General features: G+C 43.8%; 5 protein-coding genes and 1 long non-coding RNA gene across 17 annotated transcripts; 2 read left to right on the top strand and 4 right to left on the bottom strand.

Annotated features, from left to right (window-relative positions):
- Nucleotides 1–44,200: 44,200 nt before the first annotated feature.
- Nucleotides 44,201–58,306, bottom strand: LOC118394029 (mevalonate kinase-like). 2 transcript variants are annotated; one of them, XM_052461247.1, is made up of 11 exons: nt 58,196–58,306; nt 57,998–58,094; nt 55,452–55,599; nt 53,354–53,501; nt 51,009–51,164; nt 50,330–50,433; nt 49,926–49,971; nt 49,389–49,479; nt 48,767–48,886; nt 48,156–48,309; nt 44,201–46,660 (listed from the first exon to the last, which is right to left on the bottom strand). In XM_052461247.1, the coding sequence occupies exons 2-11, from the start codon at nt 58,073–58,075 to the stop codon at nt 46,509–46,511; spliced, it is 1,197 nt and encodes a 398-aa protein (XP_052317207.1). In that variant the 5' UTR covers nt 58,076–58,094; nt 58,196–58,306; the 3' UTR covers nt 44,201–46,508. The 2 variants fall into 2 exon arrangements, with proteins under 2 accessions (XP_052317207.1, XP_052317208.1); XM_052461248.1 differs by lacking the exon at nt 55,452–55,599 and having other exon boundaries at nt 57,998–58,299.
- Nucleotides 58,307–58,439: 133 nt separating this feature from the next.
- LOC118392936 (uncharacterized) lies at nt 58,440–64,258 on the top strand. 3 transcript variants are annotated; one of them, XR_004827466.2, is made up of 4 exons: nt 58,449–58,730; nt 58,815–58,909; nt 59,083–59,174; nt 59,280–64,258. It is a non-coding gene; the product is annotated as an uncharacterized LOC118392936 (long non-coding RNA). The 3 variants fall into 3 exon arrangements; XR_004827467.2 differs by having other exon boundaries at nt 58,440–58,576; nt 59,083–64,258; XR_004827465.2 differs by having other exon boundaries at nt 59,083–64,258.
- aldh3b2 (aldehyde dehydrogenase 3 family, member B2) lies at nt 64,132–76,193 on the bottom strand. 7 transcript variants are annotated; one of them, XM_035784968.1, is made up of 10 exons: nt 75,906–76,193; nt 71,891–72,086; nt 67,630–67,740; nt 67,034–67,154; nt 66,815–66,900; nt 66,635–66,716; nt 66,125–66,517; nt 65,707–65,873; nt 65,521–65,620; nt 64,132–65,031 (listed from the first exon to the last, which is right to left on the bottom strand). In XM_035784968.1, the coding sequence occupies exons 1-10, from the start codon at nt 75,944–75,946 to the stop codon at nt 64,832–64,834; spliced, it is 1,497 nt and encodes a 498-aa protein (XP_035640861.1). In that variant the 5' UTR covers nt 75,947–76,193; the 3' UTR covers nt 64,132–64,831. The 7 variants fall into 7 exon arrangements, with proteins under 7 accessions (XP_035640861.1, XP_035640866.1, XP_035640860.1 ...); XM_035784973.2 differs by lacking the exon at nt 75,906–76,193 and adding an exon at nt 75,219–75,378; XM_035784967.2 differs by lacking the exon at nt 75,906–76,193 and adding an exon at nt 74,566–75,115.
- A 139-nt stretch (nt 76,194–76,332) lies between these two features.
- Nucleotides 76,333–91,071, bottom strand: LOC118392933 (ubiquitin-protein ligase E3B-like). Its single transcript, XM_035784964.2, has 28 exons — nt 90,762–91,071; nt 90,157–90,313; nt 89,755–89,924; nt 89,548–89,659; nt 89,243–89,302; nt 89,047–89,151; nt 88,825–88,921; nt 88,627–88,712; nt 88,241–88,323; nt 87,845–87,950; nt 87,540–87,660; nt 86,963–87,140; nt 86,600–86,763; nt 86,211–86,378; nt 85,962–86,133; nt 85,635–85,753; nt 85,365–85,479; nt 84,917–85,016; nt 84,669–84,788; nt 84,310–84,486; nt 84,073–84,183; nt 83,723–83,860; nt 83,310–83,375; nt 83,165–83,223; nt 81,109–81,291; nt 80,728–80,839; nt 80,502–80,594; nt 76,333–80,033 (listed from the first exon to the last, which is right to left on the bottom strand). The coding sequence occupies exons 3-28, from the start codon at nt 89,913–89,915 to the stop codon at nt 79,842–79,844; spliced, it is 3,198 nt and encodes a 1,065-aa protein (XP_035640857.1). The 5' UTR covers nt 89,916–89,924; nt 90,157–90,313; nt 90,762–91,071; the 3' UTR covers nt 76,333–79,841.
- A 3,863-nt stretch (nt 91,072–94,934) lies between these two features.
- kctd10 (potassium channel tetramerization domain containing 10) lies at nt 94,935–102,394 on the top strand. The gene is made up of 7 exons (XM_035784963.2): nt 94,935–95,092; nt 96,851–97,064; nt 98,755–98,924; nt 99,312–99,398; nt 99,513–99,565; nt 99,880–100,075; nt 100,378–102,394. Exons 1-7 carry the CDS (start codon nt 95,090–95,092, stop codon nt 100,588–100,590), a joined length of 936 nt encoding a protein of 311 aa, XP_035640856.1. The 5' UTR covers nt 94,935–95,089; the 3' UTR covers nt 100,591–102,394.
- Nucleotides 101,566–124,785, bottom strand: LOC118392931 (unconventional myosin-Ih-like). Of its 3 annotated transcripts, XM_052461245.1 has the most exons (32): nt 124,370–124,785; nt 121,190–121,351; nt 120,855–120,970; nt 120,349–120,547; nt 118,933–119,013; nt 118,634–118,813; nt 118,448–118,546; nt 118,130–118,243; nt 117,953–118,024; nt 117,654–117,773; nt 117,487–117,554; nt 115,418–115,523; nt 115,113–115,193; nt 114,868–114,959; nt 110,770–110,864; nt 110,575–110,621; nt 110,252–110,332; nt 109,813–109,918; nt 109,510–109,627; nt 109,115–109,228; nt 108,957–109,033; nt 108,807–108,875; nt 106,111–106,195; nt 105,736–105,898; nt 105,541–105,624; nt 104,504–104,597; nt 104,346–104,401; nt 104,094–104,229; nt 103,782–103,852; nt 103,488–103,585; nt 103,210–103,309; nt 101,566–102,281 (listed from the first exon to the last, which is right to left on the bottom strand). In XM_052461245.1, exons 1-32 carry the CDS (start codon nt 124,373–124,375, stop codon nt 102,255–102,257), a joined length of 3,117 nt encoding a protein of 1,038 aa, XP_052317205.1. In that variant the 5' UTR covers nt 124,376–124,785; the 3' UTR covers nt 101,566–102,254. The 3 variants fall into 3 exon arrangements, 1 of the variants encoding a protein (XP_052317205.1); XR_008063855.1 differs by lacking the exons at nt 101,566–102,281; nt 103,210–103,309; nt 103,488–103,585; ... (1 more) ...; nt 104,094–104,229; nt 104,346–104,401 and having other exon boundaries at nt 104,505–105,193; nt 105,247–105,624; XR_008063856.1 differs by lacking the exons at nt 101,566–102,281; nt 103,210–103,309; nt 103,488–103,585; ... (1 more) ...; nt 104,094–104,229; nt 104,346–104,401 and having other exon boundaries at nt 104,505–105,140; nt 105,247–105,624.
- Nucleotides 124,786–143,680: the final 18,895 nt, after the last annotated feature.

Genomic DNA, 143,680 nt, shown 5'->3' with positions numbered 1-143,680 from the left:
GGGTATGTTTGGCAGCATGAGTGAAGGATGCTTTGTTGCGAAATAGGAAGCCGATTCTAGATTTAATTTTGGATGGGAGATGCTTAATGTGAGTCTGGAATGAGAGATTACAGTCTAACCAGACACCTAGGTATTTGTAGTTGTCCACATATTCTAAGTCAGAACCGTCTAGAGTAGTGATGCTAGACGGGCGGGCGGGTGCGGGCAGCGATCGGTTGAAGAGCATGAATTTAGTTTTGCTTGCAGTTTGTTTTAGTGCTTAACTAAAACAAAAGCTGGGAGTGCAGTAGGAAAATTGGGAACGAACCAGTCTCATGGAATCATGCTGACCAGCTAGATAACGTTCCCTCGTTCTCTCCCTGGAAGTCGATGACGTTTCCGACGTTCCTGTCTGTCCTGCAGATGAGAGACAGATGGCTCCTGGTTCAATGATGGAGGGTTTTGAACTTCTTTAAGATCAGACGAAGATAACGTTTTGACCAAAAGACAGTGAAAACACCACACACACGACCACTATAGATACGCCAGGATAATGTAGAGCATTTCACAATTCACCTTGAATGTTGTTGTGGTGTTTTGAATTTACCCGGTGAATAACTTGGTCATCTGTTTACACAAGCTCTTCATTGATTGCCACTAGCTATGGAAACAGTGAGAACACATTTGTTCTACTGTAGGTCAGCAGGAGATCAATTGGGCAATGAACAGGGTTTAGGGGACTGCTCACAGGAAGAACATTAATCAGAAGGATAACAGGGTGTGCTCTCATTCCCCCCATGCAGTACACGAAGAAACAACTTGCTAAAACACTTTTCACCAGTAAAATGAGAAACTTCCAAAAACTAGTCAGCTAAGTGGAAGAAAACATCTCTAACTCAAGAAGATTTGGAAATCGACAAGGGAAGTTGGTATCTGCTACCTACTGGATCCATATTCATCTATAGTTATGCTCAGTTGATTAAATTATGTTTATCAACATTACAAAATAGTAATGAGTGTTAATCATGAATTAATCATGTCAATACTGTGTGCACTTCTGCTTTGAATATTCACTGTAAAAGGTTGCTGTAAATTCTACCAATGTTCACCTTGTTAGATGCCTACAACTATGGTAGACCCCTGAGGCATACAAGTCCAGTAACCCAATCTGAAAGTGAGAAGAAATCTCCTATCATATCAAGTGAAATTACTCTGAGCATTTCTCAGCCTATTCCGATAAGATATAGATCAGCAGAATATAGATTGGCTTTTTTCATTATCGGTTAGGAGATCTTGGAACACATTGGGTAGATAATTTGTTAATGTTTCTTGTGACCTCCCCAGATTTAAATGATGTCTTTGGCTACGTGTCAACCCAACTCTTATACTTAGCAGAGAGCATGCACTCCTCAGCACAGTGTACATTTTAGGATGTCCTCAGCTTCAAGCCTCAATCCTCCTTGAGTCAATCGTGCAAGGCTTGAGGCTGAGGATATCCTAAAATGTACACCGTATCACAGAGCCATATTTTTCTGCAACATATAGTAACTGTCCTATATTCATTTGCTGTTATGAGAGACTGTAAGGAGAGTTTTGCATTCCACATGAAGGGTATGAATTGACTCTGTACCGGTTGTATATAGCCACGTTACTGTTATTTTATTGTTGCTCTTTCATTATTTTTCTATTTTCTTCTTTTTAAATTTTTTTACTTCAGTTTATTTTAGCAAATACTTTCTTACCACTTATTTTTCTTGAAACTGCATTGTTGGTTAAGGGCTTGTAAGTAAGCATTTCACTGTAAGGTGAATATATTTGGCTCATGTGACAAATAAAATTTGATTTGAATTGAATTGAACCGGGAGAGTGACCTCTGTGGTCACTGCGGTGTGTTCGAAGGGACGGGGAAAGGAGGAGGCGGAGGAGGATGATGAAAATGGAACAAACATATAAAAATGGAAATTCACCTTCAGCTGAGTGAAATGTCAAAGCAAATTATTCAAAAAACTCGATTGACTGATTGTTCACATTTTTTAAGTAACGTTCACATTTTATCGAAGTCGGTAACACTGTAGATTCTCCATAGACTATCTACAGACTATCAGTAACATTTCAATTATTCATCTACTAACCCTAACCCTAGCTCTAAACCTAACCTAACCTAACCTTATCCTAACCCTAGCTCTAAACCTAACCTAACCTTATCCTAACCCTAGCTCTAAACCTAACCTAACCTAACCTTATCCTAACCCTAGCTCTAAACCTAACCTAACCTAACCTTATCCTAACCCTAGCTCTAAACCTAACCTAACCTAACCTTATCCTAACCCTAGCTCTAAACCTAACCTAACCTAACCTTATCCTAACCCTAGCTCTAAACCTAACCTAACCTTATCCTAACCCTAGCTCTAAACCTAACCTAACCTAACCTTATCCTAACCCTAGCTCTAAACCTAACCTAACCTAACCTTATCCTAACCCTAGCTCTAAACCTAACCTAACCTAACCTTATCCTAACCCTAGCTCTAAACCTAACCTAACCTAACCTTATCCTAACCCTAGCTCTAAACCTAACCTAACCTAACCTTATCCTAACCCTAGCTCTAAACCTAACCTAACCTAACCTTATCCTAACCCTAGCTCTAAACCTAACCTAACCTAACCTTATCCTAACCCTAGCTCTAAACCTAACCTAACCTAACCTTATCCTAACCCTAGCTCTAAACCTAACCTAACCTAACCTTATCCTAACCCTAGCTCTAAACCTAACCTAACCTAACCTTATCCTAACCCTAGCTCTAAACCTAACCTAACCTAACCTTATCCTAACCCTAGCTCTAAACCTAACCTAACCTAACCTTATCCTAACCCTAGCTCTAAACCTAACCTAACCTAACCTTATCCTAACCCTAGCTCTAAACCTAACCTAACCTAACCTAACCCTAGCTCTAAACTTAACCTAACCTAACCTTATCCTAACCCTAGCTCTAAACCTAACCTAACCTAACCTTATCCTAACCCTAGCTCTAAACCTAACCTAACCTAACCTTATCCTAACCCTAGCTCTAAACCTAACCTAACCTAACCCTAGCTCTAAACCTAACCTAACCTAACCTTATCCTAACCCTAGCTCTAAACCTAACCTAACCTAACCTTATCCTAACCCTAGCTCTAAACCTAACCTAACCTAACCTTATCCTAACCCTAGCTCTAAACCTAACCTAACCTAACCTTATCCTAACCCTAGCTCTAAACCTAACCTAACCTAACCTTATCCTAACCCTAGCTCTAAACCTAACCTAACCTAACCTTATCCTAACCCTAGCTCTAAACCTAACCTAACCTAACCTTATCCTAACCCTAGCTCTAAACCTAACCTAACCTAACCTTATCCTAACCCTAGCTCTAAACCTAACCTAACCTAACCTTATCCTAACCCTAGCTCTAAACCTAACCTAACCTAACCTTATCCTAACCCTAGCTCTAAACCTAACCTAACCTAACCCTAGCTCTAAACCTAACCTAACCTAACCTTATCCTAACCCTAGCTCTAAACCTAACCTAACCTAACCTTATCCTAACCTAGCTCTAAACCTAACCTAACCTAACCTTATCCTAACCCTAGCCTAAACCTAACCTAACCTAACCTTATCCTAACCCTAGCTCTAAACCTAACCTAACCTAACCTTATCCTAACCCTAGCTCTAAACCTAACCTAACCTAACCTTATCCTAACCTAGCTCTAAACCTAACCTAACCTAACCTTATCCTAACCCTAGCTCTAAACCTAACCTAACCTAACCTTATCCTAACCCTAGCTCTAAACCTAACCTAACCTAACCTTATCCTAACCCTAGCTCTAAACCTAACCTAACCTAACCTTATCCTAACCCTAGCTCTAAACCTAACCTAACCTAACCTTATCCTAACCCTAGCTCTAAACCTAACCTAACCTAACCCTAGCTCTAAACTTAACCTAACCTAACCTTATCCTAACCCTAGCTCTAAACCTAACCTAACCTAACCTTATCCTAACCCTAGCTCTAAACCTAACCTAACCTAACCTTATCCTAACCCTAGCTCTAAACCTAACCTAACCTAACCCTAGCTCTAAACCTAACCTAACCTAACCTTATCCTAACCCTAGCTCTAAACCTAACCTAACCTAACCTTATCCTAACCCTAGCTCTAAACCTAACCTAACCTAACCTTATCCTAACCCTAGCTCTAAACCTAACCTAACCTAACCTAACCTTATCCTAACCCTAGCTCTAAACCTAACCTAACCTAACCTTATCCTAACCCTAGCTCTAAACCTAACCTAACCTAACCTTATCCTAACCCTAGCTCTAAACCTAACCTAACCTAACCTTATCCTAACCCTAGCTCTAAACCTAACCTAACCTAACCTTATCCTAACCCTAGCTCTAAACCTAACCTAACCTAACCTTATCCTAACCCTAGCTCTAAACCTAACCTAACCTAACCTTATCCTAACCCTAGCTCTAAACCTAACCTAACCTAACCTTATCCTAACCCTAGCTCTAAACCTAACCTAACCTAACCTTATCCTAACCCTAGCTCTAAACCTAACCTAACCTAACCTTATCCTAACCCTAGCTCTAAACCTAACCTAACCTAACCTTATCCTAACCCTAGCTCTAAACCTAACCTAACCTAACCTTATCCTAACCCTAGCTCTAAACCTAACCTAACCTAACCTTATCCTAACCCTAGCTCTAAACCTAACCTAACCTAACCTTATCCTAACCCTAGCTCTAAACCTAACCTAACCTAACCTTATCCTAACCCTAGCTCTAAACCTAACCTAACCTTATCCTAACCCTAAATGTAACCCTAACCCTAACTCTAACCTTCACCCTTACCCTCAGCCTTATTCTAAACCCAACTCTAACCCTTACCCTAAGCCTTATTCTAAACCCAACCCTAACCCTAACCCTAGCCCCAACCCTTACCCTAAGCCTTATTCTAAACCCAACCCTAACCCTAACCCTAGCCCCAACCCTTACCCTAAGCCTTATTCTAAACCCAACCCTAACCCTAACCCTAGCCCCAACCCTTACCCTAAGCCTTATTCTAAACCCAACCCTTACACTAAGCCTTATTCTAAACCCAACCCTAACCCTAACCCTAACCCCAACCCTAACCCTAAGCCTTATTCTAAACCCAACCCTAACCCTAACCCTAACCCTAGCCCCAAACTTAACCCTTACCCTAAGCCTTATTCTAAACCCAACCCTAACCATAACCTTAGCAAGCAGTTGCTTATCAACAGATAGTTTGTTGATAGTAGGATGATCTGTAAAGAATCTACAGATGGAAAATCCAGACTTTCCAAATAAAGTGTGACCTTGAAGTGTAATTAGTTCCATTTAATAGGCTTTTTTAATCTGGGAATATATGGAAAGGAAATATATATATATATATATATATATATATATTCTAATACAAAAACATTTTATTTATATTAATACATGCCATCGCTATTTCTTTCCTCCTCAGTGTCACGACTTCTGCCGAAGTCGTTGCCTCTCCTTGTTCGGGCGGTGCTCGGCGTTCGACGTCACCGGTCTTCTAGCCATCATTGATCCTTTTTTCATTTTCCATTGGTTTTGTCTTGTCTTCCCACACACCTATTTTCTATCCCATTCATTACCTGTTGTGTATTTAACCCTCTGTTTCCCCTCATGTCTTTGTCAGAGATTGATTTGTTGTCAGTGTAGTGTGATTGTTTGTATAAGTGCGCGTCGGGTCCTCGTACCCATGTTTTGCTTGTACATTTATTGTTATGGAGCATACTCTTGGAAGTTTATTAAAAGACTCCATATTTACAATCCATTTGACTCTACTGCGCCTGACTTCCCTGCCACCTATTACACCTATGCATGACAGAATCTCTGACCAATATATATGAAGTCAGCAGGAGAAGACACTATACCCATGGACCTGGAGGAACGCGTTCAGGAACAAGCGAGGGAGCTTGACTGTATCAGCTCCGTCATGGAGCACATTGTCCAGAAAATGGATCCCTGGGAGAGACAGGGAGTCCGGTGAACGTTTTTTCCTCTCCGGAATCGAGGATCCATTTATCCCTACCCACGGGATACAACAGAGAAACTGCCGGCTGCCAGGGTTTCCTCCTCAAGCTAAACGTATATCTAGCCACGGCCTCCCCAGTACCATCTGACCGTGAGAAGAGTTACGCCCTCGTCTCATGCCTCACCGGGAAAGCCCTGGAATGGGCCAGCACTGTGTGTAGAAGGGAGGATGCGGCGTTGGACCATTTTGAGGAGTTCACCTGCCAATTCCGGATAGTATTCGATCACCCACCTGAAGGCAAAGCAGCGGGTGAGCTCTATCATCTGAGGCAGGAGATGAGGAGTACACAGGATTTTGCTTTGGAGTTTAGGACCTTGGCTGCCGGCGCTGGATGGAGCAACAGGGCCCTGATCGACCATTACCATTGTAGTCTACGCGAGGACGTCCGTCGGGAGCTGGCCTGTAGAGACACCACCCTCACCTTCGACCAGCTGGTGGACATGTCCATCAAGCTGGACAACATGCTGGATACTCGTGGACGTCTAGATCGGGGTCTGGTTGTTCCATCCTCCCGCACCCTCTCTCCCGAACCTATGGAATTGGGAGGGATGATGCGCAGGGAGACCGGAGGGGGTTCCCGCTTGAGCACCATTCATGGTCGCAGAGGGTTGGTTCCTCTGGGAATAGAGAGGGCAGGCAGGGCATTCTGGCGTCACCCCAGGTGAGTAGGCACCATTCTCATCCAGAGCCCTCTGCTGCACTAATGTTTGTCTCTGTCTCTTTTCCTGATTTTTTTCACTGCATTCCCAGTATAAGGCACTAGTAGATTCAGGCGCGGCTGGGAATTTCATTAATAAAAGTCTAGCTCATAGTTTAGGGATCCCTATTGTTCCTGTGGATATGCCTATCCCTATTCATGCCTTAGATAGTCGACCATTAGGGTCAGGGTTTATCAGGGAGGTTACCGCACCTTTGTGTATGATAACGCAGGAGGGTCACAAGGAGAAGATTAGTATTTTCCTTATTGATTATCCTGCGTATTCTGTAGTGCTAGGCCTACCCTGGTTAGTTTGTCATAACCCCACTGTTTCTTGGCCACAGAGGGCTCTCACGGGGTGGTCGCGAGAATGCTCAGGTAGGTGTTTAGGGGTTTCCGTTGGTGCTACTACGGTGGAAAGTCCAGACCAGGTCTCCACCGTGCGCATTCCCCCCGAATATGCCGATTTGGCTCTCTCCTTCTGTAAAAAGAAGGCGACTCAATTACCACCCCATCGACGGGGGGATTGTGGATAGATCTATTTGGTAGACGCTGCATATCCCAAGAGTCACGTGTATCCCCTGTCGCAAGCGGAGACGGAGGCTATGGAGACATATGTCTCTGAATCCCTGCATCAGGGGTTCATTCAGCCATCCATTTCACCCGTCTCCTCGAGTTTCTTTTTTGTGAAGAAAAAGGATGGCGGTTTACGCCAGTGCATTGATTATCGAGGTCTTAATAAAATCACAGTGAAATATAGCTACCCGCTACCTCTGATCAATACGGTTATTGAGTTAATGCACGGGGCACGTTTTTTCACAAAATTGGATCTCAGGAGTGCGTACAATCTGGTGCGTATTAAGAAGGGTGATGAGTGGAAGACGGCATTTAGCACTACCTCAGGTAGTACCTGAGTACCTGGTCATGCCATATGGGTTGATGAATGCTCCATCAGTTTTCCAATCATTTGTAGATGAGATCTTCAGGGACCTGCACGGGCAGGGTGTAGTGGTGTATATCGATGATATTCTGATATACTCTGCTACACGCGCCGAGCATGTGTCCCTGGTGCGCAGGGTGCTTGGTCGCCTGTTGGAGCATGATCTATATGTCAAGGCTGAGAAATGCTTGTTTTTCCAACAATCCATCTCCTTCCTAGGGCATCGGATTTACACTTCAGGATCCAATTACTACCGGAGGTTTATCTGGGGTTTTGGTCAGGTGGCAGCTCCCATTTCCTCACTGCTAAAGGGCGGCCCGGTGCGCTTGCAGTGGTCGGCTGAGGCGAACAGGGCTTTTGAGCACCTGAAGACTCTGTTTACCTCGGTGCCTGTGCTGGCTCATTCGGATCCCTCTTTGCCATTCATAGTGGAGGTGGACGCATCCGAAGCTGGGATAGGAGCAGTGCTCTCTCAGCGTTCGGGTACGCCACTGAAGCTTCGCCCCTGTGCTTTCTTTTCGAAGAAGCTCAGCCCAGCGGAGCGAAACTATGATGTGGGGAACCGAGAGCTGTTAGCTGTCGTACAAGCCTTGAAGGTGTGGAGGCATTGGCTTGAGGGGGCAAAACACCCTTTTCTCATCTGGACTGACCACCGCAATCTGGAGTACATCCGGCAGGCGAAGAGATTGAATCCTCGCCAGGCAAGGTGGGCCATGTTTTTCACTCGTTTTGTGTTTACTCTTTCTTACAGACCAGGCTCCCAGAACGTTAAGGCAGACGCATTGTCTCGGCTGTATGACACAGAGGAGCGGTCCATGGATCCCACTCCCATACTCCCAGCTTCGTGTCTGGTGTCCCCCTGAGTGTCCAGCTGGTCGTCTGTACGTTCCATCTGCTGTCCGCGACCGATTGATATATTGGGCTCACACGTCACCCTCCTCTGGTCATCCTGGGATAGGTCGGACGATGCGCTGTCTTGAAGGAAGGTACTGGTGGCCCACTTTAGCTAAGGATGTGAGGATTTATGTTTCTTCCTGTTCGGTGTGCGCCCAGTGCAAGGCTCCCAGACACCTGCCCAGAGGTAAGCTACAACCTCTACCCGTTCCTCAACGGCCATGGTCACACCTGTCGGTGGATTTTTTGACTGATCTTCCTTCCTTCACAGGGTTACACCACGATCCTGGTCGTTGTGGATCGGTTTTCAAAGTCCTGTCGTCTCCTCCCTTTGCCCGGTCTCTCTACGGCCTTACAAACTGCAGAGGCCCTGTTTACACACGTTTTCCGGCACTATGGGGTGCCTGAGGATATAGTGTCTGATCTGGGTCCCCAGTTCACATCAAGGGTCTGGAAGGCGTTCATGGAGCGTCTGGGGATCTCGGTTAGTCTTACCTCAGGTTTTCACCCCGAGAGTAATGGGCAGGTGGAGAGAGTTAACCAGGATGTGGGTAGGTTTCTGCGGTCTTATTGCCAGGATCGGCCGGGGGAGTGGGCGAAGTTCGTGCCCTGGACAGAGATGGCTCAGAACTCGCTACGTCACTCCTCCACTAACCTTACTCCCTTTCAATGTGTATTAGGGTATCAGCCGGTTCTGGCTCCTTGGCAGCAGAGCCAGACCGAGGCCCCTGCGGTTGACAATTGGTTTCGGCATGCTGAGGAAACCTGGGAGGCTGCCCACGTCCACCTTCAGCGTGCCATAAGGCGCCAGAAAATTGGCGCAGACCGTCGCCGCAGTGAGGCCCCAGTGTTCGCACCAGGGGACAGGGTCTGGCTCTTGACCCAAAACCTGCCCCTTCGCCTGCTCCGCGGTTTGTGGGGCCGTTTAAAGTCCTGAGGAGAGTGAACGAGGTATGTTATAGGTTACAACTACCCACTCATTACCGTATTAATCCCTTGTTCCATGTGTCTCTCCTCAGGCCGATGGTGGCTGGCCCGCTCCAGGAGGCTGAAGTGCGTGATGTTCCTCCGCCTCCTCTAGACATCGAGGGGGTTCCGGCGTACTCTGTTCGATCCATTTTGGATTCGAGACGTCGGGCGAGGGGCCTTCAGTACCTCGTGGACTGGGAGGGGTACGGGCCGGAGGAGAGATGCTGGGTTCCAGTGGAGGACGTGTTAGATCCTTCCATCAGAATTCCACCGTCTCCATCCGGATCGCCCTGCACCTCGCCCTCCGGGTCTTCCCCGAGGCCGGTGTCGACGCGCAGCTGGAGCCGCGCGTCAGGGGGGGGTACTGTCACGACTTCTACCGAAGTCGTTGCCTCTCCTTGTTCGGCCGGTGCTTGGCGTTCGACGTCACCGGTCTTCTAGCCATCATTGATCCTTTTTTCATTTTCCATTGGTTTTGTCTTGTCTTCCCACACACCTGTTTTCTATCCCATTCATTCCTGTTGTGTATTTAACCCTCTGTTTCAACTCATGTCTTTGTCAGAGATTGATTTGTTGTCAGTGTAGTGTGATTGTTTGTATAGGTGCGCGTCGGGTCCTCGTACCCATGTTTTGTTTGTTTGTACATTTAATGTTATGGAGCATACTCTTGGAACTTTATTAAAAGACTTCATATTTACACTCCATTTGACTCTCCTGCGCCTGACTTCCCTGCCACCTATTACACCTATGCATGACACTCAGACTGTGTTTTTCTGTAGCATACTACTTTATGAACCATTTAGGCTGAACTAAGTAACTTTGACACTGAAATTAAACTGTTCATTGTTTCAAACGAGTGAGCAAAAGACAAATAAATGCACAAAGAGTGATCTGTTTTGGTCTGACATTATTCTTTGATTATTTCACATTTCATCTAAGTACAGTACCAGTCAAAAGTTTGGACACACTTACTCATTAAAGGGTTTTTCTTTTTACTATTCTCTATATTGTAGAATAATAGTAGACATCAAAACTATGAAATAACACATAGGGAATCATGTAGTAACCAAAAAAAGTGTTAAGTGTTTAGAGTCTTCAAAGTAGCCACCCTTTGCCTTGATGACAGCTTTGCACACTCTTGGCATTGTCTCTATCTGCTTCATGAGGAATGCTTTTCCAACAGTCTTGAAGGAGTTCCCTCATATGCTGAGCACTTGTTGGCTGCTTTTCCTTCACTCTGCGGTCCAACTCATCCCAAACCATCTAAATTGGTTTGAGGTTGGGTGATTGTGGAGGCCAGGTCATGTGATGCAGCACTCCATCACTCTCCTTGGTCAAATAGGTTGGGTGATTATGGAGGCCAGGTCGTCTGATGCAGCACTCCATCACCCTCCTTGGTCAAACAGCCCTTACACATCCTGAGATCCCGATTTACAATTCTGAGTTGGAGGAAAGTTCAAAACGTATTTTCTCAGTCGTAGCTAGTTCCCAGTTGTCTTGAACTCACTAAAGTCCAATTTTGCAGTTCCGAATTTTGAGTTAACAGTTGTTTTGAGCGTGGGCACACGTCATGCTTCATTGACAGCATGGCCAATGTTGAATGTTTACACTAGGAAAAGGGACCCTTGATCTTAGACTTGGGACCACACAGCCACAGCCACTCCACTTAATAGCAGGATAATGATTGCTTTGCAATGCCAAACCACTCATTGTTGAATTTGCGATTTCCAACTTGTGTCATGTTTATCTCCGATGGCCGATGAGCACCGATACGTTTGATCTATAACTTCTCTTCATTATTTCTCTTCATATGGCAAGGATTAAAAAGGATTTAACAGTAGATTGTCGACTTGATTCATGATGACTACTAGCTAAGATTTTGAAAGTAAGATGTTGACAGTCCAATCAAAGCTACTGTAGATATAACGTGATTTTACATTTTATCTGTGGCCAATAACCTTGAGCATTCTTGGATGGGCTCTTCTAATGTAACTCTATGGCAGCATCGAAGAGGATATAATCTTCTGTCTACCCTTAGACTTGGCGGTGACGTAGTGTCCCCATGAGTGACAGAACACTGAGCCAAATCACGGCGCAACGCTCCTTATTTTCTGCTGGCTTGCCCCACCACCACAGAAAGCACTGAGCTAGGCTGAAACACCTGCATTTTGGAGCTGCCTTACTCAAGAAAACAAAAAAGAGAAGTGTGTTTTCGGCTTTATTAACTCAATGACATATATATATTTTTTTACATTGTTTGAAAACTGATGTGACACATATTAATGCCAAAATAACAGTGCATTCAGTACAGTGCATTCAGAAAGTATTGAGACCCCTTTACTTTTTCAAAATGTTCTTACGTTACAGCCTTATTTTAAAATGGAATACATTACTTTTTTCCCTCATCAATCTACACAAAATTCCCCAAAATGACAAAGCGAAAACAGTATTCTTTGCAAAAATGTCCAAATCCCTTTTTTCGATTTGTCATTATGGGGTATTGGGTGTAGATTGATGAGGGAAAATAACTATTTAATCCATTTTAGAATAAGGATGTAACGTAACAAAATGTGGAAAACGTGATGGGGTCTGAATACTTTCCAAATGCACTGTACGTTTCATTTCAACATCTACTTTTGATTTACGTTTGGTTTAGTCGTCAACTAACGTGAATATAACAAAAAAATTCACCATGTCTTTGGATTTGGGTCAGGTGAAGAAAAGAAAAAAATCCTTTATGTTATTAATAACTTTTTTCAAATCATATTAGTTTTCCACGCCGATTCAACATCATCACATTGAATATTTTTGTTGAAATGACATGGATTCAACCAGTTGTTGCCCAGGATGAAAATGCCCCCATCCACAGGACACTACTGGTCACTGAATGGTTTGATGAGCATGAAAACGATGTAAAACATATGCCATGGCTGTCTCAGTCACCAGATCTCAAACCACTCATGGGAAATTCTGGAGCGGCTGGCACAGACAGCTCCAATCAATGTGGAAAACTGATTGGATTTGAAAAGTAATTGTTTTGTATTTTTTTCACCTGATCCCTCAAAGAGGACCTGAATTCCCTTTGTTCCCAGCACTAACAACTAGGGTTGCAAAATCTGTGAACTTTCAATAAAAAATCCATCTGCAATTTTGGGGAAACCAGGGAATTTATTGAAAGTTCACAGAATTTTGCAACCCTATTAACAACCAATGAGAATATAGAAAAAACTAGAGAGAAGCAGGCAGACGCATTCCGAGCACACAATACAGTAGGTCAGGGGTTCCCAAACTTTTTTACTCAGGTCCCTCCTTCCATCATTGAGGAACATCTCGAAATTGCACCTTGTACATTCTAGTATTACAACATTCAAAAGTAAATTGAAAGCTGGACTGAGTTCCTTAAAAAAAGGGGGCGCACCCCACAGTTTGGGAACCACTGCAGTAGAGGCATCACTACACCAGGTTTGATAAAAATGGGCCTGACATTGACAGCCAAAACTCAGCCAAAATTATAGTTTTCCAGAAATTGTGCTCAAATGTTAATTTAGCCCCCCCACCCCGCCCCACCCAGTTCAGCTCTGTCACATGCCGTATTACAATGCCAACCCCCTCCCATTACCAGGTGCATTGCCGGTGATTTAAACCTTTGATTCTGTTTAAATGACAACAAAGGTGAGCCTAGAGCTGACGCTACCAATTCATCATTTCCTGCATGATAAGAGCCGGGATTAATGACCCTGACGCGGGCAATCATCCATTCCAGCCCATTGATGGTCCCCCGGGGCAGCTGCTAAAAAGCGAAAACACCTGAAACACCAAGCTGGGGAAGGCAGAGTCAGGCTGTGTCTGAAATGGCATCATATTACCTAAATTGTGCACTGCTTTTAAGGGCCCGCTTAGGGGATATTTCAGACACACCGGGACTGGGCAAATCTGATGTGAGCTCCATGGTGTGTCTCTCTCTCTCTCTCTCATATTGCAGCCTTCTCCCTGGGATGCATGGTGGCGTCCGCCTCCAGAGTGCCAGAGCAATGCCCGCCTGCCCTGTGGCCCTTCCTGCCTGCCAGCCCTTTCTGCCTGCCTGCCTGCCTGCACTGTGGCTATTCCTGCCTGGCTGCCCTGTGGCCCTTCCTGCCTGCCCTGTGGCTCTTCCTGCCTGGTTGCCCTGTGGCCCTTCCTGGCTGCCCTGTGGACCTTCCTGCCTACCCTGTGGTTCTTCCTGCCTGCCTGCCCTGTGGCTCTTCCTGCCTGACAGCCCTTCCTGCCTGCACTGTGGCTCTTCCTGCTGCCTGCCCTGTGGCTCTTCCTGCCTGGCTGCCCTGTGGCCCTTCCTGCCTGCCAGCCCTTCCTGCCTGCACTGTGGCTCTTCCTGCCTGGCTGCCCTGTGGCTCCTCCTGCTGCCTGCCCTGTGGCTCTTCCTGCCTGGCTGCCCTGTGGCCCTTCCTTAAGTTCTTTGGCCACCATACCAGAAGCGAATGGTCCAAGGACCTGGGGTGAGGTTGATCCTCTATAACCACTGTGATTACTACTGTACCGTGCAGGTCATCTATGAACGTTTGAACATCTTGAACAGTTTGAACATCACACACGCAAACCCTCGTACACAAACACTCTCTGAAGAGGGAAAGCCTTTTGTGGAATAACCCTTTTGGTTGACCATGTAGCTTTGTAAGTGATCAAAATGCATCATGTGCAGTCATTTTTTAAAGACGCTTTCCCCCATTCCTTAATAGCTAATATTGCATTCACTCGACACTTAACAAATCCTGCCCCCATGCACAATGTCAAGTGTCGCCGCGATTGGACTCTGGAGCAGTGGAAACGCGTTCTCTGGAGTGATGAATCATGCTTCACCATCTGGCAGTCTGAAGAACAAATCTGGGTTTGGCGGATGCCAGGAGAACACTACCTGCCTCAATGCATAGTGCCAACTTTAAAGTTTGGTGGAGGAGGAATAATGGTCTGGGCTGTTTTTCATGGTTCGGGTTAGGCCCCTTAGTTTCAGTGAATTAACGCTACGGTATACAATGACATTCTAGACAATTCTGTGCTTCCAACTTTGGGGAAGGCCCTTTCCCGTTTCAGCATGGCAATGCCCCTGTGCACAAAGCGAGGTCCATACAGAAATAGTTTGTCAAGATTGGTGTGGAAGAACTTGATTGGCCTGCACAGAGCCCTGACCTCAACCCCATCTAACACCTTTGGGATGAATTGGAACACCGACTGTGAGCCAGGCCTAATCAGTGTCCGACCTCACTAATACTCTTGTGGCTGAATGGAATTCCCTGCAGCGGAGTGGAACGCCTTCCCAGAAAATTGGAGGTTGTTATAGCAGCAAAGTGGGGACAAACTTCATATTAATGCCCATGATTTTGAAATGAGATTTTTGACGAGCAGGTGTCAACATACTTTTGGTCATGTAGTGTATGTGGTGAAAAGGTGTGTTTTTATACGGATGTGGGGAACCTAAGTGTGGACTCTTTCAGTTCCCCACAGTCCACATTGGCTTGCTCAGCTGCTCAAGCTGGAAAATAATTCACATGCACTCCAAAGCCGACAGTATTCTATTGTTCATTAGTTCTGACTGAAAGGTACAGCGCTTTGGGCTGTGCTTTGAGGGGCAGATCCAGCCTCCATGGTCGATTGTGCGTGAGTCTGTGGGTATCTGTGTCTGTGTGCGTGTGAGTCTGCATGCTTCAACCTCCCAGGACAGCTGACCTCTCAGTGGCCCCACTCCAACATAGACACGGCTGGGTCATTCACTAACTAAGGAGATCCGGCAATAAATCAGACGGTTTCATCCCAAAGCCAGGTTAACCTCTCAGTCCAACCTGCCTCCTTATCTTTAGTGACCTTTGGAATGATGTACAATTCCTATCTGTGTAAAGCATAAGTACGCCTGGTGATTCTCTATGGTGCACTTGTTTCCACTCACAAACCCCCTCAAAGTTACAGCTTCCCCAATTCCCTCTCATCTATTCTCTGTTCTGCTGTGTATTGTATTTGCTAGCGGTATTGCAACATACAGTAAATAGAAAATGTATGGAGTTGCAGATGTTGAGAGCGTCAGACAACACTCAGTCGGTTAGGATAGGTCGTTGCATGGGAAGTAGGTCCCTATCCAAGCCCACCAGGATGTGTTGACTGTTTCGAGTGACTATTGATTTTCTGACTAAAGCAATGGCTTCATTAATATCAGCATTAGTCTGCCATCTGACGCTGATGGCTGGGAGGGGGAGTATGCAGACAATAACACAGCTGAGTAGACTCAAAGACGTTATTGGACATAAGAAAATCCAACAGACATTTTACATTGTAAAGATTTATGCACATAAGATTTGGAATGGCAGTTGGGCTGATATCCACTTCTTCTGATGCAGCACGGTGTTCAAAATTAAATCCATCCAAAAAACGAAATCGACTAACCTGAGCCAAAAAGGAGATTTCCAAATAAATGCAAAACCTAAAACCCGCAAGGTAAAACAATGTCAACATTACCCCTGCCTAAGCACCCACAAACATAAACAGACATTAGCCTCAAATTCTCCTTTCATTGTTCAATTTAAACTTAATCTGTGAAATAGGAGAGAAAAATCAACAGATCACTTTTCAGCGGGCTTTCAAAACAAAACAAACAATGAAAGAAATATTATTTTCCTTTTAATCCGGGGGCACCAGTTTAGCAAAAACAAAAGCACGATCATGGGAACACTGAGGAATGAGACTGCATACTCTATCCACTGAAGCCAGCTCTCCATAAAACTACAAAAGAAGAACAAAGAGAGATAGGGAGAGAAAAGAGAGAGAGGTAGAGGAAAGGGGGATTTGAGATCTATATTAAAACTGCAAATAGCTTTGAAAGATTAGTGATGGGCAGACTGCAGTGACAGCAGTGGGATATGTGAAATGTGGATTGTCACTCCCTTCTGTGTGGATGTTTTTGATAGCAGTACGTTTGACAAGCATCAACTTGAGTGAAAGTATGCAGCGTATGCTGAACAGCCTTTTGACAAGATTCTTTGAGGCGTGTATTCATCTTTTGGTGACTGAATAGAACACAAATCGGGATTATGAATTATACACTGCAACTCAAACAGCTGGCATTTGGGAGCTGATGTATATTTTGGCAAGAACTTCAAGAATGGATGTGTCTGTGACTATGTAATTACTGAGATCTGTGCCTTTGGAAAATGCCACCTTGCTTAAAGAAAAGGTCGAATAAGGGGTGCTTATATTTGTTCTGTTTCACACATGTAAAAGTGTGGTGAAATGGAAGTGTTTTTTGCATATCCCACTCAGATACCCTCAGAGAGTGGGGTCACAGCATCAGCCAGTATTGATGGCAACCCGAAAGCAATTAGGGTTAAGTGCCTTGCTCAAGGGCAGATTGACATATTTTTTTACCTAGTCGGCTCTGGGATTTGAAGGAGCAACCTTTCTGTTACTGGCCTAACACTGTAACCGCTTGTCTACCTGCCACCCCTATAAACCTTTTGCTTTTGTTTTTAACTAATGTCCCACTGACTGACTATATAGTGAACCCCAAAAAACTCAGAATCTAAAATGAATCATTAATTAAGTCTATTTCATGACTCTGTCATTACAATGTGGGATTTTTTTACACAAAACAATTCTAAATGCATATTTTTTTATTTTCAGCCTAGCGTGCAAAGCTGAAGCATCCTGTCACGGCCTGACCTGAGTATTCTTTGTTTTCTTTATATATTTTGGTTAGGTCAGGGTGTGACGAGGGTGGTATGTGTGTTTTTGTCTCATCTAAGGTGTTTGTACTATCTAGGGGTTTTGTAGATTTATTGGGTTGTTTCCATCTAGGTGTTTATGTAGGTCTATGGTTGCCTAGATTGGTTCTTCGTGTTCTTCATTAATAAACAAGAATGTATTCTAACCACGCTGGGCTTTGGTCTACTCCATACGACGATCGTGACACATCCAGAGATTTGCGTGGGCGAGTGTACGTCCTGTGACCTGCACTTGTTAAAACCGATCACCATGGTCATCACAGTCTCTGCAGTTTTCTCTGTCGTCAGAGACGCGTCTCACTCGGCAGCATTTGTCAGGATTAGACAGAGGTAATCCCCAACCAAACTCTAGAGGATGTCAGGACGTGCGCTGGCACCGAAACTGTGTCGGCATTAACCCCCAAAACCCCATCTTCCATCCCATCTCAGTCTACATACGTACCCCTTGCCAGGTCTTTAAACATGTCAAATCAAATCGTATTTGTCACATGCGCCAAATACAACAGGTGTAAACTTTACAATTGTCACGACTTCCGCCGAAGTTGGTGCCTCTCCTTGTTCGGGTGGCGTTCGGCAGTCGTCGTCACCGGCTTTCTAGCTGCCACCGATCTACGTTTCTTGTTCCATTTGTTTTGTCTTGATTGTACACACCTGGTTCCCATTACATTAATATTATTTCCTTATTTAACCCTCTGGTTCCCATGATGTTTCTTGCGTGATTGTTCCTTGCCTTGTGTATTCAGTCTTCTGTGTTATGGTGTGCTTTCCCTGCGTGGAATTTATAGTTGATTATTTTCAGAGTAAAGTACTATTTTATTTATTTTACTCAGTTCTGTGTCCTGCGCCTGACTCCGTACTCACCTCTGCAAACTGATACATGACAACAGTGAAATGCCTACTTACGAGTCCTTTCCCAACAATGCAGAGTTAAAAAGTAAGATATATATATATTTTTTAAAGGAAATAGTAACACAATAAAATAACAATAACGAGACTATATCCAAGGAGTACCAGTACTGAATCAATGTGCAGGGGTACGAGGTAGTTGAGGTATCACAGTATGTACACAGTATGTACAGGTAGTGGTAAAAGTGACAATCAGGATATACTGTATAATAAACAGAGTAGCAGCAGTGTATGTAAAGAGTGTGAAAGTGTTAAACGATTAAACATCGTTTTTCAACCACTCCACAAATTTCTTGTTAACAAAATATAGTTTTGGCAAGTCAGTTAGGCAAGTCAGTTAGGACATATAATTTGACATGACATGACATAGATAATTTTTCCAGTAATTGTTTACAGACAGATTATTTAACTTATCATTCACTGTATGACAATTCGAGTGGGTAAGAAGTTTACATACACTAAGTTGACTGTGCCTTTAAACAGTTTGGAAAATTACAGAAAATTATGTCATGGCTTTAGAAGCTTCTGATAGGCTAATTGACATAATTTGAGTCAATTGGAGGTGTACGTGGGGATGTATTTCAAGGTCTACCTTCAAGCTTTGCTTGACATCATAGGAAAATCAAAAGAAATCAGCAAAGATCTCAGAGAAAAAAATGTAGACCTCCACAAGTCTGGTTAATCCTTGGGAGCAATTTCCAAATGCCTGAAGGTAGCATGTTCGTCTGTACAAACAATCGTACGCAAGTATAAACACCATGGGACCACGCAGTCGTCATACCGCTCAGGAAGGAGACGCGTTCTGACTCTGAGAGAATAAAGTAATTTGGTGCGAAAAGTGCAAATCAATCCTAGAACAACAGCAAAGGACCTTGTGAAGATGTTGGAGGAAACAGGTACAAAAGTATCTATATCCACAGTAAAACGAGTCCTATATCGACATAACCTGAATGTTTGGCGGGAAAAGGGGGTGGCTTGCAAGCCCGAAGAACACCATCCCAAACGTGAAGCATGGGGGTGGCAGCATCATGTTGTAGGGGTGCACTTCAGAAAATAGATGGCTTCATGAGGAAGGAAAATTATGTGGATATATTGAAGCAACATCTCAAGACATCATTCAGGAAGTTATAGCTTGGTCGCAAATGGGTCTTCCAAATGGACAATGATCCCAAGCATACTTCAAAAGTTGTGGCAAAATGGCTTAAGGACAACGATGTCAAGGTATTGGAGTGGCCATCACAAAGCCCTGACCTCAATCCTATAGAAAATGTGTGGGCAGAACTGAAAAAGCGTGTGCGAGCAAAGAGGCCTACAAACCTGATTCAGTTACACCAGCTCTGTCAGGAGGAATGGGTCAAAATTCATTCACCCAACTTATTGTGGGAAGCTTGTGGAAGGCTACCCGAAACGTTTGACCCAAGTTAAACAATTTAAAGCCAATGCTACCAAATACTAACTGAGTGTATGTAAACTTCTGACACGCTGGGAATGTGATGAAAGAAATAAAAGCTGAAATAAATCATTCTCTCTACTATTATTCTGACATTTCACATTTTTTAAATAAAGTGGTGATCGTAACTGACCTAAGTGTGAGTGTGTGGTGTCAATATGCATGTGTGTGTTTTGTGTGTGTTTATTTTTTTGTGTGAGCATATGTAGTGTGTGTGTGTGTGTGTGTGTGTGTGTGTGTGTGTGTGTGTGTGTGTGTGTGTGTGTGTGTGTGTGTGTGTGTGTGTGTGTGTGTGTTTTGGAGTATCAGTGTAGTATGTTAGTATGGGTAGAGTCCGGTGAGTGTGCATAGAGCCGGTGTCTGATTTTTTTAAGTGATAAAAAATGTTAAACATTGAAAAAGACATGTCACAAATGGCACTATCAACTGCCCTTCAACCTACTCTCTCATCCCTCTCTCGCAGTCTCCCTCCCACCCCACTCCCATACACTGCCTCCTCCAGGGAAATAGGCAGGAGGGAAGGAGAGACGCTCATGGAGGGGGGGCGAGAAGCCCTGTCGCTGACATCCATTACAATAGTTCTTAACACTCCACCGCTGTCACATCACCACCCGGCATTAAGTCATCACATGTGTTCCACACAGGGGCTACTCTGTGGTCCCAACCCCTGCCCCTCTCACAGGCAGCCTTGTGCCCTGTGCCTCCCCTGCAGCACTCCTCTCTCTCTCTGCCAGTAAGAAGACAGCCATTGGAAAAAAGCCCCCCAGGGCCCACTGATGGGCTCATAAATCAAACATGTGCCTGAAGCCTCCCCTCTTATCGCCGTGGTCAGTGCAGGAATTAATACGCTGTGGTCAGTGCAGGCATTAATACGCCGTGGTCAGTGCAGGCATTAATACACCGTGGTCAGTGAGGGCATTAATACACCGCGGTCAGTGAAGGCATTAATACACCGCGGTCAGTGCAGGCATTAATACACCGCGGTCAGTGAGGGCATTAATACACCGCGGTCAGTGCAGGCATTAATACACCGTGGTCAGTGAGGGCATTAATACACCGTGGTCAGTGAGGGCATTAATACACCGTGGTCAGTGCAGGCATTAATACACCGTGGTCAGTGAGGGCATTAATACACCGTGGTCAGTGCAGGCATTAATATACCGTGGTCAGTGCAGGCATTAATACACCGTGGTCAGTGCAGGCATTAATACACCGCGGTCAGTGAGGGCATTAATACACCGCGGTCAGTGAGGGCATTAATACACCGCGGTCAGTGAGGGCATTAATACACCGTGGTCAGTGCAGGCATTAATACACCGCGGTCAGTGCAGGCATTAATATACCGCGGTCAGTGAGGGCATTAATACACCGTGGTCAGTGAGGGCATTAATACACCGTGGTCAGTGCGGGCATTAATACACCGTGGTCAGTGAGGGCATTAATACACCGTGGTCAATGCAGGCATTAATACACCGTGGTCAGTGCAGGCATTAATACACCGCGGTCAGTGAGGGCATTAATACACCGTGGTCAGTGCAGGCATTAATACACCGTGGTCAGTGCAGGCATTAATATACCGTGGTCAGTGCAGGCATTAATACACCGCGGTCAGTGAGGGCATTAATACACCGTGGTCAGTGCAGGCATTAATACACCGTGGTCAGTGCAGGCATTAATACACCGTGGTCAGTGAGGGCATTAATACACCGCGGTCAGTGAGGGCATTAATACACCGCGGTCAGTGCGGGCATTAATACACCGTGGTCAGTGCAGGCATTAATACACCGTGGTCAGTGAGGGCATTAATACACCGTGGTCAGTGAGGGCATTAATACACCGCGGTCAGTGAGGGCATTAATACACCGCGGTCAGTGCAGGCATTAATACACCGTGGTCAGTGAGGGCATTAATACACCGTGGTCAGTGAGGGCATTAATACACCGCGGTCAGTGCAGGCATTAATACACCGCGGTCAGTGCAGGCATTAATACACCGCGGTCAGTGCAGGCATTAATACACCGCGCAGTGCATTAATACACCGCGGTCAGTGCAGGCATTAATACACCGCGGTCAGTGCAGGCATTAATACACCGCGGTCAGTGCAGGCATTGATACACCGTGGTCAGTGCAGGCATTAATACACCGCGGTCAGTGAGGGCATTAATACACCGTGGTCAGTGCAGGCATTAATACACCGCGGTCAGTGCAGGCATTAATACACCGTGGTCAGTGAGGGCATTAATACACCGCGGTCAGTGCAGGCATTAATACACCGCGGTCAGTGCAGGCATTAATACACCGCGGTCAGTGCAGGCATTAATACACCGTGGTCAGTGAGGGCATTAATACACCGTGGTCAGTGAGGGCATTAATACACCGCGGTCAGTGAGGGCATTAATACACCGCGGTCAGTGCAGGCATTAATACACCGTGGTCAGTGAGGGCATTAATACACCGCGGTCAGTGCGGGCATTAATACACCGCGGTCAGTGCAGGCATTAATACACCGCGGTCAGTGCAGGCATTAATACACCGTGGTCAGTGCAGGCATTAATACACCGCGGTCAGTGCAGGCATTAATACACCGCGGTCAGTGAGGGCATTAATACACCGTGGTCAGTGCAGGCATTAATACACCGCGGTCAGTGCAGGCATTAATACACCGTGGTCAGTGAGGGCATTAATAGACCGCGGTCAGTGCAGGCATTAATACACCGCGGTCAGTGCAGGCATTAATACACCGCGGTCAGTGCAGGCATTAATACACCGTGGTCAGTGAGGGCATTAATACACCGTGGTCAGTGAGGGCATTAATACACCGCGGTCAGTGCAGGCATTAATACACCGCGGTCAGTGCAGGCATTAATACACCGTGGTCAGTGAGGGCATTAATACACCGCGGTCAGTGCAGGCATTAATACACCGCGGTCAGTGCAGGCATTAATACACCGCGGTCAGTGCAGGCATTAATACACCGTGGTCAGTGCAGGCATTAATACACCGCGGTCAGTGCAGGCATTAATACACCGCGGTCAGTGCAGGCATTAATACACCGTGGTCAGTGCAGGCATTAATACACCGCGGTCAGTGAGGGCATTAATACACCGTGGTCAGTGCAGGCATTAATACACCGCGGTCAGTGCAGGCATTAATACACCGTGGTCAGTGAGGGCATTAATACACCGCGGTCAGTGCAGGCATTAATACACCGTGGTTAATACACCGTGGTCAGTGAGGGCATTAATACACCGCGGTCAGTGCAGGCATTAATACACCGCGGTCAGTGCAGGCATTAATACACCGCGGTCAGTGCAGGCATTAATACACCGTGGTCAGTGAGGGCATTAATACACCGTGGTCAGTGAGGGCATTAATACACCGCGGTCAGTGAGGGCATTAATACACCGCGGTCAGTGCAGGCATTAATACACCGTGGTCAGTGAGGGCATTAATACACCGCGGTCAGTGCGGGCATTAATACACCGCGGTCAGTGCAGGCATTAATACACCGCGGTCAGTGCAGGCATTAATACACCGTGGTCAGTGCAGGCATTAATACACCGCGGTCAGTGCAGGCATTAATACACCGCGGTCAGTGCAGGCATTGATACACCGTGGTCAGTGCAGGCATTAATACACCGCGGTCAGTGAGGGCATTAATACACCGCGGTCAGTGCAGGCATTAATACACCGCGGTCAGTGCAGGCATTAATACACCGCGGTCAGTGCGGGCATTAATACACCGTGGTCAGTGAGGGCATTAATACACCGCGGTCAGTGCAGGCATTAATACACCGTGGTCAGTGCAGGCATTAATACACCGTGGTCAGTGCAGGCATTAATACACCGTGGTCAGTGAGGGCATTAATATACCGTGGTCAGTGCAGGCATTAATATACCGTGGTCAGTGCAGGCATTAATACACCGTGGTCAGTGAGGGCATTAATACACCGCGGTCAGTGCAGGCATTAATATACCGTGGTCAGTGCAGGCATTAATATACCGTGGTCAGTGCAGGCATTAATATACCGTGGTCAGTGAGGGCATTAATACACCGCGGTCAGTGCAGGCATTAATATACCGTGGTCAGTGCACCGTGGTCAGTGCAGGCATAATATACCGTGGTCAGTGCAGGCATTAATACACCGTGGTCAGTGCAGGCATTAATATACCGTGGTCAGTGGTCAGTGAGGGCATTAATACACCGCGGTCAGTGCAGGCATTAATACACCGTGGTCAGTGCAGGCATTAATACACCGTGGTCAGTGCAGGCATTAATACACAGTGCAGGCATTAATATACCGTGGTCAGTGCAGGCATTAATACACCAGTGATGGCATTAATGGTCAGTGCAGGCATTAATACACCGCGGTCAGTGCAGGCATTAATACACCGTGGTCAGTGCAGGCATTAATACACCACGGTCAGTGCAGGCATTAATACACCGCGGTCAGTGCAGGCATTAATACACCGCGGTCAGTGCAGGCATTAATACACCGTGGTCAGTGCAGGCATTAATATACCGTGGTCAGTGAGGGCATTAATACACCGCGGTCAGTGCAGGCATTAATATACCGCGGTCAGTGCAGGCATTAATATACCGTGGTCAGTGCAGGCATTAATACACTGTGGTCAGTGCAGGCATTAATATACCGTGGTCAGTGCAGGCATTAATATACCATGGTCAGTGCAGGCATTAATATACAGTGGTCAGTGCAGGCATTAATACACAGTTCTGTAGGCTATACAGCAGTCCAGTGCAGCAGGCAGTTCAGCAGGCAATGCAGCAGTCCAGTGCAGCAGGCAGTTTAGCAGGCAATGCAGCAGTCCAGTGCAGCAGGCAGTGCAGCATGGGTAAAATCCACTGTGTACACAGACCTTTCAAACACGACCAATCTTCATCGGCCAGACGGGAAGTGATATATGTGACTGTCTGCCAGCGTAAATTAGGCAGTCCAGCCCGCTGTGTGGTAAAGCATGACGGGGGCCGGAGAGTGCACTAACTCAGGCAGCCCTGTGCCATGCGCACCGGATTCTCCCGGTGCTTTTTGCTGGCCCATAAATCACCAGCATAGGAAAATTAATCGCCGGCCGTCAGCGCTGGACGCACCAGCTGGCACCGCCATCACCTGACCAGCAGGAAGCCCGTACCGAGGAGCATCCATGCCGACACGGCGGAGAGGCTGGAATCAAGAAAAATGAGGCGAAGAGACCGACGGAGTCGAGCCTCTGTGGTCTCTCATTAGACTCTTCTGGGCCTCCTCCTGCTACTCCTTCTGCTCCTCCTCCTGCTCGTCCTCCTCCTTCTCATTCTTGCAACTCGAGCTCCTCGCTTCTCGCATTTCCTCAGAAAAGTGGGCACCCAGATTGTATTTCACGAGTAACTCAAGGGAAGGAGGAAAAATGTACAGAAATGACCCCCCTGGGCTCCTCACACGTCTAAAGTCAGACATCTGGAGAGACCGCAGGCTTGAGGCAAAGCACATGGCCATTGAGGGGGGACAGTTTTGTTTTCACAGGGATTAAAATGGGGTTATTTTACAGATAGTAATGACTCGACTAAACTGTGGATTCCACTCGGCATTCAGATGTGGTCAACAAAAAACATGTTGATGAATAGATTTTTTCGCAATGTAGCCGAGTTGCTGGTGGAGAGCCCACTTATATGCTGACCGCTGTGAATATGAGGTGCCGAGTGGGCGTCAGAGGCGAGGCACAAATGGGAGGAAATTACATCAATATACAGCCCTACAGAGAGAGTAACATGACCCTGAAACAACACTAACGTTATCCTCTTCGACGGGTGAAGATGCCACGTAAAAAAAAATGATTTTATCAGAGAAGATAACTCTACCTAGCAGCATACCACCCTGCATCCAGCTGCTGGCTTGCTTCTGAAACTAAGCAGGGTTGGTCCAGGATAGAGAGACCAGATGCTGCAGGAAGTGGTGTTGGAGGGCCAATAGGAGGCACCCTTTCCTCTGGTCTAAATAAAAAATCCCAATGCCCCAGGGCAGTGATTGGGGACATTTCCCTGTGTAGGGTGCCGTCTTTCAGATGGGATGTTAAACAGGTGTCCTGACTCTCTGTGGTCACTAAAGATCCAATGGCACTTATTGTAAGAGTAGGGGTGGTAGCCCCAGTGTCCTGGCTAAATTCCCAATCTGGCCCTCATACCATCACGGTCACCTAATCATCCCCACCTTACAATTGGCTCATTCATCCCCTCTCCTCTGTAACTATCCCCCAGGTTGTTGCTGTAAATGACAGTGTGTTCTCAGTCAACTGACCTGGTGAAATGAGGTAAATAAAAATGGTAAAAATATACACAGCCAGAATTGTTTTCCCTCTGCTCTGGGATGGAGACGACTAGCTGACAAACAGCAATGAAACTGGGTTTAAAATAAAAAATTAAAATAAAAAAGTCATATTTTTTCTGATGCGTCTAAAATTGCCATTAACGTGAGACTGGTGCTACTGCACGTCACTCATCTTGACTGACACAGAAACTTTTCTGTAGTCACCCCCCACACACCACCAGCAGGTTTAGTTTAAATTATTTCCTGCTGCATCCGTCCTCTAGAGCGCCCTGTCTATCACCGTCTGAAGAGAGGATTAGTTAGCCTAGCCACCTCTCTATTCCTGCTCAAATGAATACTGTATGTCATGGCCACCTGGTGATGAATGGTAGGAAAGACAATGTAAATAGGTTCTGGGATCAGTCAGGGTGGCAAGGTGAAGTCTGGCCGGGCAGACTGCCCCTGTCTCTCACCTCTTCATCCTCCCATGCCACTGGTCCAGGCAGTGATCCCCTGTTGTGCTTCCAGGTGCACATCTACTCCACACACCTGTAGCCAGCCAGCCAGCCTACCTACCTACATCATCAGCCCGGCATCTGTTTTGACAAGGTGTCCAATTCGATCATCACGTCTCAAGATCCTTGCTTGGACACAATGGATATTGTCAGGCTAGTGTCTATTGCTCTTGTGTCCATATCCAAGAGGTGTGTTTCTTTGAGGGGTAAGATGACATAACACAAAGTATCCTGCACCTACCTCAAGATGAAAGAAATGCACATTATCTTATTTCGGCTGTATTTCATCCCACCTAAAGATAAGTTATATGAAACCACAATGTATATCTTTAAGGAAGTACAAAGAATAGAAACTGTAGCTTAATACAGTCCAGATTATTATCTATTCTAGACTGTAGAAAGCTGCACAACTCCACTCTCTCCTTCCCCTCTCAACTTGCCTGTATTAGACGAGGCTCAGCGGCAACCAAAACAACTGCTCTCTAATTTCTTGTGGGTCCCTGGTCTCTGCAGCTGTTGCTGTCACCCCCTTCCATTTCAACTGTAATCGTGTAACCATGCAAATGCCGTGCAGTGAGAGGTTAGTGCTCCCCTCTCCGGGACATTATTCCCAGCTGTCAGAGCCCTTGACTTGACCACCCAGGGGAGGGGAGAAGGGGAAGTCATCAGCGCTATCACAGCCCAGGCTGGTGCACTCTGTATGCCGCAAGGCCGCTCCAACTCGTAGTCCTTGACAACTTCACTAAAATATCCCATTTACAGTCAGACCCCATTTGGAAATGAAAATTGAAATCAATCAGTTGTTTTTTTCTAAATCTGCTTGTTTGGCTGACCGAAATGTCACCGGAGAAAAGGAAACCTTTACTCCCATGGCGCTGCTATTCTACCCACATCTCCAGGATATTCATAATTCATCATCTTCCATTCCTGACATCTGCCGCTGATTGTGCTGTTAGGGCTGGCTGGAATTAGCCACTCCTGGGAGCAGGCGCTAATGTGCCAGTGGGCATGCCATAAGGAAGGTAGGGGGTTGGGGGAGCCTTTCACAATCCTAACGTGTAATTAGGAGCCATTTTGGAGAGCTGCCTTCCACCACCAAAATTAGCTGTCTTTTATTAATCAGGCAGACCAGCACAATGGCATACTGTGTCCCCATATACTCTAACACCAAATGTTGTTCTTAATTACAGGGCTGGGGGTTAGGCAGCCCTGTTAGTAAGGAAAGGGCTGGAGCTCTTATGTGTAGGACCCACCCCTGAATATATTCTGCTTTCCAAATCCATGCAGAACACACAAACATCAGACAAACTGAACACACACTTAACGCTCACACACACATACTCAGACATACAGTATAGAGCGCAAAATGAACCTCACAAATGCATGGTCCATTAAATACATTAGCATATGTTGAATGGCAGCTCCACTAGTGAATGAGATTATCATATATGTGATTACAAGTACTGGCCCTCCATGTTTAGTGTAAGTGCTGTGACCCTGACTGTATGTGCCCATCAATGCTAATGCACTCATTACTACTGATGAGGACGAACGTGTGCGTGTGCGTGTGTCTTCTAGGCTCATGTGGAATACATAGTATGTTGCTGTAGCAACAGGGCACACTGAATAATGGACATGGCAAAACATTACTATTCCAAAAAGTGGAGTACTTTTACATTCATGGGGGGAGAGCTAGGGCAATGATGAATCTCAGAATCTCTGAGTGACATAATAGTGTTTTTTCTAAATCACTAACACCTACAAAAGCTCCCTACAATCTCTCCCAAATGTCCTTCATCGCTCTGCATCAGAAAAACTTTATCCTCACTTTCATTCCAAAAATATATTCTGATTCCTTTAAACAGGCTGTGGATGTCACTGGCCCTTCCTTTGTCCACTAGCTGCACTGCAGTGGGAGGTGTCACATCACAGAGGTCATTACATCCTGTAAAACCTATAGTCTGCATCTCACATGGCACCCCATTCCCTACGTAGTGCACTATATAGGAAATAGGGTTTCATTTGGGAAACACCCATAGTCTGCTTTGGGATTCATCAGACAGCTCGCTTGACAAGAGAGCCTGTCAGTCAAAGCATTATTGACTGGATGTATACTAGTGGACGGAAGAGGGAGCAATGTGTCAATAAGGGTCATAGGTGCCTCTGGTGTTATGATCACAATGGAGTGCCAATGGAGCAGCTGCAGTCACAGAGAGCATTGGGACTAGGAGGCCCCTGGTGTAAGGACATTATACACAAAGCATATTATTAAAGGTATAGGATGACCAATTTGATAATAATTATAGATCTGGGTCCATTTTCACAAAAGGTTTCAGAGGGTCATGGCTAGAAGGGGTCCAGCTTTTGTCAGAATAGATTTGTCGTAGCAGGTTTTGGAGAACTTACGCAGCAGGTTAGGAGAATAAATGTGGCAGGTTAGGAGAATTAGGTTAAGGTTAGGAAAAGGGTTGGATAAAATAATAAAGAAATAAAATAATTGTGACGTATATTTGACAAAAGCTGGATCCCATTTAGACATGACCATCTCAGAGTAGAGGAGCGCTGATATAGGATCAGATTTCCCTTTAGATCTTAATGAATAAGAGGATATGTATTGTCCCATGTAGCTCAGTTGGTAGAGCACGGCGCTTGCAAAACCAGGGATATGGGTTTGATTCCACTGGGGGACTAGTAAGAAAAAAACGATGAAAATGTAAGCACTCTGGATAAGAGAGTCTTCTCAATTACTTAAATAAAAAAAGATATGGACCTGATCCATAATCAGCACTCTTACTTGGAGCCCCTTTGTGAATACAGGCCCTGCTATTTAACCTTTTGCTGTAGTGGGCTAAATCAGGGTCTCACAGAGTGATTCTTGGTCGTCTAAGACGAATCTACTTTGAAACTAAATTAAACACCGAGCACACATGGTTATGGGCTTAAAAAAGAAGGCATGTCAGATATACAGTTGACATTTATTCAATTTTGAGTTTGCATCCCAATATTACACTTTATATAAATCACAGAAGACTGAAATATAACAAAAATGTTTGATATAGAAACTGTATTTTTGGGGGTAAAAAATGTTTTTTTGTTTGTTTTGAAATTGTGAAAAATATGAATAACATTCCACCCATGATGCCAAAGAAGGCACTTTTGGTCATTAACTGCAGGAAAGGGATACCTTCTCCCTCACCAAGACAGAAAACAGTTACAGTTACTTTCTAAAGTGGTCAAAACCCATAGTTTATTAGTATATTGTGCAGGTCTATATAGCTTTGCTGCAGTGATCAGGTTAGACTTTCCAGCATGTTTTAAAATGGCATCGACTGTAGTGCTCCCAAGTGTGCCCCCTCATTGTCACCCACCTCAGGTCTCCTCAGGGTTCCCCTGGGAGGGCGGAGAGGGCGGGTAGGGGAGCGAAGGAGCTGTGCTGTCTCTTGACGGTGAGCCACTGGGGATTGGAGGCGACCAACGGCGCGCTGAAGCCTGAGTGTGCACCTGCGCTGTCTGTCACAGGGCTACAAACACAGACTTATGTGACACATGACAGGACAGCAGTTGGGGCTGCAGCACTGGAAGACCCGGGTGACAGTGTGGATGAGGTGCACGCAGCTAAACTCCATAACATTCCTCCCTCGACCACTGGAATCCCAGCCTCTCTCTCTCTCTCCTTCTGTCTCGCTCTCGCCTGCTCTACTTCTCTCCTTTAAAATATGTCAGGGTCCTGCTGGGTTCAATCCCACAGCCATAGGATGTCTGAAGAGACTGCCTGTGAAGTGTGACTGGCTCAGAGGAGGGGAGCTGATGTGCTGCAGTCTGACAGAGAGAGCTTCACGAGGAAACCAAAACGAACAGGCTCTTAAGATGAATTTCCCACTCTGCATTACTAAACTAAACTGATATCCAATTATGTTCCCCACATTGACAGGCTAACCGAGTGGTGGCGAGCCGCACCATAGCTCTGCAGCGCGGCAGTGTGGGCCTGGAGTGTCAGAATTGGCCAGGCACGAGGCAGGCTGAGAAACCCCAGGACCTTGAAGGAGATGTCATGAGGAGGCCGGAGTAAGTCTGCCGCTTGACCGAGCGATGGTCTACACGCTTGCCTGAAATCATGACATTGCTGAAGGGGGAAAAACACAATTTTATCATTCAGTGCCATTCGCACCCTCTCTCCCTGTCAAACATGCCATATGTCCCCATCACAGGTTGCCCTGCTGGCTTATCGAGTGTGACAGGGCTATTCACACACTGCTCCCAATCAGACAGCATCTCCTGCAGAAATAAGGGTGTGGGGGTTATGAAAACGCTGCCACCTTGGCACAGTGATGGGCTGTCAGACAGCGAGCACCAACCTCCACAGGGCTCTGGCTGAGGACCTGCCAGCCAGGGGAGAGGGGCAAAGGTCTGGGGTCAAGATTTGGAGACACAAAGTACACACACATACACACGTCACTAATGCAATGAATGTACAACAACTGGGTTCTGGGTTCATGTGAGGGCATGCTTGTGGGTGTGTACAAAGATCGCAATCTAACCACTAGTCTATTTTCCTAACCACCAGTGATTTCTGGCACTAATTAGCATAATATTTTCAAGACATTAAGATATTAATACATTTTCACACAGTAAGATGCATACGCGACTGTTTGAAAGATGGGGATCTTCCATATAAGGCCAGTGCCTGCCCACCCACAACCTCCTTCTGAGGCCGAAAAAGATGACAGCTAGATAGAGGACTCTATCCCCATTCCCTGAGACATGTAGCCCAGAGGGAAAAAGTTACAACGATAGAAGAGACGCATGGAGAGGCCAGAGATAGCCAGACTGGTAAATTGGGATAAGGAACAGAAGTTGGGTTTTGGATAGACGCCATCAGTGCATGCTCTGCACGGATAGACGTGGTAATGGACAGCGAGGAAGAAGGAGAAGAGCAGAGTGCAGTGGGAAGATGTGTGTTGAGGAAGAATAGTGCCAAGTACAAACCATATTCTGCTGTCACTGATGGCTCAGAATTTGAACCTCATGAGAGTGAGGATGAATTACCTGTGGTGGGATGTGTGAAGACCTGAGCAAAGGATAATTCGGGCCCAGTGGGAGTGACAATTTTTGAGAAAGTAGACCCTGTTTATTGGCTGATCCACATATAGTCTCAGGCTGGGTAGAAAATAAGTTGGGTACTAATAAATCGGTGAGGGTAGTGCGAAGTGGACTTGTGATTATTTTCCATGTTTCTTCGCACCACGCGAAGGTGATGCGAACACCCACTAAGGTGTTTCAGATGCCAAGCTTATGGTCATGTTGCAGCAGTCTGTAGGAGGGAGATTCCGAGATGTGAGAAGTGTACAGGAGGGTATGGGACAAAGGAATGTGTTGTTAAAAGGCACAGTCAAGTTAGTGTATGTAAACTTCTGATGCACTGGAATCGTGATACAGTGAATTATATGTGAAATTATCTGTCGGTAAACAATTGTTGGAAAAATGACTTGTGTCATGCACAAAGTAGATGTCATAACCGACTTGCCAAAACTATAATTTGTTATCAAGAAATTTGTGGAGTGGTTGAAAAACAAGTTTTAATGACTCCAACCTAAGTGTCTGTAAACTTCCGACTTCAACTGTATTTTATACTATCTATTGCACCTTGCCTATGCCGCTCGGCCATCCATAAATGTATATGTACTGTACATATTCCTTTAGATGTGTGTATTAGGTAGTTGTGAAATTGGTAGATATTACTACGCTATAACCATCCAGCTACATTACATGCAACTAGCTAAACGAAAAGACAAGATCTTACATTTTCTGAGATGTTGGAGTCTGTTTCCCGGTGCTTGACATAGGAGCTCAGCTAAGACAGCATAAAGTAAAAAGACTGTACTGTTTTCCAACCTGCATCTCCATTCCAAATCTCCTAAATGCCCCAGTAAAATGTGCCTACATTTAGGCTATTGTCTCTATGTGTATTCCACACTATGTTGAGGTAAACATCTCTGTATAATGCTTGTATGGATGTCAACCACAATATATGTTCATGTCAGCGTCCTCAATCAACTGCATTACAGTCCCCGATCTCTTTCAAATCCTACCCGAGGTACCATAAATATGTTTTTTTATTTGTGAACTTGTTCTGATATCCTTTTGTCAAAGTTCTCCATGTTTGTTGTCAAGTAAGTGAGGTTGTTTATACAGGATGTACCGCCCCTACCTACCGTCCACTAATCATATCGATGCGGAGCTATACGGAGCCCTCCACATGGTTAATAAATGAGACGTGTACGGAGCTTGATTTCGCCGTATAGAGCTTGATTTGGCCTCTGGAGGCTCCGCAATTGCGTCACACCCTCTGTACGGACCTACAGACAGCATTTCCAGATCAAGCATAAATTGGCTTTTAAAGGCTCTACATGGTCAATACATTGGCTGTTCACAGTGGCGATTTTAGCACGTAAATCTTGTTGGGGCAAATAGAAAAAGATGCATGCCAGCAAAGACACTATACAACACAACACTGAACAATACATTAATTGCACTATAACGGCAACAAGCGGTGCCCACAAACTGTTAGGGCCGACATAAAGCTGTCCCAACAGCAGAGCTTTCTTTCCAGCACAATAGAGTGAATCCCTACGACCGCTACACCTGGCTATCAGCGGAGCCTTGTTTGGCAGCGAAACAATTAATTTAGCCTCATTTACTGCCTTTTAAAAAAACATAGCTGATATGGCCGACTTGCTTAAACAAATGTGGTTTCCACTGACAATTGAGATGTACAAACTATGGCATAAGGGAACAATGAGCGTATAAGAGACATTCCGTAATTTCGATTAAGATATTATTGAGCGAGCGACAACGGACGTAGTCAATATAACTATGTGTTCAGCACTTTTGAAATGTACAGCAACAGAATGCAGAACATGGGCTGCTCTTACAGTATTTTCCCTGTATACCAAGTCAGAACCGTACGGATAAATGAAGGGGACATATAAGCAGACAATGAAACAATGAAACAATATTAGATGATGACATGTGCAGCACCACCAAGTCAGTTAGGTGAAATTAAGAGGTGAAAATAGACCACATTTTTTTGTGGTTACTAACAGCTTACACACAACGTACACTTAGTATTACTTACTTAACTACAGTATAGATATCTCCCTTGCATATTACATAATGTATGCAGCAGCATACAAGACATTTTTGGACTCACCTTGGCTTGTGATGTGCTCACTTAAACATGAAGGTGGCACGGCGGTCCTTTGAGGGAAAATTTTGTCATCAGTCTGGCATTTTCTGGATTTATGGTGGGAACTCGGGATAAAAACACATAGCCACTGCATTGTGGAGCGGCAGGTAGCCTAGTGGTTAGAACATAGGACTAGTAACCGGAAGGTTGCAATATCGAATCCCTTAGCCGACAAGGTCAAAATCTGTCGTTCTGCCCCTGAACAAGGCAGTTAACCCACAGTTCCTAGGCCGTCATTGAAAACAAGAATTTGTTCTTAACTGACTTGCCTAGTTATTAAATGAAGGTACAATGAAATGTAAAAGCTGGCTACTGTTTGCTTTGCAATGCTTGCAGTTAGCCACTGAGTCCTTCCAAACTGTTGAATTTGCAATTTCCAACTTGTTGTGTAATCTTTATGTCGAATGGCCAATGAGCACTGATACATTTTGTCTATAATTTCTCTCCATTATTTCTCTTCATATGACAAGGATGAAAAGGATTTGCCAGTAGATTGTCGACTTGATTCATGATGATGACGGCTAGCTAAGACTTTGAAAGTAAGATGTTGACATGATCAGTCCAAGCAAAGCTACTAGATATAACGTGATTTGACATTTTATCTGTGGCCAATGACCTTGAGCCTTCTTGGAAGGGCACTTGTAATATAACTATGGCAGGACTCAAATTTTGGATGTCTACCCTTACTAAGGACTTAAACTTGGCGATGACGTAGTGTCCCTATGAGTGACAGAACACTGAGCCAATCACGGCACAATGCTCCTATTTTTTGCTGGTTCCCCCACCACCACAGAAAGCACCACAGAAAGCAGGCTGAAACACCTGCATTTTGGAGCTGCCTTACTCAAGAAAACAAAGAGACCATGTGTGTATACGGCTTTATTAACTCAATGACATGTAAAAAAAAAATTACATTCTTTGCAAACTGATATGTGAAGCGTATTAATGCCAAAATAACATGCAAGCCCCCAAAAAATATTTAGCAAAAAATAAATATATTTTTGCAAAGAATGTGGGACTTCAGGTGAACAAACAGTCGACCCGTGCACCACTACTTTACAGGGTTGTAGCAAATAAGATAAGCTTTTGAGACCATATCCACATCACAGGGGTGGAGTTTTCCCCTCTTTGCAAGAGGAGTGCTCAAAGCCACATGTGAGTTGTTATTTCCTCTTGCAGTTAGCCGTCGAACCCACGCACAGAGCAGCAGACACAGTTGACACAAAAAATGTTTGTACGCACTTTTGTACACATTTGGATAGCTAGCTAGTGTATTCTTATAGCTAGCTAGTGTAGATAGTATCGATATGGCTAGTGGCAAAAATAAGTAATGGACTACGGCTACAACACAACAGTGGTAGGCTTGATTACCAACAACGATGAGACAGCCTTCAGGGAGGAGGTGAGAGCCCAGGCAGAGTAGTGCCAGGAAAATAACCTCTCCCTGAAGCAGCTGATCGTGGACAACATGAGACTGCAAAGAGAACACACTCACATCCACAGGGCCGCAGTGGAGAGGGTCAAAAGCTTCAAGTTAGGCCTCCCATGTAGCGTAGCGGTCTAATGCACTGCATTGCAGTGCTTGAGGCGTCACTACAGATTCGGGTTCGATCCCAAGCTGTCACAGCCAGCCATGACAGGGAAACCCATGAGGCGGTGCCCAATAACTTGGGTGGCTGGAGTCTTAACAATTTTGACTGCCTTCCTCTGACACCACCTGGAACATTATGAAGGTCCTGGATGGCAGAGAGGTCAGCCCAAGTGATGTACTGTGCCATACGCACTACCCTCTGCAGCGCCATGCGGATAACAAGCCGTTGCCATACCAAGCAGCGATGCAGCCCATGAAGATGCTCTCAATGGTGCAACTGTAGAACTTTTTGAAGATCTGAGGCCCCATGCGAAATCTTTTCAGCCTCCTGAAGGGGAAGAGGCATTGTCGTGCCCACTTCACTGTGTTGCTGTGTGTGGACCATGATGAGTGCTCAGCCCCCCGTTTCCTGTAGTCCACGATCTGCTCCTTTGTCTTGCTGACGTTGAGGGAGAGGCTGATGTTGTTGTTCTGGCACCCCACTTAGTCAGTATATACTGTATTCTGGTGATGGCCCATCCTATATAAAACTACTGCTGTACACACATTTTCTATTCATATACTTTCCATACGGTCTTTAAACACCATTATATAAATATATTTATACTCCGGTCTCTGACATTGCTCATTCTGATATACACTGCTCAAAAAAATAAAGGGAACACTAAAGTAACACATCCTAGATCTGAATGACTGAAATATTCTTATTAAATACTTTTTTCTTTACATAGTTGAATGTGCCGTTAACAAAATCACACAAAATGTATCCATGTATTTATCCAAATGTCAATCAGTGTTGCTTCCTAAGTGGACAGTTTGATTTCACAGAAGTGTGATTGACATGGAGTTGCATTGTGTTGTTTAAGTGTTCCCTTTATTTTTTTGAGCAGTGTATATACAGTTGAAGTCGGAAGTTTACATAAACTAGTTTTAATGACTCCAACCTGAGTGTTTCAACCACTCCACAAATTTCTTGTTAACAAACTATAGTTTTGACAAGTTGGTTAGGACAGCTACTTGGTGCATGACTCAAGTAATTTGTCCAACAATTGTTTACAGAAAGATTATTTCACATATAAATCATTGTATCACAATTCCAGTGGGTCAGAAGTTTACATACACTAAGTTGACTGTGACTTTAAACAGCTTAGAAAATTCCAGAAAATTATGTCATGGCTTTAGAAGCTTCTGATAGGCTAATTGACATCATTTGAGTCAATTGAAGGTGGATGTATTTCAAGGACTACCTTCAAACTCAGTGCCTCTTTGCTTGACATCATGGGAAAATCAAAAGAAATCAGCCAAGACCACAGAAAAGCAATTTTAGACATCAGAAGTCTGATTCATCCTTGGGAGCAATTTACAAATGCCTGAAACGTACCATGTTCATCTGTACAAACAATAGTACGCAAGTATAAACACCATGGTATCAAACAGCCGTCACACCGCTAAGGAAGGAGATGTGTTCTGTCTCCTAGAGATGAAAGTACTTTGGTGCGAAAAGTGCAAATCAATCCCAGAACAACAGCAAAGGACCTTGTGAAGATGCTGGAGGAAACAGGTACAAAAGTATCTATATTCACAGTAAAACATGTCCTATAACCTGAAAGGCTGCTCAGCAAGGAAGAAGCCACTGCTCCAAAACCCCCATACAAAAGCCAGACTACGGTTTGCAACTGCATATGAGGACAAAGATTGTACTTTTTGGAGAAATGTCCTCTGGTCTGATGAAACAAAAATAGAACTGTTAGGCCATAATGAGGCCATTATGTTTGGAGAATAAAGGGGGAGGCTTTCAAGCCGAAGAACACCATCCCAACCGTGAAGCACGGGGGTGGCAGCATCATGTTGTGGGGGTGCTTTGCTGCAGGAGGGACGGGTGCACTTTACAAAATAGATGGCATCATTAGGCAGGAAAATTATGTGGATATATTGAAGCAGCATCTCAAGACATCAGTCAGGAAGTTATAGCTTGGTCGCAAATGGATCTTCCAAATGGACAATGACCCCCAAGCAAACATCCAAAGTTGTGGCAAAATGGCTTAAGGACAACAAAGTCAAGGTATTGGAGTGGCCATCACAAAGCCCTGCTACCAATTACTAATTGAGTGTATGTAAACTTCTGACCCACTGGGAACGTGATGAAAGAAATAAAAGCTTTAAATAATTCATTCTCTCTACTATTATTCTGACATTTCACATTCTTAAAATAAAGTGGTGATCCTAACTGACCTAAGACAGGTCATTTGTAATTGGATTAAATGTCAGGAATTGTGAAAAAACTGAGTTTAAATGTACTTGGCTAAGGTGTATGTAAACTTCCGACTTCAACTGTACATACACACACACTACTGTTCAAAAGTTTGGGGTCACTTAGAAATATCTTTGTTTTTGAAAGAAAAGCACATTTTTTGTCCATTTAAAAAACATCAAATTGACCAGAAATAGTGTAGACATTGTTAATGTTGTAAATGACTATTCTAGCTGGAAACGGCTGATTTTTAAATGGAATATCGACAGGCGTACAGAGGCCCATTATCAGCAACCGTCACTCCTGTGTTCCAATGGCACGTTGTGTTAGCGAATCCAAGTGTCATTTTGAAAAGGCTAATTGATCATTAAAAACACTTTTGCAAGTATGTTAGCACAGCTGAAAACTGTTGCTCTGATTAAAGAATTTAAAAAAATGGTCTTCTTTAGACTAGTTGAGTATTTAGAGCATCAGCATTTGTGGGTTCGATTACAGGCTCAAAATGGCCAGAAACAAAGAACTTCCTTCTGAAATTCATCAGTCTATTCTTGTTCTGAGAAATGAAGGCTATTCCATGCAAGAAATTGCCAAGAAACTGAAGATCTCATACAACGCTGTGTCCTACTCCCTTCACGGAACAGCGCAAACTGGCTCTAACCAGAATAGAAAGAGTGGGAGGCCCCGTTACACAACTGAGCAAGAGGACAAGTACATTAGAGTGTCTAGTTTGAGAAACAGACGACTCACAAGTCATCACCTGGCAGCTTCATTAAATAGTACCTGCAAAACACCAGTCTCAACGTCAACAGTGAAGAGGCGACTCTGGGATGCTGTAAAGAAAAAGAGTTTCAAAGAAAAAGCCATATCTCAGACTGGCCAATAAAAATAAAAGATTAAGATGGGCAAAAGAACACAGACACTGGACAGAGATTTGTCTTTTTCTTTGCAACTCTGCCTAGAAGGCCTGGAGTGATGGTTGCTGATAATGGGCCTCTGTACACCTAAGGAGATATTCCATTAAAATCAGCCGTTTCCAGCTACAATTGTTAATGTTGTAAATGACGGCCTACACTGTATTTCTGATCAATTTGATGTTATTTTGATGGACAAAAGAAAAAGTGTTTTTCTTTCAAAAACAAGGACATTTCTAAGTGACCACAAACTTTTGAACGGTAGTATATATTGTGTAGTTTTTTTTGCACCTGCAATAACATCTGCAAATCTGTGCACATGACCAATAAACTTTGATTTGATTTATGATTCTGGAAGATAGGGCAGCGGACACGTAACATATGGAGGATAATAGCCGCAACTTGGACAGCTGCATTTTTGCAGCGATTACATTTTTTTAAAGGGCTCCCTGCATCCTCTTTTGGATTATTGTAAGTACATTTGATTTTGATTTGTTCTGCATGTAGATCATGTGTCATTGCTTGTTTTTGGATTTGTATTTTTTTTAGAACAAGTCCCAAATTGCATTCTATTCCCCCTATACAGTGCACTACTTTTGTCCATGATACTATGTTCCCTGGTCAAAATTAGTACACTAAATAGTACAATTTGGGACTAAAAAGGTCCAGGCTCAAAGGATTACTTTTGTTTTGGTTTAGATAACTAGCCATCTTTATCTTTTCATAGTAGGCTGTTTTGACCTTAGTTTGAAAAATGTGTGAGTGTATCACTGGGCAATAGTGCCCAATGGTTCCGTGCCTTTGTACATATTTATATATATTTTCTAAGTGCACCTCTGTGTGTCTCAAATCAAATACATATTTCAGGCTTTCTATTTTGCACCGGTTTTCACTGTAATGTAATGTCACTTCCGATATGATAATTTCTCCCCCAGTCAGGACACTGATGATGAATGGGAGCCAATAACCAGGCTGGGGGCCCAGTCAGCTGTCCCTCCCTACTGCCACCCCTAGCACCCCCCATCCCTTTGGCCAACATCTCCAGCTTGATTGCTGCCAGCATTATTGATTGTTTTGTGTGAGTGCACCTAAGCTTGGCCCAAATCAAATACACTTCAATATGTTCCCAGGACACTGACTTATTGTGTATTGTTGAAAACATTGCTCTGCACCTCTGATATGTTGGATGTTTTAGGCCTCAGTTTTGAAAACTGTTAAACCATTTCCAAATGTTTGCAATTGTATAACTAACTGTATGTCATACTTTGAGTACATTTTGGGCCACAACTCCAAAACAATGCTCAGCACTACTTCTTCATGTGATGTGGAAAATAAACCTTATCTTGTGTAATTCCTATCTATGATATGACATTTCTATACAATGTGTTTCCTTTCGAACGTTACCATCCATATGCATGTGCAGCAAATAATTCCTAAGTTATACACTTTTTAGTTTGGGTATAGCATTTTATGTGGAAATTCACATTTTTTCATGTCAGCTGAAGAGGTTTTAAAGGATGGTCACGGTGCCATCTTCCTCTTCCTAGGTTGTGGAAAATGTTTCATTTGATAATAGAACATCCCTGCTGAGCTTAGCCACGCTGCCCCAGACAACACTGCAGATGCAAAAATATTCAGCAAGTGAGCAATCACTTTAATAGCAGGTTGAAAATCACATATATTCCCCCTATGATGATGATATGCATGGAGACATAAATCAGAGCGCAAGAGGGAGAATAGAAGAGAAATGGGGAGAGACAGTATCACCTGATCTGTCATATCTTAAAAAGCGCAGGGATGTCACCTCACGTCTTCAAAAAAAGAGATAGAACCCTCCTGGCACATTTTGATATGAAAGGTTTATGTGATTGCTAATCTATGCAAAACAGTGACTCATTCATAATGCATGAGCAAGAAGAGATACCAATTTTGCAACGCTTTCAGATGATTAGATATTATCGTGAATGCAGCAGATGAAATATGAACTCTCCTACCTGTCCCATAGTAATTACATGAGTGGAGTGGTCTAAACAGCAGTGGTGGAAAAAAAGTACTCAATTGTCATACTTGGAGTATAAGTAAAGATACTATAAAATTATGGTGTATGGTCCCCAGTGGGGCACAGACTAACGGGATATCACAGAACTCCTAATAGGGATGAATGTGTTTTCCCCCCATTCTATGAATCCCGTTGTTCACCTTGATTTATTCACTTTAATGCTGAATCTTTAAGTATGAGCGGTTGACTGAGCTTTAACAGGCCGTCAATCACACTGTGATGACGTGATTAAATAGAAAGATCTTCATCCTCTCAAAACCTCAGCGACACACAGCAGGATTAAATTGGCAGGTATCCCAAGGACAATGATGAGTGTATTTTCTATTCAAAAGGCAGTTCAAAGTATGCAAGTTAGATTAGCATTCATTTAATAGTTAGCTTATCAAATTTCTGCTTGGATATTTGGGTTCATTAGAAAGCCAAGTGTAATTGCATTGAGTTCTATGCCAGGTTCTTAACGCGGGTGGTTGCATGATTAAAGATTTGGCATCAATGTTTGCGTCTCTAGATTTACAATAGATGCAATGAATTGTACATATTTCTGATTGAAGCTTCATAACCGAGAGACGTCAAGAGAAACCACTTCAATATCATTTACTAGCATATTCACCCAAATGCCACAGTAGATAGCATTAATTCCACAGAAGACAACTACACAACCTGAGAAATCATTATTGCCAAAGTTTTGGTGGAGAGTTGACAGGTTCAGTTCATTTAACCATAACAGGAGCATAGCCGCTTTAGAGTTGGGGTGCGCTTGACTCAATCAGTAGAAAATATACATATTTTTTAACAGAGTTGGCGATGAGCTAGCCCTTGAGCTGACCCACCTACGAGACAGACCGCAGGAATAAAATACAGCCTCAATACTTCCTCTCGCTCTTTTTAAAAAGCAGAGGAGTCCAATTTTTCAAAACGTCTCGATTGCACATCAGTCTGGCGAAAAATAATGTTTAAAAAAATTGCTGACAATTTTATGCTTTTACATTCCTGGTAACTTTGCCATAAGGGATTTGCTCTTAAACCGAGCAGAGGGGTGGTATAAAAATCAACAAGGCTCTTCAAAGGCAACAAGAAAAAGAGAAACCTTAGCCTGCATTTAAAACAAGAGCTGCCAGCACAAAGGGGATGACATACTACTGTGCAGGTTTCTTCAGCTACTTCACACAACCAGTTACCTGATCGATGTAATGACATGATTATGGTATGTGGAGTGGACACCAGTCATGTGCTGTGGTGGTCAACGCTCTCTATGTTGATGTAGTTCTGGTTACTCTGTCTAGTTATGTTAGTGCTCACGTGAGTCACAAGTGACCCATTGGTGCCACTTTGGAAAAACAATGTTTCAGTCCTCTTCAAATGAAGCATGGACTCTGGGGAATTCTGTCACAGATTCCACCACACCCCGCTGGCTTTAATAGGGTCAGCAGATGCCTGCTTTCACCACAGCCAGTTGCCCCTGGCCCCCTCCGCCCCGTCACTTCCCCAAAAGGGCAACCTCCCCACAGGAGGGTCACAGAGCCCTAATGAGTGTGTGTGTGTGTGTGTGTGTGGTGGGGTGGGGTGGGGGGGGCTGTTAGTCAGCCGTCTGTCTGTGCCTGTTGGCTGGGAGAGGATGGACATGCACGCACACGCTGCTGCCTTGGCAACAGCTAATGGGGATCCTAAGAAACAACTAAATGTTAATGACCACATACTGTACTCAAAATCTCCAACTGACATAGATACCGATATAATGACCTGCAAGGAAAAACATGTATAGGCAAACAGTCATGGCCAAGAACAAAGTGGTATATTGTCTGCCAGTTCCAATTGTGTGTTGAAAGTGAATGGGTCATGACAACATTTCACCAGCTCATTGAGACCAGAGGGATGGTGGTGCCATAGTGATCATGTTCACAACATTTCCATAGCAAAATTAACCATTGTGTTACTCTTGCTTGAGCAGTACGATTTCTGCATCCCTTATTATTCTCCCATAATGATTCAAACACTGCACACTTTGTGAAAACAAAACCACAAAAAAAAAAATGATAATTTACACATTCTCCCTTTTGGCTTTTCATGTCATCTCCAGTGCTGTCATTCTCCCTCTATCCTTGACCCCCTTTCATTGCTCCTTCTGTTATCTGAAATAATGTCAGGGCCTTCTTAGAATCTATTCATCAGAGCAAAAAGAAGCTGGCACTGACATTGATAAAAAAAACATCTGTGCCTCGCAGGGGTAAAAGGAGAGAGAGTAGAGAAGAAAGAGGAGCTTAAAATGAAACGGGCACGGCTGGGCTGCTGTCTCCCTCTTGTCCCCCCTCGTCAATGCCATTTCAATTGAAAAGTGCAGTGGTAATTAAATTGCAGCGGGGGTTAGGGGAGACTGTGCAGAGCAGTGACGGGGGCAGCACTGACATAAAGATGACACAATTCAGGGGGACGAGAGGGGCGACAGGCGGAAAGGGGGGGGGGGGGGCATGTGACAAATGCCGTTCATTCATACACACTGCCAGGTCCACACTACTCAATCTTCATGACATTTAAAATTAAATAAAAATTGAGATTTAAGACTCAGATATCCCCAACTGACCTTTTCCAAAATGAGAAGTTTTCTAAATTAGGCTAATCCATATCTTATATGAATGCAGCATAGGCAGAAATTTCTGTTATGCTTAGTGGATGAGCAGTTAAGTAAAACATAATTTGAAGATGCCTGTGTGTGTGTGTGTGTGTGTCAGCACAAAAGTAAGCGTGAGTCACTGCACGCCACGAGCTGTTGATCCACATTAGAGGACATTAATCCAGGCTCACTGATAAGCCTTGGAGAGCCAGCCTGCCATTCCTCATGTGCTACACCACCTTTCTCACACAACATTAACACTGATCAAAAACAAATGCTTTTCCTAATTTTGAAAATAAATCAATAGAAATACGGGATGCATATGTACCAGAGGAGGCTGGTGAAAGGAGCTATAGGAGGACAGGATCATTGTAATGGCTGGAATGGAATTAATGGAACAGCATCAAACGCATGGAAGTTTGACAAGTTTGACTCCATCCATTACAATGAGCCTATCCTCCTTTAGGTCCTCCAACCAGCCTCTGATATGTAGTGAAATACATTGATTCAAGATTAGATCCCCCCCCTCATACATGCTCTAGCATAGCATGGTTACTATAAATAACAAACATGAAAACCAATGTAAAAGGCAGAGATGTAGCCTAGCCTACCTACCAATAGTTATTTTTAAAGGCCTTGGATTTCTTGGTCTGCGGCATGATACGTCAGACATATTTGATGACCAAAGAAATCAGATAATGGCTGTCATTTTCAATTTCATACTCAGCTCTTGGAAAGAAGAGCTTGAGGGGCTGTCTTCAAAAAAAAAACATGGTCTCACCACAAAAAAAAGTATGGATAAATACAATTTTTGCTTTGGACCTTGAAAAAACAATTACCGTGCTATGCTTCTTGAGGAAGTGGTTTATGTAAAAAAAAAAAATTATTTTTTATTTTTAGTCAATGAATTCACCATAACTAGTCTTGGATGGTGTCCAAGTGTGCAATAGCTCCTTTAAAAAGACATCCACACACCATTTATGTGACACATAGAACTAGAAGGTCTTCAGTTTTAAAAGGTTAGTTTAACAAATAGTGCATCAGCCATGGCATTGTATTGACACCTGAAGCAAACACTGAATGACAATCTATCGCTCTGACTCACTCAGTCCCTGTTGCTCTGACTCACTCAATCCCTGTTGAGGTTAGTGAATTCTTACATTTTGCTGCCATCTATTGGACAAACAGATCACGGCACCCTCTTTTGAAATTAACAAGACGTCAACGAAGGTACTGATATTCAAAAACAAGACTAAAAACCGCACACTGAAAAAGAACAGATGGACCAATCTTGAGTTGAAAACAAATAAGCACCAAAGTCAAGGTTGGTCATCGGTCTTAAAATAAATTTTAAAAAATTAAAAATCCCAGTGGGTTCGTTTTGACTCGTTTTTGAATACTAGTTCTCTCTGCCAAAACCAGCAGCTAGACACACTGCTGAGCACAGTGTTTCTTGCTCTTCTGCAGCATCCGCTTTAGACATCTAATGAAAAGCTCATGAAAAACGGTTCAAACCCACATCTGTTAATATTATTCATAATATTCTGTTAATATTCAGGGGAGGCTCATACTCCAATAGTGAAAACTAGAAAACCACATTTCAAAGTGACGTGTGATCACCTACAATATTAGTTTCATGACCTCATGAAATGGCATGATTTCAGAGTTAGAAAAATAAGTGATGTGTGTGTGATGAGCCATTGTCCTCCCCTGACACAAAGCGTCTTGACTGTTGGTAGTCTAATAGACAAGTGCTATTAACATTTACGTGTCAACCCATACTGTAGCCAACTCTATTGTCCGCTGTTATTCCTTAACTTCTTGGTGACAGGGGGCAGTATTGAGTAGCTTGGATGAATAAGGTGCCCAGAGTAAACTGCCTGCTACTCTGTCCCAGATGCTAATATATGCATATTATTAGTAGTATTGGATAGAAAACACAGAAGTTTCTAAAACTGTTTGTATGATGTCTGTGAGTATAACAAAACTCATATGTCAGGCGAAAACCTGAGAAAAAGCCAACCAGGAAGTGGGAAAGTAGTTCTATAGTTTTTCAACTCTTTGCCATTCCAATATACAGTGTAAATGGGGTCATATTGCACTTCCTAAGGCTTCCACTAGATGTCAACAGTCTTCAGAACTTTTTTTGAAGCTTCTACTGTGAAGTGGGGGTGAATGAGAGGGGATTGAGCCAGGTGTCTGGCAGAGTGCCACAGGCTCGTATCGTGCGGCCACGAGAGACTGCTCTCGTTCCATTGCTTTTCTACAGACAATGGAATTCTACAGTTGGAACATTATTGAAGATATATGTTAAAAACATCCTAAAGTCTGAATCTATACTTCGTAGAAATTTTTTAAACTACCTGTAATATAACTTCTTTAACTTTTTGTACCGATGTTCGGCTGGACCTGAACGAGCATTTGGATTTGTTTACCAAACGCCCTAAAAAAGAAGCTATTTAGACATAAAGTTCATAATTTATCGAACAAAGCAAACATTTATTATGGAACTGGGATTCCTGGGAGTGCATTCTGATTCTATTTCTGACTAATGATGACTACACAATATGGCGGATATCTTTTTGGCTGCTTTGTCGTGCGAACGCTGTACTCAGATTATTGCATGGTTAGCTTTTTCCGTAACATTTTAAAAAAATCTGACACAGCGGTTGCATTAAGGAGAAGTATATCTCTAATTCCATGTATAACACTTGTATTTTTAATCAACATTTATGTTGAGCATTTCTGTAAATTGATGTGGCTCTGCACAATCACTGCATGTTTTAGAACTACTGAACGTAACGCGCCAATGTAAAATGAGATTTTTTAAAATACAAATATGCACTTCAGCGAACAAAACATGCATGTATTGTGTAACATGAAGTCCTATGAGTGTCATCTTATGAAGATCAAAGGTTAGTGATTCATTTTATCTCTATTTGTGCTTTTTGTGACTCCCTCTCTTTGGCTGGAAAAATTGCTGTTTTTCTGTGACTTGGTGATGACCTAACATAATCGTTTGTGGTGCTTTCGCTGTAAAGCCTTTTTGAAATCGGACACTGTGGCTGGATTAACAATTTTATCTTTAAAATGGTGTAAAATACTTGTATGCTTGAGGAATTTTAATTATGAGATTTTTGTTGGCTTGAATTTGGCGCCCTGCACTTTCACTGGATGTTGGCGAGGTGGGAGGCTACCGTCCCACATATCCCAGAAAGGTTTACAATAGAAGACTTGGTAGGCCAGAGTCATGGAGCTAAGCTCCCCACTACCCTGTAGGGAGGGCATTGGGCACACCCATGGCCAGTGAGTCTCAGTAGCGCGCCAAAACCTCCAGGACCTGCTCTTTCACAGCGAGGGGAGAGTGCTGTTGCACACCTGCTGCCCCGATACGGGTCTCCCAGCAGTCATAGCCACAGTCTCTCAAGTCCTGGATCGTGTTCTGGATCACCGAGCACTCCGTTTCTAATAGAGGAAATCACAAAGAAAAACAAACCATCACACATTGTGAACTACATTTAACACCCAACTTGTTTTGACCCTCCGTTCCTGCTTACTGCACCGGAGGATTCATTTATATCTGTAGAGCCTGGGAGAAGGACTAGGTTTGCTACTGAAATGGCACCCCTCGGAGTCCGCACCTTAGGGTTCTGTGATGCGAGACTCCCACTAGGAGGTGGAGTCTGACAGCCGCTGTGAGAGCTGAACCCACAAAGCCCTCTCCAGCAAACACCAGGGTGCCCAATAACTGGATAATAATGTGTAAACATAGGCTAGGGCTAAAATGCTTGGGGTGAAAATGTGTCAAATAGGGGAGCAATTTCTGAAAGTAAAAGTAGAAAGCCTCCCACCATGCAGCTAAGGAAATGTTTGCGTGGGATTTGGATTTCAGACTGACCTTGAAGAGGGTACAGCTGATGTACGAAGGGCTATATAAATAGATTTGATTTGATTTAACCTGAACCGCTTCTGTGGTGCTGTGTGGCTCAGTGTGTGTGGCTCAGCTGGGAAGAACATGGCACTAGCAACGCCAGGATCATGGGTTCAATTCCCACTGGGGTAAAATATATTAACAAAATGTTTGCTCCCACTCTCTGTACTGTACAGTAAGTCGCTTTGGATAAAAGTGTCTGAAATGACTACTATACTGTAGTAGTATTTATTCAGCTGATGAACAAACAGTAAGCTAAAGTACATCTCTATGTGGAGAAAAATCATCACAATGCTCATTACAAAGAATTGATAAATACGTAGCACGTCAGACAGTGGTGGGTTTTAACAAGGCTGCAGGATAGCAGGTTACATCACTGCATGTTTCGTCCCTGCGCCCTCTCAAATCGTCTCAGGTCAAAGCTGATCTGAGAGCACTGAGGGAAACACTTGACTAAACCTTTTGGAAAATAGCTGCAAACCACAAAAAAATGTGCAACACTTGTTTGCTAGTACAACAAAACAAATAAACTTCATTTGGGGCTATATAATGTTATGGGCTGCAAGCATAAGCAAATGTGGCAGTGGATTTTTGTGGAAGATAAGCGTGAAACACAGGATCCTCCTGGCTAACTCAACCAGCTCTCCTTCTCTATGCTGTCAGTTTGAGACAACATAACTTTTACCTCAAAAGAGGATGACTGAGGGTGACATTTTGGCACACAACCCATATCTTGGCTCACCGTCAAATCAATATAATGAGCCAAATCTACTGATGTGTCGACATAGAATCAGTATGCAGATGTCATTTCACAGATCTCGCTCACCGTTAAGAGGTCACACTATTCATAAAAATATAGACAAGGCAACAAGGCTCTCAGCAACTCTATGCCCCAAAATTAAGGCCAGGGCCATAGATGGTGGCAATGCCAATGCAGTGTAAGAACACATAACATACAGACGCCCCCACTTGATTACTGTGAGCCAGATGAAAGTGTAGGGAGGCGTTACTAGCAGTCATCTACAGTACCTGGTCTAAGCAAGGTAATGCCACAGCCCCCTCCTCCGGCACCAGTCAGCTTGCTGTGTAGACCTCTGGCCAGGGTGACCTGGCACAGGGTGTCCAGGGTCGTGTGTCCGACACCAATCACATTCAGGTGGTGCTGGTTGATGTCAATAAGCTCCTATGGGAGACAAAATAGCAGCTGTGGGTTTTTACATAATTTCATTTTCAATCTGGTTTGTATGAAAATACAATTTTGTTCTGTATTTTGGCTTTTCATGCAGCTATAGTTTTTACCAGGGGTGAAACTTTGGTTTTAGAAGTGAGGGGGGGTATAATTATTTTTATAAATTAAGAAACTCTCCAAACAGCCTACCCGAATGCTCGCAGGCATCCACATGGTCCTAAAGCACAACGTTGCCTCATTTTGTATCACATTCCAATGATAAAACTGGGGGGGACAACAAATGCAATTTAAAAATGTTAAGGGGGCATGTCCCCCATCCCTAGTGAAAGTTGCACCCCTGGCTTTTACAATGTGTAAGAGTAAGTCAATAATTTCTACGTTGTGTCAGACTGGTAGTGCCTGCCCCACCAGAACACACCCTCTATAGGCAACATGTGTTTCCATACTGTACCTCCAGGACATTGTAGTGCTCTGGTGTGGGGGTGTCGCTGGCCATCTCTGTTAAGGTCTGCTCACAGGTGCAGGAGACTGCATCCACAGACTCCAGTACAGGGTTTATAATAGAGGGAAACTGGGGGGGAGGAAGAGAACAGCAAATAAAATATAGAATGAATACTTTTTACAAATAATTGGGAATTCAAAGTAAAGGAATTTAACAACACTAAATATACCTTTAAAAGGTCAGTGCAGACTAAAGCAGCAAATGTCCATAATAACGTCTAATCTAGCGGTCATATCATTAATTAAAACAGTCAGTACATATTGCATAGCAGCACAAAAAGCCAGTCACTTGGTGCTGAGCGAAAAAATGTAGCTCTTTCCCATAATCACAACACTGCCAGTAAAGTCACCTATGACAATCTAACAGAACAGAAGTGCTCACACCTGTGGATGTCACCTAGGCAACGGCACACAGGGGTGCTAGCTTAGCGCTTCTTCTCCATGTTTTATGAAGGCAGTCAATGCCAGGCCCCAGAGTGTCTTTCCCATGCAAATTAAATCCCTGGTGATTACACTAATTACAGGGCTGGGGAGGAGAACACAGTGTAGACAAGACCACAGCCATTTAGTACCTTGTTCATTTTGTCCTTCACTCCAGCAACAAGTACCTTGGTGCTGCGAGGGACCTTGGTGTTCGTGAGTAGGATCCTTAACATTGGGACCCTACAAGTGGGAAAACATTAAAGGAAAGTTAGCAATATCATACGACATTATGTACCTGTATTTATTCAGGTGATGCTATTGTCAATGTTTCTCCTCATGAGTGGCAATAGCAGAGTAGAGTCCATAGAATCCAAAGAGAAGGAGCACAGACTATATTTTCCATTCATTGTTTGTGACAGCATGGGCAGTGTCGCGGAGGTATGTCCTTATTCTAAAGTAGTCCATTGTAACTGCATTGGGGATTTAATGCCACCTGCCATAATTGTTCAAGAGTATAATCCATTAACACACTGACCTGGATGACATTAATTAATCCCTCCACAACACAGTAGACTACTTTAAAATAAGGCATGCTATCACACTCTGTAAAATTGGCAATGTAAATTAGGCCCATTGACCATATTCACTGCAGTGACATGGAAAGGGATTGGTTTAGTGTACAGTACCTGCTTAAGGCTGTTATCTTCCCAGAACGGTATCTCAATATGCCACCTTCAAGAGTCAAAGCAAAGTGATAGGCCATCAATCAGATACCACAATAGAGTAATTTAAGCAAAATAGTATTTTCTGGCTGCAAAACAGCCCTCACACCACACAAAGGAATACTGCAGCTGGTGACTGCATTACATGCAGCACATTTCCCCACTGCTAACTGTAACATCAGCCTGCTCACAGAGAACGCACACAAGAAAAGTAACTCCCGCTACAATACCGTTTAGTGCCGTTCTGCAGACAGAACATTCTGCCAGATTGTATCACACCATTCATTGTACCACACACACCACAAAGCTGTGTGCTACCGTGGGGTCTGTGCTGTTGAGTGCACAAGGCAGAGGGATCCGGGTCTTACCCCATGTCCCCACAGCATTGTCTACCCCTGAGGGGTTCCCATGGATGATCCTCTCTCCCTGAAACGCCCACCTGTTAATTAGCTCCATCTCCACCTCACCCCACCTGTTGAAACACATTGAAATACAGAAGAGATGATTACAATGAGGATTTACACTGGGCCTTCAACCCCTATCTAACATAGCACTCTTGTCCCCCACTCTGTGCTTGTGATGAGTCCAGCCCCACCCATACTGACATGTGAGGACATCAGAAACAAAGTCCGATCTGACTTCCAGAATTTAGAACGAACAAGCATCCTCCAGTTGTGGAAATAGATTTAAGAAAAATGGTGACCTGAAAACTATCAAAATCTTTACAGATGACCGAAAAACAATATGTAGGTTGCTGGAGAAACTGCAGCCAAACGGAAGCAAATAGTTCACACTGTGGGCAGAATATATTTGTATTGACTGACTGTCTGGAAGGTGGAATAGCATATCCAAGGACTCAGCTAGTGGTGCTGCAGCCGCTACTCTAAATTAACTCGAGTAACTATAAATTAATACAAATATGGCTTAATATGACAATGTTTTATTTGTTTGTTCCAATAAAAAAAATAAAAAAACAGCTACTGAGAGATTTCTTTAAATAATTCAATGTTAATAGATCCAGTAGGGTATTTGGTGTTAGGTCATTACCTGGCTGTGTTTTCCTGGTCACTCAGTGGAGAAGGGATGGCCCCACTGGCAGAAAGCATGGCTGCAGCAAGGCACACAGAGTAGGCAGCGCTGGACCCCAGACCCGCTCCCGTTGGCAACTCTGACCACACAGACACCGTCAGACTGGGCAACTCCCTGAGATGGACGAGAGCTATTAACCACATTCAATCAATTACTGCAAACATTATCAGCATGGCTTTCTTACATCTAGGAATGTGACTGTAGTAGGATTTCTTCAGCCTAGTTGGGTATCGCTGAGTGAAAAACTTAAATGTGGATGAAAAAGCTAAAAATAACACTATTTTTTTTTGTGTTTAAACACTAGCTACACTAGTGTTTGTAATAGGTTTTAGGGCACTCAATCCCACACAAAAACATCACACTTTGCAACAGCTCCTACAGCAAAAACATTTTTAAAAAGCACATTTTCTTTGATCTTAATCCAACTGGCCAAAGGGTCTAGACACAGCAGTCATTTTTATTGTTAACGACTAGTGTGGCGTACATATGTGCATGGGTGTGACTGCAGTAGACTTGCCCTTTCTGGGCAGACAGGACAGGCACTGTCAATCCCCATGACAGCCAGGCTCTTTCTGGGCACGGTCAAGCCCCATGACAGCCAGGCTCTTTCTGGGCAGACAGGACAGGCACTGTCAATCCCCATGACAGCCAGGCTCTTTCTGGGCAGACAGGACAGGCACTGTCAATCCCCATGAGAGCCAGGCCCTTTCTGGGCAGACAGGACAGGCACTGTCAATCCCCATGACAACCAGGCTCTTTCTGGGCAGACAGGACAGGCACTGTCAATCCCCATGACAGCCAGGCTCTTTCTGGGCAGACAGGACAGGCACTGTCAATTCCCATGAGAGCCAGGCTCTTTCTGGGCAGACAGGACAGGCACTGTCAATTCCCATGAGAGCCAGGCTCTTTCTGGGCAGACAGGACAGGCACTGTCAATCCCCATGACAGCCAGGCTCTTTCTGGGTAGACAGGACAGGCACTGTCAATCCCCATGACAGCCAGGCTCTTTCTGGGCAGACAGGACAGGCACTGTCAATTCCCATGAGAGCCAGGCTCTTTCTGGGCAGACAGGACAGGCACTGTCAATTCCCATGAGAGCCAGGCTCTTTCTGGGCAGACAGGACAGGCACTGTCAATTCCCATGAGAGCCAGGCTCTTCCTGGGCAGACAGGACAGGCACTGTCAATCCCCATGACAGCCAGGCTCTTTCTGGGCAGACAGGACAGGCACTGTCAATTCCCATGAGAGCCAGGCTCTTTCTGGGTAGACAGGACAGGCACTGTCAATCCCCATGACAGCCAGGCTCTTTCGGGGCAGACAGGACAGGCACTGTCAATTCCCATGAGAGCCAGGCTCTTTCTGGGCAGACAGGACAGGCACTGTCAATGCCCATGACAGCCAGGCTCTTTCTGGGCAGACAGGACAGGCACTGTCAATTCCCATGAGAGCCAGGCTCTTTCTGGGCAGACAGGACAGGCACTGTCAATTCCCATGAGAGCCAGGCTCTTCCTGGGCAGACAGGACAGGCACTGTCAATCCCCATGACAGCCAGGCTCTTTCTGGGCAGACAGGACAGGCACTGTCAATCCCCATGACAGCCAGGCTCTTTCTGGGCAGACAGGACAGGCACTGTCAATTCCCATGAGAGCCAGGCTCTTTCTGGGTAGACAGGACAGGCACTGTCAATCCCCATGACAGCCAGGCTCTTTCTGGGCAGACAGGACAGGCACTGTCAATTCCCATGAGAGCCAGGCTCTTTCTGGGCAGACAGGACAGGCACTGTCAATGCCCATGACAGCCAGGCTCTTTCTGGGCAGACAGGACAGGCACTGTCAATTCCCATGAGAGCCAGGCTCTTTCTGGGCAGACAGGACAGGCACTGTCAATTCCCATGAGAGCCAGGCTCTTTCTGGGCAGACAGGACAGGCACTGTCAATGCCCATGACAGCTAGGCTCTTTCTGGGCAGACAGGAAGACGCTCAAAACTAATTAAGGAGCTGCTTACCCTAGGGACAAGCGCATCCATACTTGCAGCATGAGCCCAGTGCCAGCCTATCATTAGTGGCTGTCCGTCCTGTCAGAGACCGTCCACCACTATCTCAAACATGCTAGCATAGCGCTGCAAGCGTCAACTCACGATTAGGCCTACTCCTTAGCATCTACCCAGCTCCTATCTGTCCAAGTCTTTCTCACTAGGATGGGGTCTGTGGTGTTCATTTGGGCATTAGAGGTTTGGTTCTTGGGTACCAAGATTAGCATTACCCTATGTTAACAGGCCTATATAAATCAGTTGACACTCTTACCTTGACTTGGCAAAGACACAGAGGTAGATGTAGAGGAAGGCTAGGATGGCCATGCTGCGAGTATCCAAGGTTCCGTTTGATACACCAACAAAGTTTCGCAGCATCCTGACAAGCTCTGCATCAAGCTCATTCACATTCCCCAGCTCAGCTGTGAGACAGAATGACAAAGACAACATTACAATAACAGAATAAAACAAAAACAACGATACTTTCAGCTGTTATTTTACAACTTTGCCAATAGTTTCTGGGTTCAAGTCCAGCTCATCTCCAAAATGTGCTACATTGGCGTCTTGTGCTGAGTGATTAACAGAATTTTTTTATTTTACTTATTACTGTGTTACTTTTTTTTTTTTTTTGGGGGTTGAGCTCAATGCGCACATACATTGCAGTTTTTCTAGAGATAAATCAGATCAAGCCTGAACTATGCGATGTAGTAGGGAGTTGTAGATTCAAACAGGCCAATATTCTACATATTTTAGTGCATAAAACATGGCAATTAACTACAATGACCATAATGGAGAGACGGAAGAGGAAGCGGGACGATTTGCAAGAACATATGGCGGATGGTTGGACATGGCGGAGAGTAGTGCGGACCAAGTCGAGAAAATGGCTGTGCTGGAATGTGATCAATATGGGTGACAGTTCTGATGATATGGATCAGGAGGATTAGGGTCAAGGATCTGAATGGTCTGTAGTGGAAAGACATAGGAAGAAGAGAGATCATGAAACAGAAAGCAGTGGAGCATCTAGTAAAGAAGGCATAAAGAGGGTCAAGGTAGGAAGCAAGACTAATGTGTCGGAGTGGAAAGTTCTGATGGTGTTTGAGACCACAGGGCCTTGTTTACACCCTATCCGATTAACCAATGCCGTAGAGAAAGAGATAGGCGAATTCAAACTAGCCCGGTTCATTGGAAATGGAAGACTGCTAATACTTTGTGGAAGCCAGGCTCAGCAAGGGAATATTCTGCTAATGGAAAAGCTTAATGGGAAGATTAAAAGCCATGTCCCTGGTGCTTATGCTAGATTGAGGGGAGTCATCACTGGGGTTCCATTATCTATGTCCATAGATGATATTGTAGAAAATGTGAAGAGAGGCAGAGTGATTGAGACCAAAGGATTGATCAGTAGGAAAGAAGGTCAAAGATGTGAAAGCTTATCAGTGCTGCTCAGTACAGATAGGATTCCTTTTTTCAATGCAAGAAATGGAAAGCAGATGTTACTGTCGAACATGCTGAATAATCCTGAGGGTGGATTGTTTCAGTATGATATCAAGTGTAATAGGGTAGGGGTGCTTGATTGGGGAGGGTGATAGAAATTAGTATGGATAGATGTATTTTTTCTTAGTAGCACAGAATTCAGCAGACTATAATTGATCGCACACTCCAGCACAGTAGGTGTTTGGTCTGTTCTTCTTTTACGCCTGCTACAGAAGCAGAAGAAAGCACGATCGTGATGCGATAGAGAGAGCAGCTGTTGCTTCGAGAGGTATCACTACCTGAAAAAACAAGTGATTGATAGTTGGTATTCAACAGTCATAAAAAGTATGCTTTATTTACTTTGAAGAACTACAAAACAGTGATTTTGTCAGAAATCATAGGCAGCAGCTCTATAGAGATGAGATTACTTGGAATTAAATAAAGTTATTAAATAAAACAAATGTAATACACACAATAACTGAAATATTTTATTAAAGTAATGTGCATAAATGGTTAATAAGTGATAAGCCGTAATGGGTAGTCACTACCATCATGGGACTTTTATTCATTGTTTTATTCTGTGTGGTTACAGCATTTAACCTTACCCAAATAATCAAAACCCAAATCCATTAATATTTTTTCATAAAAAGTATTTAATCGAAACTACCACAAAAAGCACTAATAGCTCAGCACTATCAGAAGTGGAATACAGCTACTGGGAGGCCATTATGTACCACAACATGGATGCCAGGAACGTGAAGAGAAGGGACAAGCTTTCAGAAGGGGTGGGGGGGAAAGAGGTTCAAGCCTCTTTGTGTAATGACTAAGGTGTTGGACTGACAGAGACCAGGGTTCAAATCCCACTCCAGTTACCAATCTGTCAGCCCTACAACATCTCTCACCTCCAGAGTCAGGGAGGAGCTGCTTCAACACGGCCACATCCCAGCTGAGGAAAGTGTTGATGTTGGGGAGATTGATGCAGACTTTACTGGTGGATGTGGCCTGCAACCGTAGGTATGTGCGCAGGTTCAAACTTACAGCCAGAGCCACCTAGCACGGGTGGGAGCAAAAATACCTCTGAATTAATGTTGTGGTTAATGTCAAATCAATTTAATTTCAACAACCAATCTTTCGGTGAACTGAAAACAATAAAAATGCTTGTCCTGGGGCGGCAGGGTAGCCTAGTGGTTAGAGCGTTGGACTAGTAACCGAAAGTTCGAATCCCCGAGCTGACAAGGTACAAATCTGTCGTTCTGCCCCTGAACAGCCAGTTGTTCCTAGGCCTGGTAAAATAATATGATGAACAAATCTCATGAATACATAAATATGATTGACTGGCATGGACAACTATCATCAGTAAGATATTCATACAATAAAGTAAATCTGGCTCAAAATACACTTAACAACAGTATAAAACGTAAAATGTAAAGTGTTGGTCCCATAGTTCATGAGCTTAAATAAATGATTCCAGAATTTTTTCATACACAAAAAAAATGCTTATTTCTCTCAAATGTTGTGCACAAATTTGTTTAAATCCCAGTTAGTTAACATGTCTCCTTTGCCAAGATAATCCATCCACAGGTGTGGTATAAGCTGATTAAACAGCATGATCATTACACAGGTGCACTTTGTGCTGGGGACAATAAAGGGCAAATAAAAATGTGCTGTTGTGTCACACAACAATGCCATATACATCTCAAGTTGAGGGGAAGTGTGCAATTGGCATGCTGACTGCAGCAATGTCCACCAGAGATGATGCCATATAATTTTATGTTCATTTCTCTACTATAAGCCACCTCCCAATGTCGTTTTAGAGAACTTGGCAGTCCAACCGGCTTCACAACCGAAGACCACATGGAACCACGCCAGTCCAGGACATCCACATCCAGTTTCTTCACCGGTGGGATCGTCTGAGACCAGCCACCCAGACAGCTGATGAAACTGAGGAGTATCTCTGTCTGTAATAAAGCCCTTTTGTGGGGAAAAACTCACAGTGAGTGGGTGGGCCTGGCTCCCCCGCTCCCCAGCGGGTAGGCCTATGCCCTCCCCGGCCCACCCATGGCTAAGCCCCTGCCCAGTCATGTGAAATCCATTGATTGGGGCCTAATTACATTTATTTCAATTGACTGATTTCCTTATGAACTGTAAATTAGTCAAATCATTAATTGTTGCATTTATAATATTGTTCAGTACATGTCTGTTTTTTTATTTTCACCTTGATTTAACCAGGTAAGCTAGTTGAGAACAAGTTCTCATTTACAACTGACCTGGCCAAGATAAAGCAAAGCGACAAACAATAACAGAGTTACACATGGAATAAACAAACATAGTCAATAATACAATAGAGAAAGTCTATATATAGTGTGTGCAAATGAGGTAGGATAAGGGGGGTGAGGCAATAAATAGGCCATAGTGGCAAAATTATTACAGTATGGAAAATTAAACACTGGGGTGATAGATGTGCAGAAGATGAGTGTGCAAGTAGCTATACTGGGTTGCAAAGGAGCAAAATAAATAACAATATGGTGATGAGGTAGTTGGATGGGCTAATTTACAGATTGGTTATGTACAGGTGCAGTGATCTGTGAGCTGCTCTGACATTTACATTTACATTTAAGTCATTTAGTAGACGCTCTTATCCAGAGCGACTTACAAATTGGTGCATTCACCTTATGACATCCAGTAGAACAGTCACTTTACAATAGTACATCTAAATCTTAAAGGGGGGTGAGAAGGATTACTTATCCTATCCTATCCTGACAGCTGGTGCTTAAAGCTAGTGAGGGAGATATGTGTCTCCAGTTTCAGTGATTTTTGAAGTTCGTTCCAGTCATTGGCAGCAGAGAACTGGAAGGAAAGCCGAAGGATGAATTGGCTTTGTGGGTGAAATATACCTGCTGGAGCGTGTGCTGCTATGGTGACCAGTGAGTTGAGATAAGGCGGGGACTTTACCAAGCATAGACTTATAGATGACCTGGAGCTATTGGGTTTGGCGACGAATATGTAGTGAGGACCAACCAACGAGAGCATACATGTCGCAGTGGTGGGTAGTATATGGGGCGGTGGTGACAAACTGGATGGCACTGTGATAGACTACATCCAATTTGCTGAGTAGAGTGTTGGAGGCTATTTTGTAAATGACATCGCCAAAGTCAAGGATCGGTAGGATGGTCAATTTTACAAGGGTATGTTTGGCAGCATGAGTGAAGGATGCTTTGTTGTGAAATAGGAGATCCTCATGCCATTTGCACACACTGTATATATAGTTTATTTTTTATATATTGTGTTACTGACTGCACGCTTGTTTATTCCATGTGTAACTCTGTGTTGTTGTTGTTTGTGTCGCACTGCTTTGCTTCATCTTGGCCAGGTCGCAGTTGAAAATGAAAACTTGTTCTCAACTAGCTTACCTGGTTAAATAAAGGTTAAATATAAAAAAAATACTTACCTTGCCATGCACGACAGCGTGTTCTCCGTGGAGGATAGCTTTCCCTGGTGCAGACACTATACATTCCTTGATTTGCATTTTGATAGCAAAATGAAGCCTGCCAAGTAAATGTTGAATTGTTAGTAAAATAGATAACGTTAGCTAGCTTCTTCCAGTTAATTAATCGGGAAAACGTCCTGTAGCGATATATAGTAATACCTCCAAACCACTCCGTATGATGAGGGGTAGTTTTAGAAGGGATGAAGCTGTCGGCACTGTTAAATACGACAATCTTGAAAACATCAAGCGACAGCCAGCGGGACATGCCTCTGGCTTCATGTCCAATCAGCGCTAGAGGTGAGATATACAGATATTTTGATAGCCAATCAAAATCCTACTCTCACCCTCGTGCCATTGGTCGTGTGATCAGATTGGTTCAGCCCACTAACATACGGATGCCACCAATAGACAAGAGGCACAAGGAGCGTTTTTATTTGGTTTAAACATGATTACAAAGACATCTCACCTACGGTGTATCCTAACAATAGTAACATGTTTAACTGTGAATTGGACAAAGATATAATTTGGATCAAAAATAAGGTGGTTAGCTGTATAGTATAACTCGCTTTTAATGCTACAATATTGTATCTTGTTTGGTAACAAGTTAGCTAGATTTGACACACATTTAACACCACTGTCAGCACAAAGCTCGACAGCAGCGTACCCAAAATATACACAAAAACGGGCGATAAAGGTGGATATATTCAAGCAAGTCATTGCACATCATATGGTCATTTCATCAAAGAAAGCTTTGCTAATCATCTTGTCATTGCCAAAGGTTTCTTTAGCACTTACACTGGAGAGAGAAGACCCAAGGAAGATCATGTGTTTGAAGCATTGGGAACAACAGATGAGCTGTCGATCAGCAATGGGGTAATGTGATGTCCTTTCCTTCTATTGAGTATTATGCTTTGTGAGTATTCACGGTCTTGTGTTTTGCATCAACAAAGGTCATACTTCACAGATCAGCTGGACAAGGTCTGAGTTTGAACTTATTCAGTTCATTTTTGGAGAGTAATGATGAACATATGTTATATTTTACTCAGTGCTTACCTGCCGAACCCTACAGATTCAGTGTGTCTTACAAGATGTGGGATCCAACATTACCACACGTCTGTCATCTGCAAGAGAAAGATAAGTAAATATATTTCTGCAAATCCTTTTGTAGAATCATTACACACAGTTCACCCCAGCCATTGTCCTTCTCATTCTACTCATACTCTTATCTCACTCTATCCAACAGAGAAAAGCAAGTTCAGTTCCCAGCCATTGGCAGACCTGGAAAGCTGTCTCGACGCATTCACAGAGGAGCTGCCACCACTGACAAACTTTATATTACCTGAAAGCACCCACTCTGGATGAAACTTTTCATTTCTTTATTTCAATTTTTTTATTGAGAACAAGTTCTCATTTACAACTGCGACCTGGCCAAGATAAAGCAGTGCGACAAAAACAACAACACAGAGTTACACATAAACAAACGTACAGTCAATAACACAAAAGAAAAGAAAAATAGAAAAATCTATGTACAGTGTGTGCAAATGTAGACGAGTAGGGAGGTAGGCAATAAATAGGCCATAGAGGTGAAAATAATTACAACTTAGCATTAATACTGGAGTGATAGATGTGCAGATGATGATGTGCAAGTAGAGATACTGGGGTGCAAGAGGGTAAGTAATAATATGGGGATGAGGTAGTTGGGTGTACTATTTACAGAATGTCTGTGTACAGATACAGTGATCGGTAAGCTGCTCTGACAGCTGATGCTTAAAGTTAGAGAGGGAGATATAAGACTCCAGCTTCAGAGATTTTTGCAATTCGTTCCAGTTATTGGCAGCAGAGAACTGGAAGGAAAGGCGGCCAAAGGAAGTGTTGGCTTTGGGGATGACCAGTGCAATATACCTGCTGGAGCGCGTGCTACGGGTGGGTGTTGCAATGGTGACCAGTGAGCTGAGATAAGACGGGGATTTACCTAGTGAAGACTTATAGATGACCTTGAACCAGTGGGTTTGGCGATGGATATATAGTGAGGGCCAGCCAACAAGAGCATACAGGTCGCAGTGGTGGGTAATATATGGGGCTTTGGTGATAAAATGGATGGCACTGTGATAGACTACATCCAGTTTTCTGAGTAGTGTTGGCGATATTTAGTAAATGACATCGCCGAAGTCAAGGATCGGTAGGATAGTCAGTTTTACGAGGGTATGTTTGGCAGCATGAGTGAAGGAGGCTTTGTTGCAAAATAGGAAGCAGATTCTAGATGTAGTTTTGGATTGGAGATGCTTAATGTGAGTCTGGAAGGAGAGTTTACAGTCTAACCAGACACCTAGGTATTTGTAGTTGTCCACATATTCTAGGTCAGAACCGTCCAGAGTAGTGATGCTAGTCGGGCGGGAGGGTGCGGGCAGCAATCGGTTGAAGAGCATGCACTTAGTTTTACTAGCATTTAAAATCAGTTGGAGGCCACGAAGGAGTGTTGTATGGCGTTGAAGCTCGTTTGAAGGTCTGTTAGCACAGTGTCCAAAGATGGCCCAGAAGTATACAGAATGGTGTCGTCTGCGTAGAGGTGGATCAGAGAATTACCAGCAGCAAGAGCGACATCATTGATATATACAGAGAAAAGAGTAGGCCCGAGAATTGAACATTTATAAGGTGATGTGGAAGTATTGATGATCGGTTTAAAGGTTCAAATTCCAAATAGTCTTAGTGTACTTCCAGGTAACACATCAGATGAGGTTTTGCATATGTTAATCCATGTTTAAAGCACCTCAATACATGTATATTGACATTTAATATCCATTGATGCATTAGTTATTAGATCCCTTTGTGGGTGAATACATTTCTGCATATTGGTTTGATGTGCTCTCTTTTTGTAACCTGTGTGTCCGGTTACATAGTCTGTAGGAAAGAGCAGCGCAGCCCTCCACATAGCACGGACAGTGTGTCGCCGAGCAGAATGCAGGTCAATTTGAGGTAATCATATGGTTCAGACCAACCACTGTAAAACAGTCATCCTGAACATTGTCCCAGAAACAGCCATATTAACTATAACTGTCTTTTTGTTCAGTGTTTCCCCTATAGTGCCACATAATTAGTTAAATAGTCCACCAGTGTGCAATCTGTGTCATATGATCTGTATATATATATATATATATACACACACACACACACGTATAGAGTTGAAGTCAGAAGTTTACATACACCTTAGCCAAATCAATTTAAACTAAGTTTTTCACAATTCCTGACATTTAATCCAAGTAAATATCCCCTGTTTTAGGTCAGTTAGGATCACCACTTTATTTTAAGAATGTGAAATGTCAGAATAATAGTAGAGAGAATGATTTATTTAAGCTTTTTATTTCTTTCATCACATTCCCAGTGGGTCAGAAGTTTACATACACTCAATTAGTATTTGGTAGCATTGCTTTTAAATTGGTTAACTTGGGTCAAACGTTTCAGGCATCCTTCCACAAGCTTCCCACAATAAGTTGGGTGAATTTTTGCCCATTCCTCCTGACAGAGCTGGTGTAACTGAGTCAGGTTTGTAGGCCTCCTTTTTCGCACATGCTTTTTCAGTTCTGCCCACACATTTTCTGTAGGATTGAGGTCAGGGCTTTGTGATGGCCACTCTAATACCTTGACTTTGTTGTCCTTAAGCCATTTTGCCACAACTTTGGAAGTATGCTTGGGGTCATTGTCTGTTTGGAAGACCCATTTGCGACCAAGCTTTAACTTCCTGACTGATGTCATGAGATGTTGCTTCAATATATTCATATAATTTTCCTACCTCATGATGCCATCCATCTATTTTGTGAAGTGCACCAGACCCTCCTGCAGCAAAGCACCCCCACGGGTACTGCCACCCTGTGCTTCACGGTTGGGATGGTGTTCTTCAGCTTGCAAGCCTCCCCGCATATTCTTCAAACATAATGATGGTCATTATGGCCAAACAATTATATTTTTGTTTCATCAGACCAGAGGACATTTCTCCAAAAACTATGATCTTTGTCCCCATGTGCAGTTGTAAACCATAGTCTGGTTTTATGGCGGTTTTGGAGCAGTGGCTTCTTCCTTGCTGAGCAGCCTTTCAGGTTCTCTCGATATAGGACTCGTTTTACTGTGGATATAGAAATGTTTGTACCAGTTTCCTCCAGCATCTTCACATGGTCCTTTGCTGTCGTTCTGGGATTGATTTGCACTTTTTGCACCAAAGTACGTTCAATTCTAGGAGACAGAACACCACTCCTTCCTGAGCGGTATGACGGCTGCGTTGTCCCATAGTGTTTATACTTGCGTACTTTTGTTTGTACAGATGAACGTGGTACCTTAAGGCATTTGGAAATTGCTCCCAAGGATGAACCAGACTTGTGGACGTCTACCATTGTTTTTCCTGAGGTCTTGGCTGATTTCTTTTGAATTTCCCATGATGTCAAGCAAAGAGGCACTGAGTTTGAAGGTAGGCCTTGAAATACATCCACAGGTACACCTCCAACTGACTCAAATGATGTCAATTAACGTATCAGAAGCTTCTAAAGCCATGACATTTTCTGGAATTTTCCAAGCTATTTAAAGCCACAGTCAACTTAGCGTATGTAAACTTCTGACCCACTTGAATTGGGATACAGTGAAATAATCTGTCCGTAAACAATTGTTGGAAAAATTACTTGTGTCATGCAAAGTAGATGTCGTAACCGACTTGCCAAAACTATAGTTTGTTAACAAGATTTGTGGAGTGGTTGAAACACTTAGGTTGGAGTCATTAAAACTAGTTTGTAGACTTCAACTTTACCTGTTCTGAAAGGCCCCAGAGTCTGCAACAACACTAAGCAAGGGGCACCATGAAGACCAAGGAGCTCTCCAAACAGGTCAGGGACAAAGTTGTGGAGATGTACAGATCAAGAGGGCCACCCACCAAAACTCATGGACCAGGCAATAAGGACATTAATCAGAGGCAACAGAGATCAAAGATAACCCTGAAGAAGCTGCAAATATCTTGGAATTTGAGTATCTGTCCATAGGGCCACTTTAAGCCATACACTCCACAGAGCTGGGCTTCACGGAAGAGTGGCCAGAAAAAAAACCATTGCTCAATGAAAACAAATAAGCAGACACGTTTGGTGTTTGCCAAAAGGCATGTTGGAGACTCCCCAAACATATGGAAGAAGGCACTGGTCAGATGAGACTAGAATGTTGCTTTTTGGCCATCAAGGAAAATGCTATGTGTGGCGCAAACCCAACACCTCTAGTCACCCCAAGAACACCATCCCCGAAGCATGGTGGTGGCAGTATCATGCTGTGGGGATGTTTTTCCATCAGCAGGGACTGGAAAACTGGTCAGAATTGAAGGAATGATGGATGGTGCTAAATACAGGGAAATTCTTGAGGGAAACCTGTTTGTCTTCTAGAGATTTGAGACTGGGATGGAGGTTCACCTTCCAGCAGGACAATGACCCTAAGCATACTGCTAAAGCAACACTCGAGTGGTTTAAGGGGAAACATTTAAATGTCTTGGAATGGTGTAGTCAAAGCCAAGACCTCAATCCCCAGTTGAGAATCTGTGGTATGACTTAAAGATTGCTGTACACCATCAGAACCCATCCAACTTGAAGGAGCAGGAGCAGTTTTAACTTGAATAGGCACAAATCCAAGTGGTTAGATGTGCCAAGCTTATAGAGACCTACCAAGAGACTTGCAGCTGTAATTGCTGCAAAAGGTGGCTCTACAAAGTATTGACTTTGGGGGTGGTGAATAGTTATGCACGCTGAAGTATTATTTTGTATATTCAAAGTGGTAGGCATGTTGTGTAAATAAAATGATATCCCCCCCCAAAAAAAGTCATTTAATTCCAGGTTGTAAGGCAACAAAATAGAAAAAATGCCAAGGGGGTGAATACTTTCGCAATCCACTATGTTCCTGGTATAAATGTGCACATTTTAGATTGTGTTCTCTAGCTGATGAACAGTCACCTCACGTCTTCCCACAGATTGAGCAACTACCTGTTTCCAGTGGCCAGGTACACAGCCATGAAATAAGGGAATGAGAAAATCTACAAAAGACCTGAATGACACATCTACACATGAATGAACAGACTGGGGAACTTTGAAACAACATTTATTCTGTTTAAGGATCATCATTGGCATATGTAAACGACAAATTGATGGTATACGCTTCAATATCTCGTAATGGAACTGCCCCTAAATTTCAAATAAAGACTTTAATCAAGTTTGACTTTGCTAGAGGCTAAACCTTAACATACTGAGTGGCACATCGCTTTTAATGAAATTTGGAAAAACTGCTACAACAATAACCTGTGATACTCGGATAATACCGAATGAAGAATTAGAATTTTGTAATGAAGTGAGCAAGTTATAATCCTGTGTTGGAAGCACAATGTACATTGTTGTATTTACATGTCACAGGTTGGATCACAAGAAGCTTCTTTATAAAGTATTTCAGAGAACACTGGACGAATAGCTTAAAATATCTCATGGATACAATATTTATACTGATGGGCTATCATGCCATGCTGCAGTAAATAAACTTGCTGATCATAGTCACTGCATTAGCATCATTAGCATCATGTTCTACATCAGAAATGTAATGTGCTGAATATATTGTCATATTGGAGAACTATCACAACTGGTCCTCAATGTACTGTAGGTTCAGATATCCTCTTCACACTGGGATTTACAGCATGGTTTCAATAACTGGTGGATGTGTAATCAAGCCAGTACAGTAGAGCTCAGCCCGGCTTAGTGTTGTAAAAAGGTCTCAAGTCTTCCAAATTGCACACAGTCACAGTATCTGGCACCAGCCCTGGCTCTTCTGGGAAAGGCTACTTGCCCAGGTCATAAGTGACAGATTGCGTTCCTCATATGGTGGGTAGCGCAGGTAGGTGACACACTCGATGCAACCGTTTCTGAGCAGGCATGATTTCCGGTGCGAGAAGGTGTCAAAGCTGTAGCGCCCATGGTAGGAACCCATCCCACTGGCACCTGTCAAGTAGAGTTAAACAAAATATGGGAGGGTTAATATAATATTTGTTCATTCACTATGGTGCGGCCTGTCAGACCTTATTATGGAATATTTGTTATTTTTTTTAAAGGGAGATGCAGTTCGACACAAACCGGTGCGCCTGGCACGCACTGTTCTACCATACTGTTACATTTGTCTTACCCCTTCACCCTCTGAATTGCACACAATCCTATTACCAAGGGTTAAAGAAGGATTTTTAAGCTGCCCCCTCCTTCATCTAAAGATTTAAGTTAATTTAACAAGTGACATCGATAGAGGATATTAGCTTTCACCTGATCAGTCTGTCAATACCATGTGTGTTTTTAATACTTTGTTCAATAAGAACAGATTTCAGCTGCAAAACATTTTATTACTGTATGCCCTACTGAACATGACCCAGGTCTCTGTACTGAGAAGGGTTGAAGACGTGAGGCAGTAATCTGACCCAGGCAGACCTTTCTCAAACCTACCTACTCCCCCAAAAGGCAGGACCACCATCAGGCTCTGCAGGACACTGTCATTGGAGCAGAAGCTCCCACTTGAGGTCTCACTCATTAGCCTTGAGATTACCTGCACAGGAAGCAGAAAGAGGCATGACAGCCAGTATATATTGTATGTGTACACATGAATTGTGTGTGTAAGCTTGTGCCAGTCACCTTGCTGTTGCTAGAGTAAGCGTACACACAGAGAGGCTTCTCTCGACGACTGATGAAGGAGATTGCCTCATCTATGCTGTTGACGGTCAGAATGGGCAGAACGGGTCCGAAAACCTCCTGCTGCATGATAGGGTCCGAGTCTATCACATCGCACAGAATGGTTGGTGCTTCACAAAAACAAATATATATACACACAAAAGTCATTATGTACAAATACTGTGGTGTAGTACAGACTGTAAATCAGGTGCATATAGATGTAGGAATAGTTTCCTGGACACCAATTAAGCCTAATCCCAGACTGAAAAGCACTTTCAATGGAGATTCTCTGTTGAGCATGCTATTTGCGCAGGACTAGGCTTAATCTTCGTCAAGGAAACCAGGCCTTAGAATCTCAAAACTTCCTTCCTCGTTCATTTACCAATGTATTTATCTGCTTCATTCACTTGGCCTCCTACAGCCACCTTGCCAGACCTCCGCAGCAGGTCCGTGGTGCGGTGTACGTTCTCCAGGTTCACGATGCGGCCAAAGCTCCTGGACTCCTGGGGGTCTGAACCATAGAACTGCAGGAGGCAGCAGCGCAAGGCTTGGAGCAGCTGTGCTTTGGCCTCGGCATGGCACAGGACGTAGTCAGGTGCTACCATACTCTGCCCAGCATTATGGAAGCGGGCCCAGGTGATGCGTCGTGCCGTGGTGGGGATGTCACACTGCTGGTCCACGTAGCAGGGGTTCTTACCACCGCCCAAGACCAGGGTGACGGGTGTGAGGGTGCGGGCTGCTGCCTGTGCCACTCTACCCCCGTCCTCACGGTTTCCTAGGGGAACCATTATTACCTCATACACAGAGCACACATTACGTCTGATACAACAAAGATTAGGGAGCAAAATTCAGATAAGGCAATGGTGACATTTTAAATCTGAACCTTTTTTACCTGTGAAGAAGACATGATCAAATTTGAGGTCCACTATTTCAGCCAGGTCATTCACCCCTGCAAGGGTCACATGGTAACACTCCTTTGAAAAGAGCAGGAATGTTTGTAGATTAAAAGGTATACTCACTTATATGACAAGTCACCAAAACAGCCACCTGTGTAACATTGAATTCAACTCACATTGTCCAGGTATGACGGTATGAGGTGGTGTAGTAGCTCCGATGTGTGAGAACTACATTCTGAGGGGTTGATAATCACACAGTTCCCTAAAGAACAAACAGATACAACAGTACAACGATTGGCAAGCAACTTTCAGTATTGAATGCAAATGGATGAGCATTGTGTTTGAGTGTGTGATACTTAAATGCCCTAAAGCCTATAGTTACAGTGTATTGTTACCTGCGGCAATGGCCCCAACCAGGGGTACCAGACAGAGCTGAACAGGGCTACACCAGGCCCCCACAATCAGCACCACCCCCAGTGGCTCACACACCACCAGGCACTCATCCAACGTGGTGGTCTGCACCAATCAGAAGAAGGCAGAGGGGAGGAGCTCACATTACCCAGCCAATGGAAAACTCATGAGTCACAGGTACTACGTGCAGTCACTGTTTGGCATGACAATTCCATAAGAAGTTGAAAATAGAGCAAAATGATTGGCACCCAGACTATTCTAAGCTGTTTTAACAAGTTCAGCACAATACATTGCTTTGTAGGCGAGAGACAGCCCGTTCTCTCAAAGACAATTTAACTAATTGATGATTCAACAATCATATTTTAAGTGGCTTTAAAACTTGTGTATTCCTACAAAGTCCAACTAAACCACCATCATACATAGCAAAAGGTTATGCAACGTAAAACAAAAACCGGTGTTTTTACTGGACAAATTCAGTTAGTAGTACCTCCCCATTTCACTCCATTTCAAAATGTTTCTCCCAACTGAAGACGACCCAGTATTCAGAAAACACACACGGGGCACCCTGTAACAGTCTTACCAGGTTCCTCTCCACTGGTTGCGGCTCCATCCACTTCTTGAGGTTGTTGATGGCATGAAGAGCCTCGTTCTTCACCAGTATCAGTTCAGACACTACCGTCTCAAACCGCGGCTGGCAAAACAGCACAAATGCTCAGGTCTCGGACAGAACATTTGAAATAAGGCCTTGATGGTAGCCGGTTTGTTTACACTATTGATTACCTTGAAGATAAATATTAGAAAAATGCCACAGTGATTTATTGGGGAACCAATGTGTGCCTTCAGGAATGTGGATTCCCTAATAAAATCACTGTTAGTAATAAAGAAGGTGATACACACACACACACACACGTCAGCTTTAGAACACCTACTCAGGGGTTTTTATTTGTACTATTTGTCTACATTGTAGAATAATAGTGAAGACATCAAAACTATGAAATAACACTTGGAATCATGTAGTAACTCAAATAAGAACTCAAATAAGCAAAGAAATGAGAGTCCATCATTACTTTAAGTCAGTAAATATGAAAAATGTGAAGAATTTTCAGTCGCAGAAACCATCAAGCGTTATGAAACTGGCTCTCATGAGGACTGCCACAGGAATGGAAAACCCAGAGTTCATTATAGTTACCAGCCTCAGAAATTTCAGCCCAAATAAATGCTTCAGAGTTCAAGTAATAGCCACATCTGAAATTCAACTGTTCAGAATCAGGCCTTCATGGTCAAATTTCTACAAAGAAACCACTACTAAAAGGACACCAATAAGAAGAGACTTGCTTGGGCCAAGAAACACGAGCAATGGACATTAGACTGGTGGAAATCGGTCCTTTGGTCTGATGAGTCCAAATTGGAGATTTTTGGTTCCACCCGCCGTGTCTTTGTGAGACACAAAGTAGGTGAACGGATGATCTCTGCGTGTGGTTCCCACCATGAAGCATGGAGGAAAAGGTGTGATGGTGTGGGGATGCTTTGCTGGTGACACAGTCAGTGGTTTATTTAGAATTCAAGGCCCACTTAACCAGCATGCATTCTGCAGCGGTACGCCATCCCATCTGGTTTGGACTTAGTGGGACTATCGTTGGTTTTTCAACAGGACAATGACCAAACACACCTCCAGGCTGTGTAATGGTTATTTTACCAAGGAGAGTGATGGAGTGCTGCATCAGATGACCTGGCCTCCACAATCCCCCAACTGCAACCCAATTGAGATGGTTTGGGATGAGTCAGACAGGCAGAGTGAAGGAAAAGCAACCAACAAGTGCTCAGCATATGTGGGAAGTCCTTCAAGACTGTTGGAAAAGCATTCCAGGTGAAGCTGGTTGTGAGAATGCCAAGTGTGCAACGCTGTCATCAAGGAAAATGCTATTTGAAGAAACTCAAATATAAAACATGTTTAGATTTGTTTGCCATTTTCTTGGTTCCTACAAGATTCCGTGTGTTATTGCATAGTTTTGATTTCTTCACTATTATTCTAATAGTAAAATAAAAACCCTTGAACGAGTAGGTGTTCTAAAACTTTTGACCGGTAGTGTATATACACACATATACATTATATAGAACAAAATGCAACCATTTCAAAGATTTTACTGAGTTACAGTTCATATGAGGGGAAATCAGACAATTTCAATAAATTCATTACACCCGAATCTATGGATTTCACATGACTCGGAATACAGACATGCATTTGTTAGTCACAGATACCTTAAAACAGGTATTCCCAGGGGTATGCGCAATGCCGTCAGGGGTACGCCAAATAGAAAATGTGATTCACAATTTAAAAATTTAAAAAAATTCTTCACATTTTCAAACAGTCCATTTATATTTTCCAACGGGCTATACATTTGGGTGAGGTTTCCCCCCCCCCCTCGCCCGATTAGCCTAGTTTCACTGCCAAAAATAAAATTAAACCATCTAGTGATCAGCGAAATAACAACAATGTAAAAGTACAGGTAGCCCAGCTAGCATGGACACTGACAGTTGGGAATCTGATGCAGCCAATGAGAATTAAGACTACTTTCGAGTAGTAAGACATGTATAAATGCAACAGATACCATTAATAAGAAGGGGCTAGAAGTGTCTTATATGGTGGTGAGCTACCGAGTGGATCGGACAGGAAAGCCCCATACTATTGTGGAGTGCTTAATTCTTCCTTCTGCCGCAAATATGGCAGGGACAATGCTGGGGGAAAAGACCCCCTCCCCCAAAAATATGGGTACACTGCAGCATCCACAGAGAGGCTCTTGCTGCCAAGGGAATGCCTGACCGCTTGAAAGACGTTTTGGACACTACAGTGAAAATGGTTAACTTGTTAAAGCAAGGCCCCTGAACGCGTGTGTATTTTCTGCACTATGCAATGATATGGGCAGCGACCATGTAAAGATTTTACAATATACAGTAGTGTGCTGGTTATCAAGGGGCAAAGTATTGACATTTTTTTTTAAATGAGCTTAAAGTTCTTTTTACTAACCATTATTTTCACTTGTCTGACCACTTGCATGATGACGAGTTTTTCACACGACTGGCCTATCTGAGTGATGTTGTCTCGCCTGAATGATCTGAATCTAGGATTACAGGGACTCTCCACAACTATATTAAATGTGTGGGACTAAATTGAGGCTATGATTAAGAAGTTTGAGTTCTTCTCTGTCTGCATTAACAAGGACAACACTCAGGTCTTTCCATCATCGTATGATTTTGTGTGTGCAAACGAGTGAGTTTGATGCGCAATTACCCAGGTACTTTCCCGAAACGGATGACACAAACAACTGGATTCGTTATCCCTTTCATGCCCTGCCTCCAGTCCACTTACTGATATCTGAACAAGAGAGCCTCATCAAAATTGCATCAAGCGGTTTTGTGAAAATGTAATTTAATCAGAAGCCACTGCCAGATTTCTGGATTGGGCTGCGCTCAGAGTATTCTGCCTTGGAAAGTCGCACTGTTAAGACACTGATGCCCTATGTGAGAGTGGATTCTCGGCCATCACTAGCATGAAAAGTAAATACAGACAGACTGTGGAAAATGATTTAAGACTGAGACACTCTCCAATACGATCCAACATTGCAGAGTTGTGCATCCTTTCAAGCACACCCTTCTCATTAACCTGTGGTGAGCTATTCACAATTTTCAATTAACAAAAAGGTTTTATATGTAAGATGGTTAAATTAAAGAGCAAAATGTATTATTATGTGTGTCCTCGTCCTATAAGAGCTCTTTGTCACTTCCCACGAGCAGGGTTGTGACAGAAACTTATGTTTAATAAATGTATAGTATAGTGTGTGTGTGGCAGGCTTACAATGATGGCAAAAAACAATATTTGACAGTGCGCTGACCCTGGTGGTAGAGGGGTTATGCAGCTGGAGGTTGAATGTTTGAAGGGGTACGGGACTATAAAAACTGGGAATCACTGCCTTAAAAGAAATGGTCTCACAGGGGGCCTCAGGATCTAGTCACTGTATTTCTGTGCATTCAAATTGCCATCGATTAAATGCTATTGTGTCCTTTGTCTGTAGCTTATGCCTGCCCATACCATAACCCCATCGCCACCATGGGGGACTACGTTCACAACCTTGACATCAGATAACCGCTCGTCCACATGGCATCATACACGTGGTCTGCGGTTGTGAGGCCGGTTGGACGTACTGCCAAATTCTCTAAAACAATGTTGGAGGCGACTTATGGTAATGAAATAAACAAATAATCTGGCAACAGCTCTGGTGGAAATTCCTGCAGTCAGCATGGCAATTACACGCTCCCTCAAAACATCTGTAGCATTGTGTTGTGTGGCAAAACTGCACATTTTAGAGTGACCTTTTACTGCCCCCAGCACAAGGTGCACCTGTGTAATGATCATGCCGTCTAATCAGATCCTTGATATGCCACACCTGTCAGGTGGATGGATTATCGTGGAAAGAAGAAATGCTCACTAACAGGGATGTAAACAAATGTTTGAAAACATTTGAGAGAAAGAAGCTTTTTCTGGGACATTTTATTTCAGCTCAAGAAACATGGGACAAACACTTTACATGTTGCATTTATATTTTTGTTAAGTGTATATAAACCTGTTTTTGCTTTGCCATTATGGGGTATTGTGTGTAGATTGATGAGGGAAAAAACGATTTAGTCAATTTTAGAATAAGGAAAAAGTGAAGGGGTATGAATACTTTCCGAATACATAGTATATTGTTATTATGTACTGGTCTGCATCTTGTCAACCTCTTCAGCTCCTACTAAAATATGGAGAAATGATTAGACATTCTCCATCTGGAGAATAACTTCTGTACCTTATGGAGGTCCCTCCCAAGTGCATCCACAAAGTCACACTCGTGTTCCACCAGCATGCGCACTAGGGCTTCCAGTTGGACCTGTCTGAAGCTCTCGTCAAATGCGCGGCCAGCTTGGAAGGCAGCTCTGGCCCTTTTCAGCAGCTCCATACACTCTAAAAGACGGGTCTTCATGCAGGGCTCCTCCAGCCTGTTCCTGAAATACATGTCAGACAAAAGCCAGTGTATTCCTATGTGTAAAGGAAACAAGTCTTGTAGTTAGTATTCTAGATCAAATCATATTCAGTACACCTTCTGCAGGTTAGGCTGCCATTCTTCTTGCATGCATAACATGCTCCTGCTTTTCTGCGCATGCTTCCTTCTACACTGTCATGTTAATCTCGAACAGGCTTACAGATACACTACATGGCCAAAAGTATAGTCAAACATCTCATTCCGAAATCATTTAAAATGGAGTTGGTCCCCACTTTGCTGCTATAACAGCCTCCAATCTTCTGGGAAGGCTTTCCGCGAAATGTTGGAACATTGCTTCCATTCAGCCACAAGAGCATTAGTGAGATTGGACACGGATGTTGGGCGATTAGGCCTGGCTCGCAGTCCCCGTTCCAATTACTCCCAAAGGTGTTACATGGAGTTGAGGTCAGGGCTCTGTGCATGCCAGTCAAGTTCTTTCACACAGATCTTGACAAGACTGTTATTCCTCCACCAATCTTTACAATTGGCACTCTGCATTGGGGCAGGTAACGTTCTCCTGGCATCCACCAAACACAGATTCGACGATCGGACTGCCAGATGGTGAAGCGTGACTCATCACTCCAGAGAACGCATTTCCACTGCTCCAGAGTCCAATAGCGGCAAGCTTTACACCACTCCACCCGCCGCTTGGCATTGCGCATGGTGATCTTAGGCTTGTGTGCAGCTGCTCGGCCACAGAAACCCATTTCATGAAGCTCCCAACGAACAGTTCTTGTGCCGATGTTGCTTCCAGCAGCAGTTTGGAACTCGGTAGTGAGCATTGCAACAGATGATTTGTATGCGCTTCGGCACTCGGCGGTTCCATACTTTGTGCTTGTGTGGCCTACCACTTCGCGGCTGAGCCATAGTTGCTCCTAGACATTTCCACTTCACAATAACAGCACTTACAGTTGACCAGGGCAGCTCTTGCAGGACAGAAATTTCACAAACTGACTTGTTGAAAAGGTGGCATTCGATGACAGTGCCACGTTTTTAAAAAAGTCACTGAGCTCTACAGCAAGGCCATTCTACCGGCAATATTTGTCTATTGAGATTGCAGAGCTTTGTGCTCGGTTTTATACGGGGCGGCAGATATCCTAGTGGTTAGTGTTAGACTAGTAACCGAAAGGTTGCAAGATCGTATCCCCGAGGTGAAAATGTAAAAATATGTTGTTCTGCCCCTGAACAAGGCAGTTAACCCACTGTTCCTAGGGAGTCATTGAAAATAAGAAATTGTTCTTAACTGACTTGCCTAGTTAAATAAAAGGTTAAAAAAATATATATAAAAAAACCTGTCAGTGACTAATTTGAAAGGGGTGTCCACATACGTTTGGCCATATAATGTATAAGCCTGGTGAAAAGTGTGTGCCAAACAGAGGACAGCCCATGTGCAGTATCCATACCATTAAAACCCCAGTATCAGAGGAAAATGACTCAGCCAATCAGGTTGCCTGGAAACCTGTTGAATTGCATTTAACTCTACATCGGGCAGAAATTAGTGTTTGAATCAGGAAAGTTTCCTCTCATGACTGCAACAAGTCAGAATGGTGAATAAAATTATATTTTAAATGTACTTTACCGGTTGTCCTTGCAGTTGGTCCTTTGCGCGGTAGGAATGTGAGACAATGTATCCACAGGAAAGTTTTCAAAGCGCGTGTAGAGCGTTTCGATCACCTGAAGCATGTGATACAAATACATACTGGAGAAGGATGGATACTTGCTGGAGAGGCATGCATACTTGCCAAGCTGGTACACATGCTCATGTTTACATGGTTCTGTGTATGCTTCAGGTGATTGAAATCCAAATGCACCATCAGCATGTAATTATACTTTCTGCCACCAAAAGGACCAACCACACAGACAACCGGTAAAGTGCCTTAAAATATACCGTTATTACATTCTGACTTGTAGAGGTGGTGAGAGGGACATTTCCTGACTCAAACACTCATCTCCGCCCACCTAGACGTCGGGTTTCCAGGCAACGCAAAAGAGAATCAATGAAAGATATGAGTAATGAAGTTGTTCAAACCTGTCACATGAACTTTCTAAAAGATAAGTAATATTGACCTCAAAGATGAACAAAGTTTAACAAAATACATTAAGTTTGCGCAACAAACGTAAATCAGTAAAACATGAATGCGTGTTCCTACCAACGTGATTTAAGTGAATTTAGACAGCGATTTGGGATGTGTCTGACTAGTTTTAATCGGCTCAGCTGTACTGCATCTCCGTGCTAGAGGCGTCACTACAGACCATGGTTGGATTCCTGGATGTCTCACAACCGACCGTGATTGCGAGTCCCAGAGGGCGGCGTACAATTGGCCCAGCGTCGTCTGGGTTAGGCCCGGGTAGGCCTTAATTGTAAATAATAATGTGTTCTTAACTGGCTTGCCTAGTCAAATAAAAATACAATAAGAAGAATAACAATGTAGGCAACTTACCTCCGCAATGCTTTGAACCGGTGTGTTGGAGGAGTACTCATTTTTGAGATGCAATGATCGTTAAACTACTTTTTGAAGTGTATGAAGGGGACGCATTGAAATTCAGGCTCACCTGACCCAAACTTGAGTCTTCTGACATATGTCTTCGGGCGTGCGCAGTAGCCTATAAACCGCTATAGCCTAGGCAGGGAGGGTTAGTGCTATCTGGAATCATTGGGATGTCCCCCACCCTAAACAATAACAATGGTTACAAAATTCCGCTAATTTCAATATATTCCCTGATTTTACCGAAATCCCGGTTGGGATACTCCCGGAATCAGGAGGAAATAAACACGAAATCTGTAATTCTTCAACCAGGTTAACCATTTTAAATTTCAACGGGGTAGGGAAGTCCCAAGGACCATTCAGCGAGTTTGATCCTTTGGGCGGTAGGAATATGAGCAAATAAATCCATAGGAAAGTATAATTACATTTTTCCCAAAGCGCTGGTAGAGCGCTTAGATGTATATCACCTGAAGCATGCGATACAAATACATGCTGGAGAGGGTGGGTATAATTTGTGGAACGATCCAACAGGAAACTGTTCCAAAAACTTCGTGAAGTACAAGGTAACATGAGCAATCCACCTAGTTGCCGAATAGGCATCAACTCACCATGTAGCTTATTCTTAATGTTTGTCGATAGGCTACCAGAGTGAGTACAGACATTTTTCGGAATAAACAATTTTTAAAAAGTAATTAAATAGCCCACTCCCTACCCCGTTATCTTGTTCTGCTGCTATACAACTGTGTAAGTGTTTGTTGGCAACCTTGTTAGTTATGAAGTTTTTGGAACAGATTCCTATTGGAATGTTCCACAAATTATACCCACCCTGCAGGAGAGGCAAGCATACCTGCCAAACTGACGCACATGGTTATGTGCATGCTTCAGGTGATAGAAATCTGAGTGCACTACCAACATGTAATTATACTTCCCTGTATATTGTCTCACATACCAACCGGTAAAGTAATTTAATATACTTTTATAACATTCTGGCTTGTAGAGGTGGCGAGATGAACAGTTCGCGATTCAAACACTAATCTCTGCCCACCTACACGTCGGGTTTCCAGGAAACGCAAAAGATAATCAAAGATATGAGCGATGAAGAAATCAAGTTGTTCAAACCTGTCACACGAACTTTCTGAAAGATAAGTAATATTGATCTCAAAGATGAACAAAGTTTAACAATATACATTAAGTTTGAAATCAATAAAACAATGCGTGTTACTATCAATGTGATTCAAGTAGATTTAGACAGCGATCTGGGATGCGTCTGACCAGTTTTAATGTAGCCAATTTACCTCCGCAATGCTTTGAACCAGCGCGTTGGAGGAGTCCTCATGGTTTTAGATATGCAATGATCGTTAAACTACTTTTTAAAAAGTGTATGAAGGGGAAGCATTGAAATTCAGGCTCGCCTGACCCAAACTTGAGTCGACTGACATACGTCGCTATAGCCTAGGTAAGGGAGGGTTAGTGCTATCTGGAATCATTGGGCTGTCCCCCACCCTAAACCATAACCAGGGTTACAAAATTCCGCTAATTTCAATATATCCCCTGGAGTATTCCCGGAATCAGGAGGGAATAAGCAGGACATCTGGAATCCTCCAACCAGGTTAACCATTTTAAATTTCAACGGGGTAGGGACGTCCCAAGGATCCCTGATAGCAAGGAAACGATCTGGACTTTGCAGATAGAAATGTAATAAATAGAGAACTGACACGAATCCATGATATAACCTGTTCTACACAGCTGCTATTTCATTATTTAATATAAATACCTCTGCACTATACAACCTCTCCTGAAGAAAAGCATGGCTTGATTCCTGAAGAAAGACACACTTTAGTTAAGTCAAGTTTAGAATAAATATGGTTAACATGACTCAACAATTGTTAATGTTTTACAGCAGAAATATCTTACACAGACATGTTTTACATTGAAATAACAATTTTCAACAACCTGTATTTCACATAGTGCAACCAGTTTCAAAAACACTTAAAAAGGAGGGAGAGGACAGTACTTTCATAGGAGTATGTTGCACATTTCCTGGAATTCCTTTTCTTCTAATAAAAAGATAGCAAGATCTCATGACATCATTTAAAAGTGAGGAATGACCTCATCAAACACAACAGACAGAGTGTGTGGGATATCTTCCATTCTCTCTTGGACACTGAACATTTGTCTCACTACAGCTCCATTATCAAACCTCATTTCTAATCCGCATCAGGCTGTTGAAACAATTGATTGAAAAAATGTATGGGTAACATTTAGTCAGACACCACTGAGGACATTGACCACTGACTTGTCAGAGGCCACAGTCAGAGGATCTTGGGAATTAAATATATCGCAGTCACAACAGACAAAATTGAGGTAAGATTTTCCCATACTATAGTCTCTAATAGTTATTTCAATTTGCCAATGAAATTGATGGCATTCATAACTGGGGGAAATGCCTGTACATGTAGGTTGTACCCCTCTAATATTACTATACACAAACAGATCACAGATTGCGGTTCATTGGTCAATATAAGACAGCGAAGCAATATAAAACCATACAGAACCTTGTTTAATGGCCCATATAATCCCCATAACATCATCAGCAAGGTGTTTTCTGTTAGCTAGTGATTAATGCGTTGAGGTGTTGGGGTGCATTACGCCTTCAACTAGAAATGATCACAACCAGAGCCGCATCTCTGGCTGACCACAACCAGAGCCGCATCTCTGGCTGACCACAACCAGAGCCGCATCTCTGGCTGACCACAACCAGAGCCGCATCTCTGGCTGACCACAACCAGAGCCGCATCTCTGGCTGACCACAACCAGAGCCGCATCTCTGGCTGACCACAACCAGAGCCGCATCTCTGGCTGACCACAACCAGAGCCGCATCTCTGGCTGACCACAACCAGAGCCGCATCAATGGCTGACCACAACCAGAGCCGCATCTATGGCTGACCACAACCAGAGCCGCATCTATGGCTGACCACAACCAGAGCCGCATCTATGGCTGACCACAACCAGAGCCGCATCTATGGCTGACCACAACCAGAGCCGCATCTATGGCTGACCACAACCAGAGCCGCATCTATGGCTGACCACAACCAGAGCCGCATCTATGGCTGACCACAACCAGAGCCGCATCTATGGCTGACCACAACCAGAGCCGCATCTATGGCTGACCACAACCAGAGCCGCATCTATGGCTGACCACAACCAGAGCCGCATCTATGGCTGACCACAACCAGAGCCGTATCAATGGCTGACCACAACCAGAGCCGTATCAATGGCTGACCACAAAAAGTGCACACGTACACCCCTCAGGAAAAAGTGCTGCATAAAATACAGAATCAACAGACAGGCTATTGCTTTTTATCAGCCTGTTTATCTTTCATTTCCATTTAAGACCCTAAATTGCCTCGTCTCCCACCACCAAGTTACTAACAACTGCCCCACATAGTCTATTTTTATTTGACCCTGTTAATGCAACATTTTGCATGGTATTTGGCAGGGTTTTCTGTGCAAGAGAGGGTCTGAAGAAGGGTAGATGGATACAAAAGAAATGCTTTCAGATTCAGGTGATCACCTAACCCATGACATCATGTTGTAGTATGGTTTGCTCCCTGGGTAACCCCTTTCCATGTGGCTGTAAGGTCTTCAGACAAGGGAGCATCCTTACAGGGTTGGCATGCACAGCCAGTGACAAATGACACCAAACTTTCCTGGTTTGGTTGGTTCGTTCAGCGGCGGACACGGTAGAGGGAGCGTTGAATTTGAATTGTCTCCAAGCAGGCTCAAGTCCTTATAAATACCTTGTCCTGTGTGTTTATGGCTTGATTCCATTTCGAAGAGACATGGTCAGTCACAAACGCGATCAAACGCCACACTTAGACATATGAGGTGGGGACATATGAGGCACTCAGCATTTTTCAGAGCTGTAGTGAGAATTATTCAGTGAAATCCTAGTGTATAGAGAAACGTTCATGATTGACTTCACTGTAACAAATTTGTTTGGGAAGGTCACAATCAGCGACATGCAATGCGGAAAAAACAACAGTTGTCTGCTGTAGTTATAGGACCCAGATATTTCACAGCAAATCATAAAAAACATTCAAGAGCCACTAATTAATTATCAAAAGCAAACAAAAAAAACAGACTCCGGAACCACGACATAAGATAATGGGACATCATTTGTCTGTATCAAACAATCGCATGATCAGTGAAAGTATTGACATGACCGACAGGCATCACTTTGGGTTACAAATGCATTGCAGTGTAACATGAGTTCTAATTTCAATACATTAGAGAACAGAGATACAAGGTCTAATGCTTTTGTCAGGTGACTGACTGTAGTGTGTGTATATGGGGAGAGAAAGAGACAGATCGTCAGGATTTAATTCCTTAATTAATCCATGAGAGCCAATATAAATATGACACAGGCGTCAACAGGTGACCACCTCTCCGTGGTTAGAACTTGTTGTTGAACATGAGGCAGTGATTTGTCGTCTCTTTATAAAAAGGTGCTTTCGTCATGTTCAACAAGGCTATTAAGACTCATCGAATGATAGCTGAAAGTTGCATGGATAACATTGTATTCCAATAGATAGGAAACTTTGTTCTATGGTTTTGCTCCAGTGAGAAGTCTATCACGTGTCTAATGGCTTGCATTGCATCTATATTGCTTTCCAGTTAATTTGACGTGGGAGTGCTAGATCCAAGTATCGTTCTATTAAGCCTGAGAAGAAATGGTAAGACATGGAGCCATTTTAGTTTGGCAATGTGTTAGGTAACACATTCTTCTCCTTGTTACGATTATTAGCATGGGGTTAAAGTTGAGAGAGCAGAAAGTAACTGTTCCAAATGTGTTGCTCCCACAGCACTTGTTTCTTTAGCTACTTGTCTATTTGAAGAGAAAAAAGATAAACGTAGTCAAAGACTACAACTGGTCAGAAAATAGGTTACCGTGGTTACAGAGGCAGCAAATGGGCTTGAGAGCCCTTGGGGTGGGTATCTTCCAGAATCCAGACGGATTGGGATAAGAGAGGGGGCGGAGCTCTTCTGGTTACCACGGCTGTGATAAAGGTAAAGGGGGGGGGGGTGTCTTATGTGTTTTGCCTTCTGCTTTGGTAAAGCTCCACTGACTTAACAGACTCCCGCCTCTAGCCTGGGTAAGGAGGACGCTCTTCAGTCGTTCTCCCATTAGTTTTGCTGTCAGCAGGCCACGAGCAGGGGGGAGTTTATTTTATGAGAGCTCAAAACCTGTGTTCATACTGATGGCGTAGCGGAGCTTGTCACGCAAGATGCTCTTCTTGCTGTAGTTAGGCAGCTTGAGCAGGTTGAAGCAGGTGGACGAGGTGGGGAGGCGACCGCCTGGTTCCTTCTTCCGGATGGTGAAGAAACCCCGGAGGACGCTGCCTAGGGTGTCCCCAGTGTCCTAGAGAGAGACAGGCGACAGGAGCACACATAAACACACAGTAGTCCCAAGGGACTGACTTCTCAAAGCTATTTTATTTTTCAACAAAAAGGTCAAAGTTCAATGGAGAGTAGCAGGGCTGGTGTCTGTGTGCTGTCGTAGAGCTGGGACGATAAACCAAAAATGATCGACACCGACCATACCGATCACTTATAGCAGGCATTTTGCGGATATTGTTCATCACGATTAGTTACATTACAGAAATGTAAAGTTTGAAATGAAATAAGTTCACTAATATGGGTTATTGTTAATGGGACAATTGATGGCTATACATTTTTAAATGTTAAACTGTGGTGCACATTGTTATAAACTTATAGTTTAATTTATCGTTATCGCATCAAATCAGGCTATACATTATCATGGTATGGATTTTTTTCATATCACTGAGCTCTATGTATAAACATCTGACTATGATTACAGTGTTCTCACCTGATCGTCGGACACCTCCACACAGCGGATGGAGAAAGGGGGCTTGAGGTAGGCAAAACCTAGGAGGGGGGGTCTTGAACAACTGGTAACAAACTGTAAACCAAGAACAATGGATGATCACATAACAGTTACAAGTCTCAAACTGGCGCCCCGCAAGTCGATTTAATGCAGCTAAATGAATGAATGGTAAAATAGCATTTTTGTAACATTTGGGGCTGGTTATTACCTTGAGGAACATGGCTCTTTCCTCAGAGGAGAAGTCACTGGACAGGATGTCCCACAGCCAGATGATGACCCGATGGCTGCTGTGGAAACCTCCATAGTAAACTGTGTGTTTCCTGACAACAGGAGAGAGACAGACAGAAAGAGAGACAGGCAGAGAGAGACCATGTCAGCGAGCACCTTCACCTTGGCTTCATCACCTTCTTACAAGGTCAGCTCATTGTCAGCGAAACAATCAAATGAGAGATTCACACCATTTGAACACCGTGGATTTCAGGATTTCCCTAAAATGTTTGACAATTGGCATGTTGAAGAGCTGTCGAGTGACAACAGTAATGACATGTGGAGGGGCTGGTCGGGGTGAAAGGGGTCGAAGGTTACGCACTTGAGGTCGTCCAGGTCAATCTCGGCATTGTCCCCGGAGACGAGGCGCTGGACCTCGGGGGTGGAGAACATGTGCAGCCACTCGGGGTTGATGATGCTGCGGTATCCTCGGATAAAAGCTGCCGTCTGCTCCTTGATCTGCGTGTGCATGCGGAAGTGCGCCATCAGGTGGATGTAGCTGATCCTGCAGCACAGAGAAGGTCAAAGGTGAAGTTACGTCAGACTCAGAACACCATGGCAGAGTTTCTAAACCCAGAGGAACAAACATCAGGTGCACAATTAAGAGCATCCTGTCGGGCTTGTATCACCGCCTGGTACGGTAACTGCCCCGCCCACAACCGCAGGGTTCTCCAGAAGGTAGTGCAGTCTGCACAACACATCATCGGGGGCAAACTACCTGCCCTCCAGGACACCTACAGCACCAGATGCCAAAAGGATAATCAAAGACAACAACCACCCAAGCCACTGCCTGTTCACCCCGCTAACATCCAGAAGGCGAGGTCAGTACAGGTGCATCAAAGCTGGGACAGAGAGACTGAAAAACAGCTTCTATCTCAAGGCCATCAGACTGTTAAACAGCCATCACTAGCACAGTGTGGCTGCTGCCTACATACTGACTTGAAACCATTGGCCACTTTAATAAATGGATCACTAGTCACTTTAATAATGTTTACATATCTTCCATTACTCATCTCGTATGTACTGTATTTTATACCATCCATTGCATCTTGCATTTGCCACTCTGTCGTTGCTTATCCATATATTTATATATTCTTATTCCATTCCTTTACTTACATTTGTGGTTGTTGTGGAATTGTTAAATTACTTGTTAGATATTGTTGCACTGTCGGAACTAGAAGCACAAGCATTTCACTACACTCGCAATAACATCTGCTAACCATTTGATTTGATCTCACGACATCCGGGAACGCTTGTGAAGCAGACCAGGGTTTAAGAAGTCAATGAGAAAAGGGAAAAGTTCTTCCTTGGTTGTTCCCTTTCTGAAACTCTAAAGGCACAAACTAGATTTGAGCCAATGTCTTAAGTAGCTGAACATGTTATTACTCCAACCTTGTGAAAGTGACAAACTGACACGTTTTCATTTGTCAAAAACAACTTTATAGCAAAGGAGTGCTTTTGATTTGACGACCTGCACATGCGCAGTTCAGTGAGAGAGGACTGTTAGACCCGATGACGTGTTTCTATGCATGAGCTTTGCTAGCCAACGTCGCCATGACATCACCTACAAGCGTAATCAGGATTTCTTTTGCAGAAGCAGTTTCCCATCTTCATACTGTACCGGTCTTTGACCATGGGCCTGTCTAGAAACAACCCCCTAGCCCTTCCCTCCTGGGCACTTGTGAAATCAACTCAAACTATTGGTCACAAACGCTGAATACAACAAGTGTAGACTTTACCATGAAATGCTTACTTACAAGCCCTTAACCAACAGTGCAGTTCAAGAAGAGTAGATAAAATATTTACCAAGTAGACTAAAATAAAAAGTAATTATAAAAAAGAAACAGTGAAGATATGAATGGATTTGACAGGTATAATAAGCATTGCATGTACATCTACTATGCCCTGGCTTGGTAGGACATTCACCTTATTGCTTATCAGATCCTTTTAGATCTCCACAAGTGTCTGGGGGGAGGGGGACAATAAATACATATTGTATTAGACGAACAATGGTGTGAACATCAAGTGGAATTAACAACATCTGTAAGTTTGGTTCTACAGTACATCAGTGGTTCTCAAACCTCTCAGACCCCCACCGATTCCATGTATTTGATCTATTCCACAGCTAGCACACCTGATTCAACTTGTCAACTAATCAAACCCTTGACGAGGTGAATCAGGTGAGCTGGTTCAGAGCTACAATGAAATTGTGAAACATCTAGGGGTCCCAGAGGAGAGGTTTGAGAACCACTGATGTACTGTAGAACCAAACCTACAGATGTTAGTTGTTAATTCCACTTGATGTTCACACCATTGTTTGTCTAATACAATATGTATTTAATGAGAACCACTAGATAGTGGAGCTGCATCTTGCTCACTTGTTTTCGTTGGTGACTTGCATCGTCTTTCCTCCAGGAATCAGCTCGTGACAGACCAGCTGCCAGGAAACATGAAGAGAGTATTAAGAGATTAAAAGAGCAGTTCTGTTTTCCTGTATTCAGAGAAACAATATATAGTTTCTACCTGTCCCATAACGTCCTCGTCATACGATAGTGTCAGTCCCAAATCACCAACATCCCCGTCATAGCGCTGGAAAAGGACAAAACCAAGATCAACCACCTATTTGGAGTCAACTTCCACAACTTGAAGTAAAATTGATCACAAAAAGTAGCGACAAAGTAAAACAAACGTCTCAAATCAAAAGAGCGCAATTATAACCATAAACCGGGGTCGTGTTCAACAGACAACAAGCGGGAGAAAACAGACTGAAACAGGGAGCGACCACCTGGACTTATCCAATCAGAAACGCTAATTTTCAGTTGCGTTATTATTATTATTTTTTACAACGTTTTCGTAATAAACACGGTTTATGCTGTAATACACACAATACCAGGGAATGTAGGACTATGATAGTTGGGGCGGGGGATCTTTCTGACCTTGATGGAGGTGAGGTTCTTGTAGAACTCCGAGTCCAGGGAGGGCAGCTCGTCGATGGAGCTGTAGAAGGTGCTGTGGTGGTGACCCATGACCTGGCTGAGGAAGAAGGAGGCGAAGGGTACGTCCACCACGATGCCCTGAAAAACACACACATACATGTTGATCTCATGGACTATCAGGCATTGCATCCATAGCTCCAGCTATGAACCGTCGTTACATTTCTCCAGACCCATCCCTCAGTTTTATAGGGGGGAAAGTGGTGGGCAGGGCTTGTGGCTTTAAAAGGAGTCATTCTTGTAAATATATGGCAATTTCACATGACTAACATCCTCTGTGAGTGCAGACACACCTCATACATTGCTTTGCCAAGCATCTTCCCCACAAACTCAAAAAGCTGCAGGTGGTTTTCGTGGATGTAGGATGTAGGCGAGGGGTACAACCTCTCGTTGCCACTGGTGGTCTATGGGGGAAAATACATCATCATCAGCAGCAGCATGGTTGACAGAAAATGGCTAAAAGCACCTTGTGAGAGTGAATCTTTCAAAATGATTCCAAAAGTATTTGAAACGAGGTCTGGAGAGCAAACCTTAAAGAGGTTGAGTGCTGGGTTGAAGACTTTCTTGATGATCTCTTCCAGGAACTCCTTGAAGACGCCGTCCTGGTCGATTCCGGCCTCGTCCACACCCAGGTCGTTGACAAACTTCACACGGATCACGCCTTTGATGGAGTTGACAGGCAACCGGCGGAGTTGGTCATAACCATCCTGAAGAGTGTTCAGGCACAAAGAGTTTGGGTGATCAGTTTGGGCTGATGTCAAATACAGTCCGGTATGGTGGCTGTGACAACTAGACTGTCTCAATCTGTACACTTGAATACAGAATTCATCCTAAGTGGTATTCCAGTGTGGGGGAAAACATGCAACAGATCGATACATCAAGTCCATACCTCTAACATCCGTGAGCGGCGAATGGTGATATGGGTGACATGCGGAGACGCGGAGCTTGTTTCCACCAATCCCAAGGTTTCCTTCTCCTTGGTAATAATGTTCCGGAACAGCAGGACCCGCTAAAGTGGGTAGGACAGGATTACGAATGGGGGTGAGACACCATGTACATATTGATAAGGACACGGTACAGTGAAACTACAACTACAGATGCCCCAGAGGGACAATAATTCTTTCTGTGCAGACTCACGTTTTTGTGGGGAATGACGTGTGGTATGTATTGCAGTAACAGCTGAGCTCTCCTCTTGCCCTTCTCCAGCTCTTGGAACAAAAGGCTTGGCTTCAGATCCCTGGACATAAGGGTTGAAAGAGTTTGTGTGTGTGTGTGTGTGTGTGCCTTTTTCCAACATCACAATTGTCTCCTACAGATCACACCTGGAACAAATACATAAGTCAAATACTTGAGATGAGCCCAATATTTCCCCGGTGTACAGGGTGGACAAAGTTGGTGCTTTTGGCACTAACATTCCATTGGTTCCATTATGGTGGGCAAGCTTCATCAAGCGCACCTCAAGCTTTGAGAGTATTTGACTGCTACTGATCACAAGGATCACCTTATAAGGATTTGGGAAGTGCAGAATAACAAACATGGGAAGTATTGGGGATTAGGATCCGTATGTTTCCGGAGGGGCACTTACTTGCGCAGCCAGTTATCATCAGGGGAGAACCTCCTCCTGCAGTCCCGCTCATAGAGCACCATCAGCCAGCCGTGAACACTGTGGAACAGGTCCAGCTTCTCCCCCTTGGCATTCTCTGTCACAACACACTCAATTAATGCACCCACTCACTAACCCTATCCCCAAACTATTTCTCATGGTGCCGAAACCAGGAATTGGCCATTCTGTCACTGTCAATCGGCTTGACCTTTGAGTTTGACAAGAGTTCAACAGGGGTAAGAGGCGACTCACCTAAAATGCCGTCCCAGACCATCTTGTACACAAATGTGTTGAGAAACGAGGAGATGGTGACAAGCTCTTCTGTCTTAAATGAGATCTGCTCCTCGTAAACCTCGATGTCATCCAGGATCCTGTGGAAAACATACGTTATAATGTGTCAGTAACTACAGACATCCAGTGGGTCTGGGATACTGCATTTATGGACAGTTTTCCAGACACAGATTAGTATTGAAAGTGCTTCTTCGTCCAGGACTAGATGTAATCTATATGTGGGAAACCCTCCCATACTGGATGTGTCTATCACGTGTCTGTTATATAGTAGCAATTCATGGAGCTCACGTGATGAGGTGTCTGGAGCAGTCACAGAACAGCATGAGCATGGCCAGCAGCTGCTTAGACTCCTCTGTGTCGTTGTTCAGGCACTCCATGAACAGCTTGAGACCTCCCTGGGGGCCTAGCTCGCAGATGAAGGCCCACAGCTTAGGCAGAAGGTCATCCAGGTAGGTTAGGCCTGAGGGCGACACCACCGGAGAAAACATGAGAGAACATATGTTGTGTGTGTGTGTGTCTCAAATCGCAGGGACTCACCAGTGAGGATTTGCAGTCGTATCTGAGTGAGCGTGGTGAGGGCCGTCTGGTACAGCACACAGATACTGCACACCTTCTGCACCTCAGCGGAGTCCACTCGTCTCCCGCCGACTGGCTTCAAGATGTTGCGCACCGAGGCAGACTTCTGAAACGCCCGCTTAAAGAGGCCTAAGAGAAACCCACATGTCAATCAGAAACCACTCTGACAAAGTTACTTCATTGATAAGGTTTAGTTCATTGTTTTAAAACACAACCTTTAATACAGTGTTGATCGACAAAAACCCAGGTAAATGGGGGAAAAAAACTGACAATAGTTTCTAAATAATTAACCCTTGAAATTGATTGATTAAGTGCCTGGGAGGAAAACAACAAAACAAAATTCAACTTACTCTTGACTGGCAGGTTGTTCTGCGACGTGGTAGGCTGTGGTGGAGGCGTGGGCTCTTGGGTCTCAAGCTTTTTGCTGAGCACGTCACTGAAGAGAGTCCGGATCACAGGCATGCCCCACAGGTACTGCAGCTGCTTGGTGACCAGTGGCATAGACTCATTCAGACTGGAGAGAAGGACAGGGTGAGGGAGTTAAGATCCACTTTAAATCCATGACATTCAATGATTGAGATCCCATTTCATAGCCCGGTCCCATATCTTTTTGTGCCATTTTGCTCCTATGGTCATTGTCATGAGTTTGGCATGACAATAAGAGTCGACAAGAGAGCAGAAACATATCTGGGTTCTGAGGATGTACCACTGACCCGTAGTCTACAGTTTGGGAAAACCAGCCTAAGACCGGGTGCCAGTGAGTGAGGTTGGATTTCTTCTGGGACACGTATCTCTGGCAGTAGGACAGCATGTCCGTCAGGTCTTTCACAAAGTGGTTGGCCTCCTCCTCCAGGACTTTCTCGTTGAGGTAGCCCAGGTGAATCAGGTTACCTACAGTACAACAGGATGAAACAGAGGCCCCCACAGAGCAGCAACCCCAAAGAGCTGATTAGGTATGCTTCCCACAGCACAGAGAAAAACAAGAAAGAGTCATGCAAAAAAACTCAAACTTGTACACTCACACAAACAGTAGCCTATAGCAGGTTTCCCAAAATCAGCCCTGTCCTGTCCCCATCCACTGGGTGCAGGATTTGTTTTTCCCCTTGCACTACACAGCTGATTCAAATAACCAACTCATCATGAAGCTTTGATTATTTGAGTCAGCTGTGTAGTGCTAGGACGTGCACCAGGGTGGGCCCCAGGACCGACTTTGGGAAACCCTGCAATATACAAGAGAATTAAAAACTATTGCCATAGAATAGCTATGTGAGGCAATGTAAAGGACCGTACCCAGCAAGCACAGTGTGTGGCTCCCCTCCAGGCAGACACAGATGTCGACACACTGCTCCTCGCGGCTCAGGAACAGTGTGAACTTCCTCAGCAGGTCGTGGGTCTGTATGGTGGCCATGCACTGCACAGACAAGCACACACTCAGAGGCTCTCTCATTGTACAAGTTATGATGTCCACACAATAAAGGGTGCGTCTGAAATGGCACCCTATACCTTACGTAGTGCACTACTTTCGAGCACCCTATTCCCTACACACAGTGCACGAGGTAGAGAATAGGGTGCCATTTCTTCATGTGAGTGTCTACCTCTGGGGTGATGGTGTTGATGTGGGAGACGACAGCTGGGACAGACATGATGTGGATGAGAAGAGACCTCAGCAGGTTGTCAGAGAAGTGAGCAGCAATGACAGGTCTATAAAATAAAAACAAGTTACACTAATGGCTCCCAAAGCTTCTTTGGCTCCGAGCATTCTAAAACAGTAACCAAGCAGATCGTACACTATGATAAGATAGGACTTAATTCTCCATGAAGCTAAAACATAGGATTATTTTCTTATTACAAACCCTGTTACTGAGAGGGAACGTGAGCTAGCTGAACCCTGGGAATCCACTGCAATAGATCTGCTCCAGGCTCTAGTGATGCAGAGACAATTGATCCATTGTGGTTAAATGGGGATTAGAACACTCCCAACAACCGCTCACCTTAATGCCAATGTGAATACTGCTGTGAGTGTGCCCTTGGTAAGAGAGGGTCTGGAGCGCGCCAATCCATTGGTGAGTAGAATCTACCAGGGAATCCAAAGGTGACAGTTCACACATTTTATTTTTAATTTATATTGCATAAACAACCAATACACGTCAACAACCATGGTTGGGGTCAATTCCATTTCAGTTCCAGTCAATTCAAAAAGTAAGCCAAAATTCAAATTCTTCCTAATTGAAAAGCATTAAAGATAATATGAATTAGAATGTGTACTTCCTGAATTGACTGGAATTTAAATTGAATTGACCCTAACCCTGTTAACATCATAATAATCGTTCTAAAAGGCCTGGGGAAAAGATGGAAGATGCCACATGTGTAACTGTACCTGCAGTATTGAATAAAATCCCTTTTGATTGAGATGCCCCATGATGTTCTCACAGATCCGGGTCAACGCTGGTCTGAGGGCCTCTCCTAGAACAGGGGGGATGTCAGATTCAACTGTCTTTTTTTCTTTCAATATCAAGACACTAGTGATAATAGAGGATGTGTGTGCACTGCAGCAGTGGTTTGACCTGAGACTGACCTTTCCCTCTCACTATCTTCCAGGTTGACGTGTCTGTGAAGGTCAGCAGCATGGTAAGGTACAAAGTCACCAGCTTATTGTCCTGCAGGATGTCAGGCTACAGGAGAAGGAAGGGAGGGGTAAAGTTACAATTTTGACATTTAAAAATTATACACATTTCAATATTTAAAATTATACACCTGTTTTTTATAGAAGGTTATTATCCTAAGTATTAATATTTACCTTTAATTTTTTCAGAAAATTACAGGAGACCCACAGAACATCTTTGATCTGCTTTATCCATGGGATGGTGAGGTCTTTGGAAAGGGCCAGTGACACATACCAAACCTGATAACCAAGAACAGAATCACAGAGTCAATCACACTCTGGGTTCATAAAAAATCTGTAATCATTGATGATCAACAATAATCATACTCACTTTGGGCTCATTTTCAACCTCCATGCTACCAAGAATGGAGCGACAAAGCTTCTCAAACCTCTGCGTAGAAAAAAACATCATAGTTCATTAGTTAAATGTACACTAAGCAATCTTCAGTAATCTCAAGTACTATATTGATACATAATTATTGAAATGCCTTTCAGCTCGTAAGTAAATAAGAGACCATTAAAACATTCAAATCAGTTATAACAATGTACAAAACATATTTTCAAATCAGTTAAATGTACAAAACATGTTTTATATATTATCAGTGAGGGTAAAGTGTAGGGGTTAAAGAAACTCACCAGCTTATCCTCTTGACAAAAAATGAATAACAACTTCCGAGCAATTTTAAAAATTGATAGTGCATTTCTTTTTGTTGTTCCGACATCTTGAAAGAAGTCATCAACCTCTTTCCTGGTCAGAAAAAGAGAGAATTCACACATTGAGTCTCAAGAAAGATGATATGTCCTCCTAAAGCATAATGGCAAGTATTGCTTGTAAAAGCTAACCTTATTTGCTTCTGGAGTTTGCAGCGACAGAGGAATCTCCTGACCAGCGCTTGAATCAGAGTGGCTGCTCTCTCCCTCTCTTTGTACCCCTTTCTCTCCTCACGTGCCTGCCTGGCTTTGTCCAGGAACTCAGACTTGGAACTCTGAGTTGCACTAAACATTGTGCACCCCTAAGGTCAGGCAAAATTGACAAATTTAGTTTCTGCAGAAACACAATAGTGATAAATATTCAAGGACAAATTCACTTATTGGTATTCTCTGTGGGTAAAGGGGACGGGGGAAAACAATAACATGACTTTGATCTAGCCGTACACTGCAATAAAATAAGAATACATTCAAATGAAGGTAATGACATCCCACACAGAAAACAATAGCACAAAACCAGGGCATGGTGTGTTATACCTGTGTTTTTCTATGGTGATCTTGGCTTGACCTTTGCAACTATGCGCTATGTTTCTGCAGTCATTTGAACATCCTCGAGATCCAAGTTTCCAGAAACCCTTCGAGAGCTATAGCTGCGCATTGGTTAGCCCAGCAAAAGCGGATCAATTTGTCATCTCTATGACAACAACACACAAAGAACATATGTAACGAGTTAACCCATCATTACAACTTTGAGACCATTTAAGCTTGCTAGCCAACGTTAGCCAAATTGTGGATGGTCTGTCTGGTCTCAAACGGTGACACGTTCCTAATTTAGTTACAGTAGAAAGCAAGCAAGCTAACAACATAAACAACATTTTAATCCATGACAAACTAACATTGTGGTACAATTCAAGCGTAACAGTTAGCTATACTAGCTAGATAACTACTAGACCCGACAAATAACTCGCTAGCTTGTTGTAGCCAACAATCTACTGTATTATGGTTTACGTTAGCTAGCCGCTGATTAGCATAGCAGGCTAACGTTAGCTAGCTACTTCGTCACCACCAATTGACTTAGTTACTTGTCAACGCATTTTATGAACATGAAAAGCTAGGTAAAACATTACCCAACAAGAACATACCGTTCACTGTCAATGACAACCCCATAAAGTAGAGGCCTTCGGCTGTTTCAAAATGTAAACAATAACAAGAGATCCGTGATTGCAGCCATTAATCCTTGCACTTTCGCACTGAAAACATTCCAAGTGGGATGTATTTTTCCGAGTAAAGAATTTACATGATCTTTTCCATATTGATACACTGTATGTACACTGAAATTATGTTTGTTAGAATTATTATTTTGTCTAAACTGGATCTATTCAATTGAAGCTTTGATCCAATTCATAGAACTATGGATATTAATTTAAATCTAAAGAAAATGGGGGAGCTATTATTGGTTACCCATTTCCGGGGTGGAAGCTAATTAATGACGTTTGGCCACAGATAGTTAGAAATGGGCTTGTTCGCTGTTGCAGGCGACTGCCGACTGACTGATCTACAAATCGCCTTGCATCTACAAATAATACTGACTCGTTATTTAAGATCAGTCAGTCTGTCGCAGATTACCCTTTGAGAAATCACGGTTTGATGCTCTTGAACACTGCCAATCACATTGGTAGGCCCAATTCCAAATGGATCCCTACACCCACTTGTGGCGATCTGAGATTTGAGAGGTGCACCCAATATGGTAATACCTCAACCTTGTCCTCTGATAGACTATGCTGCCTTGCTATCTTAAGTCTCGCTTTATGTAGTGTTGTCTCCCATGCCATGATGTGTGTTTTGTCCTATATTTATATATTATACATTTTTTAATCCCAGCCCCCGTCCCAGCAGGAGACCTTTTGGTAGGCCATCAATGTAAATAAGAATGTGTTCTTAACTGACTTGCCTAGTTAAATAAAGGTTAAATACAACTAAATAAAATACCTAAAAAAAATCTTTAAGCTCTCCACAATTGCATAGGGTCCAGGGGTTCATTTGGGACTGGGCCGTTGACTGTCCAACATGCTATTTTCTTGATTAATGCCCTATAAAGAATGAACTTGTTCGACATTGCAGTGTGGGATTCTGTATTTTAAATTATAGCCATTACCATATATATGATTAAATATTATCTGATGTTGGTTGTGTGAGGTATCTGCATTTGTGCACTGGAGCATCATTATGAGATTAAACAACTGCTTGCTACTTGCCTGTTTGTGTGTGTGACAAGAACTGAGTAACATGGTGTGACCTGCATGTTGCAAAACTGTAGATAACAACCCAGCAGATGCTTTGTCCTTGTGTTTGTATGTAACAATATTGAGCACATGGTGTGACTTGCTGTATCTTACAAAGTTGTGATATGGAGGGGTGGTCATCACAAGGTTTAACTGAGATGGAAAAATACTGAACAACACAATAGCAGGAACTGAGCAACTGTTATAACTAGGGGGTGATACCAGAACAGTAGGAATCTATACATCGACGGAGGGAGGACTCCAAGAAGCGCCAAGAGGCGGGGACCCGCCTGAGCGCCTGCGATAGGCTGAGCAAGTTTAAACCACGCCCAGCCTCTACTGTGATAGGCCAACAGACGGGTTGGAACACTGTCTATCACAGTATAAGAACACTGTTAACATACATCTAGTCAGTTCTCTGTTCTGCCCTGCGTGGTATTACAGTGAGCCCGTATATACGAAAGATGCATTTGCCATTTATTACTTAGCTAATAAAAAATACATAGTATACAATCGGTGACTCATTGTTATATTTATCCTGATACCAGATTCGAATTTACGCAATTCTAACAATTAAAATACGTCAAAAAAATCTTTATGCTCTCCACAAGTGCATAGGGTCCAGGGGTTCATTTGGGATTGGGCCGTTGACTGTCCAACATGCTCTTTTCTTGATTAACGCCCTATTAAGAATGAACTTGTTCAACATTGCAGTCAACTGACTGATCTACAAAGATAAAAAATAACTACTCATAACTAGTCAGTCGGTCACAATTTACATACTCCAACCAGAAGCCATGGATTACTTGCAACATCCACACTGAGCTAGAGCTGCCGCTTTCAAGGAGCGGGACTCTAACCTGGAAGCTTATAAGAAATCCTGCTATGCCCTCCAACAAACCATCAAACAGGCAAAGCGTCAATACAGGACTAGGATGAAATATTACTACAACGGCTCTGACACTTGTCGGATGTGGCAGGGCTTGCAAACTATTACAGACTACAAAGGGAAGCACAGCCGCGAGCTGCCCAGTGACACAAGCCTACCAGACAAGCTAAATTACTTCTATGCTCGCTTCAAGGCAAGTAACACTGAAATATGCATGAGAGAATCAGCTGTTCCAGACGACTGTGTGATCACGCTCTCCCTTGCCGATGTGAGTAAGACCTTTAAACAGGTCAGCACTCACAAGGCCACAGTGCCAGACGGATTACCAGGACGTGTACTCCAAGAATGCTCTGACCAACTGGATAGTGTCTTCACTGACATTGTAACACCAACATGTTTCAAGCAGACCACCATAGTCCCTGTGCCAAAGAACACTAAGGTAACCTGCCTAAATGATTACCGACCCGTAGCACTCACGTCTGTAGCCATGAAGTGCTTTAAAAGACTGGTCATGGCTAATAACACCATTATCCCAGAAACCCTAGATCCACTCCAATTTGCATACCCCCCCCAACAGATCCACGCAATCTCTATTGCACTCCACACTGCCTGTTCCCACCTGGACAAAAGGAACACCTATGTGAGAATGCTATTCATTGACTACAGCTCAGCATTCAGCATTCAACACCATAGTTCCCTCAAAGCGCATCACTAAGCTAAGAACCCTGGGACTAAACACCTCCCTCTGCAACTGGATCCTGGACATCCTGACGGGCCGCCCCCAGGTGGTAAGGGTAGGTAACAACTCATCCTCCACGCTGATCCTCAACACAGGGGACCCTCAGGGGTGCGTGCTCAGCTGACCTCCTGTACTCTCATGACTGCATGGCCAGGCACGACTTCAACACCATCATTAAGTTTGCCGATGACACAACAGTGGTAGGCCTGATCACCGACAACGATAAGACAGCCTATAGGGAGGAAGTCAGAGACCTGGCCGTGTGGTGCCAGGATAGCAACATCTCCCTAAACGTGATCAAGACAATGGAGATGATTGTGGACTACAGGAAATGGAGGACCTAGCACACCCCCATTCTCATCGACGGGGCTGTAGTGGAGCAGGTTGAGAACTTCAAGTTCCTTGGTGTCCACATCACCAACAAAATATCATGGTCCAAACACACCAAGACAGTCGCGAAGAGGGTACGACAAAGCCTATTCCCCCTCAGGAGACTGAACATATTTGGCATGGGTCCTCAGATCCTTAAAAAGTTATACAGCTGCATCATCGAGAGCATCCTGGCTGGTTGCATCACTGCCTGGTACTGCTCGGCCTCCGACTGCAAGCTATTACAGAGGGTAGTGCGTACGGCCCAGTACATCACTGGTGCCAAGCTTCCTGCCATCCAGGACCTCTATACCAGGCAGTGTCAGACGAAGGTCCTAAAAATTGTCAAAGACTCCGGCCACCCTAGTCATAGACCGATCTCTCCACGGCAAGTGGTACCGGAGCACCAAGTCTAGGTCCAAAAGGCTTCTACCCTTAACAGCTTCTATCCCCAAGCCATAAGACTCCTGAACAGCTAATCAATAATCAAATGACTACCCAGACTATCTGCAAATCGCCCCCATTTTACGCAGCTGCTACTCTGTTTATTATCTATGCTTAGTCACTTTAACACTGCCTACACGTACAGTACATATTACCTCAATTACCTTGACTAACCAGAGCCCCCACACATTGATTGACTCTGTACCGGTACCCCCTGTATATAGCCTCACTGCTGTTATTTTACTGCTGTTATTTGTTACTTTTATTTCTTATTTTTAGTTATCTATTTTTTACTAAACATTTATTTTTCTTACAACTGCATTGTTGGTTAAGGGTTTGTAAGTAAGCATTTCACTGTAAAGTTGTTGTATTCAGCGCATGTGACAAAAACAATTTGATTTGAATTTACCATGATATATTACGGTTTTGATCCTCTCGAACATGGCAAATCCTGGTAAATATTCTCTTTGTGTTGAAGAAGTGTTTCAGTGTATTAAGAATAATACATTTTATCAACTTTAGAGAAAATAAGCAAAATGGGCCATTGCACCATTTTAACCAATTCTGTCAACTAATTTAGTAATGAATGATGAGACAAAATGCAGGGTAAACTAAAAGGGAAAATTATTAATTTGTTGGTGCGCACAGCCCCTACCTGTATTGACGTCATCAATTGTTTGCTGGTCCGGAAGCAGGTGATTCTTGGGGCTGGTGCTCGTCGAATTCCGAAGTCTGTTGGGGGGTTCTATGGTAAATATGACTGAACAATGTTGTTTTAAAAGACACTTTCGGATTAGAAAACAATTTAATCAATGATCACTAATTGGTGAAATGTCGACGTACTTTTCGGTTTGGCCTAAGTTAGCTAGCTAACGTTTAGCCGTCTTGGTTCAGGTCTCCTAGTTAGCTAACGTTAGCTAGCTAACCGGAACTCTTAGCAAACGTAACGTGTACTTTAGTGCAATAATGTAGGCGAGCATACCGTTACTCCAAAGACCTTATTGCTTATTTTGGACTGTACCACTAGTATGCACTCTTATGTTATACTAGGGATACTGTGTTTACATAACTCGGGCTGACAGGATGATTTTTGAACAGGGCCTGTTAATTTATCATAAACCCCGGGGCTTTGTTTTTTTTTATGCCGACGACAACGACTCAGTCAGGGTTTCAACTTAATCTTGAGAGTTAGAATAGTTGGGTACACAAGGTGCAATTACGATTTTTTTTTTGTGTGTGTATCAGCAGTTTATCTTATGTCAGTCACTTAATTAGCCATGTCAACTAACACTTTTTAGACTGGTAAATAAGTCTAGCCGGCGATCCAAACTTGTAGTAATGGCAGAATACTGACTGCTCAGGGGCCTTGACCTCCATTGATTTTGTTCGTCACTCTCACTCAGATCATTAACATGGCATAAGCAATGGCAAAATATGAATAATAGCAGGTAATTAGCTTCAAAACGGCAAAAAATACTCTCTGCCCCATAGCAAAATGTTTATAATTACAGGACATTAACTTTCTCTCTGCTGTCAAGAGGGGGGTGAAAAGTGCTTTGCCCGTGCGGTGGGGTGCTCAACCAAATCTTGCATAGGGCCCCCAAGAGGCTAGGGCCGGCCCAGAATCAGTTACCCAACCAAGACAGGGACCCCTAGTTACCCACATGAGCCCCCTACCTCCTCTCCTCCCATCTGATGATTACCAGAGTGGGCTCATGAGGCCACCTGTGGTTGGTGGTGAGAAGGAGTTACAGTTCACAGTAATCCATTGTTATGTAAAGTCCAACTGAAAAGTACCAGTGGCCTGGCTTTGGCCGCAAGTGAGAGCGGGTCCGCCGAAGCCATGGCGTCCGGCCCGTGTAGATGAAAATAGAAAAGTCTTAAATTGAGCTAAGCAGAAAATCGACGCCTTTGCAGCCTGAATGTTTTATGTCTGAACCGGTCCACGGGGGTACGAGTGTATAGCCGGCTGCATAGATTCCCTTTGGACGGTAAGGTTAAACGACCCAATATCGCCATCAGCCGGCCTTTGGGCTAGTTCAGCCCGAGCATTTGGGCACTTAACAGTCCCCTGGGAAGAAAATACCTTAATCAATAAACGCTAACGGTAGTTAGCTTATATGAATGGGGTACGTCTAGTTATGCTTTAGTTAGAGCACTGTGAAGGATATCATGGGAGTTTTGAAGAATATGAAGTGCTGGTTTTGTCAATCTTTGTCCGTGTGAACTCACCAGAACAAAAGTTAACTGCCATTCGGGGTGTGTAAGTGGCAGGGCAACTAACTGGACAAGTCATAGTTGTAAGAATTGATAATCATATTGGTCCTACCTATCTAGCTAGCTAATCCTTTCCAATCCCAAATACTTAAGGGCAATTTAGAGTTAAAAGCTTGGTGTCAATGTGGGATTGAATGGACTAGTTTTCCAAAGCTGACCTGTCCATGCGGCTCATTGTCCTGTTTGCCATCTTGACACCTGACTTGGGGTTGTTTTGTGCCCCCGTCACAGGAAGAGATGTCAGGAGAGAGCGTGGTGAGCTCGGCAGTGCCGGCGGCTACAACCCGGACCACCTCCTTCAAGGGCTCCAGTCCCAGCTCCAAGTATGTGAAGCTAAATGTGGGCGGGGCGCTTTACTACACCACCATGCAGACCCTCACCAAGCAGGACACCATGCTCAAGGCCATGTTCAGCGGCAGGATGGAAGTCCTCACAGACAGTGAAGGTACTGTATCTGTCAGACCTCCATGGCACCACTCATTTCAGTTACGTTTGGTGGGAGTGTCTGAGTGAAGAGTCTTTAGCACCTCTATTATTACACCTGTATTTTTCTATCCTGGTCCGAGATCTATTTGTACTGTCTTGCCAACTCCTAAATGGTCATTGTCAAGAGTCATGAGTAGGGCTGTTGCGGTGACCACACCAGCGGTCACGAGTCATGAAGACAGTCAAATTCCACTTGATCGGTTAGTCACGGTAATTAGGCTTCTCCAAACTCTGATGCTGCTGGTGATCCTTAGTAGCATACCAAACTTGCTAACTGCCTGGTACTCAGCACTCTATTGTCCCTCTAATCACTTTGACATCAATGCAAATGTATTCGAAAATCAAATGAAACACTTAATGAGAACCCATGAGCTCATATTGAGCAACATTTCTATAGGCTATGCAATTGTACAACAAAACACAGTGATAGCTTCTAATCAAAGAAGGAGGATCCTATCAGCTTTCTGTAGACTAGGCCTACTATGTTTATTTCTCAACTTTCGTAATATTAAGCACATTGTTTATCTTTACAACAGGAGTATAGCCTACCTGGCTGGCATGAAAATGAACCACGGGAAAAGCGTCCTCCATTCGTTATTTAAGTGCATAGATGACATGTATTTTCTTCCTACTGCCCCTGTTTCGAGACGGGTGCATGTTAATGGTCCATTCTAAATCAAAACAAATTTCTTACATATTATTTAGTATATTTAAATCAAGAATAGTCTGATGGGTGACAATATTAGCCTATCACTTGAGTTATATATCATCACAGAATAAGAAACTGCCTTTTTTTGCGACTGCCTTTTTTTGCGACTTTCTAATCATAGTCGCACACCTCATGTTGTCCAGCCCATAGGCCTATATGTTTTGATAAGGTTTGATAAGGTTTGTATCACATTGTCCTTCTGTAGCTCAGTTGGTAGAGCATGGCGCTTGTAACGCCAGGGTAGTGGGTTCGATTCCCGGGACCACCCATACGTAGAATGTATGCACACATGACTGTAAGTCGCTTTGGATAAAAGCGTCTGCTAAATGGCATATATATATATATATATATACATCTAAAGTGGCCAAATAACTTCTTAAAATTAAGCACATTAATCTGCTTTACAAGGAGTGTAGAGGCTAGCTGGCATACATAAGCAGCGCATGAGTTTTAAGTTTGGGGAAGATCATTTTCTTTATAATAAAAGCATTACATGCGTAATCGCAGGGTGCATTACAGCCACAAAGGGGATGCCACTGAAATTCGAGGCATTATCAAGTGCTTGTCAAATTGTGAATGAGAGACTAATTAAGTGTGTACTTCTTGCACAAAGTTGTAGGCTATATTACATGGATTTATTACACTTTTTAAAACAGATATTTCAAACGTCTGCATCAATGGCTTATAGGCTATGTGTGGAAGCCAGGAGATGCTAAATGTGTTTGTTAATTAACAGTGAATTACCGTGAGACCGACAGTTATTTGCTTGACAATCACCGGCTGACAAAATTCTTTCATGGCCACAGCCCTAGTCACGAGCATGACAACGGGCTTAGGAGTTACACACAGTATAAACAGAACTGGGATCAGCCTAGTATTTTGTTAGCGGTCTAAAAATGAAAATGGCCATTGAGTTGATCTGGTGGTTGTCCCTGTCCAGGCTGGATCCTGATTGACCGGTGTGGGAAACACTTTGGGACGATTCTGAACTACCTTAGAGACGGGGCTGTGCCGCTCCCAGAGAGTCGTCGGGAGACTGAGGAGCTGATGGCTGAGGCCAAATACTATCTGGTCCAGGGCCTGGCTGATGAGTGTCAGGCTGCCTTGCAGGTACCGTCACCCTCGGGACTGCTTGTTTCTCCTCTCATTCTTTACCCCTTTTCACACTACTGAGCTGAGCCAAACTGCACAGGCTTGGTTATGCATTGACCATAGTTGCTTGAACCGTGCTGGAAAGGACATGTCAAAAGGAAAATATCAGAGCCAATACTGTTTGGGTCGGCACAATGGTGTGAAATGATCAGTCTCATCCCCAACCCCCACTCTTCATCTAGCTCTACCTCCCACTGCCTCTACATTCTACACATACACCCTTACGGGCCCAGCCAACTCACTCTGCATCTATTTGTTAGAGGACTTATGTTAAAAATCATCCATTCTTGCTAAAAATCTGTCTTTACCATTCAAGTATTTTTAAAATCTTTATTGGTGTTCTAGAACAAAGAGTCATACGAGCCGTTCTGTAAAGTTCCTCTGGTGACATCATTGAAGGAAGAACAGAGACTCATCGCCACCTCTAATAAGGTATTGTTGACCGAGTCACGCATCAGGGTGAAGGACACACCCAGTATTTACTTATCTCTAGTCTCACGTATTCAATTCTGACTGATGTTTTCCTGTTGTTTTGGGTCTACATAGCCCACTGTCAAACTCTTATACAACAGAAGCAACAACAAATACTCCTACACCAGGTGAGAGATTCTTATATCTATTAAAGACGTGTAAATGATGAATGTAAAGTGAAAAATGTATGGTTTAAGTGCAGCCCACATCCCAGGCTGACTACATTGTAGCCAGCTTCCAGATCTCACAACGCCTGGATAAGTGTTTAACATCACCTAACCACATCATATGATATAGCAATCTGATGTCCGACTGCATAGTCAATGACGTGGCACACAATAGGTGGTTTCTGTGCGACAGCATTTACGTGGCTGCAGTCTAGTTGGCATGGAACGCAACCTCTTATCACTAACCAGGCTTCCTCATCCTTCCCTCCATGCAGTAACTCTGATGACAACATGCTGAAGAACATTGAGCTGTTTGACAAGCTGTCGCTGCGCTTCAACAACCGTGTGCTCTTCATCAAGGATGTGATCGGCGACGAGATCTGCTGCTGGTCCTTCTACGGCCAGGGACGCAAGATCGCTGAGGTGTGCTGCACCTCAATCGTCTACGCCACAGAGAAGAAGCAGACCAAGGTAATGCAAAATAAAAAAATCGCACTACAATGGCATATAGTATGATGTCATCTTAAAATATTTTATTGAACACAGTCTCAGCAACTACATGTCTCTGGCTTCAAGGCTTTGAAGGTAGAACACATCTAGTAAACTACCCCCATTTGGGAGTTTGTTGTTGCTGGCCTGCTGTTAGATTACTGTAGAAAAGTATACTTTAATATACCATTGGGATATTTTCTTTGCTACAAAGTACAGGCATTCTTGGCATTCAGATAACAATGACCAGGCAGACCTTAATACATAAACCCCTTCCCCTCCAGGTGGAATTCCCTGAGGCACGAATCTACGAGGAGACCCTCAACATCCTGCTGTATGAGTCCCAGGATGGGAGGGGTCCTGACAACGCTCTGCTGGAGGCTACGGGAGGTGCCGCTGGCCGCTCGCACCACCTGGACGAGGACGAGGAGCGCATTGACAGGGTCCGTAGGATCCACGTCAAGCGGCCCGATGATCGCACACACCACCACCAGTAACCCCTGACTGACCCCCCGTTTGACCATCCAAAGCCCAGCCCATCCCTGGATGTGTGATCCTGGACTCTCAGTGGACCATGTGTGTGCCTTACTTCCAACACCCAGCGCCTCGCTCTCTCTTCTTCCCCCACAGCGGGAGCCCACTGCTGAGGAGAGACGAATGGAGACTGTGTGTAGTGGTGAAGTTGTTTCATGTAGGCCATCTTGTTTTGTGTAGTACTCTGAGGAAGAATGCCTGAGTCATCCAACATTTTGGGGTGTTTTGTGTCTGAGGTAGGTGGATGCCGAGTTAGGTGATTGGATTTTCTACTATGTGAATTGGATTATGAATGGGACGTCAATTGTGTGGAATGGAATTGTGCCAGTGGTTATACTGGAGGCAATTAAAATGTCAGCATCATGCATTTTTCTTTGGTGCTTGCTTTGTTGCAGCAAGAAGAACAAGAATCATTACGCCTGTCTGAAGTGTATGGAGACACTATAATGGCAGTAAATCAGGTGTTCTACAAAAACAGTCCACCAGGGGGCATTATTGAATCAAACAAACAGACAGGCAGCGACGCTATCAATATTCAATTAAATCGTTGCATCTTCCTTTTGCCCCATTCTGTGAATATCGGTTGAATCAAAATATCATACAATCAGGTACTTCCACAGTCCCACAACCTCTTTTTATTTTTATGAATAGGTTTTCCCATTTAACGCAATGTCCCTTCATGCCATGTAAGTGATTGCTTAAAAGGAGACAACTTGAGCTGTGGTGTGAAGTGTTATCTGGGCGAGAGAGCTCCAAGGCTGAAATTAATGTCTGAAACCAGAGCTCAACTCAAGGAGGGCTTTTAACAGGCAGAGAAATTAGACCTGTTAACTGTACATCGACACACTGTGTCCACTTTTAACAAACAGTGCTTGTAGATTCATCTGTACAATTGTACAACAAAATGTTTTACATATATTTATAGATACCTTATCACAAATAAAAAATCTACAAGAATGTTGTTTGCGTTTACTCTTATATTTTAAGTGTTAAATGATGGTACATTCTTGCAAAATTATCAGTGATTCCTATACAAGAGTAGCCTGATGGTTTGATATAGCGCAAAGAAATGTAATTGACTATTTTAGAGAGCAATGCATCCTGCTCTCAGTCAACAGTGCAGTAATGTTTGTTTGCAACTGGAAAACCTAAACCAGCATACACATGCCTCCCTTAGCCTTGAATTCACAAAAGATCCTTATAGGTTTGTGCTGTTTTGGTCCCTTAAATGAACACTTGTCTCCAGTCAATTCTCTTAGACAGGATGGGTGCATAAGGGGGAATTATTTTCTTATGAGCTCTGCCTAGGGAATGTCATTAAATACATTGAGCCATTGGTTCAATGGTTTGTAGCTTTCATGGTTTCCTGAAAACAACTGCTGTAGTTCTGTTTTATGGTTAATCTCTATAAAACTCAGCCTGATTCCATATCTGTTTGTGGTGTCTTGCCAACTGGCTATTGAGTTAAATATATGCACAACACAAACAGATCTGGAATCAGGCTATACAGGAGCAGAATTCTAGGTCTAATCCAGATGTTGTCCACAGGTTCTAATGTGCCTGGTCAGTCTCCTGAGATCTTATTCGTTCTCTCCTTAGTGTGTGTATCTGCTGGGCACTGAGCAGTTCACCGAGCCTTGGTCCGAGTGGATACCTAGAGTGACAAATATGTTATTTGTTCAGATTGCACGTATTGATCACCTGCGTCAAGTTCATTAGGGAACATAACACAAACCATTTGCAATTAAATGAGATATTTGTATTGGACACCCATGTAATCCCTCTCTTTCAGACTCTGCATTTCTTTTTTTTTTAAATGGTTGATTATGTCCATAACAAGGTAGTGCATGCCTGTCAGACCACCATACAATCACTGTATCTTACTCCAAACATTTGTTAAAGGCCCAGTGCAGTCAAACATGTTATATTCTTGTGTTTTATATGTACTTCCACACTATGAGATTGGAATAATACTGTGGAAATGTTGATACTGCCCTTTTAGTGTAAAAGTTGTTTGAAAAGACTGCCTGAAATTTGGGTGGGATGGAGTTTTGGCCTACCTGGTGTAATCACCAGGCAGTAAATTAGTTAGACCAATAAGAGTTCCAAAGCTCTCTGCCAATAACATCTAGTTTTCCACTCGCAGACAGTCCAAGCAAAATTCTTGCTTGAGAAATTGCTTGTTGCTTTTTTTTCTTTGAAAACAATCACAGTAAGGTGCTTAGTTGTTTCCCAGAAATTATTTGAAATTGAGATAAAAAAAACCAGCTCCATTGGACCTTTAACATTTCATACAGTATGTATGATATATCAATGTGATCACAGTGGTTTCAATATTTGTCTGTTCTGTGTATAATGCCACGAGGAAGCCAAAGGAAGCATTCCACTTTGTGTGGACAATACAGGACTTATTCTTCTAGCAGCTAAAGTCAGCAGAAAGCATGTGATACTAGCCAACTGTGCACAGGATTGATCCCAGATCTGACGCAAAGGATGGTGGGCAATGGCCATAGGAGTTGGCAAGACAGCACAAGCAGGTCTGGGACCAGGCTCCTCTCAGCAGCAGCAATAGCATTACTCACCACCATGAGGTGTCCATTCTTGTCCTTGTACACCATGGACTCCTGGCCACTGCTGAAGTCCACAATACCCTCTTTCCCCGCCTGTATCTGAAACGAGATGCTGAAAAACAACAGCATATTCATATTCATCCAGGACTCCATGGAAAACAGTGGCACGTGTTACGGAGAGGACTATCCTGGCTAAATAAATAAAGATGTGAAATAAACATAAGCCAGCTCATCTTGATCCATTGGACTAGAACTCCCAGAATCCATCCTGTTGTCAGCCACAGCCTCACCTGCCCTGGACCACGTTGATAGCGCTCTGCTTGTTGGCAACCACACTGAGTTTGGTCAACACTTCAAACAGGTGGTTACACTGGATGACCAGGTCCCCCTGAACATGAGGTCAGGACACATTGGGTAGCATTAGGGGTGTGTCTGAAAGGGCACCATGTTCCAAGGCATGTAGTGCACTGTAGGATGGATTTCCTTCTAAACATATCCTGGTTAGAATCACTTGAAAAACAGAGGCGCTACACTCACTTTACCGAGCTACTACACTATGCTGTGTGACGACAGTGTCCTCCTACCTTCTGTTTAACGTCTTCACTTGCAATATGGAAAATGATGATGCTGTCACTCAAGGTACTGACAGACACACCTGCAATGGAGTAAGCAGCACTCACACTGATCAGTACACTTTGAAACAAACTGTATATTATATATATTACCAGTATTTTCCTAACTTACACTTCAGTTGAATTTTCAACTAATAATCCATTGTGAAAATTTGATGCAGATGGAAATTAGGATTCGCCCCACTGAAATCAAATCTATTTTGCAAGTGAGACCAGACAAGCTCAAACCCCATGCATCACATCCATACCATGTTGTATGCTCACCTTTCAGAGTAGTGTACTGCACTTTCTGTTTGATCTTGGCCTCGTCCACCACATAGGCAGCCGTCTGCGTGAGGATGAGCTGCCGAGGTCGGGGTTTAAACCCATTCCTGTCATACTTCACCACTGGTACGCTATACTGCAGAGAGAGAGAGAGATAGTGTTAAGGGTTTTAAAATGATGGAGAAAGCGAGAGTTTTAAAATAAGAGAGTTTAAGGGTTAAGGACATACTGCAATGCAAATGTCTTGATTACCTTGATGCGTTCATGGCGAATTATCTGCAGGACCTTCATATTGATGTCCTGTTCACCTGAAAATATAACATAGTGCAAAAGATGGCATTTGATCCTAAAACACGAGTGTGAGTAAGATGCCACATGTAATTAGCAGATATCTGCTACTATATACTGACTGATCCTGGTGTCCACAAAGGGTTGGGAGACACTCTGAGAGTAGCTGTCCTTCTTGTCCTTGAAGATAACACTGGTGATCCCCTTGAGTTGAAGCTGGGAGGGTGAGACAAGGAATGAACATCACCAACATAGAACTAGCTAAAGAATTCGGATTTATAGGATCTTTGCGATCACAAATATGTATAGGCTATACAGGGCACTAAAAAGGTAGGTTATACAACACAAGTATGTTGTCTACTATGTCCATGATGTAAGTCTGTCACACCCCGATCTGTCTCACCTGTCTTTGTGATTGTCTCCACCCCTCTCCAGGTGTCACCCATCTTCTCCATTATCACCTGTGTATTTATACCTGTTTTCTCTGTCTGTTGCCAGTTAGTTTTGTTCATCAAACCTAACAGCGGTTTTCCCCTTGCGCCTGTATTGTCTATAGTTCCTGTTTTCTAGTTTTGACCTTTCTGCCTGCCCTGAGCCTGCCTGCCCTGAGCCTGCCTGCCGTCCTGTACCTTTGCCCCACTACTCTGGATTACCTGCCCTGAGCCTGCCTGCCGTCCTGTACCTTTGCCCCACTACTCAGGATTACCTGCCCTGAGCCTGCCTGCCGTCCTGTACCTTTGCCCCACTACTCAGGATTACCTGCCCTGAGCCTGCCTGCCGTCCTGTACCTTTGCCCCACTACTCAGGATTACCTGCCCTGAGCCTGCCTGCCACCCTGTACCTTTGCCCCACTACTCAGGATTACCTGACCTGAGCCTGCCTGCCGCCCTGTACCTTTGCTCCACTACTCTGGCTTACCGACCTCTGCCTGACCTGACCCTAAGCCTGCATGCCGTCCGGTACCTGTGCCCCACTACTATGGTTTACCGACCTCCGCCTGACCTGACCCTGAGCCTTCCTGCCGTCCTGTATCTTTGCCTGCCTGTGCTCGATTTAATACACTGTTGTTACTTCGACACTGTCTGCACCTGGATCTTACCTTCAAACCTGATAAACTCATGATTAAAAAGGGACAATTCTGGAGTAGTTCTGGCCTTACCTGTGCTTTCTGTTGTGCAGTGATCCCTCTGACATACCTCGTCACCATGACACGCATGTGGAGCTGACGCAGGATCGCTGAGGCCTGTACAAGAAGAGCAAGCACAGTCCAACAGACGTTTCACTGTGCTTCCCCTTTAACACCAAAATAGCTGTCCTCAATTCAATGTAATTGAATTACAATGTGAATAAATACCTCAGTCAATACAGGTGGAGGGGTTAGCCAGCTGATTTTATCCAGAACAGTTTTTGGGAGATTGTCTTTCAGCCTGTTGAGGTAGCTCTGTCTGACAAAGGCCAGGTATTCAGAGTTATCAGTAGTCTTTGCCTCCCCTCTGGTCATGTATCCTTTAATAAACCTGGAATAAAAAAGTTAATAATTGGTAATCTACATTATTAATAATATTACTGCCCTCTGGGAATGTGCTGAACATTATATGCTTTAATCCACTATGGATCTGTAATTTGTGGCAAACTTCAGAGTATACATTTATAATATGTCATTTTGGTTGATGGATCAACATTGCAGTGCTAGAGCCTGAAGATGTGATCTCGTTCTCCCTCCTCTTACTTCTTGATGACCTTGACAGCCCATTGTCTCCTCTCTTTCTCTTTCCTGGCTTGAACTCCTCTCCAGCAAGTCTCAATCTTGGTGGCTAAAGAACACATTACACAACAGGTATCAAATCAAGATGGAGATAAAATGTGAATTTATTGAATATCTGAGGTTTGCATGGCCAGTGACATAAATATGTACTGTATCTTGCCTACTATGTTTCTGCTCTTCAAAAAGACACACGGTTTATCCTGTCATGTTACACACATTATGATATCTATCATTTAGCAGATGATTTTATCCAAACATTTGTCTACATACAGTGCCTATGGAAAGTATTCAGACCCCTTGACTTTTTCCACATTTTCTTACATTGCAGCTTTATTCTACCAAATAGTTGTTTTCCTCAATCTACACACTATAACCCATAATGACAAAACAAAAACAGGTTAAGACATGTTATGTAATTTATAAGAAATAAACCAACTGAAATATGATTTTCATATAAGTATTCAGACCCTTTAACTCAGTACTTTGTTGAAGCACCTTTGGCAGCGATTACAGCATTGAGTCTTCCTGGGTATGACGCTACAAACTTGGCAAACCTATAGTTGAGGAGTTTCTCCTGATTCTTCATTGGCATTGTCTTGTTGGAAGGGGAACCTTCACCCCAGTCTGAGGTCCCGAGTGCTCTGGAGCAGGTTTTCATCAAATATCTTTCTAGTGGAGTGGAGAAGGTAGAAAGTTAAGTTCCTTGGCATACACATCACTGACAAACTGAAATGGTCCACCCACACAGACAGAGTGGTGAAGAAGGCGCGACAGCTCCTCGAACTTCTGGAGGCTTAAGAAATTTGGCTTGTCACCTAAAACACACTTTTACAGATGCACAATCGAGAGCATCCTGTTGGGCTGTATCACCGCCTGGTACGACAACTGTTCTGCCCACAACCACAAGACTCTCCAGAGGGTAGTGCGTTCTGCACAACGCATCACCGGGGAGGCAAACTACCTGCCCTCTAGGACACCTACAGCACCTGATGTCACAGGAAGGCCGAAAAGATCATCAAGGACAACAACCACCAGAGCCACTGCCTGTTCACCCTGCTATCATCCAGAAGGCGAGGTCAGTACATGTGCATCAAAGCTGGGACTGAAAGACTGAAAAACAGCTTCTATCTCAAGGCCATCAGACTGTTCAACAGCCATCACTAACATAGAGTGGATGCTGCCAACATACAGGCTCAAATCTCTGGCCACTTTAATACATTTAATAAATGGATTTAATAAAGGTATCACTGGTCACTTTAAATAACGGCACTTTAATCATTTTGAAATATCCCACATTTCTCATCTCATATGTACTGTGTATACTATATTCTATACCATCTACTGCATCTTGCATATGCCGCACGGCCATTGCTCATCCATAACTTTATATGTATATACTCTTATTCATCCCTTCACAATTGTGTGTATAAGGTAGTTGTTGTGAATTTGTCAGATTTATTGCTAGATATTATTGCACTGTCAGAACTAGAAGCACAAGCATTCCGCTACACTGCTAACCATGTGTATGTGACCAATGAAATTCGATTTGATTTGACTTGATTATACTTTGCTCCGTTAATCTTTCCTTAGATCCTGACTAGTCTCCCAGTCCCTGCCTCTGAAAAACATCCCTACAGCAAGATGCTGCCACCACCATGCTTCACCGTAGGGATGGTACCAGGTTTCCTCTAGATGTGACGCTTGGCATTCAGGCCAAAAAGTTCAATCTTGGTTTCATCAGACCAGACAATCTTGCTTCTCATGGTCTGAGAGTCTTTTGGTGCCTTTTGGCAAACTCCAAGCGGGCTGTCATGCCTTTTACTAAGGAGTGACTTCCATCTGTCCACTCTACCTTAAAAGGCCTGATTGGTGGAGTGCTGCAGAGATGGTTGCCCTTCTGGAAGGTTCTCCCAACTCCACAGAGGAAATCTAGAGCTCTATCAGTGTGACCATTGGGTTCTTGGTCACCTCCCCTGACCAAGGCCCTTCTCCCACGATTGTTCAGTTTGGCCGGGAAGCCAGCTCTAGGAAGAGTCTTGGTGGTTCCAAACTTCTTCCATTTAAGAATAATGGAGGCCACTGTGTTCTTGGGGACCTTCAATGCTGTAGACATTTTTTGGTACTCTTCTCCAGATCTGTGCCTCGACACAATCCTGTCTCGGAGCTCGACGGACAATTCCTTGGACCTCATGGCTTGGTTTTTGCTCTGACATGCACTGTCACATGTGGGATCTTATATTGACAGGTGTGCCTTTCCAAATCATGTCCAATCAATTGAATTTACCACAGGTGGACTCCAAGTTGTAGAAACATCTCAAGGATGATCAATGGAAACTGGATGCACCGGAGTTCAAATTCAAGTCTCAAAGCAAAGGGTAATTATTTTTTATACATTTACAGAAAATTCTAAAAACTTGTTTTTGCTTTGTCATTATGGGGCATTGTGTGTAGATTGCTTAGGATTTTTATGTATTTAATACATTTTAGAATATGGCTGTAACGTAACAAAATGTGTGAAAAAGTCAAGGGGTCTGAACACTTTCTGAAGGCACTGAATCAGTGGTCCTGGAAATCGAACCCACTATCCTGGTGTTGCAAGTGCCATGCTCTTCCAACTGAGCTACAGAGGACCACATCCATGTAGCTTTGCTGTCACCTACCAGCTTCTTTCTGTCTTCTGAATTCTCCTTTTTGCCGGTATCCCTTGTACTGGGCCTGAATCCTTGATGCTGTAATATCCATTAATAATATTGAAATCTCTATGCAAATAAATAAAATCTCTTGATTTCTCTTAGCTTTCATGCCCTTACCAAGTTTATGTTTGCAGACCTCGAAGGCATCTTCTGTGGCAAAAAGTGTCCTGGGGTGGCGGATAAATATCTTGGTTCTAGAGGGAAATTGAAAAGTAACAGAGATTTGTAAGAACCAATCTAGTGGAGGAGAAATTAGTTGCCCAAACTGCTCTCACCTGCCCATTTTGTACTCATCTGGCAGGTATCCCAGGTGCTGCACCAGCACTTCCACTCCTTCTGCAGCCACTCCTCTCCAATGGGGCCAGGTGGCTGGGCATAGGGGCTTGTATCTGGAGGTGGATCACACATCACCTCATTGTCCGAGATATACAGTATTTGGAATGCCTGTAATGCCTGTGCTTGTTTGTGTTAAAATGCAGCCCAACGTTCCCCGAGGGGACAGAATAAAGAAATTAATTAATTATTTGATATCAACAGCTCAAGTAAAGGCAAAATCTCTCAAAGATTCTAGTCGAATCATTTGCCGATGAAGCCTAATGTTATAAGGAAAATATTGTTTCTACAAAGTAATCAATGTGGTCTACTAAAGCAACAAGTTCTGTTGGCCTACCTCTGCAGAAACAACTCGTAGCGGCGTCGGTATGCAAAACCTGCCCGTCTGACCCTAAGGTGTTCCATCAGCCCCAGGTACTTGACTTGGTGCCGAACCAGCACGTCGTCAAAATGACCTGTAGCATGTGTGTTTGTGTACGTGCCAAAAAAAGAGGGGGAGAAAAAGACACAAAGGGGAAAAAGAGAGAGAGAGAATGAAGGAGAAATTGCTTCATAAAACACAGTTGACAGATTGAAGTTTGGAAGTACCACCAGCTGGTGATGACATTGTGCACGTGGCGGAGGTCAGAGGGTCTCTCACCTGGCTGTTTGGACTCGTTGGATTTGAGGCAGCGCACATACCAGGGCTCCTTAGACATGAGGATGTCTGTCAGTCCCAGCAGACTGCTCTTAAACTGGCTAGCAACCTACAGAGAAACAGGCCTGGGATCAGTTGTAGAGTCCCCCAACAGTTTATCTGTCAAATACACATGGATGATGGACCACAACAGGCTGCCAGTGACAGAGGTAAATGACGATCAAATGCTGCATAAGGGGACAATAAATAATCAAATATAAACACAGAGACATCTATTACTTTTCTCAGTTGTCTGTCATTCTGAAAACGGTGTGTTCCTATCCAGCTATACTGTACAATATGTTATACTATTGAGGCAGTGTACAAGTTTTTTTTAAAACTGCCATTGTGACTTCAGGGGGACAGATGGAAAAGTGGTGGGGAAAACTTGGTGAGCTCTCACCGTCTCTGGTCGTCGCCTGCTATCTGACTCTGTGGAAGCAAAGCACTCTCTGACTATGGCATTTTTTGACTGCCGCATCACCTGTGTACAGACATACATACACACACACACACAGTGGATACTCAAAACCAATTGGGCAAATTCACTGCATTCCCCTCCTCTTGTATTATTTACAGAACTTCAACAGGAGTAAATAATTAAGGAACCAATTGAAAAGAGTCCCATTCTCTAACCCCCCCTTCCTTCCTCCCCTCCTTCCTTCCTCCCCTCCTTCCTTCCTCCCCTGTCTCACATAATCTATCAGTAGAAACCTGCAGACTTACATCTTTGATGTTTCTGTATAACATGTCATTGTTTTTGTCGATGAACCCTGGGATGACACAAACAACAACATGCGAGAAAGAGTGGTGAGTGAGAAGGGACGTGAGAGTGGCAGTGAAATCTACTAGTAGGACATGTAGGGAGATTGAGGAGCAGGGTAATGCCACCATTGGGCCTGAGACCATGGGATACCTTACCCACAACGCCATAGGTGACCTCCCCAGCATAATGCAGAAGGCGAAAGTCGCCCCGATCCAGCGTCTTACGTATCTTCTTGTCAGACAACTTGTGCCTGCAGTCAATGAGAGAGAGAGAGAGAGAGAGAGAGAGAGAGAGAGAGAGAGAGAGAGAGACACAGAGAGACACAGAGAGACACAGAGAGAGAGAGAGAGAGACAGGGAGAGAGAGACACAGGGAGAGAGAGACACAGGGAGAGAGAGACACAGAGAGAGAGAGACACAGAGAGAGAAAGAGAGAGACAAATAAAGACAGAGCCTAAGCCTTTTTACTGTGTCGACTCACAGGTTGGGAATACCACTTAAAAAGACGAGAGGCCTGTAATTTTCATCATAGGTACACTTCAACTACGACAGAGAGTTGAGAGAAGAAAAAAATCCAGAAAATCACATTGTAGGATTTTTAATTATTTTTTTTGCAAATTATGGTGGAAAATAAGTATTTGGTCACCTACAAACAAGCAAGATTTCTGGCTCTCACAGACCTGCAACTTCTTCTTTAAGAGGCTCCTCTGTCCTCCACTCGTTACCTGTATTAATGGCACCTGTTTGAACTTGTTATCAGTATAAAAGACACCTGTCCACAACCTCAAACAGTCACACTCCAAACAAGCCACTATGGCCAAGACCAAAGAGCTGTCAAAGGACACCAGAAACAAAATTGTAGACCTGCACCAGGCTGGGAAGACTGAATCTGCAATAGGTAAGCAGCTTGGTTTGAAGAAATCAACTGTGGGAGCAATTATTAGGAAATGGAAGACATACAAGACCACTGATAATCTCCCTCGATCTGGGGCTCCACGCAAGATCACCCCATGGGGTCAAAATGATCACAAGAACGGTGAGCAAAAATCCCAGTACCACACGGGGGGACCTAGTGAATGACCTGCAGAGAGCTGGGACCAAAGTAACAAAGCCTACCATCAGTAACACACTACGCCGCCAGGGACTCAAATCCTACAGTGCCAGACGTGTCCCCCTGCTTAAGCCAGTACATGTCCAGGCCCGTCTGAAGTTTGCTAGAGAGCATTTGGATGATCCAGAAGAAGACTATATAACTTTTTGGTAAAAACTCAACTCGTCGTGTTTGGAGGACAAAGAATGCAGAGTTGCATCCAAAGAACACCATACCTACTGTGAAGCATGGGGGTGGAAACATCATGCTTTGGGCCTGTTTTTCTGCAAAGGGACCAGGACGACTGATCCGTGTAAAGGAAAGAATGAATGGAGCCATGTATCGTGAGATTTTGAGTGAAAACCTCCTTCCATCAGCAAGGGCATTGAAGATGAAACATGGCTGGGTCTTTCAGCATGACAATGATCCCAAACACGCCGCCTGGGCAACGAAGGAGTGGCTTCGTAAGAAGAATTTCAAGGTCCTGCAGTGGCCTAGCCAGTCTCCAGATTTCAACCCCATAGAAAATCTTTGGAGGGAGTTGAAAGTACATGTTGCCCAGCAACAGCCCCAAAACATCACTGCTCTAGAGGAGATCTGCATGGAGGAATGGGCCAAAATACCAGCAACAGTGTGTGAACACCTTGTGAAGACTTACAGAAAACGTTTGACCTCTGTCATTGCGAACAAAGGGTATATAACAAAGTATTCAGATAAACTTTTGTTATTGACCAAATACTTATTTTCCACCATAATTTGCAAAGAAATTCATTCAAAATCCTACAATGTGATTTTCTGGATTTTTTTCTCATTTTGTCTGTCATAGTTGAAGTGTACCTATGATGAAAATTACAGGCCTCTCTCATATTTTTAAGTGGGAGAACTTGCACAATTGGTGGCTGACTAAATACTTTTTTGCCCCACTGTACATTTAAACTCAGTTTTTCTGACATTCAATCTGAGTAAAAATGCCCTGTTTTAGGCCAGTTAGATTACCACTTTATTTTAAGAATGTGAAATCTCAGAATAATAGTAGAGGGAATGATTTATTGCAGCTTTTATTTCTTTCATCACATTCCCAGTGGGTCAGAAGTTTACATACACTCAATTAGTATTTCCTTTAAATTGTTTAACTTGGGTCAAATGTTTCGGGCAGCCTTCCACAAGCTTCCAACAATAAGTCTGGTGAATTTTGGCCCATTCTTCCTGACAGAGCTGGTGTAACTGAGTCAGGTTTGTAGGCCTCCTTGCTCGCACACGCTTTATCAGTTCTGCCCACAAATGTTCTATGGGATTGAGGTCAGGGCTTTGTGATGGCCACTCCAATACCTTGACTTTGTTGTCCTTAAGCCATTTTGACACAACTTTGGAAGTATCCTTTGAGTCATTTGCAACCAAGCTTTAACTTCCTGACTGATGTCTTGAGATGTTGCTTCAATATATCCACATAATTTCCCTACCTCATGATGCCATCTATTTTGTGAAGTGCACCAGTCCCTCCTGCAGCAAAGCACCCCCACAACATAATGCTGCCACCCCCGTGCTTCACAGTTGGGATAGTGTTCTTCGGCCTGCAAGCCTCCCCATTTTTCCTCCAAACATAACGATGGTCATTATGGCCAAACAGTTCCATTTTTGTTTCATCAGACCAGAGGAATTTCTCCAAAAAGTACAATCTTTGCCCCATGTGCAGTTGCAAATCGTAGTCTGGCTTTTTCATGGCGGTTTGGAGCAGTGGCTTCTTCCTTGCTGAGCAGCCTTTCAGGTTATGTCGATATAGGACTCGTTTTACTTTGGATATCGATCATTTTGTACCCGTTTCCTCCAGCATCTTCACAAATCTTCCTTTGCTGTTATTCTGGGATTGATTTGCACTTTTCGCACCAAAGTAAGTTCATCTCTAGGAGACAGAATGCATCTCCTTCCTGAGCAGTATGACGGCTGCGTGGTTCCATGGTGTTTATAATTGCGTACTATTGTTCGTACAAATGAACGTGGTACCTTCAGGCGTTTGGAAAGGTCTTGGCTGATTTAAAAAAAAATTTCACATGATATCAGGCAAAGAGGCACTGAGTTTGAAGGTAGACCTTGAAATACATCCACAGGTACACCTCCAATTGACTCAAATGATGTCAATTAGTCTATCAGAAGCTTCTAAAGCCATAACATAATTTTCTGGAATTTTCCAAGCTGTTTAAAAGCACAGTCAACTTAGTGTATGTTAACTTCTGACTCACTGGAATTGTGATACAGTGAATTATATGTGAAATAATCTGTCTGTAAACAATTGTTGGAAAAATGACTTGTGTCATGCACAAAGTAGATGTCCTAACCAACTTGCCAAAACTATAGTTTGTTAACAGGAAATTTGTGGAGTGGTTGAAAAACGAGTTTTAATGACTCCAACCTAAGTGTATGTAATCTTCCGACTTCAACTGTATATTTTGGTCTCAAGGTGCAACTTCGAAAATTTGTTTGTGCATCAGCCATTTTTATTTTGTTATGTCAGTCACTCAATGTCAGCTAAAAATCTTTAGATCGGTAAGTTAGTCTCGCTAGTTATCTTGGCCGAATAGTGACCGGGCACACAGGGCACGTGCCCAGGGCCCCTGACCTCTAGGTGGCCCCCAGTGATTTTGATAGTCACTCTCACTCAGATATCATTAACATGGCATACTGTAAGTCATGGCAAAATGTGAAGAATTGCAGGAAATTTGCTGTAAAACTAAAAACATTCTCTCCACCTCATGGCAAAATGGTTAGAATTTCTGGAAATTAGCTGTGAAACAGATGTATTTTTTGCACCATGGCAAAATGAGTAGAATTATATGAAATTTGTTGTGAAAATTAAAAATGTTCTCTACCCCATGGCAAAGTGTACAACTGCAAAAAACTTTAAAAGAGCAAAATGTTCTATCCACCCCATGGCAAAGTGTGTGGAATTTCAGGAAATTAACTTTAAAATGAAATGTTCTCTCTCTGCCATCAAGAAGGGAGCCACCAAAATGTTTTGCCTGTGAGGTGGGGGTGGTTAGGGATTTGAACTTAAGTGATAAGGGAGGTTGAAGTAACGCTGTTGTATATCCGTGAGAAAGGTTGTGTGTGGTGAACATGTACATATGCAGGACTGTGGTTCGGGGAGCGAGGGAGATAGTTGAACTCACGTGATGAAATGAGGGTGACTGCCCATTTTCTCCTCAAGCTTCTCCAGAAATGTGAAGTCAGTGGCCTCTCCAGGCCTCAGGCATTCTTCATCCTGAGAAAGCAACAAGATCATCCCTTTCATTTCAGCCTATGTCCTTCCCAAGAGCAATAGGATGCATCATGTTACTAATTTACTCTATGGGTTGAGTCCTGATCAAAAGTAGTGCACTAGATAGGGAATAGGGTGCCATTTGTGTGTCCTCACCAGTACTGAAATGATGCCCCGGTGTTTCTCCTCCACTAAGTCACAGATAATCTTATTGTTGAAGAACTGCACAGGCTCCCACTGAAGACGAAAGTAAATAGGTGATGGGAAGATATGTGAGTTACGGGAATACTACCTAAGCTAAACTCACCATGAACACACAAGGCATTGCAGGATGCAACAGTAACTATAACACCAAAGTAATACTATGACGAGGTACAAATGCCAATATTACACATGTTGACTAAATAGAACCGGATAGAATAGGATAGATAAATATCCGTGTGTGGAAAAATTATGTGTACCCCAATGCCCTCTGCCTCGTATTCCTCCTGCTCCGACTTCAAGGTCAGCTGGATAAAAAGCTGCTGCAGTTTCTCGTTGCAGTAGTTTATACAGAACTGCTCAAAACTGGAATGGACATACAACAGATAACAATTGATGTGCACCTTAAAATGCAGCCCACCAGTTTTCTACAATTTACTGCACAACCTAGATCCACCCAGAGCTATACAGTGCATTCGGGAAGTATTCAGACCCATTCCCCTTTTCCACATTTTGTTATGTAACAGACTTATTCTAAAATGGATTAAAGAAAAAAATGTTCTCATCAATCTACACAAAATATCATGTAATGACAAAGCAAAACCAGGTTTTTAGAAATTTTTGAAAATGTATTAAAAATAAAAAACAGAAATACCTTAACTTAATTATTCAGACGCTTTGATAAGAGACTCGAAATTGAGCTCAGGTGCATCCTGTTTCCATTGATCATCCTTGAGATGTTTCTACAAGTTGATTGGAGTCCACCTGTGTTAAATTCAATTGATTGGACATGATTTGGAAAGGCACACACCTGTCTATATAAGGTCCCACAGTTGATAGTGCATGTCAGAGCCAAAAACAAGCAATGAGTTTGAAGGAATTGTCCGTACAGCTCCGAGACAGGATAGTGTCGAGGCACAGAACTGGAGAAGAGTACCAGAACATGCCTGCAGCATTGAAGATCCCCAAGAACACAGTGGCCTCCATCATTCTTAAATGGAAGAAGTTTGGAACCACCAAGATTATTCCTAGAGCTGGCCGCCCGGCTAAACTGAGCAATCGGGGCAGAAGGGCCTTGGTCAGGGAGGTGACCAAGAACCCAATAGTCACTCTGAGCTCTAGAGTTCCTCTGTGGAGATGGGAGAACCTTCCAGAAGGACAACCATCTCTGCAGCACTCCACCAATCAGGCCTTTATGGCAGAGTGGCCAGACGGAAGCCACTTCTCAGTGAAATAGCACATGACAGCCCACTTGGAGTTTACCAAAAGGCACCTAAAGACTCTCAACAATATTGTCTGGTCTGATGAAACCAAGATTGGCCTGAATGCCAAGCGTCACGTCTGGAAGAAACCTGGCACCATCCTTACGGTGAAGCATGGTGGTGGCAGAATCATGCTGTGGGGACGTTTTTCAGCGGCAGGGACTGGGAGACTAGTCAGGATCTAGGGAAAGATGAAAGAGGCAAAGTACAGAGAGATCCTTGATAAAAACCTGCTCTAGAGCGCTCAGGACCTCCGACTGGGGCGAAGGTTCAACGATCCTAAGCACACAGCCAAGACAACAGGAGTGGTTTTGGGACAAGTTTCGTAAGGTCCTTGAGTGGCCCAGCCAGAGCTGGGACTTGAACCCGATCGAACATCTCTGGAGAGACCTGAAAATAGCTGTGCAGTGACACTCCCCATCCAACCTGACAGAGCTTGAGAGGATCTGCAGAGAAGAATGGGAGAAACTCCCCAAATACAGGTGTGCCAACCTTGTAGTGTCATACCCAAGAAGACTCAAGGCTGTAGTCACTGCCAAAGGTTCTTCAACAAAGTACAGAGTAGGGTCTGAATACTTATGTAAATGTAATATTTCAGTTTTTAATTTTTTATTCATTTGCAAAAATGTCTAAAATCCTGTTTTTGCTTTGTCATTACGGGGCATTGTGTGTAGATTGAGGAGGGGAAAAAATATTTAATCAATTTTAGAATAAGGCTGTAAAGTAACAAAATGTGGAAAAAGTCAAGCGGTCTGAATACTTACCAAATGCACTGTATATATAGAGTTCGGACAACTTTTAAAACAGACGCAATGTTGATGCCATTGAGCTTTCAGTTGATCCATTCATGACAAGTATTTGGATTCTACTTTTAACTCTAGAGGTTCAGTTTCATAGCTTTGTTCAAAATTAAGAAAATTCCATAAACTGCTATTGGTCATATTGCCCATGCGGAGCTAACATGGCTGCCATATGGAATTCTTTGATTATACTGTGTAATGTAAATGCATAAAAATGTGGAAACCACAATGTACTAACTCTAAATATATGGCTCTAGTTCCACCTACCTGTTGACATAGAAAACCTCAAAGCCATATATGTCAAGGAGACCAATAACCGTCTTCCTTGACGGTTCCTGTCAAAAAAGGTTTCAGGAAACAGTGGTCAGTCACACAGATCATCAGGGCTCCCGTTTCATCTTGACATGAGCTTGTCACTTACAGTATCTGCTAACCTTATTCTCCATGGAATCATTGACCTTATTGACCAGCCAGGTAAAGGTGCGTCCATAGATGGCTTTGGCCAGGGCATCTCTGGCATAGATGGCATGGTCCACTGTGAACGGGCTGAGCACCTGGATGGTGATTAAAAAAGGAAAACATGACATAATACCAAACCTGACAAGAGTATGCAAATTCACATCTGATTGAAACAGCTGAAATCATGAATGAGAAAGAGTACTGGGTTTACCACTAGTAAGTGCAGTTAATTCATAATTAATTAATTCAGTCAGTCCCCTCCTCCCTCTCTCACCTCATCTGTTTTGGCCTCAATCTTCCTGTATGTCAGCCCCTCCTGCAGTACTTGAACGTTAATTCCCAGCAACTACAGATGATCACACGCAACACAAAGTCAGCAAAGTGTAGACTGTGGTCTCCAGGGCTTTGGCATGGTGTCGTTGCAGAGTGTCCAAGGAATAACAAGGCTTACTTTTGACACCCAGCGGAGTTCTGTGTTCTTGTTCAACGTGGCGTAGCCTTTGCTGTCAGCTTCAAACTGCACATTCCCTAAGTGGAGGACGCTTGCTATGATCCCAAATAGGTGCTGCAGAGAATGCAGACATGTGAGGGTTAGGAATAGGGTTAGAATGGTGGCTGGCTGTGTATAAGCAGCTCCCCTCACACACACATATTCATAAAGCAAAAGTATGTGCAGCCTAGTACAGCACAGTATATTTCAATAAGATATACAGCTCATTTGAATGTCATCACAAAAGCTGTTTCCACAAACAGTGTGACAGCAACTCACTTGTATATCACTCTCGTCAAAGTCGATGACGGACAGGGCGTTTCTCACCGTCTTCCAGTCGTTCTTGTCATTGATCGAAGTCACATTGGCACACTCGTCCTGTTTGAGAGAGGGAGTTGCCATTATAGAGTGGCAGTTAGCCTAGCCCTAGATAGCCTATCAATCGACCACAGTGGTTGCCCATACTTGCACCAAGTAACTGTAGTGCTGGCAGTTGCTCTCGAGGCCTAGCTGATGCAGCAGGTCTTCCTCCCCTCCCTCCACCAGCAGGTAGAAGATGTGGAAGTTCCTCTCTCCGTGGTTCTGGTGGACCACTCGGGACTTCTCCAGCAGGTAGCTCAGGATATGGCCCCCCACGGCATCCCCCTGGAGGGTAAATGTGATCAATTATCAATTAGCCTCAATTAACTGCTTACCAGACCTGGACCTGAATTCACAAATCGTCTCAGAGTAGGAGTGGTGACCTGGGAAACATAATTTCTTACCTGGATGTCAAACTGGATATCCATGTACTTTCCAAAGCGACTAGAGTTGTCATTCTTCAGTGTTTTGGCATTGCCGAAAGCCTGTTGGGAAACACTGAGGCATTAATCAATGAGAGATTTACTACTGGGTCGTTCCACGAAATGAGTCCCTTTTGGGTAGTGTAACTTGGTAAAAAAACACTTTTCATTTCATCTAACATTGATGTTCAACTAAATAAAGAATAAAGAATCTGATCTCAAGAGGTTATAAAAAAAGACTATAGTAAGTACCTATTAAGTGCCAAATAAAGTAACAGGGTTGATGATTTAATCTTAAATCAGTCATAAATCCCCTCGTGACAGGGAGAATGGAAGCTTGTTGTTTGCAACAGGGAGGGGCAATTGAATGCAAGCTTCTAAAAATTATAATTTAAAAAATAACATTCTAGTCTATGTATAGGTAACACGGTTAACGTGTTATGCTAGAACCACACCCCAAAATGTCCATAAAGAGTAGAACCAGTTCGTTCACCTGCTTTTACATAAAGAGTAGAACCAGTTTACCTGCTTTTACATAAAGAGTAGAACCAGTTTACCTGCTTTTACATAAAGAGTAGAACCAGTTCGTTCACCTGCTTTTACATAAAGAGTAGAACCAGTTCACCTGCTTTTACATAAAGAGTAGAGCCAGTTCACCTGCTTTTACATAAAGAGTAGAAGCAGTTCACCTGCTTTTACATAAAGAGTAGAGCCAGTTCACCTGCTTTTGCATAAAGAGTAGAGCCAGCTCACCTGCTTTTACATAAAGAGTAGAACCAGTTCACCTGCTTTTACATAAAGAGTAGAACCAGCTCACCTGCTTTTACACTATGATTTGACTATTACGTGCTCAAACAGTTTCACCATATTAAAACAAGAGTTCAGTTAACATAACAGGTTTGACCTTAAAATGGGGGACAGGTTTTGTTTTACCTTAAAATTAATCAATAATCACATTAAATAAATAATTATCCTCAGAAATTACTTTGTAAAAGCAACAAAATAACTACGGCTTTACAGTAATGGTGAAATCTTGGAGAAATGTTGGTTGGCCTTCAGAGAAGTCACAGAGTCCTGAATTTGGGTAATTTAGCAAGTCTTTATTCATATATAGGATATTATTTATAATTAATTTTCCATGTGGTCTATTTAAAGTGCACTAATTTAACAGGATTTTAAAACCCAATATTAAGGCCCAGTTCTTACTTAAAATATCAAAATGTCTAATTTTGTGGAACGACCCTACTATGTGATCCAGGATGTGTGATAGCCTGGTCCCAGATCTATTTGTACTAAACAGCTATGATGACAATAAACATAGCACAACACAAATAGTGAGAGAGCAGAAACAGATCTGGGACCAGATAATAGTGAGTGCTAAGAACAGTCCAATCAGACCTCTAGTACAGGGTTGGACACCAGCATCCGGTCCCTGACACTGTCCAGTAGGGTGGTACTGGGGCAGCTCACAGCATAGTACTGTAGGATCTTCTTGGAAGCCTCGGTCTTGCCGGCACCACTCTCCCCAGAGATGAGGATGAAGTGGTTGTTTGCCTCAGCCATCATTGTGTGGTAGGCGTTGTCCGCCAGGGCATAACTTCAGAAAAATGGATTGTGTCAAGTGATATGTACATTTTGCATTCCACAATTAATCATTTGTACACGGATGCTGGGCCAATAAGGAACGAGAATAATGAAATAAAATCCTATATATTGTATATGCTGCTCCTGTGCTTTATTCCTGCACCCAGACAGACGTCAGACAGCGATGTTGTATTAACATTGTATAACGTTGTACCGTGTATGAGCTTATACCGTGGATTGACATCTGACCTCATGAGTGACAAACAATACGATTTCAACATGCAGATAGACATGCACAGAAAATGATGTAACACACTCACATATGAGGTGGAAGCTCAAAAAAGTTGACGCCCATGTATATATCCATCTGTTTTTTACTGTAGATATCCAACTCCTTGTAGGGGTTCACAGACACTAGCAGAGTGCCTATATAGGTCTGCACAGGAAGAAACAACAGGTTTACAGTATATCTGTAAGTTGATAGTTCTTCAACATTCGCTAAAAATCCCAGAAAGTTGCTCATAATATATTTTTCCTTCAACTATTACACCAAAATAGGATCTGCTCTTGGGTCTAAAATGATGGCGTCATTATACGTGATACTACATACTGTATAACATAATGTTGGTACTAAGTTAGCCACTTCCGAACTCACATAAATTAGGTCCTCACTGAAGCGTTTTTTCAGGTTGCCTAGGAAAGCAGTCTCGCTGGTATGGGTGTCCAACAGGACAAAGTCCTGGATCCCCACGCGGTCTCGGGCGGTCAGAGCCCCCTCCATGTCCAGCTGACCCTGGGCACCCTGTGCCTTATGCCCCTACAGCCAATCACACAGCAACAATGCTTGATATGAAGGATACCTACTGTACATAAGGGCTTGAAGAAGAAAATGAGCATTTCATGAAGGTATTATGAGCTGTTTATGAATGTTTTACGAAGTCCTTATATAGTTCCACATTTACAGACATGCATCCAAACAAAAGTGTATGGATAAATAAGAGGACTTCTAGAGGCACAGAACTTTTGGCTTTGGGGGACCGCTAATTAGACATTCATTGGAACTGAGCACACCGCTCCACCTCATGAGAATTTTGTTTTGGTTGTTTGCCTAAAACTAAGGATTTGAGTAGTTTCATGAGATAAGAAATTGATTAATATTATATAATATGTATGCCATTTGTATATGAACCATACAGCCAACATTTGACGTAAACAACTAGCAACTCCTCCATCGTGTATAAGTCAAGTTACAAAAGGCTCTTTGGTTGAACAGAAAAAAGCACAAGCGGAGTCCCTGTTAGTTCTCCTGAAACAAGGACTCTGTGGCTCTCATGGGGCTTTGGAGCAGAGCCCTCTGATTGTGTCGAGGTAGTCTACAGACAGAAGCTAATGTTGGCTACAGAGCACATAGTACGGCGGTGTTGGCCAGCAGCCCATAGGCCACCACAGCTCACACCAACCAAACACACCAACCTCACCCTGTGCAAATGGAACAGGGGAACACGAAAACAACGGCACATTTGAGAAAAGCAGAGTGGGAAAATGTTCAGTAATCTGTTTTGCATTCTCAACACCAACACTTGGACCAAAGGTTTCTTCACAGCTTTTGTAGGTTTTCTTTTTTTCTCCTTCTTTAGAAGGCAGAACTCCTTTGATTCTCAACTCTGTCTGTAAAAAAAAAAACATTTCAAAAAGATAATCCATTGGATCTAATTGACACAAAGCCCTTAGTACCCAACCCCACCTCCCCACACACTCCCCTCCCATTCCATAGCCCTTGTTACTTCTGAGAAAGGCCAAGTGTTTTTGTCCTGTAAATACCACGGAGCAGAGACAAAAAGGAGGTTTTTAAAATGCAGTCTACAATCCATTACATATATTCCCCCAGCATATCCATTCAGTAATTATTCATTAGAAAACATTTAACGTCACAGTCAATTTCACACTGGCCAGTTGAAACACAATAGAGGAGATTTGCCCTATTTTGGGGTGAGAAGGGGAGGGGGGGCGGGGGGCGGTTGGACAGAGGAAGGGTGAGGGCAAAGGAGGGAGGGAATGAGGGAGGGGGCAGTATTTGTCTGATCTGAGAACCCTCTGAAACGGGGCCGTCTTGAGACAACGGGGCAGACTAAATAGTGCAGTAACGGTCTGTGTCCCGCTGCTTGCTGTGACACTCATTTAGTCTGCCCTGGGAGTGAACAATAGGGGCTTGTTCCAAGCAATCCTGTGCTGTAATTTGGACTTCATTACTCTTCTCACACCGGGCACCATGGATGGAAAGAGGGGGGCTGGTCAGATGAGATGTTTTTTTCCACCTGTCAGCCAACCTCCCATCTACCCCCACCCCCAAATCTCACCCCCTCTCCTTAACAATACCCCTCACTCCGTGTCCCCACCAATAACCCTCACCGACCACCTCCCCGCAGTCTTCCCCCACTTTAAGCCATTGAGACAGGTGAACAATATCATTGAAGGCACACCATTTGAGATGTCAAAATCAATCTGGCAACTTGATGGTAGTGGTGTATTTTTTTTTACACTGCCCTCCTTCATGGGAACAAACATTTCTCAAGGCAGTGCAAGCAGACGATGTGCAAAGCTCAGGGACGGATGGGACGGGATACTGTACAGCTCCATAACAGATCATATGTATTAAGTAATTCAAAGAACTGTTAATACAGCTACTGTACCTGATGAGGCAGAATATCTGTACTCGAAGAATGGCCACAGTAAAGCAATAACTGTGTACAAGACACTGACTCTGTGAGGTTACTGTACTACAGCTATGTGGACTGGTGACATGCTCATATTACTGAACACGGCAGAATTCCATGGACAAATGCCTTTTATCCATCTAGGCTATATTGAATAACAGATAAAAGTGACTGAAATATTGTGTACCTAAAACACTCGGAGATACAATGCCCATGAAAAACAGTGGAAACAATGGTTACTTAGGGAACCCAATCAGCCATTCATTGTCAGATCAAATGACCAATTGTCTTAAGAGTTGCCCCTTCATCTTGGTCTAGAGTGTCAACCAACATCGCCTGAAACAGTGGTGACCTCCTTCTGTAGCTCAGTTGGTAGAGCATGGCGCTTGTAACGCCAGGGTAGTGGGTTCGATTCCCGGGACCACCCATACGTAGAATGTATGCACACATGACTGTAAGTCGCTTTGGATAAAAGCGTCTGCTAAATGGCATATATTATTATTTATTATTATTATTATCTCATCCCTGTGAGAGATGGATGTGGAAGGGGAAAACTAACTAGGAAGACCCAGTGAAACATGGGTCATATTCATTAGGCACCAAAAGGAAGAAAATGGACTGAAACAGGGATGGACTACCTGAACTTGTCCAATAAGAAACATGCATGTTTGTTTTCTGTTGCAAAACATTTTTTTGTTTTTATTCCATTGTGTGCCCTAATAAACAGGACCATCATGAGACACTCAACTCCATGGCAGTCCGCTCCTCAGCCAGGAAACAAGAAAACCTGTCTCCAAAGGATGGAATGAGCCTGCCTCCATCCATTCTTCTATTCTGCCCCGCAGCATGGCGGCCAATCTCTTCACTTGATGAACAAGATCTTGTTACACCCCACTAACAGAGTGGGCCTCCATCCCTTTCTTAAGCACTCTATCTACACTCTACTGGCTGGGCCTCTATGCCCCCTTCTGAAAAACACGGTCAGACAGTGAACCCCCAATGGGATGATATTGGTTATTTTATGTTTTTTACTTGTAAAGATTTTTAACTAGTTAACTAACATCCTAGCTTTAAAAATACAAAATGGAACACAAACAGTACATTGGAACATTCAATCATACCTGCATTCTCCAAATCTGTATCGGTCAGTTCTCAGTCAAACTCAGGAATGGGATGGGGACATTCAGGTTGGCTCCAAATTCTTCATTCACCCTCGCTGGACCGGAGTTATATCACACGTGTGCTGCTTCTCCATGTCCTCCCATGCTCTATTCAGTCACTGTAGATGAATCACTGACTATTAGTTGGCAAAAATCTAATTCTGAAGAAATCCTGTATTTACATGACAGTCCTTTCTCCTCTGCAGCCACTACAGACCCATCACTGAGGATCTACCACTGGGGTTGGTGGTCCTGTCTACCTGTGTGCTCTGCTCCTCCACACCTTAGTCATACCGACCCAGGCTCACGGCACTGCGGCCCGGCTGCTTAATCTATCATTCATGCCATGGGGGATAGAGGTGGAGGGACAGGGAGATCTTATTCAGTGCTTACTTGAATGTCTACTAGCTCGACGGGGTGTAACACAAAGATGCAGAAACACAATCCAATCCAACCCTCCTCCGAGTCTCTCTCTTCGCGTGTGTGTGTGTGTGTGTGTGTGTGTGTGTGTGTGTGTGTGTGTGTGTGTGTGTGTGTGTGTGTGTGTGTGTGTGTGTGTGTGTGTGTGTGTGTGTGTGTGTGTGTGTGTGTGTGTGTGTGTGTGTGTGTGTGTGTGTGTGTGTGTGTGTGTGTGTGTGTGTGTGTGTGTGTGTGTGTGTGTGTGTGTGTGTGTGTGTGTGTGTGTGTGTGTGTGTGTGTGTGTGTGTGTGTGTGTGTGTGTGTGTGTGTGTGTGTGTGTGTGTGTGTGTGTGTGTGTGTGTGTGTGTGTGTGTGTGTGTGTGTGTGTGTGTGTGTGTGTGTGTGTGTGTGTGTGTGTGTGTGTGTGTGTGTGTGTGTGTGTGTGTGTGTGTGTGTGTGTGTGTGTGTGTGTGTGTGTGTGTGTGTGTGTGTGTGTGTGTGTGTGTTCGAACCAGCAGCACAGCAACCCCCGCTGGCATAGCATAGGACTGGTTACTGATCTTTGATTACATTGCAGGCTAATTACAAACTACTCAGAGTATAGTTCCACTGGGCCACCGCTATTTCAGAAGGGTCTCTGACTGCTGCTACAAGTGCCCTGCTCGACATAATGCTTTTCTCATAATGCTAAGCTGGGTCATATTCATTCTTGCACACCATAGAAAAATGTAGCAATATGTTTTGCAACAGAATACAATAACAAGTGTTTCTTATTGGACAAGTTTAGGTAATCACTCTGTTTCAGTCCGTTTAGTGACTAATGAATACGACCCTGATATTAAATCTTAGAGCTCTCTGATCAGATTTTAATGATCGTGGATTCAAGAAACTTTGCTTTACGCGTGCACCATAGAAAACTACACACGCTTGACAAGAAATGTCTCAAGGTTTACGAGATAACCTCCAAAAGGCCTGGGAATACGAACAAAATGACCCTTTATACTCTCCCATCATATATTTAAGCAATAAGGCACAAGGGGGTGTGGTATATGGCCAATATACCTCGGCTAAGGGCTGTTCTTATGCACAACGCAATGCAGAGTGCCTGGATACATCCCTCGACCATATACCACAAAACCCTGAGGTGCCTTATTGCCATTATAAACGGGTTACATACGCAGTAAATATAAATGTTTTGTCATGCCCGTGGTATATGGTCTGATACCACGGCTGTCAGCCAATCAGCATTCAGTGCTCGAACCACCCAGTTTATAATAATCAGTATATTTACATCTTTACACTATAAACGTCCAGTTGTAAGAAAAAAGAAGAGACAACTTATAAAATAAAAACTTCAGTAAGAGACTGTTGGGTCGTATCAGGTTTGTGGTGTTCCCTTGCATTGGGTATTCACAGGGAAAGACCACAAGGGAGCATTAACCTGGTAACCTCAGTAACATGGTAACCTGTAGCAGCAAACACGCATGCATGAATGCAACGCAAGTACGCATGCACACACACACACACACACACACACACACACACACACACACACACACACACACACACACACACACACACACACACACACACACACACACACACACACACACACACACACACACACACACACACACACGGGGAAGGAGAAGCACAGGTGTCCATTTCCACTGGCCCGATGACCTAAACGAGACAAAATATCAAATGTCCCTCTATTTGTGGCAGTTCAAGCTGCTTCCCACCATTGGAGTAAAGTTAGACATAATGGATGTTCAGATGTTGCCCATTTCAATTATCCACCCTCCACTCCGAAAAGTTGTCAAGGGGCTACTTCTGCCCGAGCACCCCGCCTCTCTCTCCCCAATCCGGCAGCCCAGCAATGCTTGTCCAATCTTAACAAGCTTTGCGCTACCCACTGGGCTATGATTCAGCACGAGACCCGGTTAAATCCAATTACACAGGAGTCAGAGAGGTTGATTTTCCCATTAGAGAGTCCATGCTGAGAATGAAGGCTGGATGATAACACTCACATCATCAGAACATTACAGCCAAGTCCCTCCCTCTCTCGCGCCCCCCCTCCCCACTTTCTATCTCTCTCCCGCTCTCTCTCTCTTCCATTCCCCCTTTTCCTCTATCCCTCTCTCGCTCCATTTTTCTTTCTTTCATAGTCCATCAAAGTAATTTTTCAGAGCAGCGGAACGAGGGCCGAGCTCCCGTCTTCAGTTCATGTTCCAGCCGTGGAGTCCACGGTCAGCAAGGTTAATTACTCCCTGTATACATTGAAGGCAGTTCTTTACTTTCACAACATTTCGTGTCTTTGTCTGAAGCTACAGTATATGACATAAGAACCACCTGTATGTATTTCTTTCAATTTACAGTATGATTTCATATGTATGTGAACAGCATTTTTCCCTATTCTCTATGAATAACAACAGGTCATCAAAATAGTTAAACGGTTTTAAAAACAATTCTAATAAATGCAACAGTTGGACAATGGATTTTTGAAATCCATCAGATGTTGGCTGAATTATAGCACATTAAACATTTCACTGGTACTGACAAATCATTAGTTCAGGTATTCCATTTATTGTGATTTCTTCTTTTTTTTCATAGAATGCACTCATATGCAGTGTCTTCAGAAAGTATTCATACCCCACATTTTATGTGGCAACAATTACAGCTGTGAGTCTTTCCGGGTAAGTTACTATGAGCTTTCCACACCTGGATTGTGCAACATTTGCCCATTATTATTTTTAAAATTCTTCAAACTCTGTCAAATTTGCTGTTAATCATTGTTAGACAACCCTTTCAGGTCTTGCCATAGATTTTCAAGCAGATTTAAGTCTAAACTGAAACTCAGCCACTGTTCTTGGTAAGCAACTGCAGTGCAGATTTGGCCTTGTGTTTTAGGTTATTGTCCTGCTGAAAGGTGACTTCATCTCCCAGTGTATGGTGGAATGCAAGCTGAACCAGGTTTTCTGCTTGGATTTTGCCTGTGCTTAACTCTATTCCATTTCTTTTTTATCCTGAAAAATTCCCCAGTCCTTAATGATTACAATCATACCCATAACATGTTGCAGCCACCGCTATGCTTGAAAATATGGCGAGTGGTACTGTATTGGATTTGCCCCACACTACACTTCAGGACAAAAAGTTAATTGCTTTGCCACATTTTTTTGCATTATTACTTTAGTGCCTTGTTGCAAACAGGATGCATGTTTTGTAATATGTTTTATTCTGTGCAGGCTTCCTTACTTTCAATTTCAATTAAGTTAGTATTGTTGAATAACTCCAATGTTGTTGATCCATCGTCCGTTTTCTCCTATCACAGCCATTAAACTCTGTAACTGTTTTAAAGTCACCATTGGCCACCATTCCTTCCGCTCTGGCAAATTAGTTTGGAAGGACACCTGTATCTTTGCAGTGACTGGTACACCATCCAAAGTGTAATTAATAACTTCACCATGCTCAAAGGGATATTCAGTGTCTGCTATATTTGTTCTTTCCCATCTACCAATAGGTGCCCTTCTTTGGGATTGAATCTGTGTTTGTAATGACCTGCTCGACTGAGGGGCCTTAATTGTAGGTGTGGGGTACAGAGATGAAGTAGTCATGTTAAACACTATTATTAACACTATTATTGCACACAGAGTGAGTCCATACAATTTATTATGTGACTTGTTAAGTATATTTTTACTCCTGAACTTATTTAGGCTTTCCATAACAAAGGGTTGAATACTTATTGACTCAAGACATTTCAGTTTTTATTTTTTTATTAAATTAGTAAACACTTTGAAAAACATAATTCCACTTTGACAATATGGGGTATTGTGTGTAGGCCAGTGGGAAAAAATCAATTTGATCCATTTTAAATTCAGGCTGTAACACAACAAAATGTGGAAAAGTAAAGGAGGTGTGAATACTTTCTGAAAGCACTGTATACATTTTGTAATGGTATCAGGTATTTAAAAAATATTTTGTGTTAAAATTAAGAAAATTGTATGTGCCTCATTTGCATAAATACACTGGGTGTCTTTTCATATTGTCACACCATGATCTGTTTCACTTGTCTTTGTGATTGTCTACACCTCCCTCCAGGTGTCGCCCATCTTCCCCATTATCCCCTGTGTATTTATACCTGTGTTCTCTGTCAGTTGCCAGTTCGTTTTGTTTCGTCAAGCCTACCAGCAGTTTTCCCTCTGTTCCTGTCTCTTGATTGTTCCTGTTTTCACGGTTTTTACCTTTCTGCCTGCTGTCTTGTACCTTTGCCCCACCTATCTGGATGACTGATCCTTGCCTGCCCTTGACCTGTCTTTTGCCTGTCCCTGTTGGATTAATAAACTGTTGTTAATTCGACGTTGTCTGCATCTGGGTCTTACCTGAAACGTGATAGTACGAACTGGCCATGACTGACCCAGCAGACCTGGGCCAGCTGCGCAATGCCATCTCCTCCCAAGGAGCTTCCATTGGTAGGCACGAGGAATTGCTTCTTGGCCTTATGGAGGGTGTCCAAATGTTGGCTGAACGCCATGACCAGGTTTTTGGACATTTTGTTGGAGCAATTCCGCGGGTTGCCTGGGAGGCAGCCTACCATGTAACCCCACAGCCACTCCACCTTCTCGGAAGCCCCGCTTACCTCCCCCGGAATGCTTCAATGGAGAGACGAGCAACTGCAGGGCGTTTCTAGCTCAGTGTGCCCTTTTGTTCTAGCTTGAGCCCTCTTCCTTCCTCTCAGATCGCTCCAAGATAGCCTCACGCTGATGTCCAGGATGGCTCTCTCCTGGACTACTGCTGTATGGGAACAACAGCCATATGCGTTAGACTTGAGGGGTTCGTGGGAGAGGTGAAGAAGGTTTTTGTTGCCGCGTTCTCTGGGAGAGAAGCTGCCCGGATGCTAATCCAGCTTCGGCAGGACTCCCGCAGTGTAGCAGACGATGTGGTGGATTTCCGCACGTTGGCAGCTGCAAGTGCTTGGAACCAGGAAGCGCTGTTTGATATGTTCCTGGACAGCGTCTCGGCAGTTACCTACGAATCTCACTTTACTCATCGCGTTCACCATCCTATCGATGGGCGATTACATGAATGACGGAGGGAGAGGGAATTAGATTTCTATGCCTATGCAAATAGGCAGCTAGGCAGAGCTGGGCTGTCGCCAGCAGAATGGCAATAAAGGATCAACGCGAAGAGTTGTCTGTATTGCGGGACCCTTGGTCATTTGGTGTCCTCCTGTCCTAAAAGACCAGGCTCACCGGCAGGAGCAAGTACTCTGGTGGGCCAGTCTAAATCTCTCCGGGTTCTCATTGACTCTGGGGCAGATGAGAGCCCTTTGGACGCTACAATGGTTTCTGAGCTGAACATCCCCACTCAGCCCTTTTCCATTCCATGGATGTCAGAGCACTGGACGGGTGCTCTATAGGCCGGGTCACTCATAATACCACTCCCATCAATGTACGGGTGTCAGGGAATCACAGCGAGACTATTCAATTTCTGCTCATCAAGTCTCCTCAGATTCCCGTAGTTTTGCGATTCTCCTGGCACCAGCGACTCATCAACTGGTCTACGGGTGCCATCATGGGCTGGAGTATGTTGTCCCACGCCCATTGTCTGAAGTCAGCGCAACCTGCCCCTGAGACATCTTCCTGGGGGCTTGGAAGGTGCCCCGGACCTCTCCGCCAACCCCAAGGAATACCAGGACCTCCGGGAGGTGTTCAGCAAGGCCTGGGAACTTTGCTTTCGCATCACCGACCCTATGACTGCAGGGTTGACCTTCTCCCTAGCATCATGCCGCCCGGGGGACGTCTGTACTCTCTGTCAGGACCGGAGGCAAAGGCTATGGAGACCTACATTGGGGACTCCTTAGCTACAGGATTTATCCGTCCCTCTTCCTCTCCTGCCAGCGCAGGGTTCTTCTTCGTGGAGAAAAGGACAAGTCCCTGCGCCCGTGCATTGACTACCGGGACTCAAGTACATTACTGTTAAGAACCGTTACCCGTTACCACTCATTTCCTTGGCCTTCGAGTTGCTCAAGGGGGCCACTGTGTTTTCCAAGCTGGATCTACAGAACGCCTATCATCTGGTGCGGATACGAGAGGGGGATGAGTGGAAGACCGCCTTCAACATGGCCAGCGGCCACTACGAGTATCTGGTCATGCCTTTTGGCCTCACCAACGCCCCTGCTGTGTTCTGAGCTTTGGTAAATGATGTTCTCCCTGACATGTTGAACAGCTTTGTCTTTGTCTACATTAATGACATCCTCGCCTTCTCCCGCTCCCCCCAAGAACACGTGCTCCACGTCTGGCAGGCTCTTCAACGCCTTCTGGAGAATCAGCTGTTTGTAAAGGTGCAGAAGTGTGAGTTCCATTGCTCCACCATCCCCTTTCTGGGTTACATCATCTCTGCTAGGAGTGTCCAGATAGATCCCAGGAAGGTGAGAGCAGTGGTGGATTGGCCTCAGCCTACATCCAGGGTGCAGCTGCAGCGTTTCCGGGGGTTTGCCAACTTTTATTGCTGCTTTATCCGGGGTTACAGCACCCTGGCCTCCTCCCTGTTTGCACTCACCTCCACCAAGGTTCTGTTCACGTGGTCCTCTGCCGCTGACCGGTCGTTCTGGGACCTCAAACACCGCTTCACCACTGCTCCTTTCTTGGTCCTTCCCGTCAGAGGCCGATGCTTTGGATGTTGGAGTGGGGGCTGTCCTGTCCCAACGTTCTGCCCTGGATCTTAAACTACATCCCTGCGCATTCTTCTCCCACCTCCTCAATGCCACGGACAGGAACTACGATGTGGTGAATCGAGAGCTTCTCGCTGTGAAGATGGCATTAGATGAATGGAGGCACTGGCTGGAAGGGGTGGAATATCTGTTCATTGTGTGGACCGACCCCAAAAAAGTATCTCCACACCACCAGGCACCTCACCTCAGCTCTGCTGTTAACCTGGTTCAACTTTCCCTCTCTTACTGGCCGGGGTCCAAGAATGTCAAGCCGGATGCCCTGTCATCGCCACTATAGCCCCACGGTTACCACCCCGGATTCTGTGACCATCTTTCCCACTTCGTTCCCTGGTGACGGCACTCACTTGGGGTGTAGGGAAACATGTCCGGGAGGCGCAGCGGTCCCAGCCGAACCCTGGGGGGGGGTGGGCCCAGATAACCGGATGTATATGCCTGACGCTGTCCGCTCCGAGGTCCTGGAGTGGGCCCATTCCTTCAGGCTTGCCTGCCACCCGGGCTCCCGTCGGACCCTGGCCTTCATGCGACAGTGCTTTTGGTGGTCTACTATGGCTCCGTATGTCACCGCCTGCACGTTCTGTGCTCAGAACAAGACTCCTCGGCAAGCTCCGGCTGGCCTTCTTCAACCGCTGCCTGTCCCCCACTGTCCCTGGTCCCACATATCCCTGGACTTCGTCACAAGTCTTCCCCAGTCTGAGGGCAACACTGCCATCCTGACTGTGGTCGACCGGTTTTCCAAAGCCGCCCACTTCATTCCGCTCCCTCCCCAAACTACCCTCGGCCAAGGAAACGGCCCAGCTCATGGTGCAGCACGTCTTCCGGATTCATGGACTGCCTGTGGACATGGTCTCCAACCGGGGTCCTCAGTTCTCGTCCCCTCCTGGAAGGCACTCTGCACACTCTTGGGTCGTTGGCCAGCCTCTCCTCTGGGTTCCACCCTCGGTCCAATTGCCAGTCAGAGCGAGCCAAATAGGACCTCGAGACTACCCTGCGCTGCTTGGTCTCCGCCAACCCCACCACCTGGAGCCAGCAGCTTGTGTGGGTGGAATACACCCGCAACACCCTTCCCTGGTCTGCCATGGGCCTATTGCCATTTGAATGTTCCCTCGGGTATACGCCCCCGCTTTTGCCTGAACAGGAAGAAGAAGTTGGCATACCTTCTGCCCAAATGTTTGTCCTCCGCTGTCGCCATACCTGGAGGAGAGCCCGGTCGGCCCTCCTCAAGACCACATCCAGGTATTGACGACAAGCGGATCGTAATAGGACCCCAGCATCGTCTCGGGCAGAAGGTATGGCTATCCACCTGGGATCTGCCCCTCCGGGTGGAATCCCACAAACTCTCCCACTGGTTTATCGAACCTTTCCCCATCTCCAAGATCATCAGCCCCTCTGCTGTTTGTCTTCTTTTCCCCATACCTTCATATATATCGCACCTTTAATGTGTCCAGAGTTAAACCCATGTCTCACAGCCCTTTGTCTCCCGTTTCCAGGCCCACCCCTCTCCCCAGTCTCATCGATTGCCAACCGGCATACACAGTGAGGCATGTCCTGAAGGTTTGACCTCAGGGCAGGGGGTTCCAGTACCTGGTTGACTGGGAGGGTTATGGCCCAGGGGAGAGGTGCTGGGTCCCCGCCGGGGACATCCTGGACCCAGGCCTCATCACGGACTTCCAACGCCGACACCCTGGTCAACAAGGTATGCGCCCAGGTAGGACACCAGGTGGCGGGAGGGGGGGGGTACTGTCACACCCTGATCGGTTTCACCTGTCTTTGTGATTGTCTCCACACCCCTCCAGGTGTTACCCATCTTCCCCATTATCCTCTGTGTATTTATACCTGTGATCTCTGTCTGAGCCACTTTGTTTTGTTTCGTCAAGCTTACTAGCAGTTTTCCATCTGTTACTGCCTCTTGATTGTTCCTGTTTTCTAGTTATCCCGGTTTTGACCTTTTCTGCCTGCTCTGACCCTGAGCCTGCTTGCTTTTCACCCTGTACCTTTGCCCCACCTATCTGGATTACTGATTACTGCTCTGCCCCTGTTGGATTAATAAACTGTTGTTAATTCGACACTGTCTGCATCTGGGTCTTACCTGAAACGTGATACATATATGAATCGATTAAAATAAAGGGGTGGAACATGGCTGCAATCACCAAAAACGTGTTCTGTCTTGGCTGGGACTACATGCACTCACCTGCACTGTCTAGAGACTGCCTCATCAATTACTGTTGTTGTCCCGTTCTGGTGTATAATTCAACAAGTGTGCCAAAAGCAGGACACCCTCGGATATAACATCAACATGCTTGGCTGTAGATTACATCTACCTACAGTTGAAATCGGAAGTTTACATACACTTATGCTGGAGTCATTAAAACTTGTTTTTCAACCACTCCACAAATTTCTTGTAAACAAACTATAGTTTTGGCAAGTCGGTTAGGACATCTACTTTTTGCCTGACACAAGTCAATTTTCCAACAATTGTTTACAGACAGATTATTTCACTGTATCACAATTCCACTGGGTCAGAAGTTTACATGCACTAAGTTGACTGTGCCTTTCAACAGCTTGGAAAATTCCAGAAAATTATGTCATGGCTTTAGAAGTTTCTGATGGGCTAATTGACATCATTTGAGTCAATTGGAGGTGTACCTGTGGATGGATTTCAAGGCCTACCTTCAAACTCAGTGCCTCTTTGCTTGACATCATGGGAAAATCAAAAGAAATCAGCCAAGACCTCAGAAAAAAATTGTAGACCTCCACAAGTCTGGTTCATCATTGGGAGCAATTTCCAAACGCCTGAAGGCACCACATTCATCTATACAAACAATAGTACACAGGTATAAACACAATGAGACCACACAGCCGTCATACCGCTCAGGAAGGAGACACATTCGGTCTCCTAGAGATGAACATGCTTTGGTGCGAAAAGTGCAAATCAATCCCAGAACAGCAGCAAAGGACCTTGTGAAGATGCTGGAGGAAACAGGTATAAAAGTATCTATATTCAATGTAAAACGAGTCCTATATCAACATAACCTGAAAGACTGCTCAGCAAGGAAGAAGCCACTGCTCCAAAACCGCCATTATAAAGACAGACTACGGTTTGCAACTGCACATGGGGACAAAGATCATACTTTTTGGAGAAATGTCCCCTGGTCTGATGAAACAAAAATAGAACTGTTTGGCCATAATGACCATTGTTATGTTTGGAGGAAAAATAGAGAGGCTTGCAAGCCAAAGAACACCATCCCAACTGTGAGGCATGGGGGTGGCAGCATCATGTTGTGGGGTTGCTTTGCTGCAGGAGGGACTGGTGCACTTCACAAAATAGATGGCATCATTAGGCAGGAAAATGATGTGGATATATTGAAGCAACATCTCAAGACATCAGTCAAGAAGTTAAATCTTGGTCGCAAATGGGTCTTACGAACGGCCAATGGCCCCAAGCATACTTCCAAAGTTGTGACAAAATGGCTTAAGGGCAACAAAGTCAAGGTATTGGAGTGGCCATCACAAAGCCCTGACCTCAGTCCTATAGACAATTTGTGGGCAGAACTGAACAAGCGTGTGCAAGCAAGGAGGCTTACAAACCTGACTCAGTTACACCAGCTCTGTCAGGAGGAATGGGCCAAAATGCATCCAAATTATTGTGGGAAGCTTGTCGAAGGCTACCCGAAATGTTTGACCCAAGTTCAACAATTTAAAGGCAATGCTACCAAATACTAACTGAGTGTATGTAAACTTCTGACCCACTGGGAATGTGATGAAAGAAATAAAAGCTGAAATAAATAATTCTCTCTACTGTTATTCTGACATTTCACAAGTCCTAATTGCCCGGGAATTTTTACGAGGATTAAATGTCAGAAATTGTGCCAAGCCTCTTGGTGCTAGGGGGCAGTATTTCATTTTTGGAGAAAAAAAAAACATTCCCGTTTTAAATGGGATATTTTGTCAGGAAAAGATGCTAGAATATGCATATAATGGACAGATTTTGATAGAAAACACTCTAACGTTTCCAAAACTGTAAAGATATTGTCTGCAGCCTGAGAACAATCCAATCCGGAAGTGCCCCAGGTTTAGAAAGCGCTGCGTTCCAATGACTCCCTATTCGGCTGTGAATGTACCATTAACAAGCTTACGCTTTCTACGTATTCACCAAGGTGTCTACAGCATTGTGATGTAGTTTTACTCATTTCTGTTGAAGAATAGCCGTAGGCTGTACATTGCGTAAGTGGTCACATGGTGGCTCCGAGAGAGATTCTCGTGTAAAATACAGAGGTAGCCATTACTCCAATCGGTCCTAGTGAAAAACGAATTGTCCCGACGGATATATTATCGAATAGATATTAGAAAAACACCTTGAAGATGGATTCTAAACAACGTTTTCCATGTTTCTGTCTATATTATGGAGCTAATTGGAATATTTTTCGGAGTTGTGGTGACCATAATTTCTGGGCAATTTCTCAGCCAAACGTGAAGAACAAACGGAGCTGTTTCACCTACAAAAATAATATTTTGGGAAAAAATTAACTGAGATGACAGGGTGATTAACAAAAGGCTAAGCTGTGTCTCAATACATTTCATTTGTGATTTTCATGAATAGGAATATTTTCTAGGGATATTTATGTCCGTTGCGTTATGCTAATTAGTTTCAGGCGATGATTACGCTCCCGCATGCGGGTTTGGGAGTCACAAAAGGATGTATTTGGCTAAGGTGTAAGTAAACTTCCGACTTCAACTGTATATACACTGCTCAAAAAAATAAAGGGAACACTTAAACAACACAATGTAACTCCAAGTCAATCACACTTCTGTGAAATCAAACTGTCCACTTAGGAAGCAACACTGATTGACAATACATTTCACATGCTGTTGTGCAAATGGAATAGACAACAGGTGGAAATTATAGGCAATAATTTGAATGCTGGCGGTGCTTTCACTCTAGTGGTAGCGTGAGATGGAGTCTACAACCCACACAAGTGGCTCAGGTAATGCAGCTTATCCAGGATGGTACATCAATGTGAGCTGTGGGAAGAAGGTTTGCTGTGTCTGTCAGCGTAGTGTCCAGAGCATGGAGGCGCTACCAGGAGACAGGCCAGTACATCAGGAGATGTGGAGGAGGCCGTAGGAGGGCAACAACCCAGCAGCAGGACCGCTACCTCCGCCTTTGTGCAAGGAGGAGCAGGAGGAGCACTGCCAGAGCCCTGCAAAATGACCTTCAGCAGGCCACAAATGTGCATGTGTCTGCTTAAATGGTCAGAAACAGACTCCATGAGGGTGGTATGAGGGCCCGACGTCCACAGGTGGGGGTTGTGCTTACAGCCCAACACCGTGCAAGATGTTTGACATTTGCCAGAGAACACCAAGATTGGCAAATTCGCCACTGGCGCCCTGTGCTCTTCACAGATGAAAGCAGGTTCACACTGAGCACATGACAGATGTGACAGAGTCTGGAGACGCCGTGGAGAACGTTCTGCTGCCTGCAACATCCTCCAGCATAACCGGTTTGGCGGTGGGTCAGTCATGATGTGGGGTGGCATTTCTTTGGGGGGCCGCACAGCCCTCCTAGTGCTCGCCAGAGGTAGCCTGACTGCCATTAGGTACGAGATGAGATCCTCAGACCCCTTGTGAGATCATATGCTGGTGCGGTTGTCCCTGGGTTCCTCCTAATGCAAGACAATGCTAGACCTCATGTGGCTGGAGTGTGTCAGTAGTTCCTGCAAGAGGAAGGCATTGATGCTATGGACTGGCCCGCCCTTTCCCCAGACCTGAATCCAATTGAGCACATCTGGGACATCATGTCTCGCTCCATCCACCAAAGCCACGTTGCACCACAGACTGTCCAGGAGTTGGCGGGTGCTTTAGTCCAGGTCTGGGAGGAAATCCCTCAGGAGACCATCCGCCACCTCATCAGGAGCATGCCCAGGCATTGTAGGGAGGTCAATACAGGCACGTGGAGGCCACACACACTACTGAGCCTCATTTTGACTTGTTTTTAAGGACATTACATCAAAGTTGGATCAGCCTGTAGTGTGGTTTTCCACTTTAATCGTGAGTGTGACTCCAAATCCAGATCTCCATGGGTTGATACATTTCCATTGATAATTTGTGTGTGATTTTGATTTTGTTGTCAGCACATTCAACTATGTAAAGAAAACAGTATTTAATAAGAATATTTCATTCATTCAGATCCAGGATGTTATTTTAGTGTTCCCTTTATTTTTTTGAGCAGTGTATATATATATATATATATATATATACATACTTTACACAGTTTGCAAGATCAGACATAATATCACTATAATCTGAGTGTTCATTTTCAGAAGTTGCTTTCATTTCAGGCAGTCTAATTTGTAAACACAACTGTATTCAACTATAACTTTCTTCAATTCCACAGAAAATGAACACCCATCAAAATAACGGTCTTATTCTTCTCTTTCTTGTGATGTAAGGGCCGAGATGATGTGTTAAATCCCAGACGAAGATTTACTGTTCTTATGCAACGAAAATAATGCATTCGATGAGCCCATTTCCACCATTAATGGAGTGTGTTTGATAGGATCTTACTTACACTTCCGCAGGCGTGACGTTCATGGGGGGAAAAAGACTGCCAGAAGCAAGGGTATGAAAGAGTCGCAGGAGTAAAATGAAAATCAATCCAGCGAGATTTAAGTGACAAGCAGTAGTGATGCATGGGTAAAATCACTGGGGAAGCCAAGCCTCCCCACCCCCCTCTATAATCTGTTAATGCATTGCCACCGTGATATATAGGCCGAGACAATAAGAAGACACAGTTGCAGAATAAATTCAACCACACCTTTGTTTTTAATCACAAAACCGGATAGCAACCTCTGTCCAGTGAATTTCACAAAGCATACAGTAACAGACAGTTACATGACCTACAGCATGGTCAAGCCAGTTAATGTTTCCTACATTTTTAAACCATGAAACAACTATTGATTTAGACCCATAGTTACCGCAAGTCACAAAGAAAACAGGAGCTGCCTCAACTATTCCAGCACCATTTCAACATCATCAAATCACTTCTGCTTAGTCTAATACAGTGACAACTAAAAGAAAACAAACCAACGTAAGCTAAATATGATGTGGCTGTCCAATGTTCTGATTTCTGTGTGTGTGCATGCAAGTAGAAAAACATGTTGACTCACCCTACTTGTAGAGAAACGGCAATGCCATCCTCCTCTCTTTCATGTTGATTAAACGCTCTGTCTCTCTGTCAAACAGTACACGCATATTTTTTGTTGTCCTAGGCTACCTGGCTAAAATGCTTGCTCACTAGCCTAACTTCCATTCATGGGCAACATTAGCTAGTTAACGATAGACTTTTACATCTAGCTACATATTGAACTTCCATCCTCTCAGGCCAGGGGTTCAACAGAGTTTGAATTAATGGTAGGATCAGAACAGAGAATTAAGTAAAACCACAAGTCCAAATCCCTATCTCCATCCATGGCTAATTTGGAAAAGGGACAATGTTTGCTAGCTGGTAAGCTAGCCACCAGAGGACAACAACACAACGAAATTCAACAATTCAAGTTTTTCTGTCAACGACTATATGCTCTCAGTGGGATTTGATAGGAGTGACGCCAAATCCAAGCTGGCTTCCCTCCACACTGTTTTTTGGTGCACCAGGACCATTCACAGTTGAGCTTGCTCGGTTAAGCTCAATGCTGATTTGCACATTTTTCATTTTTTTTTTTTGTCAAGAGATGCCAGATGCTCGCTGGCTGCAATGGTCTGCAATGCTGTGTGGCAACAATGTCATATTGGACCAGACAGCATCAGATAGATGGCCTACACAGAGACAGAGGGGCGCTGTTTCACTCGCTCGGATGCTTTCTCCTGTGAGATACAGTCCGCCTCTTGTGAATTAAAGGAAAATTATGAAACACAGACAGATGAAAGATACATTATTTTATGTTACATTTTTGGGGGGGAAGTCTGGCTTTCCTTGGCATCTACGAATACACGCCACTTGACAAGTGGATTTTTCACCCATCAAACACAGGAGATAGATGGCTGAAAAATACAGGGGCATGCGAGTTGCTAGTATGAACAACCTGACTACACAGCACTGAATTCAGCTCAGCTGTAACGATATCCTTTTGTTAGTTGAGAATTATCTGTTAATTGAACGATTCGAATATTCCGCCCTGAGACATATAATTGTATGGAATTGATTGATTAGAATGTATAAAATCATAATCAATAAATGTGTAGTCCTAGTCAGAATTAGGGTAAAACAATATGTCTTTATGGTATTTTAAACACAGACTGTCTGAGCTTGGTGCAGACCTGACTAGAGATTTGGGAGAGAACGGGGAGTACGTCTCAAGGACAAGGCCACTATCTCTGTCGGCTGGGTAGTGAGACAGACAGTGTGTGCGTCTGTTTGTGTGTATATGTGTGTTTGTGCGTCTTTGTGTGTATGTGTGTGCGTGTGAATGTGTGGGCGTGAGAAGTCAGTATGAAATGAAGGTCTTTGTACTGTGCACGCCAGAACGTTCCCGTGAATAAACCTTTTGGACAATTTTAGCTGGGTCTCCGTCTGTTTCATTTGACCAGGATCTTACAAATTCTGGTTTGCAGACTGAGTAATATAACTAAATTGGGTTATGTACCTTAAGAACATAATTCTCTTATCACCTTTACACCACTTAAAGATCCACAGTGCAGAGAAACAGGAATGCACAAAGGATAAGAGTGAAAAACAGACCAAAAGTTATCTCCAACTTGGTCAACCCTCACTATGCCCTATGGGCCCTGGTCAAAAATACATTTGAGTAATTTAGCAGATGCTCTTTTTTAATTTTAATTTTGTGTATTATTTATTATTTTACCCTTTTTTCTCCCCAATTTTTGTGATATGCATTTGGTAGTTACAGTCTTGTCCCATCGCTGCAACACCTGTACGGACTCTGGAGAGGCGAAGGTCAAGAGCCATGTGTCCTCCGAAACACGACCCCACCAAGCCACACTGCTTCTTTGACACAATCAGTGGTGATTTTAGCATGTACAAGTTGGTGGGGCAAACTCACCCAATTTCTTTAGATGCATGCCTGCAGCAAAGCCACTACACAACACTAAAAAATACATTTATTCCACTCCAACGGAGTGGTGCCCACAAACTGTTAGGGCCTACACAATGGAGTGAATCCTTACCACTGCTACACCTGGCTATCAGCGGAGCCTTGTCTGGCAACTAAACAATTCATTCGGCCTCGTTTACTATGTTTTAAAAAAACATAGTTGATATGGCTGACCATATCTCCCTGGCATATTACATCATTTATGCAGCAGAATATAAGACATTTTTAGACTCACCTAGTTGTGCGCGGCGGTCCTTCGTTGGCAAACTTTGTCTTCAAAGAAAGAAAGATTTACAATTCCGAGCTGGATGACCGCTCAAAACGTATTTTCCCAGTCTGAGCACGTTATATATTATTATTATTATTATATATTATTATTATTATTATATTATTATATTATTTATTCCGACATTGCAATGCTTGCAGTTAGCCACTGTCACTGATTCTTTCCAAACAACTCATTGTTGAATTTGCAATGAGCAACGGTATGTTTTGTCTATAATTTATCTTCATTATTTATCTTTATATGACAAGGATTAAAAAGAATTTGCCAGTAGATTGTCTACTTTATTGATGATGATGACTGCTAGCTAAGATTTTGAAAGTAAGATGTTGACATGATCAGTCCAATCAAAGCTACTGTACATATAACGTGATTCGACGTCCTTTTAGCTAAAGGTGGTGACAGAACACTTAGCCAATCACGGTGCAATACTGAGCCAATCACATTACAATGCTCCTATTTTCTGCTAACCTGCGACACAGCCTGGAATCGAACCAGGATCTGTAGTGACACAGCGAGCACTGCGATGTTGTGCCTTAAGACCGCTGCGCCACTCGGGAAGCTATTTAGCAGATGCTCTTCTAAAGAGTGACTGACAGTCGTGAGTGCATACATTTTCGTACTGGACCCCGTGGGAATCGAACCCACAACTCTGACATCACTGGTGAATGAGATGGAGACTTTTTCATCTTACCCTCTAAGCCAGTTGTTTTCAAACCTCTCCTCAGGGACTCTAACTGTTCAATGTATTTGAACTATTCTAGAGCTAGCACAGCTGATTCAACTTGTCAACTAATAATCAACCCTTTGACTAATCAAATCAAATTTATTTGTCACATACACATGGTTAGCAGATGTTAATGCGAGTGTAGCGAAATGCTTGGGCTTCTAGTTCCGACAATGCAGTAATAACCAACGAGTAATCTAACCTAACAATTCCAAAACTACTACCTTATACACACACAAGTGTAAAGGGATAAATAATATTTACATAAAGATATATGAATGAGTGATGGTACAGAAAGGCATAGGCAAGATGCAGTAGATGGTATCGAGTACAGTATATACATGTGACATGAGTAATGTAGGCTATGTAAACATATTTAGTAGCATTGTTTAAAGTGGCTAGTGATATATTCTACATCAATTCCCATTATTAAAGTGGCTGGAGTTGAGTCAGTATGTTGGCAGCAGCCACTCAATGTTAGTGGTGGCTGTTTAACAGTCTGATGACCTTGAGATAGAAGCTGTTTTTCAGTCTCCCGGTCCCTGTTTTGATGCACCTGTACTGACCTCGCCTTCTGGATGATAGCGGGGTGAACAGGCAGTGGCTCGGATGGTTGTTGTCCTTGATGATCTTTATGGCCTTCCTGTGACATCGGGTGGTGTAGGTGTCCTGGAGGGAGGGCAGGTAGTTTGCCCCCGGTGATGTGTTGTGCAGACCTCACGACCCTCTGGAGAGCCTTACGGTTGTGGGCGGAGCAGTTGCCGTACCAGGCGGTGATACAGCCCGACAGGATGCTCTCGATTGTGCATCTGTAGAAGTTTGTGAGTGCTTTTGGTGACAAGCCAAATTTCTTAAGCCTCTTTAGGTTGAAGAGGCACTGACAAGGTCAATCAGGTGAGCTAGTTCACGGCGACAACAAAATTGTGAAACGTCTTGGGGTCCTTGAGGTTTGAGAAACTGCTAAACCAGTGTTTGTTAATCCAGGTTCTGGGGACTCAAAGGAGTGCACATGTATGTTTTTGCCCGAGCACTACACACCTAATTCAAATCATGGCAAAACTACAATGTGCAACCCTTTGGGTCCCCAGGATGAAGAAACACTGCTCTGAGCCTATGAAAAGGGCCATCCTCCCCATAGAACACACCTGATTGGTCTTGACCCGGGTCACACAAAGGTCAACCCCATTGATTTCTCTACACCTGAAAGATGGAGGGTGTGTGATCTCCCAATACAACAGCACTGTGACAGAGGAACTGAAGCAACTTTCAGATGTTAGGTCCATGCAACAGTCTCTCAGAGAACCGTCATTATCTGCCATGTCAAATAGAAGAGGGATTGAATCGGCTGGAGAAAATGTAGATCAAGCCTGTCTAAGAGTCGCCCCTGCAGTTCATTGCCAGTCCTGAAGTAATCCATCTTTGCTCTCGCAGGACCATTTTAGAACAGTAGAATGGATGGACTAGTGGCTGTCACTTTTTATAACTATTTTTTGTGTCTTTGTCAGTTTCATAATTGAGTACAAATATGAGTATAATGCCATGATAGCATCTTGTAATGTCTAATTGGGTGTACTGATAGAGTCTAGAGATGTCCGGTCACCCACCTCTTTTTTCATCTTCAATGGTCAGAGCAGACACAGATGTCTACCTACTGGAGTGTCCAGGATTTGTAGATACTCCACAAACATCTCCATTACAACAAATGTGTAAACATCAATATGTGTTGATGGAACCGTGGTTCAATGGTCAAATCCCACCGTTTCCCCATCAAGGCACGAGAGGGAATGTCATCACTGTGTTCTCTGAACAGGGAGTTGTTTACTGGGACATCCTTTTCTGATGCAAACAGTGGTGACTTTACCTGTGTAGGGGGAACTAGTGATCTGGATCTATATTATTAAAGCATCTCAGACTAGGAGTGCTGATCTAGGATAAAGGCCCCCCAGTCTATGCACTCCTGCTCTGAGACCCTTTATGAATATGGGCCCTGGTTTTTATTTTATTGATTTATTTCACCTATATTTAACCA

The sequence above is a fragment of the Oncorhynchus keta genome, chromosome 14, assembly GCF_023373465.1.
Source record: "Oncorhynchus keta strain PuntledgeMale-10-30-2019 chromosome 14, Oket_V2, whole genome shotgun sequence".
Classification (NCBI taxonomy): domain Eukaryota; kingdom Metazoa; phylum Chordata; class Actinopteri; order Salmoniformes; family Salmonidae; genus Oncorhynchus; species Oncorhynchus keta.
This window is presented reverse-complemented; position numbering and strand designations above follow the sequence as displayed.

What these genes read in the sequence shown, in the direction of transcription:
- kctd10 (XM_035784963.2), top strand. An exon ending in AGTCCTCACAGACAGTGAAG is followed by an intron (nt 97,065 to 98,754) that starts GTACTGTATCTG and finishes GTCCCTGTCCAG; the next exon opens with GCTGGATCCTGATTGACCGG. An exon ending in TCATCGCCACCTCTAATAAG is followed by an intron (nt 99,399 to 99,512) that starts GTATTGTTGACC and finishes GGGTCTACATAG; the next exon opens with CCCACTGTCAAACTCTTATA.
- aldh3b2 (XM_035784965.2), bottom strand. Translation starts at nt 73,822, where the DNA reads ATGTATTTGTATCACATGCTTCAGGTGATCGAAACGCTCTACACGCGC. An exon ending in TACCGTCATACCTGGACAAT is followed by an intron (nt 66,717 to 66,814) that starts GTGAGTTGAATT and finishes CTCTTTTCAAAG; the next exon opens with GAGTGTTACCATGTGACCCT. An exon ending in TGAAGCAGATAAATACATTG is followed by an intron (nt 65,874 to 66,124) that starts GTAAATGAACGA and finishes GTTTTTGTGAAG; the next exon opens with CACCAACCATTCTGTGCGAT.
- LOC118392933 (XM_035784964.2), bottom strand. Translation starts at nt 89,915, where the DNA reads ATGTTTAGTGCAACTCAGAGTTCCAAGTCTGAGTTCCTGGACAAAGCC. An exon ending in AAACTCCAGAAGCAAATAAG is followed by an intron (nt 89,660 to 89,754) that starts GTTAGCTTTTAC and finishes TTTTCTGACCAG; the next exon opens with GAAAGAGGTTGATGACTTCT. An exon ending in ACGACTGCAAATCCTCACTG is followed by an intron (nt 86,134 to 86,210) that starts GTGAGTCCCTGC and finishes TGTCGCCCTCAG; the next exon opens with GCCTAACCTACCTGGATGAC.
- LOC118392931 (XM_052461245.1), bottom strand. An exon ending in ACTACAGTTACTTGGTGCAA is followed by an intron (nt 118,547 to 118,633) that starts GTATGGGCAACC and finishes TCTCTCAAACAG; the next exon opens with GACGAGTGTGCCAATGTGAC. An exon ending in GTGAAGACGTTAAACAGAAG is followed by an intron (nt 103,586 to 103,781) that starts GTAGGAGGACAC and finishes CCTCATGTTCAG; the next exon opens with GGGGACCTGGTCATCCAGTG.
- LOC118394029 (XM_052461247.1), bottom strand. Translation starts at nt 58,075, where the DNA reads ATGCAAATCAAGGAATGTATAGTGTCTGCACCAGGGAAAGCTATCCTC. An exon ending in TGTGTCTTTGCCAAGTCAAG is followed by an intron (nt 51,165 to 53,353) that starts GTAAGAGTGTCA and finishes CGTCCATCTCAG; the next exon opens with GGAGTTGCCCAGTCTGACGG. An exon ending in AAGATAACAGCCTTAAGCAG is followed by an intron (nt 49,480 to 49,925) that starts GTACTGTACACT and finishes TCCCACTTGTAG; the next exon opens with GGTCCCAATGTTAAGGATCC.